The sequence below is a fragment of the Scylla paramamosain genome, chromosome 28, assembly GCF_035594125.1.
Source record: "Scylla paramamosain isolate STU-SP2022 chromosome 28, ASM3559412v1, whole genome shotgun sequence".
Taxonomy (NCBI): domain Eukaryota; kingdom Metazoa; phylum Arthropoda; class Malacostraca; order Decapoda; family Portunidae; genus Scylla; species Scylla paramamosain.
In genome coordinates, this window is record NC_087178.1 from 505,001 (window position 1) to 610,000 (window position 105,000).

General features: G+C 40.5%; 5 protein-coding genes across 12 annotated transcripts in view; 3 read left to right on the forward strand and 2 right to left on the reverse strand.

Annotated features, from left to right (window-relative positions):
- The first annotated feature begins 4,135 nt into the window (after positions 1-4,135).
- LOC135114645 (uncharacterized) lies at positions 4,136-4,996 on the forward strand. The gene has a single exon (XM_064030451.1). The coding sequence runs from the start codon at positions 4,280-4,282 to the stop codon at positions 4,994-4,996; it is 717 nt and encodes a 238-aa protein (XP_063886521.1). The 5' UTR covers positions 4,136-4,279.
- Positions 4,997-5,915: 919 nt separating this feature from the next.
- Positions 5,916-49,257, forward strand: LOC135114641 (patronin-like). Its single transcript, XM_064030440.1, is given in 29 exon segments — positions 5,916-6,275; positions 11,292-11,387; positions 11,757-11,792; positions 11,794-11,973; positions 12,463-12,672; positions 13,035-13,279; positions 13,599-13,729; positions 15,211-15,384; positions 16,470-16,601; positions 18,078-18,458; positions 20,390-20,543; positions 20,668-21,611; positions 21,724-21,896; positions 23,625-23,777; positions 25,481-25,605; positions 28,622-29,027; positions 29,164-29,270; positions 30,441-30,752; positions 33,792-34,042; positions 34,294-35,033; positions 35,311-35,625; positions 36,948-37,184; positions 38,092-38,305; positions 38,818-38,964; positions 39,918-40,025; positions 40,380-40,547; positions 43,409-43,639; positions 46,551-46,833; positions 46,946-49,257. Coding segments are annotated over 29 exon segments (7,020 nt in total). The 5' UTR covers positions 5,916-6,053; the 3' UTR covers positions 47,091-49,257.
- Positions 49,258-52,152: 2,895 nt separating this feature from the next.
- On the forward strand, positions 52,153-66,277 carry LOC135114648 (histone-lysine N-methyltransferase SMYD3-like). Of its 5 annotated transcripts, none has more exons than XM_064030457.1 (12): positions 52,153-52,293; positions 54,172-54,366; positions 56,119-56,231; positions 57,264-57,444; positions 60,396-60,465; positions 60,592-60,719; positions 61,084-61,260; positions 62,213-62,354; positions 62,514-62,888; positions 63,392-63,554; positions 63,741-64,002; positions 66,175-66,277. In XM_064030457.1, the coding sequence occupies exons 2-12, from the start codon at positions 54,325-54,327 to the stop codon at positions 66,196-66,198; spliced, it is 1,677 nt and encodes a 558-aa protein (XP_063886527.1). In that variant the 5' UTR covers positions 52,153-52,293; positions 54,172-54,324; the 3' UTR covers positions 66,199-66,277. The 5 variants fall into 5 exon arrangements, with proteins under 5 accessions (XP_063886527.1, XP_063886530.1, XP_063886529.1 ...); XM_064030459.1 differs by lacking the exon at positions 52,153-52,293 and adding an exon at positions 53,540-53,607 and having other exon boundaries at positions 63,398-63,554; XM_064030456.1 differs by lacking the exon at positions 52,153-52,293 and adding an exon at positions 53,541-53,607.
- A 1,095-nt stretch (positions 66,278-67,372) lies between these two features.
- LOC135114646 (VWFA and cache domain-containing protein 1-like) lies at positions 67,373-86,997 on the reverse strand. 4 transcript variants are annotated; one of them, XM_064030454.1, is made up of 23 exons: positions 86,740-86,997; positions 83,818-84,157; positions 83,516-83,654; positions 83,198-83,260; positions 82,811-82,968; positions 82,545-82,663; positions 82,059-82,154; positions 81,785-81,934; positions 81,501-81,671; positions 81,192-81,398; positions 80,691-80,930; positions 80,375-80,527; positions 79,859-80,037; positions 79,264-79,465; positions 78,857-79,100; positions 78,543-78,732; positions 77,579-77,708; positions 77,256-77,383; positions 76,455-76,607; positions 76,178-76,294; positions 75,457-76,033; positions 74,388-74,564; positions 67,373-74,254 (listed from the first exon to the last, which is right to left on the reverse strand). In XM_064030454.1, exons 2-23 carry the CDS (start codon positions 84,117-84,119, stop codon positions 73,893-73,895), a joined length of 4,257 nt encoding a protein of 1,418 aa, XP_063886524.1. In that variant the 5' UTR covers positions 84,120-84,157; positions 86,740-86,997; the 3' UTR covers positions 67,373-73,892. The 4 variants fall into 4 exon arrangements, with proteins under 4 accessions (XP_063886524.1, XP_063886522.1, XP_063886523.1 ...); XM_064030452.1 differs by having other exon boundaries at positions 83,818-84,186; XM_064030453.1 differs by lacking the exon at positions 86,740-86,997 and adding an exon at positions 85,004-85,050 and having other exon boundaries at positions 83,818-84,186.
- The window catches only part of LOC135114649 (probable glutamate receptor), a 21,881-nt gene continuing 2,025 nt past the window's right edge, over positions 85,145-105,000 (reverse strand). The window contains exons 3-12 of the mRNA XM_064030462.1: positions 100,089-100,205; positions 98,078-98,259; positions 94,173-94,435; positions 93,782-93,944; positions 93,254-93,374; positions 91,267-91,360; positions 90,669-90,804; positions 88,677-88,797; positions 88,081-88,198; positions 85,145-86,660 (exon numbers count right to left, since the gene is read on the reverse strand). Of these exons, the coding sequence (XP_063886532.1) occupies positions 86,571-86,660; positions 88,081-88,198; positions 88,677-88,797; positions 90,669-90,804; positions 91,267-91,360; positions 93,254-93,374; positions 93,782-93,944; positions 94,173-94,435; positions 98,078-98,259; positions 100,089-100,205 (1,405 nt within the window). The 3' untranslated portion in view covers positions 85,145-86,570. The remainder of the gene's footprint in view (positions 86,661-88,080; positions 88,199-88,676; positions 88,798-90,668; positions 90,805-91,266; positions 91,361-93,253; positions 93,375-93,781; positions 93,945-94,172; positions 94,436-98,077; positions 98,260-100,088; positions 100,206-105,000) is intronic.

Genomic DNA, 105,000 nt, shown 5'->3' on the forward strand with positions numbered 1-105,000 from the left:
TCCTTGAAACATTAAAAATAACGAAGTGATGCAAGAAAACACGAGACATTAACACGAAAAAAAAAAAGAAAAAAAACGCAGAATACGAGACTAAACGAGAGAATACGAGAAAAGACGAGACGAAGTGACAGATTACGAGACAATACGAGATAAGACGAGATTCCGACGAGACCAGACAAGGAAGTGCAAGAGAAAGGCTCGCTTGAATGAGAAGAGAAGTTATTGGGTGAGTCGCGAGAGGAGGAACGATGTAAGCGAGATGTGAAGATTGATGTTATTATTGTTATTATTATCTGTTATAGACTTACGAGCTGCCATCATAACCATTAAAGAGAGCAAGGGGGCGTGTAGGGGGTGAGGATGATGGGGAAGCTTCTACAAAACGTGGTAGAAGAGAAGGAAGAGATGTAGTACTAGTAGTAGTAGTAGTAGTAGTAGTAGTAGTAGTAGTAGAAGTAGTAGTAGCAAGCAGCAGCAGCAGTAGTAATAGTAGTAGTTAATCGTTGCTTTTAACTCCTCAAATGCGTATCTGCTTGTGTGTGTGTGTGTGTGTGTGTGTGTGATGAGAGAGAGAGAGAGAGAGAGAGAGAGAGAGAGAGAGAGAGAGAGAGAGAGAGAGAGAGAGAGAGAGAGAGAGAGAGAATTTTTAGCTAATGATCGTAGGAAAAATAATTATGAAACTAATAAAAAGAAGGAAGACCATAAGAGCCGATGAGTAATTGAATGAATGAATAAAGGAAGGAAGGAAGGAAGGAACCAGCAAATCATAGTAGCGCAAGGCAAGGGGGCAGATGTGAGCGTGGGAGGGATGGAGGAGTGAGAGCGAGAGAGGGAGGGAGGGAGAGAGGAAGGAAAGAGAGGGAATAAACAGTTTCTCCTCGAAGGTTTCCCGCGGGCCGAAGCATCTGGTGGTTTCTCCTTAAATACGTAGCTGGATTGCCTGGAGTGAGGGAGGGGGAGAGAGGAGAGTGTGGGAGAGGAGGGAGACCAGGCAGGGAGGGTCAGAGAGAGGAGTAAGTGAAGGAAGTAAAGTAGGATGGTGCAGGATTGAATGGTGAAGGTTCAAGGTGTGTGATGGATGGCAGGCAAGTGACACACAGGTGGGGTGGTGCAAGGCGTGGCTGCGGGAGGGCAGCGAGAAGGTGCCCGCTGGCTGTGTCACTGGGCAGCACGCAGCACGCAAGCACAGGCTTCTGCTCTCACCGCCGCCTGCACCCCTGCACCACATGGCATGATAGGGACGAGCGTCAGTCTGCCAAGAGGCGCGGCGCGGCGGTGGCGGACTGGCTGCGGACTGGCTGTTCAGTGTTCAGTGCTGGGGCGGCCACGGAAACGCTCAGCCGCATTCCTCGCTGCTCCGCCCGCCACTGTGTACATATTGCAGCGGGTGGAGCAGTGTGTACATACCTGTCGTGTGTGTGTGTGTGTGGATGTTGTGTGTGTGTGTGTGTACGTGTGCGTGGATCTGTGAGTGCATGGGACGAGTGACAGCAAGCAGTGTTGCGGTGCGAGTCCTGTACTGGTAACCCGTGAGTGTTGATGACTGCCGCGTGCCGAGGTTGTGTGTAGTCCTGAGAGGACATGCAGGAGCGACTGGTGCAGGGGGGCAGGACGGGGCAGCCCCTAGACGGGGTGGTCACGCCTCATGCCGCGGAGGCCAAGATGCGCCTCCTTGGCCGTGAGGTTGACGGCGGAGGGTCGCGCTCCCCTCAGAATGGCGCGCCCCCTATGGCCTCTTCTCCCGCTGCTGAGGGCAGCGAGCAGAGCGTCACGTCGCCTGAACAGCCTCTGTCTGGCAGTGACTCAGAGTGTGTGTACCAGTCCCAGCGGGGCGCTCACTCACCTGCCGCCGACCTTGTCTCGGACGCTGACCTCCTGGGACGACCTTGAGAAGAGTTTTGCCCGCGTGTACGAGCCCATCCCTGGCCGCTTGCTGCCCGGTGAGGGCCCCGGCAGCCCGCTGCGGTCCGAGTGCGGCGGCGGCAGCGGGCGGCCACGCCAGCAGCAGGTGGTGGCGCAGGTGCACTTTGCCGCCAGCGACACAGACAGTGACTTCGGGGAAACTGACTACGTGACGCGATCTGAGCTGTACCGCAACATCCAGAACCTGCAGGACACGCTGGCCCGCAGGGAGGAGGAGCGCAACGAGGACGCACAGTCGTGGCGGTCCCTGCCCAGTCAGCCCGACGACCCCGTGTACATCTCCCGCTCAGAGATCCTGTCCAGAGTGGATCCCACGTACGCCTCGCGGGCTGAGGTGGCGCGGGCCGGCAAGAAGGCATGCACCAGGGAGGCCACGTATGTGTCTCGCGCAGAGATCTTGGCGCGCCTCAAGGAGATGAGGGAAGGCGAGGACGAGCGCGGTCTTTCCCCTGCACACGTGGCGGACGCCAACTGGGATGTGTGTTCTTGTGTGTCTTGTGAGCACTGCGGCACCGAACACGCCTCTGCTTCTGAGGGCGAGTGTCCGTGCGGTGCCGGAGCTGCGAGCAAGAGGCATGAAGGGCTCGCCCAGCGCCCGATGTCCTCCTCACCCGCCGCCCGCTCGCTCCTCTCCCAAGACTCGTGGTCCAACGGAGAGTTTGAGAAAATTTACGAGCCGGTGCTCGGGCTGCGGCAGGAACACCTGGTGAATCGCACTCTGGAGGAGCAGGAGAAGCGCCTCAGGAAGCTGGTGCGTGCAGAGGAGAAGCGTGCGTCCCTCCACAGGCCCCAATACCTCCCAGTGGACGTGTGGAGCGTCAGCGAAAGCGAGGACGTGTACGAGTCGCTGGCCAGGGTGGCCCGCGCCTCGGTGCGTGCTGGCGGGCCCGGTGGAGGCAACCAGCGAGGCGGGGCGAGGCGGGACGCGGAGGTTGAGATGGAGCAGTACGTGAAGGAGCTGTTGTTGGGGCGTGATGGGGATGTGAACCACGTCCCCGAGGACCCCGTGGTGCAGGCCATCACGCGCCACATTTGGCACCATTTGCACACCAGGCAGTTCAAGGATGAGGAGGAGAGGAACCGTGAGATCAAGGAGCAGCTGAAAGAGGCGCTGTCGCAGGACTGGGAGACCGCTGAGCAACATCAACCTGGGCCACATCTACGTGCCCATGGAGGAGAGCACCAAGAGCAGCCCCAAGCTTCCCCCACGCGAGAACACAGACTACGACACCTTCGGCAGCATTGACTCCCTCATCTTTGAGCCCAAGGTGGTGGCGCCTGACATCGAGGGGGACGCCGACCCCCTCAACGTGGACAGCCTGCTGGACTTGGCCCTCGAGCAGCCTCTATGGCGATCCTGCCCTGGCCACGAAGACTCTGCTGGCGGCACAGGAGGCCCGGGGAAAGGCGAAAGACGACCATAACGAGAAAGAAAGGGAGAAGGAAGAGGAAGAGGAAGAGGAGGAAACTCCTGTACCAACACCAGTGTCATCCGCCACGCTGCCAGAAAGTGAACCAGATCATTTCCTTTATGACGCAGATGAGGAGGTGACGCAACAGGACAAGCAGGCTGATCAGTCTTCGAGGAGCAGGAAGAAAGGATCCTCCTTGGGCGGGGGCACACACCAAGCACCGCAGCCGTGGCCACAGGACGCGAGCCTGCAGGACCACAGGAGTCGTGGCGCCAAGCTGCCTCTCCGCCAGAAAATATACAACGGACTTGTTGGTTTGGGGTTTCTAAAATTTGGTGTAAAGGACGTCAAGAGCCCGGCCCCCGTGCTGCTGACCAGCGGCGGCGTGCTAGAGGATCCCCGCCACCCGGAGTCCGGGGAGGCCAAGCCTCTGAGGAAGGCGGAGCTGTCCCTCTCACAGAAGGATTTACAGAGGTACGAGTCCTTCAAGCTGGACTTTCAGCGGCTGTCGGGCGGGCTGCTGCGGCTGCCCAGCGAGGAGGATTCCACCTACGACTACCACCCCGACCACCGCTCACCCTTGGACCTGGGCGGTACCAGCACCACCACCAGCAGGGATACGGCGGACTCCGAGACGGACAGCGCAGCCAGCGTGGGGAGCGTCATCTATCGCGGAGCGATGGTGGAGCCCGAGCAGCGCCGCAAGAAGCTGCAGTCAGCTTTTCGACACAAGTTTGTGGTGAATCGCGGCAACGAGTCGGACACGAGCGACGTGCTGGAGAACAAGTCAGTGAGTCTTGGCACGCAGCCTTACTTAGACTCCGACACCTCGTGGGACTACATGGAGGCAGGCTACGCACTGGAAGACTCCAGCAGGTACAACCCCGCGCCCGTCACCGTGCCCGGGCCTCGCGTGGTGGCCAACCTGCGCCGTAAGTCCTCCAATGCCCCTGAAGACCTTGAGGCTCCGCACTCCCTGGAGACGCTCCTGGAAGACTCGGACCGGCCCCCCACCGCCCCCTCTTCCTCCGTGTCGCTTTCCCCCCGCCCTGCAGTCCGAACCCTCCACGGAGCTCGGTGAGGAGGACGGCCGCCGGTTATTTCGCGTCTACCAGCAGCGGCAGATGCGCGCATGCGAGGAGGCGCGGCCCGCCGGCAGCACCACCACCGGCACCTCGCACGACTACCAGGACGAGGACGTGTACGAGGTGTGTGGGCGAGCTCGCCAGCAGACTCCTCCAGTGGTGCTGTTGAAGCACCACGTGTACCAGAGCATCGAGTCCCTGGCCTCGCGCCTTTCCTCGGTGGCGTCTCTCAAGACTGCTGCCACGGACGCCACGCTGGAGGAGGGCGAGTTGCAGATGTACGGCTCGCGGCACGGCGAGCCCATCTACGGCGTGCGCAACTCACGCCTTTTCCACTCCATGAACGGTGCCTTCGTGAGTCGGGAGGGGGAGGACAGTGCCAAGACGCCCGTGGTGATCCGCAAGGGCCAGGCGGTGGAGCTGACGGAGGAGATGTTCAAGGGCGGCCCCGAGGACGGCATGGACCACCTGGCCAACATGACCTTCCACACCACGCTGTTACCCGCCGCCAGGGACAAAATGTTCTTCCACAATACCGTCTCTTCCACAGAGTCCCGCGAAGTGCATCTCCTATGAAAATGACAGTGAAATCTACGGCACGCGAGCAGAGGTGTGCGCAGAGATGATGCGGGCATCCGAGGACCGACTGGTGGGAGAGGGACAGAAGGAGAAGGAGCAGGGGGAGGAGAAGGAAGCTCAGGAAAGCCCTGCAGTAACACCAGCAGTGCCCTCAGCAAATGAGTCTGAAAATGTAAAGGAACAGGAATCCCGCGGCGAGGGTGAGGACCAGGGCGCCTCCACAGACAAGATAAGGCGCGTGCAGCGTCTGGGTGTGAGCATTACTGGCAACAACGACATGATGATCCGGGAGTTGAAACTTAAGCTGAGGAGCAAGTTCAGCGACAGCCAGGGAGAGGCGGAGGAGGAGCACGTAGGGGGAGGGTATCGTGAAAGGACCCTTGGCGGCCAGTCTGTCCTCAGACTCCGTGGCCCTGAGGAGGGAGCAGCTGGCGCCACACATGAGCAAGATTTTAGGCCACTTGCAGCAGCGCCACCTTAGTGAGAGTGTCGCAGCGAAGCAGGAGGCAGCAGCCCCGGGAACCTGTCCTGTCGTGGCCCCGCCAACCCCGCCGCTGCCCAGGCAGGGGGTGAAGGAAGAGAAGCAGCAGAAGAATGAGAGGGAGAAAGAGAGGGAAACTATTCGTGTGGAGAGAGAGGACGGGCTGGTGGATCAGGTGTATGTGCCCACCCCAGACTACACCCCCGCCTCCACCCTGCCCAGGGACAGACCCGTCACCCCCCGCCGCCCCTACCTCCCCTTCACAGCTTCCCCACGCACGACCTCAGCTTTGACTTGGCTGACCTGGCCAAGTTTGTCCACGAGCACTTCGCCCATAACAAAGACGTGTACCTGGACCAAGACCACCACTACCACCACCGCCGCCACCACTACCACTTCCACCAGCCCCAACACCAGGCCGCTCACAACCATCGCCTGCCTCACCACGCAGATGCCCCTTCTGGGCACGAGGACGTCCTTGACTTCGACGTGAGACGCAAACTGGCGGACCTGAACGCCACGTGGTCTGACCTGGAGAGCCTCATCTTTGCTGACGAAGTGAAGAGAAACGAGATGGAGGCAGCCACGGAGAGCGTGCTGCCCATGAGCCGTATGGAAGGCTACCGGGGCGGCGAGGACCTGCTGTGGGAGCAGCTGGCCAAGATGAGGCGCAGTACAGCCCCCGAGGACCAGGAGCGCTGGCAGCTGGAGAAGACCAAGAGGATGCTGTTGTGGATCCACCTGAGCGGCGACAACACCTACGCCAGGTGGTGCCACGGCAGCCGCTGGTGGAAGGTGAGGGAGTGCCGCCCTGCCGCTCACCATCATGGATGCCTCCTCATCTCTCTCTCTCTCTCTCTCTCTCTCTCTCTCTCTCTCTCTCTCTCTCTCTCTCTCTCTCTCTCTCTCTCAAGCTCATAATGTTCAGTTAGCCGCTAAAGCACCGGTAATGGGTCAGGCCGACACAGACAGACAGGTGTGGCGCCAGGTAACTCGGTGCTAACGGGCCACGGGCTGTCACTCCACCCACACCTGCCACGCCCACCCACACACGCAGCCGCCCGTGTTATTGCTGCCGATTCCCTCTCCCACGCCCTGCCTCTTTCCCTCCCTCCCCGGCCCTTCTTTCTCGCGTTACACTCTGTTTACTTAGTGTCTGGGTCGCTCATTCGCTGGCTGGTCAGTCTTGTAGCGTGACGTGATCGGGATTGTCCTCCTCCTCCTCCTCCTCCTCCTCCTCCTCCTCCTCCTCCTCCTCCTCCTCCTCGTCTATTTTTCTATCCTCTTCTAAATCCTTGTTCACTATCATTTGCTAAAGTGTCATCATCAAAGTCATCACTCTTTCCTCCTCCTCCTCCTCGTCCTCCTACTCCTCCTCCTCCTCCTCCTCCTCCTCCTCCTCCTCCTCCTCCTCCTCCTCCTCGCTTTTAGTATCAATGTCGTGCAATGACGAAGTGGAAGTACCTGCAGATAGAGCACGTAACGGTAATTCTCTCTCTCTCTCTCTCTCTCTCTCTCTCTCTCTCTCTCTCTCTCTCTCTCTCTCTCTCTCTCTCTCTCTCTCTCTCTCTCTCTCTCTCTCTCTCTCTCTCTCTCTCTCTCTCTCTCTCTCTCTCTCTCTCTCTCTCTCTCTCTGCTCTCACGTTTCCTGCAATCTCCGCCATTTTTCCTCCTCTGCCGTTCTCACCTTCCTTCCCTCTCCCTTTCTCTCCCGTTTTCTGTACTCTCCCTTATTTTCACGCTGACTCCCGCTTCTCGTCATCTCTCCCATCTCCCTCCTTCTCCCTAATTTGACCATGATAAGAGAGGGGAGGGGGAGACGGGGGGAGGGAGAGGGAAGAGATGGAAGGAGGGGAGGGGAGAAACTTGTGAATATCCTGTGTGTATGAGACAGAGAGAGAGAGAGAGAGAGAGAGAGAGAGAGAGAGAGAGAGAGAGAGAGAGAGAGAGAGAGAGAGAGAGAGAGGTGGTTGGGGAGGTGCATCCTATCTCAATGGGGAGGTGAATGTACGTAATTTCTTACAAATGGATCAACTTAACATGTTCGGACGCAGTTAAACTCTCTCTCTCTCTCTCTCTCTCTCTCTCTCTCTCTCTCTCTCTCTCTCTCTCTCTCTCTCTCTCTCTCTCTCTCTCTCTCTCTCTCCATTGTTCCACTTATTTCTTTGCTCGTTTCTTTTTAACCTTTCATTTGTTTTTACGTTCGTTATTTTCTTTCCCTCCCTTCCCTCCTTCTCTCCCTTTCTACCTCCCTCACTTTCTCCCTCCCTTCTTACCTTCCCTCCTTTCCTCCCCTCCCTCCCTCGCCTCATGTATCGTACCTCACTCGCTTCCTCATTCCTTCACCTCCATCTCTCTCTCTCTCTCTCCCTCTCCTCCCAGTTGCCTCTCCTCTCCCCTCCTTTTATTCACCTCTGGAGGAGAGAAAAGTGTTGACGGATTGGATATGAGTACGAAGACAGACAAACGGAACAGACAGACAGACAGACAGACAGACAGACAGACAGACAGGGAAACACATACAGTCTCCCATTACTAAAATACATAGATCGATGGATAGACAAACACGTAAATTAACAGAAAGACAGGAAATATAAGTAAATGGAAGGTATGAGTAAAAATTTGAAGTGGACAGGATGCCGAGAGATAGGAAATAAACATACGTAATGGAAGAACAGAGAAAATATGAAGGTGGAAGGAGTTGTGAAGGTAGAGAAGGAAGGTTAGGTAAGGAAATTTAGGCATGAATGGACTAGTAAATGAAAATAGACAAATACACTGGAAATATGATAAATAAGAGCAGAGAGGAAGAAAAGGGAAAAATAAAATCGGAGGAGGAAGGGAAACTGTGACGGAGGAAGAAGCAAGAGGAGAGAAGTGAGACCGAGAGACTGAGGCAGGGAAGGGGAAGGAAGGAGAACTCTGAACATATGAGGTGCAGCTGGTGGGGACTCAGGTGCCGCTAACCACCAGCTGCAGGGTGCCGTTGGGAGCTGCTGCTGGATCCCCCTGTCTCCCTGCCTCCTCCTCCTCCACTAAAGAAAGGAATAATACCAGAGACTTGCCCCCTACCCTCTCCCTTCTCGTCCACCCAAAGAAAGGAATAATACCAGATAAAAATGAAGCAAAGCGTGTAAGTGAGAAAAAAGAAAATGCCAATCGTGTTACTTCCTCCCTCCCAGCGTCATGATTTGAGGTTTTTATTGAGGTTAACTTCCAGGTTTCTCTTCCAGTATGCTGAGGCGATGACATAGAGTGCTGTAGAGTTGCTGTAGTGTGTTGTTATGTATGTAAACTACTATTGGGAATCTAACCTGGTATAAAAAAAAATGCAGGAAAAAGGAAAGAAAAAAACATGTCTGGTTAACTGTTTTGACAGCATAGAGAAGTGTTAATCCTCAGGTAAAGAATGAATTAATCAAAATGAAAAAAAATGACATGCTTTTGCGCTATCATCACTCAAACTTATACCAGATTAGTTTTCTCAATAGTACATAGGCTGAATATTGCATCCACAACGAGAGAGAGAGAGAGAGAGAGAGAGAGAGAGAGAGAGAGAGAGAGAGAGAGAGAGAGAGAGAGAGAGAGAGAGAGATTAAAGGTAAAAAAAAAAAAACGGGAAGAAACATGCAGAATAAACCAGAGAACAATGCAGAGAGAGAGAGAGAGAGAGAGAGAGAGAGAGAGAGAGAGAGAGAGAGAGAGAGAGAGAGAGAGAGAGAGAGAGAGAGAATACTAATCGTTTTCTATGACTTGGTAGTTTCATTGAAGTCGTGTTTACTCAAGATCTTTCTCAGTGGATAATGCAGAGTAACTTAATGGCTGCAGAGAGAGTCATGAATACACTTGCTTATTATTCTCTCACCTGACGGTCTACATATAACGTTTCTCTTATTTTCTCTTTGTTATCTCAAGGTGTTTTTGTGTATACAGTCTCGGGGTGGGGGAGGTGTAAAGTTTGCCAGTATCACAGTATGAGAAGCTAAATCTACACAGACATAAACCTTTTTTATTTCTTATATTAGTTATGTACACAATTTTCTTCATTCTCTTTGTATTTATTTTATGAGGTGTGTGTTTGTTTTGTATTGGTGGAAGGCGATGTGAAGATTCTGTGCAAAATTGATACATATTTAAATGGCCTTTACCCAATGCATTATGCTGTAATGTAGTATTCCTTTTTCATTTGCTACTTCTAAGTCCTTTTTTATGCATTGTGGAGGTCTCATCATGCAAAATTAATGCACATGCTGAACGCTTCTATTCATTGTTGTGTTGCAATGTCTTTCTTTAAACCTTCAATATTTGAGGTAGTGTTGCAATGTCTTTCTTTACATTTGCAATATCTGAGTCTCTCTCTCTCTCTCTCTCTCTCTCTCTCTCTCTCTCTCTCTCTCTCTCTCTCTCTCTCTCTCTCTCTCTCTCTCTCTCTCTCTCTCTCTCTCTCTCTCTCTCTCTCTCTCTCTCTCTCTCTCTCTCTCTCTCTCTCTCTCTCTCTCCCTCCCTCCCTCTTCTGCTGCGAGTTGTGTGGGCATAAAACAGGGTCATAGGAAGGTTAAGAATCTATGTATGTGTGTGGGTGTGTGTTCAGTGTTGCTTAGTCATTCAAGGGGGAAGTCATGCCCGCTTCACTTTCCTCATCTTGTTTGCTCTTTATCACGTGAATGCCTCTTTTACTCTTAAGTATATAGACTTATTGATTTACGTATATCTTTTCTTCCATCTCTGACTTGTTCCCTTCCATTTTTCATGTCCTTTCCTTTCCCATCTCTTTTCCTCTACTTCTCTAACCTCTTCTGAGCCCCCCTTTTTTTCACCTAATTTTCTGCACTTTCCTTCCCCATCCCTCTCTTTTTCCTCCATCTCTCCCTCCTTATCTTTATTTTCTTTCCCCTTCTTCCTCCCTTCACTTCTCTTCTCTTCTCTTCTCTTCTCTTCTCTTTTCTTCTCATCTCATCTCCCACATGTTTCTTGCTCCTCAGGCTACACACTGTGATTTTCTGTGATTTTCTTAATAGTGATTGATAGCATATGTCATATGGTAGTGGTCTCTAAACACTCCTTTCTCCCAGTCATGTCTGGCACACAAGAATTAGGTGTGTGTGTTGGAGTTTCTTTGCTGCATCATCCTGGGGCCTTCAATCTTCACCACAGTAATGACATGCATCTATTATTTATTTATCTCCACACCACATGACTCGTAAGTTACCGTTCTTACTGGATTTAGGAAAGCTCAACAAAATCTCTCACACATACTCATTTGGCTCTCCAAATACATACTATAGCCTTGACATTCCTCCCTTACATATTTTTAAATCACATGCACAGATACATTATCACTCCTGTTGAATTTGAGGAAGAGTAACAGGAAGTCAAACTTCCTGTTTGTACATGTACAGCATTAAGGAAGTCTCATATGCAGAGGCATGCAGTAAGAAAGGTAGATTGATTTGTATGATGGACAGTTGTGTTCGGTGTTTTTAGTTAACTATTACATATTCAATGTATCAGCCTCAGCCAAGGTGGGAACATCATGTGTAAGTGTCATGTATTCACTGGACTGTTTCAGTTGCCTTGCATGTCTATTAGAAGGAAAGTTTTCTGGTGCCATATGACTTGCTGCAGTGCCAAATTTTCTAACCAGTCTCTTGGTAATACTGAATTGTTGAAGTATTCAGTTCCATGGGAAGAACAAAACCCCATCCTGCATTTGACGCTTGTATGGCATTGACTTGCTGTATTGTCATTTACTTATTTTCTTTGATGTATTTCATATGTTACTTGAGATTTATTGTACTGTTTTGTTTGCAGGCCAAACAACGAGCCTCAGTGGCCTGGATTGTGCAGAAAGCCCACAAGAACAAGGTGCCGACAGACCTCCAGGACCCGTACTACCGCGACTATGAGGTGAGCACACAGGGTACTGACTGTGTTTGTGTCTGTGATGGCATATGTGTCTCCTAGTAAACAAGCAACACAGTATTCTAGAAGAGAAAGCAAATATTTCAGTAAGGCAAAATAGCTGAATATAAGGGTTTATATGAAATAAAAATAGTGAATTGAAATGGAGTTCATTAAAAGATACAGCTAGGGATATGAGAGGCTAAATGTTGGGAAAGGCAGCAGAAAAGAGCATAGGGAAGGATTAATAGGTAAGTACATGAAACAGTCTTAGTGTGGATTCAACCCTCAGCCCAGATGACTTGTGCCAGCCTGTTGGAAGCTTTTCAGAATAAAAGTCACAATAATGAATAAGTGAGCCTTGGGGCCTTGCAGGGAGTGGAGCACCTCAAGCCGGGCATTGTGCACACGGCTGGCCAATGCAGACCTGTACTGCTCAGCGCTGGCCAACATCTATGGTGACCCCAACTTCCACAACCTTAGCCACTGGAACATCATCCAGGCACTGGCCCGGAAAGGGGTGTACGTGGCGGAGCCCACCGACGTGGCGCTCACCGAGACCGTCCTCATTCAGGTCTCCCCCATCAAAATGGTGAGTGCTGTGGGGCAGAGCATCCATCCCTCTATTGTAGGCCTTCTGCAAGAGTTGTTTGGGGAACAGTCTTACTTAGATCAGTGTTCTTTTAGACTTATTTTGTTATGATGATTTTTTATAATGTACTGTCATCACAAGCCAATGGTAGTCTCTTCTTCAGTAGTGAATACTATACAGCATATAATTTTTTTAAAATTTGTGTGGAGATGTAGTGCTACGCTTGCTGTAGATACAAGAAGTGATATTACAAGAGATACAAATGGACCATGTCTAGTAGTGCTTTTTCACTATTGTCCTTTTACTTATATACCAGAAGTAGTAATCCAGTACATGGTCAGGACTATACTTTCAGGAACTGACTTGCATTACTACAAGTTACACTGTCACTGGATAGTAAAGTTCCTGGGTACTGTATAAGCCAGTGGAATGACTAAAACCATAACATCCATGATTCTGCCATGCTGATGCTTATCTTCCACCTTGCAGTCTGCTCATTTGGCTGTGATAGAGGCCATGATGGCACTGTACATCCGGGAGGTGGTGGTGGCAGAGCGGGTGGTGTCGGTGCTGCAGCGGGTGGGGGGTGGGGCAGTGCCGGAGCGGACGCCCCAGGATCAGGAGGAGGCGTTGGTGCTGTGGGTGAGCTGCATCACCCAGGCACTGCAGGACCGCATCCACCACCACGCACAAGCACAGGCAAGCATCTATCTCTATATAATTCTAATTAATTTTCTTTCCCATCTCCCTAATTTTAGAATTTCCTCTTGCCGTTGTATTTATGTATATTGCACTTCCTGCCCTATTTATCTATCCCTTTTTTCTGTCTATAGCTTCCCTTCTTTGAATCTCTGTCCACTTCAGTAGATCCCAATATTAAAGACTGACATCTTTATAGTATTAATAATTTTGAGTGTTCTGAAATTTGTAATGAGCTGAAATGTACACTTATTTCTTGTTTATGTGAATTAATGACACAACCAAGATTTGAATTGTGGTGGAACATACTGTACTTAAAGGAGAATATGTGTTAAGTGTGACATTTCCAATCTCTCCCACAGGAGCAGGAGTTGCCAGTGTTTCCTCGCATCCAGGACCTGAGTGATCTAAGTGACGGCATAGGCCTGGCAGCACTGGTGGCCTTCTACTGCCCTCAGGAGCTCTCATGGCAGGACATTGCCGTGGCCGATCCTCCCTCCATTGCTGACTCCCTCTATAATGTTGGCCTAGTGATCAGGTTCTGTCAAGAGAGTCTCCCCTACAACCCTTGTCTCCTAACCAAAGAAGATGTTGTATATATGCACAGGTGAGGCTGGACTGTCATTTTTGTACTCTGCGTGTATTTTATAAATCACTGTATGCGTTGTTTGCCAGAGTTGTGAAAGGTGGTTTTTGTGTTTAAGCTTTTATTGAGCAACTTTTTACCTTTCTTCCTGGATTAATGTCTCCTAATTTTCCTAAATCAGACGTACATTAATTTAACCTTATAAGATGATTTTGTGTGATGAAAATTTAGTTGAAACAGGTGAAGGGAATGTTTTTTTTACTTTTAATCCTCAGCATTTTGTTAGGCGGTTGTAATGGTGCACATCCACTGAAAACCTTTACTTTAATTTCTCATGCAGTTCAGTGAAACAGAATGTGTTGGCATTTGCTGCTGAGCTGTTTTTCCTTTTGGAGCTTGAGCCAGTGTCCTGTGTGTCTCTGCCTGGCAGCAGAAAGATGTCTGCCAAATATATCCAGCTGTCTTCACCAGGTTTGTGTTGTTGAGTTTCCTTAGCAGGTACAGTACAGATTATATAAGGTGAATGATGTCCTGAGACTTAAGCTAGTCTTGGCTCCCTTCACCACACCAGCCAAGGGATTGTGGTGACTGTACCATTTTTATTTCAAGGCAGTGGTGTGTTCTACTAATCTGTCCAACCATTTTGACACCCATTGGACTCCCATGGTAGAGCTAACACCTGTATTGGTATGATGTTTGAGATTCATCTTGAAATAAAAATGCATTTATTCCAAAGCAAGATATTGCAGAATCACTATATGTTTTCTTTGTGTTTTATTGTTACTTGAATGTAAACATGATTTTATTTATGTTGATTTGAGATGTCCTGGGTACTTCTTCGTTTCTCAGAGTCATTTAATCTTGGTGTGGTGTGGAGGTTTGGAGTTACGGTAAATGTCGTGGAGGTGTGTGATAGAAATAGTAGTTCCTAGTGTAAAGGCATTCAAAAGGTCTTCTTTAAATGTGATTTACCAGTTTTGACATAATGGCTGAATGTTGGCAAGAATTTTATGGTAGATTTTTTCCTTTCCTCCATAGTTGCTACAAGTGTCACTTGTTGGTATTGGTTGTTTCACAGGAACTGTATTTTTTGTGTTGATATTTTCAGCAGCTCATAACTACAGAGCGAATTGTTTGGGTTACTAAGAAAACGGATCTTTTGGATATGGTCTAACATAAGGAGTGAGTGTGTGTGTATGTGAGTTTAACCTAAAGAGTCAGTGTAACTATAATGTCCACAAGGAAGTATAACACAACAGTGGTCAGTCAGCCTGTGCTGGGATCCGACTAATGTGTACTTGGCATTGTTTACAAAAGTATTAGATGAGTAACACTGTACTTGCACAAAGCATATTCAAGGGATCTTTGATGGGAGTAAGATGTGTGTTTGCTTGCATATTTCTTACTGCTTGTTAATGATTCTTGCTTTTTTTTGGCCCTGACAGAAGGCTTCTATTGTGTATTTGTGGTGTGCCCAATGTATCTGACTAAATTTGGCCTACAGTCATCCAGTCATCACTACTCTCAAAAAAGCTAGGAATTAAGTAATATCTTAACCATATAACCAGATCTGTCAAGCTTTGAATGTTTGGAGTATTTTGTTGCACTTCATTTATGAATTTCTACAACTGGCTCCACTTGCCAGACATTGCCTGGCTTGCCAGTCTTTGGTGTTGGTCCCATCTGTGTGGCAGTATGTGGATTTACTAGGTACTGGCATCAGTGCACTTCAGATCTTTATGATTTGTTGTGCTCAGGATTCTCACCAGTGTACTGGCAACACTGAGTGGGCATGGTGGAAGTGAAGCTATTTGTGTGTATGTTGTGCAACAGTAGTCTTGACTAGCTAACTCACTAACAAGTGCTTGATGCACAAAGGACTTGTAACACTGGGTGCTTGCAGTTTTGCTAAGGATTTGGTACAGCTTGGCCCCCTGGTATACACTATACAGGTGGTGGTGGTGGGTGTAGCGGCTGGAGTGGGTACCACAGAAGCATGAAGGTTATTCCAGACCTCCGGGCGAGTCTCTCGCCTTCTTCTGCCCACTCCACTGCTTCCTCCTCCTACTCTTCTGCCCGGTCCTCTACCCACTCCCAGCAGAGGTCTCCCTATTCCACGCTGAGAGGTACACTGGGCCTGCTATTGAAGCCTTGCATGACCTCCACTCTCCCCCTCTCCCTGCTGGAATAGACTATTAGTTACTGCAGGATTGACTAATGGTCTCTTGTTGTCTCCTTGAAAATCTTTAATGAGACTCAGAGATAAAAATTCACAAATATTTGAATTAATATTTCAAAAGCCCTCGATAAATCCAGTTCTGAGAGAACCACATTATAATAATTAACATGACCACTGACTGGTTCAGTCCTGCAGTTGCTCTGCGTCCTAAATTGCCTGTAATTCAACATAAGTTAGTGATAGAAATACCTTCGTGTTGCCAAGTGTTGTAGCATCTTTGAGTCAAGTTTTCTTTCTTTCCTAACCCCATTTCTCATTCAGTTCACCCATGGAGAGATTACAGACTAATAGGAAATAAATTTTGATGATATATATTTAGCAGTGATCAGATAATTGTGAATAAGTTGTTTTTACAAATGAAAAATTGCCATGGTTCTCATGTGTCTGGTATCTTTAAATGGCAAGTATTAATGTAAATGCCTGCAGGTAATAACTGTCAGATAGTTAGTTCATGTCTCTTGGCTGTCTGCTTGTAGCTCTGTGTGAGTTTTCTTCAATATCTTGCTTTCTCAGAAGACAGAGTTAGGTCATTTGGTGTTTATCTCTTTTACTTATAGTAGTGTGTCACTTTCTAAGATGTCCCTTGTGTGTGTCTTTTACAGCTTTATGTTCATGTATCAGCAGTAAAAATCTTTCATGTAAAGCTTTGGGCTATTCAAGTATCTAATGATTTCAAGATTTCAATTTCTTTTATTCATGTTATATCTTATGTAATGCTTTTTGTATGCTTCTTCTTGGATCATTACTTCCTCTCCACAATATATATATATATATATATATATATATATATATATATATATATATATATATATATATATATATATATATATATATATATATATATATATATATATATATATATATATATATATATATATACATACACACACACACACCTAGCCTTCCTAGGAGGTGGGTGGAAGGTGTGTGAGTCAGTGCAGGAATGACCAGTGACTGTTACTGCCGCACTAGGTCGGGGTGGAGGCAAATCACCATCCTCGGGGGAAAGCGGATCAGGCTCAGGGACAGGGACAGGGTTAAGGCGGCAGCAGTCCCTGACGGAGCGGGAGCGGCCACGCAGGGACAGAGCCTCCGTTCATGAGGGTAAACTCTTGGGCTCAGTGGTGTGTTGTTTTCCTGGAGGATTAAACAAAGTTAACATCTCCAACACAGTACTGACAAAACTGAATAATATTAGGAAATTGGTTAATCTGGGAGTTGCATGAAGTGGAGTGAAGTTTTACACAAACTGATCATAATAATACAATATATCAATGTATCAATGTGTGGACATGAATACTGTCTCAGATATTGTTCAGAATCCAGTGTGTCACGTATACCCAAAGTAATCCCGCTTCATACCATTGCAATACAACAGACTGGGATGCAACTAGCACTTTAGATTCAACTGAGAGTCAACAGGAGGGTTTGTAACACTCACTGCAGCTCAACCCAGTCTTAGTCTTCCTTAGTCAAGCCTTTACTCAGTCTTTTATTTTAGTTATTGTAGTCTTGCATACTTTGTGCTTTTGATATTTTTTTCCTTTTTTGTGTATTATGTTTCAGAAAAATTTTTCCTAGTTTTTATCTTTCTAAGAATTATTGAGTGTGGAACAGATTGTCTTTTGGGTTCAGTACGCTCTGGTATGTAATCATGGTGTTCATAGTATTCACTGATGGAAACAAGATGAAATTAGAGGCTTTTCTTGCTCACTATATATGTAGTAGATATGTTACTCTTTTACACATATAAAAACTATTGGAAGTAAGTCTCTCTCTCTCTCTCTCTCTCTCTCTCTCTCTCTCTCTCTCTCTCTCTCTCTCTCTCTCTCTCTCTCTCTCTCTCTCTCTCTCTCTCTCTCTCTCTCTCTCTCTCGCTCTCTCTCTCTCTCTCTCTCTCTCTCTCTCTCTCTCTCTCTCTCTCTCTCTCTCTCTCTCTCTCTCTCTCTCTCTCTCTCTCTCTCTCTCTCAACCCTAATGGCTTCAAACACTTTGTGATAAAACTGATTCAGAGAACATTTCTGTCTTAGTGAAGAATGTAGAGTGTATGTGTGGTCATCATTGGTCAAAGTTTTCAGTGCATGTGATTATAAGTCAGCACCAGCATTGCATACCAATGGCCAAGACTAACTGAGAAATTTTTATCCAGTCCAATTTGTCTCCATGGAAATTTCTGCGAAAATGTCTTGAATGCATCCAGAGTGTACTGTACTATTGATTTGTGTTTAATTGTTAGTGTGCTTTCTTATTGATGGTGTGTTCAAGATGATGGTGGTGGAGGATGATAACTGATAATGAAGTATGTGTGATTGGTAACTTAAAAGAAAAATCTTAACTTTTTGTTAGATTTCAGGAATAGGTGAAACATTATTAATGTGTTGTTAAAAAAATATAAAAGAATGTTCTATGCATTATAGTAACATAAGGTTTTTTCCTGTAATTGCCTTATTAGAAAGCAAAGTAACTAACTTAACTGAATGGAAACACAGACTTTTTCACCTTTGAGATGGACCTTTAACTGTAGTAGTTGCCTTATTAACACAGTTTGACTAACACTTGCCTCTTGGGGGTATGGGACAGGTGACGAGGAGGGAGCATGTGGGGGTTTCAACTGGGTGTCTATATACCCACAATGGTGGTGGTCATGCAATCACAAAGTGACAGACCGAGAGTGTATTTACTGCTGGCGGCAGTACCAGTCGCAGCCATTTGGCGACCAGTACTCTTACTACCTGGCCTCGGCCCAAACCTGCCAGCCCTCAGGGCACATCCCGGCAGCAGGGGCCGGGTCGGGCCACGGCCAAGGGCACAGCTACGGCCCAGGCCTTCCTCAGGGCCTCAGCTACAACATTCCGGCTCGAGACGCTCCGGCTCACCATCACCACCACCCTTCTGGTCACGGCCTGTCACATGAGCGTGTTAGGGCACGGGCCAGCCACCCAATCCGCTTAGAGGCCTATGGTAAAGTTTTGACCTAGACGTGGCCCCTTTGTGGCACCTCATTCTGTTGTGCTTCTTGGGGCCGGTAGCACCACAAGTAATCAAATTGCATTTTGATTAGTGACTTGGTTCTCCCATAAATGGCTGCTGGTTGTGTTCACTACTTGTTTATCACACTGCCACAAGTGCATGTATCAGGCCTTGTGTAAACACTGGAAGGTGTATTGTGCACTCACATTAGTCACAACATCCTCAGTTCATACACTTCAGTTTTCTTGATTTGCCAAGTTTTCTTTTTGCCCTCATGTTTCCTGAGTTTGACCATGCTTTTTCACATGCCACTATTTTAGTAATGACTGTGTTTAGATTAAATTATACATACAAGTGTTATGATGATTGCAATAGCCTTAGTTTTTTTGTTACAGTATTATTTTTTAAGTTTAGTTTGGGAAACAGTTATTTTTTGCATGAAAGCTTATTTCATTGTCAATACTTGGTATTGCCAGCAGCCATTTATGAAGATTTGTAAAGTAATTGCAATCTGACAAGGAAGTGTTTATGAATATAATATCATGTGACAGGCCGAATGATTGGTCAACAGGGATGGCAAGCCATTGAGTGATTATGGCCACAATCACCAAGTATTGATCCAATGAAAGTGGTGGATGGACGGATGGACACACACACACACACACACACACACACACACACACACACACACACACACACACACACACACACACACACACACACACACACACACACACACACACACACACACACACACACACACACACACCATTCCATATGCAGACATGTGTAAAGAAGAGTTGATGAAGGGGTACAAGGTATGATCTGGGAAAAAATAAATGAATACAGAGAACATTATGAAACATGGACATGTGTATTATAGAAAAGATAGTACACTGACTTGCTTTTTTTTTTTTTTTTTTTTTTTTTTTTTTTTTTTTTTCTTTGGGTTGTTTTGTTGTTTTATGTTAATAGTTGATACATGAGTTGAGTTTTTGTGTTGATGTTAAGGTAAGGCATTTTGTAAATAACATTCCTGTGGAGCACTGTGTACATGACCAGTGCTCCTGCTGCTGCTTGGACTGCAGTCTCTAGCATTGAGAATAGATCTTCAAGTAGAGCCTAGCATCTCTAGTTGAACTGATTGTTAGTCAGACACAATTTATCACATATTAATAGTCTTGACTCTGATCTCAGATAACACCACCACTGTCACTCATTTATACATATTTTATCTAACCACACTGGAGATCACCACATGTCTGTAGCTTGAAAGGTTAATTTTTGTATTGCCTTATTCATAGCATATCATGCCATCTTTAATTTTGCCATGTATCTATAGTTATCTACATAGATACAACACCCATAGTCTTCCTGTCAAGGGCTCCTGTTGCCCCCTGTCCCTCCAACCCCCACCCCACCCCCCTCTTTTTTTATTGTTGCAGAGTGACGTGTCACCCCACCTGTTCAATATTCCTACTTGTAGATTTGCTTAGGGTTCTTGACATACAGAAATTTAGGAACAGACACTTTGAATTGAAAGGGTTTTCATAAATATATTATATTTGCTTTTGGTAATTTTATTGTATGTTTATACTTTCATGATGTGCCTGGAGTCTGTAGTTTGACTGATTCTTTCTAGGGAATTATTTGTTTACTAGAATTCTCTCTCTCTCTCTCTCTCTCTCTCTCTCTCTCTCTCTCTCTCTCTCTCTCTCTCTCTCTCTCTCTCTCTCTCTCTCTCTCTCTCTCTCTCTCTCTCTCTCTCTCTCTCTCTCTCTCTCTCTCTCTCCCAAAGAAAAAGTAAATAGACAGTTGTTAATTTGAAGTTGTCATGAACCATTGAACTACAGCCAGAAGGCATCAAGTGTATAATGTCTATATGTGTTTGTAACTGATAATTTATACCACCACCACCTCAGCCATGAAGCCAGCCGGAGCTCCAAGTGTCCGCCGCTCACAGTCCATGAACCTCAATGACATGACGGACCAGCGGGTGCGCCTTGACCACCGGCAGCCAGAGAGGTTCGAGAACACCCCTTCCTCCTACAATAGCGACTATGGTGGCCGAGACAGGTGAGTTACAACACTCATACCTCTATGTGGTACACGGTAAAGAATGTCCTTGCTAATTTATATGAGTCTTATGAAATGCATGATGATGCAAGTTTAAAGGTTACCATACTTTGTATTTTGGCAGTTCAATGAGTGACGGACAGGAAGGAGACTTTGTAGTGCAGCGGTCCAAGGGTCTGTCCACACTGAGTGACATGATGCGGACACAGTCTCCACGCCCCTCCCACGACTTCGACAACATCCCATACTCATCCAGATCTGCTGCAAAGGAGAAACTGAATATGGACAGCAAAGAGGAGGAGCTTGGAGAAAGAAGCAGAGGTCTGGGGCGACGGGGAAGCTTTAACAACTCCCACCCAGACCTCCCTGCTGCTGGCATGCCCTCCCGGTATGAGGAGCGGCCACATGGGCGCTCCAGGTCACGACGCAACTCCATCAGTGCTGAGGACTCCCAGCTGACCATAGAAAACTTTGGTGGGAGTCAAGATAATTTGAATTACATTTCTAGAAATCCTGATAAGGAGCAGTTTGTCCATTCTGGGAGAAGAGAGAGCTCAAATATGGAAGGTCCACTGTCCAGGGAGTCTAGGGAGGGAAGCATGAGGCCAGAGTCTCGAAGTAGTCGTGAGCGAAGTGTTGAGAGACGACTGGACTTGCACCGGGGAAGCACAGAGGAACTAGACAATCGTTACGTGGACAAATTAGAGAAAGAGGCTCTAGAGCGGGAGAAACGTGACTTGTCAATGTATGCCAGTAAAGAGAAACTGTTGGTGCAAGACCAAATGAAAAGTACCATAGAGGTTGCAGACTCGGGTAGTGAGAGTGATGTTTCCTTTGATAGAGATAAGCAGATGGTGAAGGCCACTAGTTTTGCAGAATTATCAAAGTTGAAAGAGCAACTACCAAGTGGTATCAATATCATATATATGCAGTCAGATAAAGATGATGGCTCCAAGAGAAGCAGCAAAGGCTCAGAGAAAAAGACCACTTTTGCTGCACTGCCTAACCAGACCACCTGGAAGCAGCAGACAGCACAGAGCCATTCTGATGACAACAAGTCAGCAAGTGGTGAGAACATCTTATGTTTTCTATCATATCTCTACTTCAAATTGTGCAGTTACTTTTGTGACAAGAAGGATTTTTAAGATGAAAAGGTTTTAATCAGTTTGTTATGCCCCAGCAGATGAAAACATGGAGCCTCAAGTGATGGCATCAGAGCTGCACAATGTAAGGCTGAAGTTGGAGGAGAAGAGGCGGAGGATAGAGAATGAGAAGAGGAAGATGGAGCAAGCAATGAACAACCAGCGACAGAAGCTTGGCAAGGAGGCATTCATGCAGGCTGTGGTGAAGGGGGTGAGTACCACTCAACTGGGAGGAACAGGCTTAGTACTGAAGGAATCTCAAGACTATTTATTACTACAGAATATCACATTCTTCCAAATCTTTTCATCTCAGGTCTTAACTCTTTAATGAAAAGAAATGTACACGTGCATAGAAAATAGAATGGAGATTCATGTACAATCTTAAAAAGAAATACCCATTTTTCATAGAATGTTTTAGTGTGTGTTTGTGTGTGTAAGAAGGTTGTGTCTGTAAGACTAGGTATGTACATTCCTCCTACTGTTTTTTTTATGGCAGTATCTCACATAAGAAGAGAATGACCCATGAAAAGTTGAATTACATTCCCAACACCCAGAAAATTATATCTGTCCACAGATCAATGTTACAAGTTGATATATCCAGTATTCATCATTACATTAGGAGCATGAAAATAATTTGGCTCTCTATGATAATATATTTTTTAGAAATATCACTTGAGCCACATCCTTAACCACCCTTCAGATATTAATGGTTAGAAGGTTAGCATCAGAGGGGTTTGTCACAGAGCACAGCAATAAAATCATCCTGTTCACCCTCAACTGCATCTTTTAGGAAAGCAAACTCTGTAAAAGGTGACAGTGTCTGCAGATGTGCAGAACACAAAGATGGTTACTTGCCTGTTGCTCACTATGTACCCTTCAGTCAAGTGGTGAGCCAGAACTATACAGAAGAAAAAAAAAATACTGCAGGATGTGCTGCTTTCAATGTTTTTTATTTATTTTTAATATGTTTTTATATTTTTTCCTTGCTTGTATGTTTTGTTGAGCAGGAAATTAAGGGATATCATAATTTTTGCTGCACATTTGGGCACATGCCCTCAGGAGTTTGCTTGCCTGTCATTGGGTATATTATTGATTTGAAGTTTTAGTTGATTTGGCATACTTCCTAATTAATGAAACTATTGCCACATACCCTGTTTCTTGGCATATAAAACACTGCCTAAAAAAAGTACAAAATTTTACCTTGCATAATGTGTGCCCATAAGGGATTATTTTTAAAAATACATATATTATATGCCAACAGATATGGTGAATGCATCAAAAGAATAGTTTCATATTTTAATAATTTACATGAAACACAATGGGAAAATTATTATTTGATAAAATTTACTACCACTTAATCTCTTAGTTGATCTGGGATAAGGAATTTAGAAAGTATCAAATAATTTCCTTTAGTTAGGCTTGTGAAGTGAGCCACACATCAAATCAGGATATTTTAGACAAACATTGTAAACCAAATGGTATGAAAACAAATTTCATTGCATGTGAATAGTCTAAAGAAAGACCCATTTCATTTAGTTAATGAGGATGCCTTCCTAGTGATATTTTTGTTTTACAAAAGACATTAATACACTTAGAGATAGTAATGTTTCTTAGCCACCTCCCCCTGGGGGATTACCTGCATGTCACAATGTAATAACAACTCCACTCAAACGATTACCATCACCGGCCCACACATTGATATTAATAAAACAAAAACTAAATTCCATTTAGAAAGTGCCCATTACTAGACAAATACAATCAGTGATGTTAGGATTATAAGACAAATGCTTTGAGGACAATGCAGTGTCAACTCAGTATGAAAAGCATTTTTCTTGGTTACATTCTAACACTACTGATTTGTTGGTGTGGCATTGGGCTTGGTGGTTAGGCGTCAGATTATTGGTGTTTCCCCAAGTGAGTGTAGCTCTCCTCAAACTAGGGCAAAGGGTCCTCCACTGGGTCCTCAACACCCACCACCTCAGACCCTGATGCTCAGGACACTATGGTGGACTCAGTGGAACAGTCCGTACCCAAACATCCTTCCTCTAACGTCATCACAGCCACTCAACTTAATCCAGACTTGTCACTAAAGGTAAAAGGTCAAAGTGTAGCTGCATGTTGGGGTGTGAGGAGCATGTGCGCATGTTTGGTTTGGTTTGTTTTGACTTGGTTTGACTTTATATATATATATATATATATATATATATATATATATATATATATATATATATATATATATATATATATATATATATATATATATATATATATATATATATATATATATATATATATCACAAGAAACATCATTTTTTATCCATATCTGCACAGCCTCTTTTTATGTGGCCAGACCTCCTTAGGATGCCCTCATCACTTATTCCCTTTGGCTTTCCTCTCTTGTCCAACTTGGTTTGCTTCAGATTCTATGCATTTTCTCTTCAGTAATAGCTCTTACTTTGAATTTTGTTATGCTTTAGGCTTCATGTGGAGAAATATACTAAAATATGGCACAACATATTTTTACTTAGATATTACTTTTATATAAAATGGGAAAGACCCAGTGTGATTTTTATGTTAAGATTAAATAGTGGTTTACAATTCCTACTAGCCTATAAATCGCATATTTGCCAAGCTGAGATTACACCACATAAATTAGGTTTGAATCCTAATTATTTTATTAACAAACTATCCTATGCTTATGTGAGGCTTGAATGCTATTACATGGGTGACCAGTGTTAAGCATTGCATATATAGCTGCTTCCCAGGCTACACACCATACACCATACATTGGGTACATACATGTTATAGGTGCTTCAAGGTAGTCACAGTCAGATGAACCATATGTTCAATTGTAAACTTATAAAAATTATACACGAGATAGAAAGAGTAGGAGGTAGAGTACAGGTGCTTTGGTGCATTTGTGAAGGTGATACACATAAGTTGTAAAGTATTGTATAGATATCATGGTATGTGTTCAGTATGTATCAGGTTCTTCAAGGACTATTTACAGTAACAAAATTATTGAATGACAGTAACTTGAATGTCTTGGCAAAATGCATAGGTTGATATGTGTTTTGATAAATAACACCAACCTTACCGTGACATTGTAAGGCTTTAATTAATTGTTGAGAATGATCTGAGAATTTTTTTATTTATTTATTTATTTATTTATTTATTTATTTATTTTATTTTATTTTATTTTATTTATATATTTTTTTTTACTGTACTTTACCACAGCAGGTTGTTTGTAACATCTTATTTACTTTGTAAGTATTTTCTTGTGTTATTAATTCATAGTTCACAAGTGCTGTTGTTAGTGAATAGTTAAATGTTTGTTTTATCAATTTGGTAAAGTTCTCTTAATGTTCGGATTTGTTTATTTATTCATGTACTTATTTGTTTGTGTATTCACTCACTCATATTTGGTTTTATTCATTATTTTTATTATTTATTTGTTTTTTATTTTATTTTATTTTATTTTTTGTTTATTTTTTTATTTATTTTATTTATTTATTTATTTTATTTATTTTTGAAAATTAATTATTTTTTATTATTATTATTTTATTTTATTTCATTTATTTATTTATTTATTTTTGTTTATTTTCATTCATTTACTTATTTATTTATTTATTTATTTATTTTATTTTATTTTATTTTATTTTATTTTATTTATTTATTTATTTTTTTTTTTGCATGACACTCAGACTTGTAGGTTTCCTGTGTATCTTTCAAGTTGATAGTGGTGTATGATAAGACAAGAAAAGCATTGTTTAGCTTTACTGTCTCCTCCTGCAGGACATAAGCTCTGAAGTGAACAATGTGTCGCGGCGGTGGCTGGAGGGGGAGGCCCAGAGTGAGGAGGTGCAGACTCCTGACTTGGACACGATGGACTATGACCAGTATCACCAGTCCCTAACTCAGTAGGTTCCAGAAGCTTTGCACAACAAACCAGTTGGGGGGAACTGTTATTTTCTAATCTTCATGCAAGTGTGTTTATGAGTAATAATGCCATAGTTGGTAGTAGATTACCTTTAAATATGGGGGGATGAAGTGTTAAGAAATATGGCTTCACTTTCCAAACTGCCTATCTTCCTGACATGTTGATTGAAGTCAGAAATTTGGGGAATGACACTTGTGTGGCGAGGCTTGGAGCATCATGGATTTGTTTTGATGTAGGGAATAGGTACAAGATTCCTATATTTTGGAATACCATTGGCATGAACACTATGTTATAGTTTTTCAAATCAGGTTGCATTGATTACAGGTGAAAGATCATGTTATTTAAGTCAAAATCCTGGCTTAAAAAGCCATGCTTATTACATAGAAGAGTTGAATTGCCATATCTTGCAGTGCTAAGATTCAGACATAATATGATGTTTTTCAGTTCATGAATAATACTTTTGGGTTTTGCTAACCACTATGGTATTGCTAATGAAGGATCATGCATGTTGAGGCAAACATTCATATTGCACACAGATGTTGAGCATTAATTTAGGCATGTAGCATATATTATTGTTTTATTTATTTATTTATTTTTATTCATTTATTTTTTATATATATATATATATATATTTTACTGACACTGAATACTATACTTTGGTAAAGGGTGGACATTTATATGATTTGCTAGTTCATGTGCAATTTTCAGATGCCTCTAGATTTTATTTGCTAGCTCTAGTCATCATATTTGCATTAGCATTGCTTATTTTTTGCCTGGCAATTACTAGCTAGCTTTGAGCTAGCTTTGACTTCTCAATAGGATGGATTCTTTATGTTATACAGCATCTTTCCAGTTAGTACATCAAGGTAATTTCTTTAGCCAATTGAAAAACAAATCCTGTTGAATGTCCACATTAAGTTTAAGAATGCATTAATTCAGACTCAAACATACAACCAGGGAGATCAATTAATTGTATGCTTTTTATCAAATGGCTAATATTTTACCAAGTAACAACAGGGGATGGTCCAATACTTCATGCCATAAAAAGAATAATCCAGTTGTAGGAATTAAGGTTTTCTTGTGATGAGAGCAGAACCTCAGATGTACATCAAGGTATTTTTATGTGAAAGAACTCAATCTCCAGTTCCCACCCTCAGAAGAGAATAAATGTGTGGTGAAACTTACAAAGATAGCATTTAAAGTATTTATAAATATTCTTGAGTATATTAACATGATAGAAGGTTGATATAACTGAGGTTCTGCTGGCACTATGAAACAAGGAACTCTGTCACAGCCTTACCAACACCTGCATCACTAAGGTGTGTGAAGCAACCTACATTGACCCTCAGGAGGAGTGTCAGGAACCTCCATAATATATTTATCCCAGGGAGATCTATTCTCTTCATGTATGTTTTTTATCATTTTCATCTTCAGTGTTTCATTTGATGCTTTCCCATTGGAAGAGAATAGAAGCCTTCCTTAGAGAAAAGAACATCCTGTAATCCAGCCCTGATTGGTAGTATCTAAGTTTGCCATGACCCAGCAGTAGCCAGGTCATGACACCGGTAACAAGGTCAGGTAGCCAGGCTCTAGAGGGGGCCATGAAACAGGTAATACCAGCAACGCTTGTAAAATTGTCTTGGTTGGTTGTCAACTAAACGTCACTTAACTGAACTCTCCTAACAACTTGGTTGCTTTATTTACCGGTAATGTTTACAGCATGGAGAGGAAACATTTGAATTTCCTTTTGGTGTTTTGGTGTAAAAAAATGGCTGTTCTTCTTGTGGCAATCTATTTCACTTAAATGTTATTCATGAAATCTAGTGCCTTTTAAGTTATTTGCTGAATATGACAGTCTGCCTACCTATGCTTCACCCTTCCACAAGAAGCCTTGTTCTGGAAAGGGTAAAAGTGCTTGCTGGTCAGATGAGTTGCTTCCAAGGTGGTGAGTGCACCTGACAGTTTTGTTGTGCCTGGGAAGTTGATAAAATATTCATTGAGACGTTGTACAAAAGTCCAGAGAGCAGACCACCACAAGCATGTCTCCTGTCATTAAGTTTCTATCAGTTTTTCCCTGCATGTAATGTTGGTTACATTTGGTTTATGAAGTTGTTCTTTCTTTAATGTGTAGATTTCTTTGTGTGTGTGTGTGTAGTGTGTGTGTGTGTGTGTGTGTGTGTGTGTGTGTGTGTGTGTGTGTGTGTGTGTGTGTGTGTGTGTGTGTGTGTGTGTGTGTGTGTGTGTCTGTGTCTGCCTGCATAGAGTATTATCTCCTTATTTGGGAATTTACTGCAAGTTGATATTTTGATTTGTGAAATTTGATTTGGGGGAATATATATATATATATATATATATATATATATATATATATATATATATATATATATATATATATATATATATATATATTTTTTTTTTTTTTTTTTTTTTTTTTTTTTTTTTTTCATTTATTTATTTATTTTATTTTTTATTCTAAATTATAATAATTTAATAATTTCATAAATATTAATGCACTAGCACAGATTCTTGTTACAACCTTGTAATTCAGTGTTAGGATTTTTCTGGTAGATATCAGAGGAAGTATTTTATTGCTTGTATGTATGTATGTATGTATGTATGTATGTGTTTTTGGTTGTTAATTCTTCAAAAACTATATTCCTAACTTTTGTATTGCTAATGCATGCTGCTTGCTTTTGCATGTTGGTGCTTTTTATTGATTTGGTTTTCTACACTACACTGTCTTATTGTTTATTGTATTTCAGTTTCTGAATACTTTTTGTTTTGCAAAGTATTTCATGCATGCAAAAAAAAGTGTTGCTAAATTTTGTATCTTGGAGAGTATAGTTAAAAAGATTTCGGATCTCTCTACGTAAAAGAAAAGAATGCAAAATTAAATTTTCGTATTCATCAGTGAGATTTCAGTCTTCAAAGATGTGTGCTGAGTCTGAGTGGCATGTTTGCTGTGGTGTGGTGCATGTGGTGGTGTGTTCTTGCAGTGGGGAGAGTGGTATGGAGGGTTCTCGACGCTCTTCCATGGACAACCCTTATGCAGCACAGTTGCGGCGAAAATCTTACGTAGGGCCAGATCCCCGAGAACGGACTCCCACACGCACCCCCAGACCGGATCTGCGTCGCATGAGCCTTTACCTCGAGCCTGGCACCTGGCGCGCCGGCCACGACCTGGGGCTGGTCCCATCAGCACCCTCGCGTCGCATCTCCATGGGCCCAGACTCTTTTACACCACCTTACAGGATGACAGATTCCCTCACGGAGATCCAGGGTGACATCCAGCGCCTCTCTCATCAGCAGCAGCAGATTCAGAGCCTCATGCACAACGGAATGAACTCACCAGCTGGCCAATCAATGCAGCAGCCACCAGGACAGTTTTACCTCCATGACCAGGTACGTTCACTTGTATATCCATCTTGAGAACAATTGTCATACTCTTGATTAATTAGTGGCCTGAAGTGTACTGAAGGAGGCAAAGCTGGAGTAGCTTCTTTTGAGACTTATACTAATTGTGTTCATGTGTATGCAGCAGCAGAGCAGTCCTGTGAGACGGCTATGGGGGCAGCAGCAGCCACCCGGTGACAGCTACGCCTCCATGTCTCCTGCATCCCGGCGAGCCCAGTGGGGCCCTGCCAGGTACTGTGTTGAGTGCTAGTCAATCATGCTTTCAGTCTGTTTGTCCATGTCTTTAACTGTGTGAGTAGAGTACAAGGAAATATCACTAGTCAGAGTAACATTGCTTACATTATGTTTTATTCTAGTTTGTAAGTGGATGACATCCTCACATTTGGTTGCATGTAGGATTGGTAATTTTTTTGCATGTCTTAAAAAAAATCAGAGGTGTGCTATCAATCTTTTTGGTATGTTTTGTAATTTGTTTTGCAAGTAATGGACTGAATTAGAAAAATTCTTTATCTTTATAAATGCACTTGTCTTTTTGCTTCTCGGTCACTTAATCAGTTGTTTTCACGATACTTTTGAGCAGCCAGTATCTTATCTAAACTGAATTTTTCTTCTTATGAACACCTCAATTTTAATTCCACAAGAGCAGCTTTTTCAACCACCTGTCAAACTCGATGCTATAGTGAGTGATGCACAAATGTTCCATCTTTTTGGTGATTTGTCTCATGTTGGTAGTACTTACCTCAGCTGTCATGTTTTAATATTAAATGCAGATTAGTAACTATATGCATGTGTCCAAGCATACATGCTGGTAAGTATTGGATGTTAAAGATGTATTTCTATCCCTCATAATTTACATCCTTTTGTTCCTGCTTTCTTTGTAAGTGTACTCCAGATTACCCCTCTCTCCCTGCATATATGGAAATGTTTTTAAGCCAGTATCATAAAATATGATGTCACATTGTCAGATAATTTTATTGTGGTCATAGTTTGAGGTTGAATTCTACTACAAACTTATCTCTCTCCCAATTAAGTAAGATTATTATGGAACTGAGGTCCATTTTCTAAGTTCTTATTATGAATTGCAGCATAACCAATAAAGAAAGCTGCTCTTAAGAAACACAAAACAAAATTTCATGGTGTACCCAGCTCCATAATCTGAAAACCTGTAATTATTTCAGTTTAGCTGAATAAAACAGCATGTCATAAATAGGTAATAATGGTTGTAGTGATAGTGGTGATGGTGTTAATTCTTTTTCCTCTTTAGACTGGAACTTTTTTTTTTTTTTCCTGTGACTCCTGGTTGAGATGCAGATAAGTCAAGGTGATGCACTTAACACAGCATGCCAGTCAAGCACAACTCTTTAAATGAGCTAATAATACATTCCCTTGGTACTCCACTAGACCAACTAAAAAGTCTCGGATGGACTCAGACCGGTGTAGCAGTTCATGTGAGGGCTGTGAGTGTGACTCCTCTTCCTGCTGTTGCTCCCCCAGCGAGGAACACCACAATGACAACTCTCTTTCCCTGTTTCCTGATGTGATTCAAGCCAAGCATGGCCAGGAGGATGCCCACCTCAAAGAAACTATGACCATAATAAAACATGACTTAGAAAAACACCCAGAGACCAAGACAGGTACCAGACCAGCCACCAGACATTCAGGACTTTTTCGTCAGCTGTCTGTGCTGATGAAAAATACCAAGAAAAAGCTAAAGTAACTTTTAATGATTTGTAAACTCTGTATAGTAGAAGTACTGACTTGCTGATGGACTGTGACATTGTAGTGACTGAATAAACAGACTGCATCTGCTAGTTGTTACAAATGCCACAAAATATCTCATTTTGCTACTGTGGCCTCCCTTTGCTATTAAACAGATTGACCCAGTGTGAATGGTTCTGATTAAGTGTTTGAGAAGGTATGACCAAAAGACAGGTAAATAATATGCATGCTTCCATTTGTGCATTCAAATGCTACTAATAATTTAAGTTATAATATTTACCTTCATTATATCGGTAGATTGACTATTTTAGATGGGAGTATATGCTTGACACAGTGTATGCCTCATTAATATTATCATATATTGAGGAGGGGCATCCAAACCAAGTGCATAGGCTCATCATAAAAAAACAAGTCATTTGTACTTGAGTCTATAAAATAAAGATTTCCTTGGGTCTTTGTTACCTGTTTGACTCCATTGTTCTGTTTAAAACAAATTGTGTATGTAATCACCCACCAAACTTGAAAATTGTATTAGACTGATGATGGTGCCTTGAAAGAGTCAAGGAGTAAAATCAGGAAAGTAGATGTAAATTAAAACTGTTAGATAATACTTCAGCCATAGCTGATGCAATATTCATAGATAGCTCCAAGAGAAGTTTCATGGGAGGAAAAATGGTTGTATTTCCTGCCTATTTACATGAAAATATATTATATCAGAGTACTTATATAAGAGTAACTACTTGTGAAATAGGCCTGCAGGCAGCTTGTCTAGGCTATCTGTATCTAGACAGGATATCAGCTTGGACTATCCTAGGAACTGATATTTGATGATATTACAGTCATGATTGCTGACAGTTTAGGAGGCAAGCATTATGAAAGGGAGGAATATGAAAGTGAAGCATCAGAGAGAGTTGAGGGGGTTTTAACAGGATTGAAAATCCAAAGGCTTAGGAATAAATATAAACAAAATGAAAGTGATGATAAGCAGTGAAGATAGAATAACAATGGCAAGGAGTGGTAACTGACGTTGGGCATTATGCATGTGGAGTGTGGGTGATAATTTCATTATATGCATTAGGTAGTGATTGGATTGACAGAAGGTGTAATGGTTGCTTAGCTGTGGAGTGGGATTCTGGAATTTGGTTCTCATAGTGTCTTCATAAATTCTGTGATCTGAAGCATTAATTATTGGAGGGTATAAAGCAGAAACTAGTTCTGTTGTACAAGACAGGAGTGAGTTAAAATTTAGGAATATATAGAGAGGGGATTTGAGTTGGCTTGAGGCTGAGGAAAGAGGTAAGTATACTTAATTTGTGACAATAGGAAGATTCATTGTTTTGACTGAATGAAAGATATAACCAAGAATGCCTAGTAATTGAGATGGAAGAGTAAGAGTAATGAAATTATAAGCTGGAAGAAGAGTAATGAAAGTATTCATGAAAGCTGTACCATTGAAACATGTGCCAATGGAATGAAGTATTGAATGGCCACCCTGAGAGAAATATGACCATAAGAAAAGTTTAGTTGGGAAAAATTCATGATCTTAGGAGAGGAAGGTCTCATAAGTATTGGGTGAAGCAGTAGACGTATGTGAAAGAGGTGGTGCTGGAATGGGAGGGCTTGAGCTAGGTAATATATGGCCATTCCCTTAGGGATGCTCCTGAGAGGAGGGAGTTGTCAGAGAGATAGATACACATGACTGTGGTGAGGGATTGGAAATAGATAAAGCATAATATGAAGACTCAAGTTATGATAAGAGTCAATGAGCATTTTGCCTGTCAGCATATCCATCATAGTCAGTGGTTACCTGTTTTTACATCTAGTTTTCAGGTTCCTTCTTTCATATTAACCATAGGTTATAGATTTGGTGAGGAGTGTTTGGCAACCAATGGACTACATATTGTCACAGAGATAATTTGGTCTTGACTTTATTCCTTCTGTATAGTGTGTTCACCTAGCAGAGAACAAGCACTGGACATAAGCTGCAAAGTTGTGATTCAGCCTGGTAACTCTGGAAAGCTGCCCAAAGCCAGCATGACGTGGCTTGACCACCAACCTGACCATGGGTGAAGGCCCATAATGGAATCCTTTAGGTTGATAATGATGATGAACATGAATATGTCTGTTTAATAATGATAAATTTTCAATCCTTCTGGAACATTTCTGGCAATAATAACAAGTTGTTTAAAGTCACAGTTACATCAGCCTTCACTGAACTTGAAACAGACCTGGTAAACAAGATCCAGCAGTTATGTCCTTACTTTTCATGACATTGATGAAATACTGCATTTATGTAGACTGGAAATGAAAAACAGATTTAAGAAGCATTGATGAAATACTGCATTTATTTAGAATGGAAATGAAAAACAGATTTAAGAAGCATGCGACTCCCAGAAAACACTCATGAGAGCTTCTCAAACTAAGACGGAAGGCATAGAAGTGAATAAATAGCCATTAAGACCTACTCCAGCAGTTTTTAATATTTACATCATAGCAATAAAGATCAACAATATGAGCACCACGCTTCCTGAATAGCACACAGGTGGTGGGGATACAAGCTGATGCCATGCTGGGCAGTTTGTACCTTTTTCATTGGAGAATCTAGTAGTGTTATGAAACACTTCTTTTTCCATCGAAGGTGAATTACATACCCCTAAAATTAGATAATTCAGTTAACTTTATTAGGAATATATTTGTATTGTGAGCTCAAGCGCATCTTCATATGCTTTTAGTAAACATTGCAAAAACATAATTTGAGCTTCATTGTATGTTGCGTCCTACTTGCATGAGGCTGAAAGGTTTTTGCATGGAGTAAAGGAGCTATTATGAGAGACAAGCAGATTGATTGACTGACTGACTGACTGTTTGATTGATTGACAGATAGAGGATATAAGTAGACAAATAGACAGGCAGGCAGGCAGGTGAGTAAACAGAAGGCATAGGAGAAGGGAGAGGAACCAGTGCTGGTAGTGTTTTATTTTCTCCTTAATCTTATCACATGTTTTATTTCATTATTGTTATTGACTTTTCTAGGCCGATGATGCCTCAAGGGGACTACATGATGGCACCACAGCACCCTGGCTACTACCCTGGCTACCAGATGAATCACATGGGCCAGATGCCGCCGCAGCCCCCCATGCCCTCAGGCGCTGGCCAGGGTTTCATGCTGCACGGTCAGCCTCAGTCCCTCCCCCACCACAACATGTACCAGAATGGACAAGGATACTACAGCCCAGAGCACCAGTATAGAGGTTATCCTTCCACTGCACAAAGCTATGGCTCCAGTAAGTTGACTGGTTTTTAAGGCAACCTCAGCTAAAGGATTTATTTTAACACTAAAATTAAAGGTACATGAGCTTTGTATATATTTTCTAATCACATCACCACTTTCTATCTAATTATATTTGCGAGATGTTTATTGTCCTCACTGTGGGCTAAATGCTTATATAACATGTGCATTTCTTTTAACTCCCAAACTTGATATGTGCTGCCATTATTATTTTGTGAATGTCTCCAGAACATGATTGCATTTCAGGTGACCAGCAGAGACAGATGGGGCAGACCCCTCCCTTCAGATTACACAGGGAAGGTGGGAGTAGTGGTGGTGGTGAGAGTTGGGGAGGAAGTGGGGGAGACAGTCGGGGTCCCAGCAGCCTTAGATCCAGTGCACAGTCATCTCCAAGCAGACAGCCTATGCAGCGACAGCAGAAGTCCCCCAGTCCCCCACGGCAGCCTCCTGTCTCCCACCACGCCCCTGTGGCCGCCCCTCCTCCAGATGACATGGAGCCACAGAGTGTCTCCTTCATTAACTCCACAGATGACCAGAACAGTGAAAATCAAAGAGATGATAGTGACATGAATGATAAATTTAAGAGATTATCCATCACCTCTGGCAGTAAAACTTACCGCATCTCTCATGAGCCAGGCTCACCAACCAGACCAAGCTTGGGGGTCAAAACATACAGGGTTCCCACTAAGAGAGGGACACCAGTCATTGACAATGTTGACCTCCCTCAGCCTGCTCCCCCACAAAGGTCACGGACTCCTCCCTACCACCAAGACAATGGCAATGAGGATGATGACGAATTGAATATAAAAGCTGAGCCTCTCCAAGAAGGTGTTAAAGGTGACAAAGGATTTTATATTTCTTTTGATAGTGACTCAGGGCCCCGGAAACCAAAACCACAATTGAGAAGCAAAAAAATGTCCCGGAAAAATTCCAGTCCTTCTACACCAGCAACAACACCAAGCAAAGAAGAACTTCCAGTTATACCTGTAAGTATTACTGCTTTGCACAGCTATACACATTTATTTAAAGCTAATATTTGTCACTGCTTCATGTAATTTTATTTATTTTTTATTTATTTATTTATTTATTTTTTATTTATTTTTTTTTCAATATTACAAGTAACTAACTAGGAATGTTTCTTAAAAGTCTAATGCCCTGTCTTGTTATATGCATCTTTTGTAGTGATTACTGTCATTGTACCCTTGCCTAACAAAACTTAGGCTATGCATTAATGCATGTGCGTGTGTGTGTGTGTTCACTCAGAACCGACCCAGTCGGACCTCCAATGACTCCTTAGACCACCACCATGGCAGCATGATCCCACATAGTACCCCCAGCATGGCCCAATGTACTTTTGCTCCCACTAGTCCAAAGTCAGACATGAAGGGTGGCTGGCCACCACCACAGGCCAATGGGTTGGTCCATAAACCTCCCTCTGAACCTGAGAGAGAGGAGGAGCATGAGCCTGCTTCCTCACAGCCAGAGGAGGTGACTACTTTGTCCAATAAGAGCAGAAGCAAAGAACCAAGTGCTGCTATGGCTTTAGTCATTGGAGAAGACATAGCTGACGCCGAGAATGTAAGTATCCCGTGTGGGAACAACTACCTTACTATCAGATTCAGGTAATATATAATTTTGATGGTTATTGTGCATTGTGAAAACTGCTTGGTTGTTAAGATTTGACCTCAATAATACATTTATTGTCTTTGTCTTATAAGTTCACATCAAATAGTAAAGATTGAGAAGGGTATCTGTGACTTAAATTCAAACTTACATAATAAGAATTGTCAGAATTTATTTAATTAGTTCTGAGTATTCCTGTAAGTATGATCACAGTCCATATTATAGTATTCAGTATTACTGACTGCAGCACATTCCACATTTTATCTGCATTAAGACTGTCTTACCCAAGGATCCATTACACATATCAAATAGTTTCTCTGAGACATTTGATGAAGTGGGGACCTCAGTTGTGTTGATGCTGCCAGGTCAGTGAAACAACCCTTCAATTTTAACAATGATTGTAGCATTCCTTTAATTTTTCAAACAGAATGAATGTTACTGTGTAAACATTGTCTAGGCACTTGCACTTTTAAGTAACTTGATTTCCTCAATCAAGCATGCTGCTGTACTGCAATGTTAGCTAATTAACTTGCTTGATATGTACCTAAGTATCTTACTAGGGATAAAAATTATTGTCCCTGAAATGTTGCATTGCCTAACTATGCTTTTTCTGTTTATAAGTGTAACTTTGTAATATGAAATTATGAAACAGTTGAAATACTGACAAAAAATGAATGAATAAAATAAAAAAATAAAATATAAGGCACCAAGGAGACCATTTACTAGTAACACAATGGAGGATCAGGTGCAGTGCATATCTTGAGCACTGCCACCAGTGTAAGTGTGACAGTAGCACACAGATAAGATCCCAGTGCACCTCAGAGACTTCTTCCTTATGAAAGAAATCTCTGTTCCTTGTGGAAAGATATAGGGGTTTTAATTTTGGGGGTTATCTTCCTTCATATTTCTCATAGGAGCACATAAAAATTTTCGCACAATGTAATAAGCAGATGTTAGGTTAGACAATGCATAGGATCTTTGAAAATAAATAGCAGATCACTAAAAGTCACAATTACTGTGTATGCATTCACTGTAGAATATTATTTATCATTATGATCTTTAAACTAGCTGATCCTCTGAATTAACCAGTCTGCCAAAGTAAAGTAATCAGTTTTATGTTCTTGTTTATGTTTATGCCCCTTTGTGAAAAATCATGGCTGTTTGCCTCTTACAATAAATCATTTTCCCTGTCTGTTAATCAAGTAAGAAATTAATACGTAGCTCAAGTTTGACAAAGAATTAATGGAGAGGTTACTGACCCTGGACTACCACCCTAGTCTAGTGCATCCGAGATGGAGAGGAAGAAGGAAAGGCTGATGATGCTGTCCATGAAGCGCAAACAGGAACAGGAGGAGGCCAGATTAAGGAAGGAGATGGAAGCTCAAGAGAAGAGAGAAGCAGAGAAATTAAAAGAGGAAGAGAAACTGCGGAAAAAGGAAGAAGAGAAAGCTCGGAGGCAAATGATTCTCGAGAGATATAAAATCAAGAAAGCCATGGAAGAGGCTGAGAAAGAGGTAGTACCATTATTCTATTTAGATTTGTAGAATATGTCATTTATTTACACATGGGAATGGAGCTTGCAACCTGTTACACACTGAGAGTTTGAGAGTTCATTGTTTGGAGCAGCAAGACAGACATGGAAGTTGTGATGGTGAAGTAGACCTCCTTGGACACAAAAGTATTAATGATAAAGGAAAAAGTTTTAGTGGTGGGTTAAAAAATAAATCATATCATAATGTGAAATATGCTTTAGATCTTTCTGAAACTTGTTAATATGAAATGCAGAAAAAGGTAAGAATGGAAAGCTCATGCTATGTTCATTAACACAAATTACATAAACCTCTTAGCTTAGATTATTTCTTAGCAAATTTCCCATTCTGCATGGCACTGCCTGAGACTTTGGCCTTAGCATGTAATGCATCAGTGTTTAAAATAGTACCTAGTTGCAGGTATGCATTCCTTTCCTGTTCATTGTTAAATACATTGTAATGAATTATAATTAAGCCTTGTGAGAGAAATTTAATTTGTATAAATATTAAGGTAAAAATCAATGTGTCATTACACAATGTAATGACCACAATGTTAGCAAGACTCCGTATGAACTATGTTTAGCATAGATTTTGTGCTTGTATTTTGATTTGGCTTCCTTGGCATATTAAATGCTAGTAGCATCTTATTTATTACTGCTATAGGTAAGTGGATGCTTCAGGTATTATGTACATACATGAAGGATAATGAGCTACATGTCCTCAGGCTTGATGTAGTGAGATGTTTACTTCAGGGAAAACTTTGAGAGGTAGTGACAGGTCTGGTGAGTATGAGGCAAAGGTCAGCCATCCTTTAATCACTTGATTAAGGAAAGATGGTAGGTATTGTTGTGGCTGTAGTGACTTGAAATTACAATTCAATCTTTATTTGTAGGGTCGCTACTATGAACCTCCCCCTGGCATGAGCCCAGACCCGCCAAGTTCCTCCCATGGTAAACCATCCGTGAGACTAAGAAACAAGCCACCAGGAGGAGGCGGAGGGCGGCCCCGGCCTAAAACCATGGCCGGCTCCTCTGTGCCAGATGTCACTGATGAAATGATGTATCCCAGCCATAGCAAGAAGGGCAGCACCCAGAATATAGCTGGGGGTAAGTTATTGTCAATTCACGATGCCTGTGATTGTGTGTGCGTGTGTGTGCGTGTATTTTTAACTCAGCAACATACTATTGGTCTGGCAGGGTAAGTGAGGAGTGCTACACCTAGTGACCCACTAGCATGCTTGCATGGCCCTATCAGATATATAACCATTGACCTATTCCATATTTGTATTGATGCAACTACCTGAAGCATTGTATGACAGCACAGTGAGACTTCTTGTTTCTTTAGTACAAACTATTTCTTTAAATGATAGACATTGAATAATATTGCATAGTTTGTGCTTGTTTGAATAGCAATGAATACGATGCTTCTGCAGCTCATTCAGACCACAATAGGAAACATGCACTTTACACCCTCTCTTAATGCCCTTACACATTTGTACTGTGAATGACTTCCAAAATCACCCAGTACTAAATGAGTGGATAAAACAGTTAGACCTTGGCATGGCTTGCCATGTGCACCTGCACCCTGCTCAAATGTGTGTTGTGTGTGCGTGTTGTAGAGGTTGGGAGGAGAGGCGATGGCGGTGGGCCCGGCAGTATGAGGAAGAGCAGTGGACGCTGGGGCTCCTCCCACTCCCTGTCCCGTGCATCCGGCTCTCGTGGGTCCAACTCCAGCCTCACCGGAGGTATCACCCACTCTCTTTCAAGTAACTGTAGCTCTAATTCTCTGCATTCTAAGTGACTTAAGTATTACTAGACCTTTACCTTGAATTTGGTAATGTTGGAAATTTCCTTCTTAGTTTTATAGTTCTACTTTGATTTCATTTACTGGAAGAAGAGTTTATTTTCTTTCATCCTAAAATTATAAAGATTTTGAAAATTTGAAATTAACTTCAGTTGTTCATAAGATTGTAATCTAACATTTTTATTGATTATTACATGAAACACCATGAAAAATTACTTGCACAACAAACCAAAACATAAGTTATGGGATGGAATTGCAATGAATTATTTTTTAGGACCGAACAGCCATGGGTACAGTTGTGTGGCAGATAGGCTGCTAAAGCAAAAGGCTGTCAGGTGGAAACAGTATTTGTGAAGTGTGAGTCAGTGCCATTAATTCAACTATTGATATAAGGATTATCCCATTTCACCTTAAATGAAGCCATATTTTGAAAATTAAAAAGAAATACAAGAATAAGAAAAACATATCAAGACCAGTGCTTGTTTATCGAAGTATTTTAGTTGCTGTAGCAAGATTGAACCCTCTAGTTTTCCTTTCCCTTTACTATGCCATGTGGCCCTTGCTGCAGCTTGTGCAGATTTTGTGGAGTTTAGTTTTTTTTTTGAGTGTTTAGAAGAATTAGGGAAATATGTGTCGTGCTTACAGAAATACAGATTTGTGGTTTGTTTTGGATATGTACAGAAGACCTTGCAGGTGTTTTGTCAAATGTCATTTGTTGCTTCAAAGGATGTAACATCTCAGTATTCTTATTTTTATTTTTGCATTATAACAAAGCAAAGATATTTAAATGATGATGATAACAATCAAACATAATTTGATAAAGCACCTTTGAACCCCTACTGTTTGGTACCTTTTTTTTTATCAGTTTTGAATTGCCTCATGGCATGTATATGCCTTTGTCCTCGCCCCTCATAGACTACCCCAGCACCTCGCGCACCCTGGACCGAGGTCATACTGGCAGGCGACCCACCTCAGTCATTGGGTATTCCTCCCTGGCACGTGGGGAGGACAGGAAGCCTTCACGTAGGTTACCTTTTATTGCTGTTTTTTTGTTGTTTTGGGTGTTTCCTGCATGGTTTATTTATATTGCAAGGTATCCTAGCACCATCAGACTGGAAGATGCAATACAAATTATTTCAGACATGTTCATCACACACCTTTACTTCAAACACTGCCTCCTCTAGTCATATACACCACTATGAATTTCAGATCATGGTAGATCTTGTCATATTGTAATATGGTGAGATATTAATACTTGGTATTTTATGTAGTAAACATTGAGGTGTGGTTAGTAGATGGTGTATCTTGATGTAAAGGTAGTATTTACAACAGTAATTAATATATCTTATGAAATGGGGATATCCTTGCACACCACAGTGTATAGGTCCCAAGGTGCGGGCCTCAATTATGGTGAGGATTACCGTGTGCACGAGGCCAGGAGACCCAGCCTGGCAGTAGAGGGTGGGGGCTCCAGGCTGAGGCGGGGATACAATGGGGGTCCCGCTGGAGGCTATCGAAAGTACCGGTCCACAGGCAACCTGAGTGGTAAGCCCCACCTCAAGGAGGCAAAGGTCCTTCCGTTATTTGGTGGTGGTGGCATTTGCTAACTGATTAACAACCTTAAGGAAGCTTGTCGTATGAGTGTATTTCCAGTGACACCTTAATTTCCAGTCGGCATGTTGACGAGAGACATTGTCATGGATAATTGTTTGATATTTCTCCTTATGATATGAGATACAGATTGTCCAGAAATGTCACTCTACTCAATGTTGATTGAAATTAATTGTGTTGCAGTTAATACAGTTATGTGATGGGACCTTTAGCTTAGATACTGTACTGTTGCTGAATAACTGTGGTGATGGGAGCAAGCATTGATTTGTGCTAGTCTGTAAGTAAGTTGGAGCACATGTGGGTAGTCTGTGTTGGGCAGATATATCATTGTAGAATCAACTAGTACATTTTAAAAAAGGAGTCTCAAGTCTCAAATATTTTCAATTTGTTTTCCTTGTGAATTGTCTGTGGATGAATACTTGTCTCTCAGGTCAGTTGAAATTATTTGCTAAGAAGTCCTTTTTAATTATGGAAGTGGTGTAACATGATCTTTATGTGAGTGCATAGGTAATTTTTTTGACTGTGTATTCACATGATTTTCACATTCCTATTATTTTTATTTACAAGACAAGAAAATGTTTGATGGAATAAAAATAACACTGAGATAACTGTTAGATTTGTTACCAAGCTCCAGAAATGGAAGATCACATTATTGTAAGAAAAAAAATATACCATATACAAAAGCTAACCTTTATAACATGATATACGCTAGTACACGTCATGAGCATGCCATAAGTGGACATGCATTAGTGTCAGTTGTCGCAGTCACCAGTTTATTTAATTCAAAGTTAAATTATTTATTCATCTATTTCTTGCTGACAGGACTCCGCCTAAGAAGTATGTTATGGTGTACATAAGGTTATAGTATATTGGTAGATTGTCATTTATCCACTGTACACTGTGTTACATCAAGTGATTCTCTTGTTTAAGTTAACAAAATTTTCATTACTCATTAAATGCATCAAGATTAGTTGCATTTTGTTTGAATATGGAAAAAAAACATGGAAATTGGTTGCAATAAGTGGCATTAATATTCTAAAGAGTATGAGCCATGTAATGTTTTAAGTGGTGATGGAGTCAACTATCTGCTGGGAAAGTAACAATGCAGGTAACCAAAGTTAAAGAAATGTTTTTTCTGTGAGGAAACAGTTTTTAATAACATTTATTGATCAACATCCATGCTTTGGTTTAAACCACTGATTTCAGTCACCACTTATCTATAATGTGGTCTCTTATTTAACTCATCTTCCTGAAAGATTCAGTTTTTAGAAATTCAATTTTGAAACCCACTAATATTTACTCTTTTTACATTGCCTCATATTTGAATATGATGATTAATAAAGTATGGATATGAAAAATATCATGTTCACACACTGAAATTCTTAATAATATTGCTAATGTGGACAAATTTGAGACAGGTGTTTATAATGAACATAGCAAGTTGAACAGTGGATAATTGATCTTGCACCTTTGGGCTTTGGATCATATAATTGATATTAGTGGCAAGATTTGAATAAGATCAAACCATTCATTGTTAATGTAATACAAACACAAATACCAGATGAAATTCTTGGTGTTAATTTTGTTTTTCCTTCATCTTCCCTTTAATATATATGCTTTTGTTCTGTCACCAATCAAAGTAACAAAGATTATAAACTTTAGCTTTCATGCAATAGATAATATTAACAATGAATGAGTTTAGGGGCAATATACAGTAATTTTTTTTACTTGCTCCACATAAAGGTCGTAGTTAAATGTTTTCTAGAGTAATAGTTACGTTATAGAAAATGTAGTGTATCATCTTGAAACTGAAAAAAAAATAAATAAATTTTGAGCCCATAAATAAAAAAGACTAAAGCAAAGGTGATGAACATTTCCACCTTAGTTACAGTAAAACTGTAAAGATGCAGCTAAAATGCCAAATTTAAAATATAATACCATTTGTTTTTCATTATGTTAAAATTTTTACTTTTTCCTGCCATTCTTGTCTAATATAAATCCAGCTGGAACTGCTGGAGCCAGGGCTCAGAATTGGCAGTAGTGGAGCATTGAGTCTCACCCAATATATATTTTGCTATTTCAGGTTTACTACTATTAATATTACTATGTATTGTTATATATATATATATATATATATATATATATATATATATATATATATATATATATATATATATATATATATATATATATATATATATATAGTTTTTTTATTTTTTTTATTTATTACTTTTTACCCTAGTAAGAATACTCTTTTTCAGCTAATGCAGTTTTCATGTTGAGAGGTATTTACATTACCACTGTAAATATGAATGTTTAGTGGCTTTGTAGAATGGAGGAAAGTCACCACAAATTGAAATACTTGTTTGCTTTTATCAGCACCTCCTGTATAGTGTATACTCTATGATGTCCTTTTACATTTTCAGTATAGGAATGAAATATGATTTTCCTTAGAATTTAATACAGGCATGGTAAGATCCTATCACACTTATAGCCATGCCTGCTGTGAGGGAGTAAAAGACACCACCAAGGAACTGACTGGTGTCTTGTAGTGTTCATCCTTTGTAAATTCTGTATGTGTGTATATATGTTGGTGTATTTGTTAAAGATTGGCATATTCATAGGTCATATTGTGCTTTTCTAATAATCAGTTCAAGACTCATGAATAGGGTGTTACTCCATAGTAATAAAAACATATTCACCTTAACTAAGATAAACAGTTGAGGAGGAAACATATTTTCATAGATTATCTGCCCACCTGTTGACATGCCCATTAATCCTTGTTATGGGTACAGGCCAGAGTGAGCATGACAGCTTGGTGTACCACATGAGTGAAGACAGTGGGCTGGGCCGTGCCACTCCTCCACGCCGTGCTCCCTCACCAGGCATGGCTAGACACCTTCCCTCTCCATCAGGCCCAGGGTCACTTCCTCCAGGGCTCTTCTCTAAGCGGAGACAGGGAGGCTTTGATGATGCTGCCAGTGACATTTCATCCACCACCAGCTCTACAATGGATTACCATGGAGGTGGGTTATTCTATCCTTTGACACTTATTACACAGTGAAACATAAGAACATAAGAACAAGAAATAAGGGAAGCTGCAAGAAGCAACCAGGCTTACACGTGGCAGTCCCTGTATGAAATATACCTACCTATTTCCATCTATTATCCCCATCCATAAACCTGTCTAATCTTCTCTTAAAGCTCTCTAATGTCCTAGCACTAAAAACATGATTACTGAGTCCATTCTCATGTACCACTATTTGAGAACCAATTTTTTCCTATCCTTCCTAAACCTAAATTTTTCAAGCTTGAACCCGTTATTTCTTGTTCTACCCTGGTTGCTGATCCTAAGAATTTTGCTTACATCCCCCTTGTTATAACCCTTATACCACTTAAAGACTTCTATCAGGTCCCCTCTTAACCTATATCTCTCTAAAGAATGTAAATTTAACAACTTCAATCTTGCCTCGTAAGGAATACTCCTCATCCCCTGTATCCTTTTAGTCATTCTCCTCTATACTGATTCTAATAGACCTATATCTTTACTGTAATGTGGGGACGAGAACTGCACAGCATAGTCTAGATGAGGTCTGACCAGCACCAAGCATAACTTTAATATTACTGCTGGCCTTCTACTTTTAACACTCCTAAAAATGAATCCTAGTACCCTATTTGCCCTGTTTCTGGCCTCTATGCATTGTTTTTCTAGACGGAGTTCAGAGCTAGCTATAACTCCTAAATCTTTCTTGTACCCTGCACCTACCAGAGTGGTTGTTTAATGTGTACCTACTGTGTGGGTTTCCTCTACCTACGCTAAGTACTTTGCATTTATTGATATTAAATTGCATTTGCCATCTGTCCGTCCATAATATATATATATATATATATATATATATATATATATATATATATATATATATATATATATATATATATATATATATATATATATATATATATATATATATATATATATATATATATATATATATATATATATATGCAGATAGCATAAAGTAGTCAGAGGGTGGAAGAGAGGGAGGAACAAGTCCTGAATCTTTCAAGGTTGAGTTTTTAGCAAAGGTTTGAGCGAAGAGTTCAGCTTTAGAGACAGATGTGTTAACAGTGGTGCCATCGGGTTGAAATAAAGCAGAGAAGAAGAAGCAAAGTTGTTGGTGTTTTTGGCTAGGTGCCAGAAGTCATGAGGGGAGTTAGATCTTGGAAGATTTTGACACTTTCCATTAATGAAGGAGTTTTTGGCTAATAGGAGAACAGACTTGGCATGGTTCTGGGCAGAAATATAAAGTGCATGAAATTTTGGTGATGGAACGCTCAAATACCTCTTGTGGGCCACCTCTATATCTTGTATAGCACGAGAACAGGCTGTGTTAAACCAAGGTTTGGAAGGTATAGGTCAAGAAAAGTGAGGAATGTATGCCTCTGTGCCAGACACTATCACATCTGTTATGCGCTCAGCACACAGATGGTACTCCGATACAGAAGCAGTAAGCATTCCAAGGAAAATCAGCAAAATACTTCCTCAGATCCCTCCCAACTAGGAGAGGCAAAACACCTGAGGCACCTCCACCTAGGGGATCCTGGGGTGGCATTGGAGTGATAGGACAATATACAGACATAAGATTGTGATTATAGGAGGCCAACAGAGAAGGTAGGGTAATAGCATGAGCAGAAGGCTTAGAGGTTAGGAAAAGGTCAAGAATGTTGAGCATATCTAAGACAGTCAGGAATATATATGAGTAGGGCGTTGCACCAATTGCTCTAGGTTGTGGAGGATAACAAATTTAAGGCTAGTTCACCAGGATGATCAGTGAAGGGAAAGGAAAGCCAAAGCTAGCGGTGAACATTGAAGTCTCCAAGAATGGAGATCTCTGCTAAAGGGAAGAGAGTCAGAATGTGCTCCACATCAGAAGTTAAGTAGTCAAAGGATTTCTTATAGTCAGAGGAGTTAGGTGAGAAGTATACAGCACAGATAAATCTAGTTTGAGAGTGACTGTAGTCTCAGCCAGATGGTGGAAAACTCAGAAGATGGTGAAGAAGCGCGGGCACGAGAGCAGGTTAAGTCATTGCGCACATAAACACAAAATCCAGCTTTGGATTGAAAATGAGGATAAAGTAGGAGGGAACAGAAAAGGGGCTACTGTCAGTTGTCTCAGATACCTGTTTCATTGAGGAAAAGAAAATGAGGTTTAGTACTGATTGAAAATTATATCGAAGACTGCAAATGTTGCAAAAGTAAATGAAGATAAGTTGATGGTGGGTGTCAAGACACTAAGTGTCGATACCAGAAGAGCAGTCCAACCTGAGAACATTTGTGGTCCCTTCCCTAGATGGGGACTCTGAGGCTGGTGTAGGAGTTGCCATGATAATTTTGAATTTTGATTACACAAAGAGAAACATTCAGTGAGGTCACAGGTGGGTTTAATGATAAGTTCACAGCACCCCCTGATCCAGTGCTTTAGACCTCACTAGGAATAATAATAATTTTTGCAGGTGCCTAGTGCCTAATACTTAGTTTATACTAGACTAACCTTAATTACTCTTTAATATAACTTTACAGTTTATATACAAATCACAACACAAACCATTAATGCATTGATATGCATGATACAAGTGGAAATTTCCACTGTACAATTGGCACAATGGAAATCTTTATACTAAGAGAAATAGGGTAATAAAACAGAAAAATGACATTTGCTAGGCTTTTAGTGGCTCACTGAGCCAAATCAGCACTTGGTGTAGGGAGGGATGCCAAGAGTTGTGACATCACCACAAGTCTTGCCCAGTATTTGTTGCAAGCAAAAACCTTACATGGATTTTTGTGTAAATATTTTCATTCCGGAAATTCTTTAAAGATTTTTCACTGCACCAACTGTAATACAGAAAATTAACATAAGCAAACATTTTCTGTTTCAGGCCCAAGATTATTCAAGCAGCCAACAGCTAAGTCGAACAGGACCATTATTCTTAATGCAGTTGAATATTGTGTCTTTCCTGGCATGGTGAACCAGACAGCCAAGCATCGTGTTTTAGAGGAGATAGCTCGATCAGAGTCCAAGCATTTCCTCATCCTGTTCAGAGATGCTGGATGCCAATTCCGAGCCATCTATTCCTTCAATCCCGAATCAGAAGAGGTTTACAAATTGTATGGAACAGGGCCAAAGCAGGTCAACGACAGAATGTTTGATAAATTCTTTAAGTAAGTAAAATTGAACTAATGTTTAATGAATTATCTTTCACACAAAAATTTATTGCACCTCTTCCTACATTCCTTACAATTACAGCTAATATTGTTATTATTCTCATTTCAGATACAACTCTGGTGGAAAATGTTTCTCCCAAATCCATACCAAACATCTTACTGTGACCATTGATGCCTTCACCATCCACAACTCCTTGTGGCAAGGCAAACGTGTCAATCTTCCACCCAAAAAGGATATGACTCTTGTTATTTAGGAAACTTGTTTGCAAGAGACCACAGAACCCACCCTCCATGTTTCCTGATATATGAATGTGCTTCAGGACAGTATTTTACCTTGTTACTCCAGTGCTCCATTCAAAAGTGTAAGAACAGGGAATGTTTTGTGTTACTTTTACCATGAGAAATGTTGCCATATGTCAACCTGGAATCGTACTGGGCATCTAAATTTTCAAGTACCATATTTTGTTTTGAAATAAGCAGCCTTTCAATAACTTTTGTTGTCTTATTATTGCTTGAAGCATTTAAAAATTAGGTTGTGGTAAAGTTGGTCAGTATAGACATTAGTCAGGTTGTTATGCTTTGTCTACAGCAGAACTTGGTGAACTAAACCAGATGTACCAAGAAGCTATTTTCATTCACTGGCAATGATTATGAAATGCTTTTGAGTGACAGTAATATATGCTAAAGATTTTTTTTTTTTTTTTTTTTTTAATTCTTTTTTTAAGCAATATGAACATCAGACGGACTTCTTTGTGTGGCATATAGTCACATGTTTCTGTGAGGAGCAGAATGTGTTAAGTGATATCCTGCCATTAGCAGCCTTTAATGCATGATGCTGTAATGATTAGTTTTGTAGAGTGCCCTGTTGAAGCCAAATATATCTAGACAAATTGCAGAGATTCTTCCAGTGAGGATAATTACTCTTTTGGGAAGTTTGGTTTTCCCACTCTGTATTCTCAGTTGCCTGTGAGGGTACTACAAGATCAAAGTTGGATTTTTTACTCTATTCCTTTTTATATGATGAGTTAGTATGGAGTTTGTATTGGAAACATGGGCTTACAGTAGTGGATAAAAAGCAGCAAGGCATATATTATATTTTGCAGTGTTAACTAATGCAATTCCATATAACATTCGCTTCTCGTACTAAATCTGTGATTCTTGTGATCGTTAGGTAAGACTTACAACACTTGTGTGTAAGTTGCATCTCATTGTATTTTAAGAAACTAGCTTACAAGGAATGAAAAAAGAAAACCTTGCTGGATCTGAAATCCTGGTGTGGATCCAGCTCTGTTTGTTTAGTCTCAAGGATGCAGATGATTCCAGCTCTTATCAATATTGTGTTTTGTCATGGATTTGTACATAAATGTGCAGAAGGGAAAATTGTAATGGACTGGAAACATTCCATTTTCCCAAATACTCAGAGATTGTATATCTGAACAAAGAATTTCCATTAGTATGAAGAATTTTCCATAGCTTTTCTATAAAGGATTGTTATTGTGTGTCACATGTCTTGCGATCCAAGAAGTTAATCATATTGTACTGCTTACATGACATCTTCAGATTTTCATTAATATCATCTCATGTTTGTTTATACATTGAGACATTGAATATTCATTTGAAAGTTCATCTCCAGAGGTGAAAAACAGTTTAGGAATAATATTCTGTAAAGCAACTAAGCTGATAGCTTACCTACTGGAGAGAAGGTGCTCATACATTCTCTTCTCAACCTTATTAACCAATGATGTACGTACATGGTGTGGAGATGAGCACTCAGAGAGTGTGACAGCAGCTTCAGGAGGTGAGCCGTGGTCCTCTCACCCTCGCCAAACACCTCATGGGAACAGGGGCTGAAACAAATAGTGAAGCATAGTACTGATATCACGCTATGTTTTGATTGTTTATTTTCTGCCTTTTTTTCAGGAGTATATAAAGGGAACTGATAAGTGTGTTGAGCTGACCTGTTGAGGTTGGGTTTTGTGTATGGCCTCTGCACTTAGCAAGCTCTCCTTCACTAAGGGAAACTCAGGTTGTCAAACAAATCAGCTAAATTAGATGGAAGGGCAAACTAACCAAAAGATTTATTTGATATTTTAATAGCCTAAGAATATTGTATCATGTAGAAATGACAATATATAGATGCGACAAGGTGCAACATCCTGCTTCCCATTTCCCATTGGAAGAGAAGTCTGCATGATCTACAGTGAACCAAGCCAGATAGATGGTGTGAGGCAAGGCAGCCAGTATTGGGTGTGGCTGAGAGGGTGAGGGACATTGAGTACTTGTATGGATTCCACTTCCTTTGGTTAAGTGTGAAGTGTACATATTGTTTTATATTTATTCCAACATTTCAAAATAGGGTGGGCTTATAGAAAACTCCCATGTCTGCTTGTTATTAATGATAACAATAAACTCAGATTTTTTCCTGCTGGTATTAGTGAACATGTCTATAATTTTGAAAGTGTTCTACTGATGATATTAATGTTATCCCTCTTGAAGGTAGACATCCAAGACAAGATACTCACAAGTGCAGTCTCTTTACAGTTACAAGTATTCACTAAAAATTAACTAGAACCACATTTTAGCCTCAAGGCTTTTAGGGATGAGGACCAATCTTCACTAATCACATAGCATGAAGGTACCCAAGTTTCTCTACACCAACACTCAGCACCACAACTGGCTTACATGTGCTGTATCATAATATCCATAACAGACACTAGACACACTTCTAATTAGATCAGTTGATCAGACACTTCCTCCTCCTCCTACTGCTGCTGCTACAACTACTACTACTACTACTACCTCTACTACTACTACTACTACTATGCTTACACCTTGGAAACACTGAAAATTAAGTTAAATATTGTCTTCTCAATACTGTTTTCTTGTTTTTCCTTCTCTTTCTCTTCCATTACTAATTTCTTCTTTCTCCTTCATTCCTCCTTTCTTCTTCCTACTCCTACTACATGTTATCTATACACACATGTTAGTCTAGAATTACCTGGGAACACTGAAAATTACATCAAATATTGACAAAGACTGAAAAGAATGAAGGAAAAGGTTTTGGTTTTGGTCTGGGTACAGCTGATTTTGGAGTGAGATTTAGTAGTGAGAAAGACAAGGTAATGATTGTGAATAGTCATAGAATGAAAGAAATGCAGTATGGAGGCACAAGAATACAAGTGTGGATGAGTCTGAATGGGTGTGAAAAGGCAAAGAATTAAATGATCAGAGTGGTGAACCAGGGGGTTATGTCGATTGGAAAGTGCAGCTAGAATGAGAGCAAGTAAGTATGATGTGCTGAGAGAAGTGTAGAAAAGTGTGGCTGTGCCAGTTACTATAATAGTATTGTATAAATGTGATCACATGGAATGAGTTAAATTAATAAGATAGAAGTAGGGCAGAATATAGCAGCAAGGATGGTGCTGAATGCACTTAAGTATAGAGCAGTATAACCTTTGATAGATGATATGGTATGGAGCACATTTAGGGAAATATTTACAAGTGACACTTAGATACAAGATTAGGTTTAAGAGAATGGATGATGCAAGAATAGCAAGAAAGGTGTATCTGTTGAATGAAAATGGAAGCAAAAAGGAGGAAGAGATGCATGAGAATGACAGACAGGAGTGCTTTTCAAGCTGTGTGGGGGATGAGAATGGCTGGAAGGAACCAAAATGAGCATGAATGGGTAGTAAGAAGAGGAGGCAGAGTGGGAACTGAATAGGATATGAGAAAATGGAAGAGATAAGCAGATAACTGAAAGTGTGTGGGACTGAATGAATGAAAGAATGAAATGGAAGAAAAGAGCGCTCTGGAATGGTACAAGGAGAAAGAGATCCGGATATATGAAAGGTAGTATGATGGAAGTCTGGGTGGTGATCTCTTCCGAGTTAGGGTACATTGTAAGGATGCGAATGGAAGGAATTACAGATGGTCTGGGTCCCGCAGCAAAGTGTGCCATGTGCGCGACAAGGAAGAGGATGAGACTGGAGCAAGTGATGCTAGAATGTGAGAGATATGAGAGAGACAGGAGAGAGATTATGAGATGATGGAAATGATGAAAGAATGGAGAAGACAGGAAGGCAATGGATGGTGGTGGTGCTGGGACGGTGTAAAGATGAATGAAGGGATGATTGAGGTTATGAAGTTATGAAGGCCTGGCTCAGGAGTGATTCTAAGCCACCTATAGCATCAAGATGCTGGGGCTCAAAAGCTTAGGATTTTATTGCCATCTAGAACGCGCTGGCTTTCCTACACGGCTGTTGTGAAAAGGATGCTTGAGCAGTGGGGCCCTCTTCAGATGTTCTTTACTGAATTAAATTTTCAACAGACGAAAACTTGTGGTAGCACAGTTAGAAGTGCTTATGAACAACTGCACAATCCATTTACCAGGCTTTAATACTGCTTCCTTTCTTCAGTATTACCAAAGTTTACTCAGCTGAACCTTTTATTTCAAAGTGAAAGAGTGGTCATAACTGAATTGCACAGGCAAGTTTGTAATTTATATAAAGAATTGCTACTGATGTACATGAACCATGAATACATTGTGAAAACCATGCTTTCAAAAGTTGATCCAAGATATCAACGTAAGTTCCTGATGCTAGAGCAGGTGTATTTGGGTGCATCTGTCTTAAAAACAACAACAGACAATCCAGAATTAAGCAAGTAAAAAAAAGAAATGTATGAGTTTCGCTTCCACTGCAGATTATTTTTTATAGTAGCAGCAGAACAGATCAGGAAGAGATTTAATTTCGGAGATGAAGTCCTTTCAAGAATGCATATGCTGGAGCCAGCCAGTATTCTAGGCATCCAGGCCAAAGTGCAAGAGCAAAGTTTGGTGCCCCTTATATATATATATATATATATATATATATATATATATATATATATATATATATATATATATATATATATATATATATATATATATATATATATATATATATATATATATATATATATATATATATATATATATAAACCCATATTCTGCTGTATTTGGAAAGTGGGAGTTTTGCATAATATTTAGAATAATTACATATGTACGAAAATTTTACCAGAAGTACAATAATTTCAACCTGTGTAGTAAATAACATGGCCAAAACAATCTGGCAACGCTAGGTCACTCACGGGCTAAGGAATAGTGCTGTGAGGGCAGGGGGCGTTTGTGGTGGTGGTGGTGACGCTGGGGAGGCAGGGATTGGTGCTACATTGCTTTGGTCGGCACTGGTCAGTCTTGCCACACACTCTCCTATTAGTGATCAGTGCATATTCCTGGCGGTGGTGGTGGTGTGATGACATTGTTTTGGCAGGGGCGCTGGGGAAGAAGGGATTGGTGTTATATTTTAGTCAGCACTGGCCAGTCTTGCCACACATTCTTCTAATAGCGATCAGTGTTTGCATATTCCCGGCAGCTTCTTCCTCCATCAAGCAGTACCAGAGAGACAGCTACTTAAGGTGAGTACAGTGTTGGCAGCCTCCTCCTGTCAGCCTTAACGCCCTCACCGTAACAGTAACACACTCCTCCCCCGGACTTCCTGTCAGTTTATTCGTTATTTGGGTTATTTTTGAGGTTATTTATTATTTATTTAGGGTTTCCTCGCATCTGAGTCTGAAAATTTAGCTAAATATTGAAGGGAGATCTATGTAAACAAACAGATAGAGGTAGGGCGTCCTTATTATGAGCTTTTATCTGCTTCATCTCTTATTTATTGTAAGCCTAACACGCCGCAAAGTGGAGCCACATGACTAGGCTTTCTTATCCGCTAGCTAGATATATCCGCCATTGCCTCATTTAGTTACGATGGAAGAATAACCGGCAAAATAGCGGCCGTTCTCTCCATTGCCAAGGGCCGCCATGATAGCTGGCTACCTGTTAAACCTATGCCAACCTGTTGGTTCCAGTATTTTTTTGGTAATTTTCTTAACTTTTTATTCTGCTCGTATAGCATGTTTTTATGGTTTATAAAAATATTTATTTGCTTTAGAAGTGTTTTCGTTGCTTGTGTTGAGTTGTGTTCAATTTTGTGTTGCTTTACGAAAATGTGGGGTGTTTTTTTGGCAGTATTTTGACAAACTTGTTTTTTTATTTCACGCTCTAATTACGTCTTTTGTGTTTCTAAAAATCGCTTATGATTTTTAAAGTGTTTTTTCGTTCCTGTTGAGAGAAATAAGTGGACTTCAAAAATGGTTTATGGTCCTGTTAAAAGTTGTGATCACAACACTTTTTGTGTTATTGTCTCTCAATTTCAGCTTGTAACTAACTTTTCATTGCTTGAAAAAATAGTTCGTATGTTTTAAAGTGTTTTATCTTGTTGTTGAGTCAAAATGGGTGGACTTTTCAGTGTTTTTTAATCGTGTTTAGGTTCCAACACTTGTTTTTTACACAATTTCGGTTTTATTTGTTTACTTCTTGTTCCAGGTAAGTTTTGATGGTGTAAGATGATAGTTCAGATTTTTTAAAAATTTTCACGTTCCTGAAAATTCAAATGTTGTGGACTTTTCAATGATTTAAATGGTGCCGAGTATTTCAACATTTTTTCCATAATTCATTTGGATATTTTTTAAATACTACTCAGGCTGGAGCTGTTATAATATTGTGAATATTAGTTAAAGTATTTGTCAAGTCAGAATATATAAGGCATTCGAGCCTAGCTCCATTTTTTCGAGGGGTCAATTTCAAAATGAAATCCGTTACGGTACGTAAAATAGCCGTGACGTCACTGCCGCCATCATGGACCCGGGACCTTGATCGGCTCTGCTGCCTCCTCGGTAATATTTATCGTACTTTGCAGTGTTTTCCTGGTGTTTCCACGTGTTTCTAAACTCAGACGTGTAGATAAGAGTAGAATGAGTAAGAAAATAACAGAAATAGAGGAGGAAGAGGAAGGGAGAAGGAATGGAGGATGTGATAAAACAGGAAAATGCTAAGAAAACAATATTTAGATTAATTTTTCCTGCTGCCCTGTCTATCTTTGTAGTATTTGTCTTCCCTGACAGTGCTTTCAGTGTATTTGGTGTGTTTAGGGGGTGTTGGAGTGTGTCTGGAGGTGTTTAGGGGGTGTGCGCGCTCTCTCTCTCTCTCTCTCTCTCTCTCTCTCTCTCTCTCTCTCTCTCTCTCTCTCTCTCTCTCTCTCTCTCTCTCTCTCTCTCTCTCTCTCTCTCTCTCTCTCTATATATATATATATATATATATATATATATATATATATATATATATATATATATATATAACCTAAATTCTGTATTTGGAAAGTGGCAGTTTTGCATAATATTTGGAATAATTACATATGTACGATAATTTTACCAGAAATACAATAATTTCAACCTGTGTAGTACGATAATATGGCCAAAACAATCTGGCAACGCTGCTGGAGACACCGGCAGTCTGGCACAGACGGCCAAGGAAGGAAGGGAAGTACGGCAGCCGAGCAAGTGAACTAGACCACAGTTTACCGAGCGAAGACGCGGAAAGTGTAAAGGGACAACATGAGAGAAGTGATCACTGGCAGACCCTTTGGCAAGACGAAGGTAATGGGTTTTGTGTTAGTTATTTTGTAATACTCGATGGGTTAGCATTATTAACCTGGCTTTTGTGTGGCGTATTTGTTGGTTTTGTCGAGGCTCTAGGATATGTGGAGTCATAAAGGAAATACTTAGCTTGTCAGAATCTTGTCATAGTGTTTCCATGTCTGTTATTGCCTTATTCGGTGGGTTAGCATTATTATCTTGCGTTTTGTGTGATTTGTTTGTTATTACTAAAACTTAAGGGTCATCTGGGATATGACAATGAGGCGTGTTACTTATATTAGGAAGGAAATGCGTAGTTGGTCTGATTCTTGGCGCCGGGCTCTCGCAGTTGTAGTTAAGGTAACGTTTTCACGCTCATTGTTGCATGATTCGGGCAGTTAACATTACTGTACAGCGTTTTATGTGATTCATTGAGGTCTGTTATGGTGTTTTACTTGTGTAGTTAGCCTGGCGGTTTCTTGGCACCTGACACCTGCAGATGACATGGTTAAATTCAGCATATGTTGACCTACCGCTGTTAGCTTTGGCACAGATTAACAGAACCGCGCAGTGGCAGTGCACTATTTTCAGCACACTGCAGGGTATTTCTGGCATTTGGGGAAAGGATGGTAGTCACTAACATCATTATTAATATTTCACTCATGCCTTTTGCTGTGTATGTTAAGGTACTCGTGCAGAAATTACGTTAGCTCTGTCTTGCTGATATTTTTTTTCTATATTTTTTTTTTAATGTCATGTTTACTTTTGTAATTTTCTGAACCACTGCAAGACATTTTTCTCCCAAGAAGGAGTTATTTATTTAGCCAGTTACAGCATGATAGGATGTGAGGCTACTCAGCTGTCGCTTGTGCTGACCAGGTGACTGCATATTCGTATGCCAGTCCATTCATCAATTCTGCCAACTATGAACTCAAATTAGCACAGAAAACAACAAGGGAATTTGCTCATGTGGTTCCTTACCTGGTGAGGTTCCCAACCCCTAACCCAGAGAATGAGAAGGATTGTACAGAAGTCTAGATTAGGTTAGATTAGTTCAGAAGCCAATGGGATGAGCCTTCCATTAGGTTAGTGTGTTCGGCTAATAATCCCATCATTGAGTGGAAAGCAGGAAGTATGTTTATTTGATAAAAAAATTTGTACAAGTGGTCATATTTGGTGTGATGTAAGAAGATAATCATATCCCAAGTGGTGTAGGTAGACCTTTACATGCATATGTGTAGTTGATGCATGATGTTTTCATGATGAACCAATGAGTGTGAGTTGTCAGCTCATAGTTGTAGAACCTATTTTCTTGTGATTAGCTATATATTCACTGCCTTACCATCAGTGACATTTCCATCATAATTATATGCACCATTTCCAAGCTTTTCCTTATAGGTTTTGGGGACCTGATAGGAAATAAGGTTTATGGAAAGGTGAAGCCCCAAGGAGGATAAAGGTAAATCTCCAAAACAGCTTGTGGGTTTGTGTATGAAGACAGTTTCTTCCGTCACTCGGTCAGTGCAGTTGGTCTGTGCAGCTTCTGACTTCTCTTATGATGCCACTGCTCTAACTAAGCAATCATAAATTACCTTTTTAGGTTTACCCATTATTTTTCAGAGTGAAAGTTTTGTTTATCACTCCATCTTGTAAATTCCCATCAGCTGCCATTGACCCATGTCTTTGCCCCTCCTAGCTCTAATTAGAAGATATGTATAAGAGTTGAGATGGCAAAGCTTATCTAACCTGCTTTGCCCCTGCCTTCCCACTCAGGCCGAGACTCTAAAACCAGTGAAACGTGGGGATGTGCTGCTCACATCACAGCCTTTCGTGTATTTGGTCAGCGGCTCCCTCAAGTCTCTCTACTGTGACTTCTGTATGGCCAAGTGTGTAGTAGAAGTAACAGCAGTACAGGAGTATGGTAGTACTTTTTATGCAACTAGACTGTACTTATACTACGATAACAGCTGAAGGAAAAATCTGTATGAGGTGTCTAGATTCATACTGTACCAAGCAGCATTTTTTATAAAATGAGAAAATTGCCTCCAAAGTTTGGCAACATTTAAACACACATATTGCAAGAACTAAAAGAGATACTCCCTTGCATTTTCTTTTTAAATTTTGTGTAATGTTTGCTATTACATTCTGTCATGCTCATTACATAAATGATGACAGTAATAATATAATGATGATTAATTTGACTACAGTGATAATGAGAATGTTAATATTGAAAATAAAAACACTAATAAAGTTTATTAAAGTTGAAGAAAAAAATAAAATAGTTTTACTGCATTATTATTCATCATAGTTTGTTGGTAAAATAGCACAAATGACAAAGCTTGCATCTCCTCTCAAGTGTAAGCAGTGTCTGTCACCACCGATGGAATCATGGAAGCTGATTGGTCAGGAGGGCATGTCTCTCACACTCCAGTTGGCCTAGAAATGCTCAACGGCACTATGTGCCTTGCATGGCTAGCTCTCATTGGTTGAGAGTTCTCTGTACCATGTGGTTCCTTTAAAGAGATGCTTGGTATTTTATACTTCCAAGCTCTGGGTTTAGCTTGAGGCTGTGCAATGAAGGGATTAAAGTTATGTTTCATAATGGGAATTTTGACGTTATTGCAGCATGCATTCTGTACCTCTTACTCAAGTGCCAGCTAGAGGGATGTTTGGGGAACACAGTACTATACTTAATTCAGTTTTGGGTGCTATGGCACTTGTTACAGTGTGATTCTGATTGCCTCATTTACTGTAATAATGATGATAGTGGTGCTGTGTGAAGGGTAGATATTTCTGAATATGTTTGAGAACAACAGCATATGTATTTGATTTGAATATTGTCTCCATGTAGTTTTATCTTATCTGTATTTGATGGATTTACCTGTCTTCATCCTCTTACCACATATCTACCTCTGCAGGAAGAGTGGCAAAGGCCTGCAGCGGTGCTCAGGATGTCGTCAGGAGCATTACTGCGGGAGGGAGTGTCAGGCAGCAGCATGGAAGATGCATCGCTTGGAATGCCTGCGCCTCAAGAGAGTGTCACCCAAAGTGGTTCCTGACACAGCACGCCTCATGGCTAAGATTATCTTAAAACTGCAGGTATTATCATTCTTCTTGTAGCCCATTATGTGTGTAAATTATGTACATTGATTTCTTCAACAGGACTTGATTTTTTTATTTTATTATTATTATTATTTTTTTTTTATAGCTAAAAGTGTTAGACATTATTAGTTTTGAATATTCCTGCCATTCACAAAGTCTTTCACTAATAGACATTCTACACACCTATAAGAACATAAGAAAAATAAGGAAGCTGCAAGAAGCCATCAGTCCTACACATGGCAGTCCCTGTATGAAACATGCCTACCTATTTCTACATATGGTGACCAGTTACAGATACTGCATTGCTGCACTTTTCATGAATTTTCTATTATTCTTTAGTAAAAAGAAAAGTTGTTAGGGCATCTCGATGGTTGATCTGGTGTCATTGGACTCGGTGGATCAGCCATCATTGTCTCGTTACCCAGCACTGCAAATGTCTGACAAACATTGGAAAATTGATAATAATAATAAGAAAAAAAGAACAGTGAAATATTTACTGTTTTGTGTGGGCTGAGATCCCATGTATCATGCATCTTCTTCCCATTATATATCATCTGATATTTTGCTATATAATTTTAACAGCACAGCTCCATTGCTCCCCTGGAAAAATTAAGATAATAATTTATTGATCGTATTTATACTTAAATGAACACACACATACACACACATTTTCATGTTAGTTAGGCCTCACTGCTAGTAATGTGTTAGATGACAGCTTTGTGTAAATTATGCATCATTACTTGTGACATGTTCAACAGCATGACCTTGACTCAGCTGCGTGGCTGGCAGCTGCAAGTGATGCCTCTTTGGTGACGGCAGCATAAGGAGGTAGATTCCAGGTGGACCTACACGGAGTTCACCCTTTAGATTAATGTGCCATTAATATATTGTATATACTAATGACTAATGAAATGAGTTGGTTGAGAAATTTGTGTGGTGTTGTAAGAATGGATGGTGAAAGTAGTGAAGGTGTGCATTACAGCTCTTAATTTATGCTAAGCACAGCACCCTGGGGTGTTTTGGCCACATGGAAATAATGGCAAGTGGAATGACTTAAGAGGGTATATGTATACAGTAATTATGAGTATTGTTGATGGATGTGAGAGGAAAATTCTTGTGAAATAAGATGATAGAATGCAGGAATATAGTATTGGGAGTATTATAGCATGTAAGGAGGGAATCAAAGGACAAAAATAAATAGAAACTCTTCTCTTGTAACCTTCCCCTTGGAGGACTCTTAACAGAGTTCAGATAAAGATTGATAATAGTCCTTAAATAGCAAGGAGGAAATATCTTAGCCCAAAAATTGACTAGGTACTCATTGCATTAAAAAAAAATAAAAAGTTAGAAAGGTTTTCAGTTTTTAATGTTTCTGATCTGAAAGCAGAAATTAGTGTACTTTAGAACAGGTAAACTATGGTAATTCTTTGCCAGCATGTGGTAAGCGGATGGAACCAAGGCAAGGTCATAGAATTGGATAAAAGTTGGAATTTGGTACTTGCTCATTTCAGTGTTCATTATGGCAGTGTTCAAGCTTCTGCAGAAAGTTTTTTTTTTGCTTTTTTTAATAAGATAATAATGCCATTAATCATCATAATCATATTAATTTGTTTTATCCATTTTTTGTGATTATTTATTTATTTTTTTTCAGGATTTATTGTCATTGTGTGTATAATTTATGTATGAAGTCCTGTTGTAAAGGTTTAAATAAGCAGTCATATAGGGTTCAGAATCAGACAAATCAATTTCACTTGAATTTCTGTGGAAAAAAATAAAGTTTATGAATAAGCTTTTAGGAATGAATCAATTTAGTTTAGTAATTTAACTTTACTTGATTGATTAAGTACAGGCTGATAGACATTTGTGTAGTGTTGGTAGCACACAGCATGGTGTGTGTGTTGAGTAAAGCTGTTGGACCAAGGCTGTGTGGAGGCTGGTGGTTAGGCAAATTGTGTGTGTGTGTGTGTGTGTGTGTGTGTGTGTGTGTGTGTGTGTGTGTGTGTGTGTGTGTGTGTGTGTGTGTGTGTGTGTGTGTGTGTGTGTGTTTTCAATTGAGGTGCAGACTTTTCGCCAGTCACTGGTACTCATTGGTGACTTTGATGACCAGCTATATACAAGCATATATATGGTTCATGTGCCGCCCTCTCCAGGAGTATTTAGTCTAGGAATTTTTAATATTTTAACTATTGGTTCTATATACCAAGTATTGATCCATTTGAAATTATGTGTGTGGAGCAAAAGTAAGTGAAGTGACAGTTGTCATCTGTAGTGGCTAACTTTGAGGTTTCAATCTCGCTCTTTCATGTGGTAGTTCATTTCCCTCTCTCACAACCTGTTTGTTACACTCATTTCTTGACCATTTCATTTGGCATTATAATGCTATTAAAGTGGGTATAATTTTTTAACATGTCTCCTTAAATGCATTCATATCTTAATTCTGTCATATGATTCTATACATGTCTATTTTTTAATTAATTTCTTCATAGCTATATGTATTTGCATAGAAGTGCATATAACTACTCAGTTTTTTAACTTTTACATAGCATATTTCTCTATGTATCCTTTATTTTTTTTCCTACATTAATTTAGTCATGGTTTGCTTGTAATTGTTATATTTGTGAAAGAATGGCCTTAAGGCTTTAAAGGAAATGGTTTTGTTCATACACTACTTACATTGCTATTGATGCATATAACTAAATTCTACTAAAATCTGTGTTGTTTTTTGTTTCTGTGATTTTCCCCCGTAGAGTGTCCTGCTCCATCATGTTTCAGTTTGTTAAGCAGCTGAAAACGTGCTGCAAGATAGTTTAGAAAAATCATTTTAATGTAGTTTTATTATTAGCTAAACATCTTGACATTTGATTCTAACCACTCTGAACCTCCCCTTAGCAGTAGTGTAACTAGTTTCATCAGTTGCAATATGACATAATTATCTGTTCCTTTTCCAGAATGCAGGAGACAATATGGCAGAGGAAATATCCCCCAACTATTCTCGTAAATTCAAGGACTTAATGAACCGTGAGTGATGATTCATAATTTTGTTTTTCATAAGTTTGTCCAACTAGTTAAACAGAACATAGATTTTGCTACTCTGCATTATTGCAATGAAGATTATAAAAGTTGAATGTTGACTTTCTTCCACAGATTACTCTGACATTAAGAAGGACAGCAAGAGACATGAACATTTTGAGTCTCTGGTGCAAGTGTTGCAGTCCTATTTGGTTGGAGTGGCCTTGCCGAATGAGGCAGAGCTACAAGGAATATTTGGCAGGGTGGGTCAGAAAGTGATGCAGTTGGCAAGACAGACAAGGAGTGGAAATGAAAGGCAGTTTAGAAATCTAATATTTGTAATAAAAATAGTTGAAATGTACCTTGAGGTGATTGTAGGAGTTTCATTTTATGATGTGTTTCTCAGGAATTAAAAGGTTAAAGCTTGGAAGTCATTAGTAAAAGACCAATATTATTAATTAATTTACATGTTGATATTTCTGACAGAGACACTCATCCAGTCCAATTATATAATTGATTTTTTATCAAGTTAAGCATTCAGGTTTTCTGTTTTATTGAATATAATTTTTCAAATATTCAGTTTTGTATTGCTCAGTTATAATTATTTGTTTTTTTCTCATTCTGCAGATTTGTGTGAACAGCTTCAGCATCACTGACCTAGACCAAAATTCTGTTGGTACAGGGGTGTACCTGGCAGCCTCCATATTTGACCATTCATGTGAACCCAATGCATACGTGACATTTGATGGCAAAAAATTGATCTGCCGTGCTCTAGTGGATTTCCCAACCCTTGACTGGACCAAGGTGTGTGTGTGTGTGTGTGTGTGAGTTTACCTAATTGTTATTTACAGGGCCTGAGCTACTCTCGGCTGATCCTGTTTCCATATCTACACGTCCAGATTTTCCTTGAAGTTGTGCACACTCATTACTAATACTACATTTAGTTTGTTCCAAACTTCTATATTTCTCTGTGGGAAACTATATTTCTTTGTTACTCAAGCATCTTCCTTTTCTTAGTTTTTTGCTGTGGCCTCATGTGTACCTGGTATTTCCTACTTCTCTTAGCAGCAGTTTCTCATTATCTATTTCTTCCACTATTCCACAATTTATAAATTAGTATTAAGTCTCCCTTTTTCTTCTTTGTTCCAGTGTTGGCAGATTCATTTCCTTTAACCTGTCTTCATATGTTAATTCTTCCATCATCATATTCCACTTCCTGATATCCTCTTATCAGTAACACCACTCCTTCTCCCTTCCCTTTTCTGTCTCCTTCATGTGCTGTATCCTTCCTTTGCAAATTTCAACTTTATTTCCTCTTTTAGTTTGGTTTCCATTAAACATACCATATGTTTTATTGTTCTTTAGGTAATCTTTAAGTTCCAATAAGCTTGTCACCAAACCATCTATATTTGTATACATAATTTTTAAGCTCCTGCTTGGTGATCTTCCATGGCATCTTTGTGCCACCATTTCCTCTCTTATGTCCACAACTTCCAAATGAATCTCCTTGCTTGTTCCTGTGTTCTCTCCTAATTTTTTTGACTGTGCCTCTACTGTCAACTCTGTTTACTTCTCTCTTCTTCGTTCAGGTCTCTTTTATCCATATTCCTGTTCTTTGTAAGATGTGTTCCACTATTGTTTGTGATATGAATCTTATTTGTGTGCATTTTATTTTTCTGAATTATGCAAAACAAGGTTATCTGTATGGACAAATAGCTCCACCTTTTCTTGTTGGGTGTGTTTTTGTTCTGCTCAGCTTCGCATCAGCTATATAGACATCCTGAACTCAAGAGAGGAGCGTCGAGCTGACCTGCTCCACCGCTACTACTTCCTGTGTGACTGTGTAAGATGCAGCCGCCCAGAGTGGCCAGAAGAACAAGTGGGACCTGTGCAATGCAGTAAGTACTTCACTTTTCTTCTATTGTTTTCTAGCTCCCTTAAAATTTTGTCAGTAATGTCATTGTAGGAAAAAGATAATGCTTATGTGCCAGTGCATCTCTAGATATTGAAAGAAAATGCGGATGTTTAAGAATTTGTAAATATTTTTGTCACAACAGGTAACCCAAACTGCTCAGAAACCATTTTCATCTCTCCTGAGGCTTTAGAACACCAGGAGTTTGAAGAGGATTCTAATAGTAAGAACATTATTGTCAAAGATGACATCAAAGGAGAAATGGAAAACACCTTGCAGACTGCCAATTTAGATAGTACTGGGAAAATGCTTCCCTTTGCTGAAGACTGCTGCAGGAATATTTATGAAGAAAGAAAATTTAACACAAACCACAAGGATTTACAAGAGGAAGGAAAGAGCATGGCAATTACATGTCCCAAGTGTGGAGCATCAAACCCAATGACACCTGAGCGAATCTCTATGTACCACAGTGTTGCCAGTTTCTGTAAAGAGCAATTGGAACTCTGCAAAGATCACTACTGTATCCTTTAGTAGCTTACAGGCACCAGCTTAGCTTTCATCCATTACTCTCTCTCTCGTCAGGCAGTCAAATCAAATGTAGGAAAGGCATGGGGTTACAGAGATCAACTGATTATATTGTTTGCGATGTAGAGAGGCTCAGGTATATCTTTCCACAACTGTAAAGACGTGGTCACCCCCTCAGCCTTACACACCTTTCAGATCTGATCCAGTGATCATGTTCAGAAGTTCACTTTTATCTGCTCATATCATCATCATACCAATACCTGGTCTGCTTCATTAGCCAACAACTTTTTTTCTGCACTTCCTCATTTTATTACATATTATTCCACTTATTCTCAGACACTTCATAATTCTTTTCCATCTTTTCTTCTGCTCCTATGTTTCCTGTTTCAGCTCAATACAGTGCAGTTGGCAATGGGCTTGCACATATAAAAGACAAAATATGTTGATCTCAACTTTTCAGCATTGTAGTTCTGCAGGATCCTTAACTTAGCCTTGAAGACCTAGATCTGTGTGAGAAAGGGCTGGAAAGGGCAACAGGTGTGTTGCATGACTTGAACCTCCTCCTGGTGAAGCTCCAAGATGCTGCATTTGAAGCCTCCATCTCTCTTGGGCATTGGGAAAAGGCTTCATGTTATGGAATATCCAATATTGAAGGTCTGAGGTGAGTTACTGTCAGTCATTTAGTCAGCCGTTTCCCCTTAAAAGAAGACAGGTACTGTTATTATTTATACTTGTTCTCCCTTTGGTTCCAAAACTTGCCACAGAAACGCTAATGTCTTGTCAGTCCATTAGCAGGAATAGTGTTCCTACATGTCTGCTAACTGGTAATAATTCCTTCTGGTTGCAGACATTATTATGGGAAAAACCATCCCAGCCTCGGCATGGTTCTCCTCAAGTTAGGCAAAATCCTTGTGTATATTCATCGTTGCTCTGAGGCAGTTGGTTACCTTTCTGAAGCAGAGAAGATTCTGAGGGCAAGCCATGGCACATCACATCCCCTCTACACACAGCAGTTGTTGCCACTTTGTGCCCAAGCAAGAGAAGAAATGCAAGAAGAGGTAATGAGGTTGGCTGGAGGAAGGAAGATGAAAAGTATCTCTGGTGGCCCGGTAAGGTGATAGTTAATTTGCTATTACCTGTTGTGTTATTAATCTTTTATTATTTTCTAATTTATATTAATATGGAGCAACAAATCAGTAATTCTAAAACATTGGATATGGTTTGAATTGACTCTTACTGGTTCTTAAATCACTGAATATACGTAGTTTGAATTTACTTGTGTAACCATCAGTAATGATAGCTCAATTATGATATGTAGCAGAAGAGATGGAAAATAGGAAACCAATTCAAAACAGGATTTAATCAGGAAGATATGGGCAGGGAAGGGCAGTAAAATGTCAGTGAATTATTTGCCTCCACTGTTGGGAAGCAAAATACAGATTTTTCTGAAATGAAAGGTAAATTAATTAGTCAAGCCCAAATTTGATAGCAAAGGCATTAGAGGAAGGAGGCATGGGGAGAGTGAGAACACCTCAGTTAGCCTGAAAGTTTAAAAGGAAACAAGCTGTGTCCCTCCCCTTGGTTGGGGTGGGGGGGGGAGAAGGAAACCTCAGCCAAGTCTGCAGGCCTGTGATTTTATTTATTCTAGCTTGTATTTGTTGAGAGTGTGGGTGGAAGCAGTTATAGGTAAAAGAGTGGGTGCAAGCCCTCCCTGAAACTGGAGCTGATAATGATTGCAATTTTCACATTTATCATTGTTGACATTGCATACTTTATGTTCACTTGTCTGCCAGTTTGATATCTCACTTTTAGGAATGTGTGGTATTATCAGCTACAGTCTCAGGCTGTGTGTGGTAGAGCTTGGCCTCGTGACAGCCTCAGCCTCTGTATTTTTTATTTATTTTTCCTTAATAGTTCACACACACTTTATTACAACATATTAACATATTGTAAATAATAACTTTTAAATATTTTTTGTATTTGCATTTAAAATGATAATGCATAAAGGGTGCCCCATGAGTTTAGGTATATTAATTTTGTATAAAAAAAATACTTTTAAGTTAAATGTGTGGCCAGTTGTATTACAGGGACTGCCTTGACCAGGTGCAAAGTGGTAGTGGGGCCTGGATGTTGTTAGTTTGCCTCGTTGTGAACATTCATTTATACAATCAAAGCACTGATACCTCTATAGGAAACATATATTAAACAGCAGATTAAATTTTCATGCTTGTTAAATGAAGAAAGCCACATGTAACACAGTATACTGTAGCAGATGTGTGTTACACTTAAACTGAGCTCATGATCTTGGAGCAGCAGCAGCAGTAGGTGGTGTCACTCATTCTAATGATAAACAATGTTCCCTCAAATCCGTATAGAAAACTTATTAAATATGATAATTAATATTTTATGCTTGCTAAATTAAATAAGTAAAACAAAAACAGTTAAAGTATTACATTATTAATATACATAGCGGCTCATACTTAGTTCATCGCCGCCAGCTGACTGCATTGCCTGTAATAATCCCTTTGTGAAATCCCAACATCAAAGCTTTCCTCACCCATTTTTGTCATTTAACAAGAACAAATAATTTTGGTAGTTTCTCTGTACAGATTTCAGTGTCTAAATTGTACAAATGAATAATTGTAGTATGGACTGGCACTCACTGCCTTGCTGCTTCTGTTGCTGATTTAAGTGCCTGCATAGTGGAACTACCACAACAGGCTAATTAAGAACTCCCCCCCCCTCTCTCTCTCTCTCTCTCTCTCTCTCAAGGTTTGATCCCTTGGCCCAGGTAAAAGCCTCTCTTGGCAAAAGAGTATCTTGTTTTCAGATAAATTTTTCAGTTTCTGAAATACCGTTGTGACAGCAGTAAGTAAATATATAAACTCAGAGGGACAACACCTTTGACACTGAAATAGTAACGTGTTAAAACCTCTACCTAATAACATTCATTCATTTATAACTGTGGAAAGAGACCCACTCATTTGTAAATGTGGAAAGAGACCCACTCCTGTTAATCAGGACAGCATGCTTGAGGGGAGGGAGACTGGAGTAGTGTTACTATTCAGTTATTACTGATGAATGGCATCAATGCATTTTTTCTCTACACGATATTCAGTTCATTAATTAATTGCTAGATTTTGTAAAATCTTGAATAGTTAAATACTTTAAATGTAAATGGTTTGAATTCTGGAGAGACTATTTTTATAATACAGTATTATATAGTTATTAGAAAGTTGGTAACTCTGAAAAGCACCATGAGTAGTAACCCTTTACAATAGTTGTTTAGGACAATGTGCGGATGACTGCAACCATCAACTCCGTCATTGCTTCACCGTGTCTGCATCTGCAACAGCCATAAATAAATACATATTACATGATAAATGGTTTCACTATTCCAAGGTATCACTACTAGTGCTGTCCAAACCTTGATCATCTATTTGTCCTTCCTTCTAACTGGTCCAATGATATCAAACTTTTAGTAACCTCTTATTTCTCCATCCACTTTATTAGGTTTACATAACACTCCCTAAATATTTGAAATATTATTTCTACAATATCTCCTATAAATACCCTGCACCTTCTGGCATATCACCGTCCAGACGCGTCCAGACAATCAAGTTGTACCCGTAAGCAAGAGCAGGCAGTTTGCCCGTTGATTGGCGCCCTGCTTGTGCCCACTAAAATACCGGCAAAGTGCCTGTGTTGTTGTGTGACTTCATCAGATACTGCCTGTGTCCTAACGACCACTTGCTCTGACTGTTGTCCAGGTATGACTAGGCCAGATTGACACCACAACACTACAGTTGTGCCTGAGGACTTAGCCTGGTTGCGGGCAGTACCCATTAAGCTGTGCTTGATTGTGTGTACAGGCCTTAAGAATGCAAGTTCTTATAGTAAAGCCAGCATGTCTTTGTGGCACTGTTGGTTCTAGTTCCATCATTGATTCTAAGTTTAAGCAAGATCATCTAAGAGAGATGAAAGCTTAGTGCTGATATTGCCACAAGAGATGACACAGTAGTTGCCATTACTATAGAGGCTTGGGACTTACTCTTCTACAGTCTTATTTGGGTCTATAACTTTCAAATGTATCTAACTGCATCTAAGTCATTCAGATGAAATCAATGTGCAGATCACCTGATACTGTTCTGTTTACAAATTGCATCAATATACAAATGTTTTTCCACAAGAAGGCATCTACTGTATCTGTATGACATTTTTGTAGAAAACATTTTTCACAAAAATATAATTTAAAATATTTTTAAGTTCTTTTACATATTTAATATTAACAAATAGAGTACTTAGAGAATAAAAACTGCATTTTCTTAGAAAAAATAAAATAAAAACCTGAAAAGTGAGAAGCAATGGTTGGTAAAAGAGATAGGCAGAACAGGCTAGGGAGGTAGAGGATGCCAAACTCCTCACTCTGAAAGGACCAGCCCTCACCACGTGATATGAGGGAAAATGACAGGATCTGTGTACATATAACTGTGTTTACTAGCAAATAGTATAAACACCATACACTGTCTCAAGGCTGCTGACAACATGCTCCCAGTCAGCTCAGTTACACCACAGACTTCATGTGTCTTCATAATGAACATTTCTGCATAAGAAAATGTGAGAAATATTACTTACGAAAAGGTACATCTTAAATGCAATAATCAAAACTTATATTTGCAATGCTACTATGTAACATTTTTATTATCACATAGCTTCTTATCATCAAAACCTATGGAAGCCTTTTAATCTTTTACTATTAGAAATTCACTGCCACTGGAAAGATTGTGGCATTTGCTAGACTGATTAAAATAAGGAATGTTCTTTGTGCTCTGGGACACATGCTTGTCACTACACATGATAAAGATAATTACCAAATTACTGGAGTCACCCACTAACCAGAGGCAGTCAAGTACCAGAGGTGCCTCAGCAACCTTCAACCTTACACCTCACGTCTGTAGTAGGTCCAGACATTTGTCTTCAGAAAGAAACTGGTACAGCTAATACAACATTTAGTGTAAAAATTTTCCTTCAATATAACCATCTTCATCTCTAGGTGTTCTATGAGTTAAGAAGTATAGTGAGATGTGGAAATTACAAATTTACTAGAGTATTTTCCCATCTGATAAACCTTTGCATGTTTTGTAATCTATTAGCAATAACTGTTGCTTGCAATATAAAACTGCCACAAAAGTACCATAACCAGTCATATAAATACACCTACTACAGCAGGGTTATTCCTTGAACTCTTGCATATAAACTGACATCAGTTATTCAAAAAAAAACTTTGATTTTGCTGCAGATAATTTTTCACATTCTTATACCAATGCATAAAAAAATAGCACCTGCCAAAGCATTACTGGATGCTCTTCATTTAAAAGTAAAAATGAATTGATTAAAATAAATATTCTGTTCAGTAGGTGTCTCAAATAATTTGCTGCACCTGCTGTCTCTATATTTCTGGCCACTATGGCAGATGGTCATCAGTCCTGATATTCTTCAGTACACACAATGCTTAAGATTAATATACAGCATGGGACACTAACCTCCCATGGCCAAGAAAAAGTACATCTGCACTGTATGAGCATAATGGTACAAGCTTAAGTGGTCTTATAAAGAAAAACTTGTACAATGTGACCCTTAAACATACTATTGTTATTGTGAGCTTATTCAATGTTAGTTTGTGATTGAAAGTTGGTGACAAAATGCAAATCACTGATCAACTGAATATCAACAAAAACTGGAGGAAAAATACAAAGAATAAAAAAATCTATCTACATCATATTATCCAAACTATGCAAAATCTATTTTTAAAACTACCATTGTTAATATATGAAAAATACTACACACTAAACACAAAAATACTTAATACTAAAAACAAAATATAAACAAAACAAAAACAATACTGTTTGTGACAATCATACTCAAAGTTAAGGGAACAAGTACACATATATTGGCATCTGATGCTGATATATCTAGGGAAAAAAAACTGCCTCTTACATCACTGGCTCTTATAAGTACTGGTTTGTGACTCAATATATGGTCACATGGCTGTGTGCAAGAAAACACTGATCAAAGTAAAAAAGAAAAAAAAATATATAGGAATGGTAATGGCAAAGCAGTTGGCAAACATTAAAAAGGAATGCAAAATATGATGATCTATAATGAAAACAGGATGAACTTCTATCTCTGGAAGACTTGAAGAGTTCACCTAAAAACTAAAGACAAAGAGGACAACATGGCTAAATATCAACAGTTTCATCTAGAAGAGAAGTATGATAATTATAGGTAATTTTTTAGTAGCTTCATTTAATCTGGAAAGTTAGAAATCAGTATGTAGTGAGTAAAAAAGTAAATAGCTGATATTGGTAATGCTTCAAAATGTTGTTAGCTGTTATATAAATGAATGGTAATTGGTGCTATGTGATCACCAAGATGGTGATCAGATATGTTCAGTTATACCTACTTTGCCAAAGCTGTATACATACAGATCTCTCTCTCTCTCTCTTCCCCCACAATTCAAATCCCACCATTACTACTATTAGAGCTGAGTGATTCACCCAGAGCTACACAACCCATACATTAATTCTGAATCAGTTCGGAGGAAATTAGCATGCATACAGCAATAGAACTTTGAAACACTGCTACTCACCTCTTTTCTTTCCATCACAGCATAAACTAATCTAGGACTTGGAACAACAGCAACTAAGACTACTGATGTTATCTCTACATAAGGAGACACTGAATAAATAGCATATCTAATTTTCAATAAATATCAGGGTTATTTCTTCTTGGGGAAAAAAAAAAAAAAAAACTGTGCCAAAGGCTCACAGGAGCTCTGAATTCTCTTCAGAGCAGGACTACATAGCCCCAATGGCCAATGTCTGTGACCTATCTCAGCTGCCTTAGTTCACAAATATTTCAACAAAAAATCATATAAAATTTCAACATCTTTAGTGTTAATATCAATAATTCATGACTGTGCAATTCTAAGACTCACAAAAAATATCTTAACATTACAAAATTAACATTTGAGGGATAATATATTTCAGAACTTATTTGCAAAATAAAAATGGCCAATATTCCTTGAAAAAATAAGACAATTCTGTGCCACAGTAAATGAATCCAAACTTTTTTCCATAACATGGTTTGTAGTTCTACAATTAACACGAGGATCTTACCTCCAGTAACAAAATAAACATCCTTTACCTTAAGTATGTATGTTAAACACAAATTTTTAAAGAAAGAAGTTAGAAAGTAATGTAAAGGTTGCAAGAAGCTGTGGATGGAGACCTTTTTGCTGCTGCTACCTGATGGCTATCAGGGGTAGGCACACACACACACACACATACACACACACACACACATTTGATACTTTTCTAACCAACACGCTAAAAGCACAATCAGAGCTGACACTCTCGACACCACGTGATCAAGATATTATCTCATGAATTCCTCAAGCATCAATACTGCATGTCTCTGGAAAACTGAAAATTTGTTCCAAGCTCAAACTGCCTTATAAATTTCACACCAATTGAGAACAAATATAGTATAACTAAAATAACAGTTTTAAGTATAATAAAATCAGCATTTAAGCAAACACTTGTAAAAGTCAGGAAAACATTTGGTAAATTATGTAATCTATAGATGTACAAAACGACCCACATTAAGGCTTCCACTTTCCAAAGGTGAATTTTTTAATTATTCTTGTATATGTGATGAATTACTCCCTATACAATGATACCTGGAGGGTATATTGTTTAGTATTCACATTTTTCTCATATACACACCACTCTGAATCCCCATGAACACAGTATTTTTATATATTACTATGTAGTGCACATTTCAGTGAATCCACACCAGCTGCCAAGAACACAGTCTCCACAATACAAGAACTCTTGAGAACTTAATTCTAGTGATGCATGAACACCACATCATTACATCCCAACAATACAAATAATATATTTCTTCATAAAAGAACATCTCATCAATGCTCAATTCATATTTATATGGTAATTTCTTTTAAATTTTAATTTAAAGACTAGAATTATAGTCATGCCAGCCTCCACTCAATACTACACAACTTTCCAGTGCCAACCAACACTAACTTTGATACTTAGCTCTGTATTATAAACGAATACATACTACACCAAATTTCAATGTATTGTTTTACGCACATCTTCAAGATAAAATTGTTCATCAGTATAAAAAGCAATGAGATCTGGTTATGCAAACATATGTAATTAGAATACAGCATCATCTCAATAATTGGTAACACTGGGTTCTCAAGACCTTGCAAATTAACAAATACAGGTCACCCATCACCAATCCAACATCATTGGGACCTGTAAGGTGCTGGATTAGTGATTTTGCCTGATTACACAGAGGTTAGTTTAGAAAACACTTAACCCAACAGTTAACCACCTCACCATACCTTTAAAATACCCCGTAAATCAGTACAAGTTGATTAAGAAGTGGAGCTGTACCACTACCATTTTTTCTGCCAATACCATTACTGACAGTATTGGTACAGCCAATACTGTTAGCAAAGAAACTGAGCAATTTTTTGTTTCTTTATGCCATAAACTGTTGAAGAGCTAGTGTTGTAAAATTCACACAAGCTTCAAACAGACACACTGCTGTCAAGTTTTTCCTTAGTTTAACCTTATTTTTTGTTTATAATGTAAAGTGTTTGTGCTTTACAAAACAAGATGCATTTCCTTTATTCACTGGAGACATGGCTGAAGCTAAAACTGACCTGAAGGAAAACATTGGAATGGGTTCCCTACGTTTGGAAGTGATGCCAGCCGTTTTTGCAGTAAGTAGTGAGAACAAACAATAGTGGCGGCAGATTGGTGCAGCGATCTGGGAAATTTGAGATTATGCTTGCTGAAATTAGTGCTGGATTAGTGATGAAACCACATTAGTGATTGCTGTACCAATTTCAACCAAAACTGCCACTTGTCAAATGTGTAGTTGCAGGAATGAGTAAAATTTCTAAAGTTTCCTAACACAACAAGAATGGGCAATTCCAGCATTTGTTTCTGCCATATCCCAACTTTGTTTCATAATTTATTATTGTAATTACCAATTACCATTTTTTATTTATTTCCACTTACCTATTTATTTTCTTTATTTGTGGTAGGTTTTGGTTTATTATATCAGATTTAACAGGGCAAATCAGGTGTACTGGGATAAATTTGGTTTATCACTCACTATCCAAGTACAATTTATCTAAATATAAATTGGTGTCTTTCCTGGACACACAAGTCACAATGCATGATTGGTTCTGGAACCACAACTCATAACTATGGTGACCTCAGTACTATCTGAACACTATATAGTTATGGATTTAAATATTATGTTTACTGTTCCTTTAAGATAATTTCATCAGAAACATAATCAATTAAAAAATAGATTACCATATAACAAACTTTTGAGACACTACTGTACACATTTGCAGCATCACTTTTCTGTACTATGACAGACATTGAAACACAATGATGTCCATACAAGCTATGGCTGTTGCCACTCCACTCATTTACTCACTAGAGGCAGTGTTAGTCTTGAGAGCATCATTACCAACAAGGAAAGTACTGTATTGGTCACCATCAGCCTGAGGATTAGTAACTACTTCTGTGATAAGACTTTTTGATTTCACCTTTACACTCAACAATATTGGAAAAATAAATAAATAAAATAAAAAAAATAAATAAATAAAAAAAATAAATAAAAGTAAAATATTCATAAAATTTTCCATCATTAATAATATTTAAGAAAATGTATATATTCAATAATATTCACAAGAACAATTTCATGTAAAAATGATATCCTGATAATACTGCAATTACTAGTTACTTCATTTACAAATTGCATAGGTAAGTACTCTATCTTAGCTAAGGCCTCACATACACACTTGCTGCTTGGGACTTGCATGACTTCTTACCACACAACATTAACTTATGAGAGAAGAATAACTCGCATTCTTCCAACCTGAAATATTTATTGAGCACTTTCACATATCAGCATATGAAATCTACTGGAAGGACAGTTTAAAAAAAAGAGATTATTGTCCTATGGCTCTTGCATTCATAAAATTCCCTTACCACTTGCAGTACTACTTTCAGAGCACAACTCCACTGTGTAATTCTCTTTCATGTGCTTTCTCACTGGCACTATATCCTTCAAGTAATATACTCACTTGTCATTAAATAAATATACTTAAATTTTCCCCCAAAACTATGTAAGCAAACAAGCATATACAAACACAGACATGTACAAACATACATACACTAAAACATGCATGCAGGCACACACATGCACACTTGCACACAAACACAGACACACAAAACCTTTTATATTCTGTCCCCACTTTTTTTTATTTACAACAACTGAATCTGCAGTACTTGTTGCTGTTGCTCTAAAAACTAACTTAGGAACATAAGTTTGTGTTTGATGTACTAGTTCCCTCCCCTTCTGGGATTCCTGAGTTGTGCTGCCCAGTGTACGTGAAACTTTATCTTTGGTGCTCTTCCATGCTTCACCCAAAACACCTCAATGCTCAGCTGTTCATTAGCCGTATTCAGACTAGACTACTTGAACCTACCACAATGGAACTATAATCACAATTAAAAATATTGCATATAAATTACAACTACTGTACTCATGCCTTAACAATAGAATTACATCATTAACCTTTTCCATATATCTAGAATGTTGGAGAACTTTATACACACTCACTTTTTAAATGCTAGAAGGAATATGCTGGCCTGGCAGCAGTAGTCATGCATGTCCTAATCTACTGGCTATCAACCAGTTATGTCAAGTAGACATGGTTAACAAATCTTTCTGTAATACTGTTATTCCTGAAGGCAAGCTGAGAAAATCCTCAGCTACCTGAAGGAGTGTTACTAACTGCAAGACTATTTGCAAATAATAAAGTAACTGAATTTGTCACAAGTCTCATCCACTTAAAACATAAGTCTTGCTTGAAGTGGCAGACTCATACACTATCAACCATGTGCACAGTGACAGGTACCTGGATAATATTGGGGCCATTTCGTTTGGCTGGTGGCAGCAATGTGTGGGAAGGCTCCAGGAGGCTGCCTCTCCTCTCCTGGCGTCCTGGGGAAGGAGGGGGTGACCAGCCAGAGGAGGAGGGGGCATCATCAACAGTGTGACTTGCAGGCAGACCCACCAAGCCCCCAAGGTCAGTGTAGTTAAGGTTTTCTGAATCATCATGAGGGGTCATAGTGGAATACCCCTGGTCGCTGGAGTCGGCCACACCTGGAGGCCTCCGGTAGCCAGGATTCATTCGGTAGGGACTGACAGCTGCAGCAGCTCCCACACCCACCCCACACACGTCTGAAAGCACCAATGTTCAATCTATTGGGAGAAAATACAGGAGAGGAAGCTCAAAACAACCTAATTCAAATTATAGGTTTAAACTTTCATGAAATAAGTTATATGTTATAAAGACAGTAAGGTAATTCCTTACCCAACAAATCATCATCTCCTGCATCAATGTCATGCGCAGGCTGAGACTGATAAATGCTGGGCCGTGGCTGAAGGCTGGCTGGAGTATAGAGGGAGTTACTGCTGCTGCCAACATGTTGTCGGTAACAGTACACAGCCACTGCTATTACCAGGAACACTGCCATCACTCCACCAGCAACTTGGGTAAGAAATAATAAAATATTTTTCAGCATAAAATGCACTAGAGTAATTTCTGCTAAGTATTAAACTACACATTTTACTGTGAACTGAATCACACACCATTCAAGGTACCTTATATAGGGTGTAACACAAGTTTCTACATATACTGCTAGAAGCAAAAGCAAAGGTTATTCTAAGCGGAAAATGTTCTCTACACATATGCATTTTGAGGCGTTGTTTAACCATGGGATGAAATTTGAGTGTAGCTGGGTGACAGATACAACGACCAGGCCAGGCAGGTGTTTAGGTTGTAGAAACACCAAGTCCACATACTCCATCTTACTGTAAGAGTGTGGCATTTTCAATTTTTTTTTTTTTTTTTTTCAGTCAAAATCATGCAGTACAATTTAAATGTATTCACTGTCATTGTCTTGGCATGAAATTGCAAATGACTGGCTAGCAATCAGCTGATTTGCTGCTAGCCTTGCTCCTTCCCCTTCCCTACCCAGGCAGGCAAGGTGTCACGTAGCCTATTATTTTATTTGTCGTTAATTGCAGCTATGCTATCATTGTGTGACGTTTATTGGCAAATCACCTGTCCATCAATACTACTTGTCTTATTACAGGATACTGTAATACCCCAAAACTTGTAGAAATGATGACTGAATAACTCACAATTATGCCATTGGATATCTCACACCAAGATACCAGGCTGGCCATTGTTGCCTGGCCACATTCAAATTTCATCCCATGGCTAAACAAGGCCTCAAAATGCATTATGTGTATAGAACATTTTCTACTTAGAATAACCTGTACTTTCACCTCTGGCACTATCCAAAGAAATCCTGTATACATCCTCTATACTTAATATCTTGGCTAATAACTAATAACAAACAAGGAATAGATCTTACCAGGTCCAATAGGGTTGCCAGAGTCCCCATGGGTATTGTCTGAGTGAGGGAGGGTTGCCAGACCATGAGGATATGGTGAAGGCCCTCCAATAATGCCCCCATAGCAGTGATGGGCCTCTGTGCAGTGTGGGTGGCTGAGGAGAGATGACCCATCTCCATTCAGGTAACACCACACACAGCCAATCACACCCAGACATGCAGTTGGTGTGGCATGGAGGGAACAGGACACAGCAACACAGGAGTCCAAGTGAGCCAGCAAGCCTATGGAGTACTGGAGGGAGACAGGGGGCTCAGGGACCCGGTGGCAGGTAGGAGCCAGGTCTGGGGGCTGTGTGGTCAGCTCTAGCACCTGAGGCACAGGCTGGCCATTACCAAAGCTCTTGTCGAAATAGGTTTGCCAAATGCGGTTGGCTGAATCTTTTGTGTCATTGGTGGGTGATGAGGATTCTGTGGACCATGGGTAACTCTTGTCCTCTTCAAATGAGTCCCCACAAGGGTGAGAGGAAAGTGGACACTCACAGGGACACTCACATGCACCAGCCTCCACCAACTGACAGTTAAGACACAGCCGATCATCCTGAAATGAGATGCACAGATTTAGTTTTTTCACGTAAATTTGCTAAATAGCAAACAATCTGGACTTGCCACCCTTCACATTGTAGCCCCTATTCACCTTATGAAGAACTGGTACAGGCTGAGCTCATGTCATGTCATTACTTACCATGCTGCATGGACAGAAAGCAACAGAGGGGCTGCATGTCTGGTTGATTATAGCGAGGATAAGGTTGGTGGATGGCACAGATACCAAAGCATACTGCAGGCATGGACTGTTGTCTCCCTGTGGGTAAGAATGTCTACATCAATCATCAATTAAAGCTGCCAAATAACTTCAAGTTTAAGCTTCTTTATTCTATTGAGTCCTCATGGTAAGCTGAACTGTGATGAGCATTGGTAATAACAATGAGCAGATTTAAATTTATTTCTGACCAGGACAGTACCTGGTTGCTGGTGGCAGGTAAGGTTACCACCTGGTTGGCAGGGACCTGAAGGGAGTAGTGCCGTTCACTGGCACCATGCCACCACCGGCCACACGAGGCCTTGGTCAGCCAGCCCTCCACCCTCCCCAGCAGCTCCATGGACAATACTGGCTCCTGTTACACAAAATGTTGTCAGAATCCCTTCATTTTGGAAACCAAAACACTTGATAAGTGACAACTTGAGTATTCAATCTCATCTAATCTGATGGTCATGCCTTACAATGTCGTCAAAAGGTGCCCATGACAAATTCCCATTTGCTCCTCTCCATACACTCCACTTGAGCACTCCATCTCCCTCCCTTAGGTATTTCAACACCTAGAATTAAACCCCCAAATTAAAATGCAGGTATTCATTCAATAAACATCCCATGCTATTTGGACACAACATTTAGTTATTAGCTACTCTAGTCTATAATATCATAACAATGAGCTTGAATACTAGATGGATAAAATGTAATCAAATATAGTACTCAAGTCAATGTAAGTGTTCACCTCTTAAGTACTACAGGGCTAGCACCTGTCTTGGAGATATAGGAATACAGTGATATCAGTGTGTGAGGGCAGAATATTGTGTTATCAGCTAAACAGTTACCATCTACAATGATCACAGCATATTTATAGACTACAATGCAGTGAATAGTGAGACTTTTAAAATATTCTTCCATTTCAGCACTATACAATAGATTCATAATAAAACTGTACCACTATCATCCTGTGCTGCTCACAAGGGTTTTTCCTCTCTCCCTGGGACCACCAACTCACCTGGTGTGTGATGTGAGGGGGAATGTTGACTGATGGGCCTGAGGAGCGAGTTGGGTCTAGTAGAGATGGATGTGCCACCAGGTAACCTTCACTGTTCACCAGGAAACACCGAACCTTCCTCTCTTGGTCTGGACATGTAAAAAGGTTTATCTAACTGATCAAACTACAATGACTCGTACTTCAAAGGAATACAATCATGTTGGTTATTGAACATTTTGTATTTTCTCATCTCTTTCAAGCATTTTTATTTTTCAAGAGGCAAAATAATTTCAGAATTCACTTTTAGTCCCATGAACTCATTGTTAGCATTCTCCAAGACTCACCAAAAATATCATCACCACCACATGCAGGCTCCAAGTCCAGCAAAATTTTGTAGAAATATCCCACAGTGAAATCTGCAGCAAGGACTGCAGCCACAGGGTCAGCAGGGGAGTGCATGGCAGCTGACTCACCCTGAAATAAAAATAAACATACAGTAGGGTACGTGACAACACAGTCATTATAACATACAACTGCAATAATGCCCTGAAATTTCAATAAATATTTAGTTGGAATAACAAACCAAAACTGGCATAATGAACTCGCCACTCGTGCGAGCACTGGAATTTTAATAAATATTTAATCAGAAAAATGAACCAAAACTGGTAAGATGAATTTGCCATTTGTGCAAGCATTGAAATTTTGATAAAAATTTAACTGGAATAACAAACTAAAACTCGTAAGACTAACTCACCTGCTGTGTGAGCCACTGCTCACCTATCTGCTGCCTGTCCCTTCCTCCCTTTTTTCCCTTTCCTCTCCCTTTTTGTCTTGTCTCAAACCTCTCTCCCTGTCACCTCCCCTCCCTTTTATTTGTCAGAGATAAGGATCTAGGCAGTGATACCTCTCTCTCTCTCTCTCTCTCTCTCTCTCTCTCTCTCTCTCTCTCTCTCTCTCTTCATGTGTGTGTGTGTGTGTGTGTGTGTGTGTGTGTGTGTGTGTGTGTGTGTGTGTGTGTGTGTGTGTGTGTGTGTGTGTGTGTGTGTGTGTGTGTGATTCACCTACGGTCATCTGCTGGTCACCCAGCCAGCCGTTACTCTACAGAAAGAGCTCAGAGCTCATAGTGACCAATCTTTGGGTAGGACCAAGACCACTGACACACCACACACCAGGACAGCGAGGTGACAACCCCTTGGGTTACATCCTGTACCTACTTGCTGCTACACATTAAGAGGCTCGTCCATATGACTTGCCGCGCCTGGGATTCGAAGTGTGTGTGTGTGTGTGTGTGTGTGTGTGTATACCAACCTGATACACAGTGTGGGAAGCAGTGATGATGTAGCCAGCACCACCAGGGTCTAGGTAAGGTGGAGACACCACCACCCTCCCTGGATTGGACAAGGCACTCAGGTACCACGACTGGGAACGAGGGTCAAAGCTGCGATCCAGTAAGGTTCCAGGATACATGATGGCTACACCAGATGAAGCTGCAGCATATCTGAAATGCATTAAGTGTAATTTTAGCACATCTACCGTGATTTCCAGTTTTTACATGTCAATCAAGTGGTTTTCTTGTAGTACAAGGGAACCACAAGGACCCATAATGTATAAGATGCACATACCTTCTAACAATATATTTACTGAGGTCACTGTCTTCATGTTGCTTTTTCCAGAAGTCTGAGATCTGATAGAGTGCCGTGGCATCAGTGCGCACGCCCAGCCTAAGGCCCGGGTTGGCTATGAGCTGTGTGTTGTCACTGAGGTAGGCAGTGATGCTCTGAACAGCACCCAGACTCTCAACACCACTGGCAAGCTGACTCAGTGGTGATACATAGGAACCTACTGAGAGGAACAAGGTGCTGCCATCTGTGAAAAATAAATAATATTAATTATGCAATGAATCCTAATCTCAGCCTCTCCTTTCCTAAAGAATTTAAAGAATCAAATACTCACTAATGGATTCAGCAAAATCTCCTATTCTCAAATCAATACAAAACATTTTGGTGGTTTAGACAATTTAATTTCTTACCCAGAGTTGCCATTTGGTTAAAGTGGCGACACACCCGAGCTTCACTGGGAGAGAGGAGGTCAAGACGGTGGAAGAGTGCAGTGGGGGGCAACGGCCGCACACTGCGACTCAACCGCCGCCGTGGCAGACCTGAGTCATGCCAGGCCACCACCATCACCCACCCATTGCTCTCTGACTGGTGCCACCAGTAGTGCAGCTTGTCCTGACAAAAATATATGAAATTTACATCACGAAAATGTCATCCTCTAAATAATGAATGAATATAAATAGAATTACTAAATGCAAATCAAATTTCAATCTTGGTAATTCTCCTTAACTTTCAAGTATTTTTGGCTGAAGAAATGTTCTTACTGTTCTGGTGATTATTTACATAATGCAGTTCACTTAATTTTAAAAAATCTCCAAGATGTCAACATTTCTCATACACATTTGCGGGTTCAACATTCCCAGATCTGATAATTCAAGAACTGGCACCCAAAAGAAAATGCACTTACATTAAATTTTTTATAAGTTGCCACCAATTCAAATCTTGTGTGCAGTGCACCTCACCAAGCCACACACACACACACACACACACACAGTAGTTGCTACTCACCAACTGGTCCCCATTGTGTGCTCTGCCATGGAGAAATGTGTGTCCTGAGTGTGTGCTGAAGAACTCTCCTCTAATGCTGCTGAGGCCTGGGGTTTGCTCCAGCAGCATCACATCCGTAGGTACAAGGGGAAGTGTCCAGCTCTCTGGACGCCCAAGCTTTGGGTGGCCCAGGACATTACCTATCCACCAAAATCACACACATCATACTCAAGCATGCTACTTCATCTGAAGCTTCCTCATTAAAAAATTAAGCAATCATTCTGTATTGACTGATCATAAAATACCAAGTATTTAACTATATCAAACAGATTTATTTTCATTAGTCTTATGTAGGGAAACAAAGATCTTTTAGTAAACAGTCAAAAAAGAGTGCAAAAAAATACATTAAACTATATGGGTGTTACAGTAATACAATGAACAAAACCAAGACAGTAAAGCAAAGTCCACCCCAGTTAGTAGGTAGGTATATTCCTGAGGAAGTCTACAAGACATGAGATACAATGAACGAACACCCACCCTGTGCATCCATGACAAAGGCATAAGAGTGAGCTGGAGAGGTGAAGTGGGTCACATCTTCTAGAAGGTTAGCCAGAGGAAGATCAATGCCAATCATCCCAAGGAGTCTTCCTTCTTCAGTGCGGACAATCTTTGACATCGAAACGACAGTCTCTGTTCAGGTGTGGAAAAATACAGTCTGAGATTCCTACTTAAAAAGGGACAGTTTTTATGACCATCTGATGAAATAGAAGATATGTAAATCTCACCACTTTCAAAATATAATTGTACAGTATGGCAATGATATGAAACATGAATAATATAGTCTAATACTAACCACTGCTGTCATCATCCCAGTAAGGATCAGATATCACAAGGTCACGCAGGGCTCCTTCCTTAGGCAAAGGAGGTTCCTCCACCACATCATACATATTATGAATGAATGGGGACACATTCAGTGTTGAGTCCAGCCCCACAAATTTCCCAGTTTCAGGAGTTTTACTATATTCTATGTCAAACATCTTGAAGTCTTGTTTAGTAAGTGCTGCTAAAAATTGCTCTTCTAAAGAAAATTCATCTGAAAATCAACATTTGATAAGTTTTACACAAAATAAAATGAAACTATATTTGCACCATTCTTACTAAGATGAAATGTTATGATACTCGTAAATGGAATAAAATAGGATAAGAGTATTGTGAAATGTGGCAAACATGCTGCCAGTATAAAAAAGATTAATTCCAACCTAGATGATATAAAGGATCATTCAATACACAAAGAATATCCTAAATGTTGCTGTTCTGTTTACATATATGCACGAGAAGAATGTTTCACACTCACGTTTAAGGAGACCCAAACCAAATGTGCTGATGATAACTCTGGTCTTAATGGTATCAAGCTTGGAGGCTAGTGAGGTCATGATTGTGTGGACCTGGTGCTGTGATGACACTACACCACGACTCACATAAACCAACAGTGCTGAGCTGTTCGCAGACTGACTGATGATATTGAGGGCCGTCATCAAGCCCAAGGTGTGATTGGTGGGCTCTGCAAGAAAGATTACTATTAATATCATTAGAGTACCTCATACACAGCAGGATGAAGAAAAGAAGAGTGTTTTTCAAGGTAAATACAAAGGCTTTCATGTACCATTCTGTATCTCTAGGAAGTCCATGAAGTGCCTGGCAGTCTGCTTGACATCATGAGTGGCTGGCGTCATGGCAGATCTCATACATGCAGCTGCTGGACGCGCCACATTGCCTGCCACACCCACCACAGCTATGTTGTCTTGCAGTGTCAGTGTTGAGACAACCTGATGCCCTGCACACCAAACACAGTGGTAAGCCACAGTAATAAAAGCAGTTTTCTATGCATCTGGGTCAATTCAAATGGCATATCATATAACATACCACATGAATACTACTACAACCCACCTATAGCTTTAGCTGTAAGGAGGAGTCTTGGAGTTAGGGCTTCTCCAAGATCATACAGCAATACTATGTTCCTGCCTCTAGGTCGCAATGTTCCTTCATACACATGGCGATGCCGAGAAGACTGTCCACAGTCTGATCCAAGACTTGTACCTGTTGAAGGTAAACTAACCATTGGTAACTAACTCAGACCAAATTCTCCAGATCAAAACCTACTGGATCTGAGTCTGGAAGGTGTTACTGGTGTGCACACACACACACACACACACACACACACCTGGTCTGTGGGCAGGATACTCTGTGTGGAGGCCATTTGTTGACATGAAGTACTGCCATTTAATTGTTGGATATCTTCTCAGATTTAATGCAAACACTGCAAAAAGAAAAAAAAAAAAGCTTTATAAGACAAAAACTAATAATTTCAGTATTACCAACACAAACTTTGAAGCATCATAAAATGCAGTTTTTGTTGCTAAAATATATATATATATATATATATATATATATATATATATATATATATATATATATATATATATATATATATATATATATATATATATATATATATATATATATATATATATATATATATATATAATATATATATGCTAGATATATTCATAGTTGAATTCATATTCAACATAATGTTGCATTGGAGAATATATTTTACAAAATTTACGTAAATTCAAGGTAATTCAGTGCTTGTCAAAAACATGACTTTAGTGTCACACAATGCAGTGACACCCATCCAGCGACTTACTCTCTGTCAGGTTGTATGGTGCAACAAAGAAGTCATCAGGTAGAAGATGATCACCTGAGCCAAACCCGGTGTCACACCACAGCTCCTCATTCACTCGTGTTCCAAAGTGACTTTTGTACCTGAAGAAACAAACCCATGCTGATACATATCTCTAACATACAGCTTGAGATTATTAAGGATATTAATTCATTCCCTGATTATTGAAATTCATAGTTGATATGCATATATTCTTAAAAAATAGGCATGGGCTGCTGGGATTAATTTACTCAAGGTAGTTGTCAGGGATGAGGCAACAAGGACGGTATTCCTGTGCTTCTCTTCCCAGTCTTGGCTCATCAAGTGTAAACTGTTCTTCCAGCGTCTCACACATTTCAGTTAGTAGTCTTGAGTACAATGAAAACTTCCTCTCTAATGACTGTACCATCTGAAAGATTACAAGTTAATGAATAATACTCCAAATGAGCATTAGTACTAGTTGGTTCATCTAAATCTCTTATCTAAGTTTGTTGTGGTCAAAATTACCCCACTAAATTTCCCAGCTGTCTAATTTTGAGACAGTTGGCTGCTACTCTGTACGACTCAATCCTCTTGTTATGGAACAATCATTATTAATATTACATTACATCCCTTAACCGAAACAGCTCAGACCTCACCTCTTTTACCGTCTCCTCTTCTTTCCGCTCAAGATTAGAATATGGCAGCTCATCAAAGGTTGCCTGTTGTGAAGTAAGAAAAACTTACATTAACACTAACAAATAACTGTGCATCACTGAATTAAAAATACACAGAATACATTGCACAGCAGTATAACACATCATTAGAATACAAAGTTGTGAACAGAACAGCAACATGTCACAGATAACACTAAATTATAATACTGGTGGCTTTAAAGAATGCATCATTTTGAGCAGAGGAAATAAATTTTTCCTGCAGTCTTTTACTGCAAAGAAGCCAAAGCAGTGTTGTTGTACCTGCATGTGTGTGACCCCCAGCTCATTGTTGGCCAGGTGCCTCAGCTGTGAGCCCAGGGTAGCTGAGCGCTCCAGGAGAGGTATCCCTCCCTCCAGGATCCCATCCTCCTCCTTACTTGGTACTCCCCCAGCTGATAATCTGAAACACAATGTCTCCTCAGCAATTCAGTGAAAGATTTCACACAATTTCAAGCACATATTTCATTATACTGATTCCCTAACAATAATTCTTCTAAAACTACTGGAGGCTGAAAAGGCTTATATGAAAAAAATTTCAGTGAAATATAGGAGGGTTTACTTACCTAAAAGTGTGATGAAGCAAACTCTGCTCCTGCATCTCCCTTAGTAGCTGTGGATTATTTACATAAATAACAGGTTTACTGCCAGGCTGGGTGGCATCAATGCCATCACTGGCATTCTGCAGAACACTCATAGCTCTACTGGCACTACTGCTGCTGGTATTTGTGGCTACATCTGCTCTGCTTTCCTGTGCCTGGGACTGTGAGGCCCAAACCAGCAAGGAGACAGTGAGGGGAAGGAGTGTGGTGAGCAGGGCAGCAGTGGAGCGACCGCTGCAGACAGTGGGAGGAGCTGAAGTCCTCATGGTAACTCACGTCAGGTCATCACATACGAGGTGAACCACTGTTCACGGCAAAAAAAATATGCATATGCTGAAAATTAAAATATTTGTATAAATGAAGTAAAATGTTACTTTGCTAAGTATTTTCTATATACCTATATCTTTACTTAACCAAGATGATTGACCATCAAAAATAAAATACTGATATACACTTCAAAAATAGTTTTTGACAAAAATAATCAAAACTTGCTCACAGACTAGGTTTCCCACCAGTCCCAAAGCCTGTTGTGCACTAGGAAATAAATTAAGAAAATGGAAGTATTGTATAAAACTAGAGACTTGCTCGTTTGTTTGGTTCTGCAACCTTTTCATATTAATGAACTACAATAAGGCTGAGAAAAAGTACCTCAGATATTCACCAGACATTAATCGCCAAAATGTATGCAGCCACTACATGCAAGTGCCTTATCTTATATCATTTACCAGTCCCCTGCTCACTTCAGAATGTCAACCTGTGAGACATCAAGGTTTCGGGAACTCCACCCTAAGTCAATACCACCGAGATGCTTTGTGCAAAGCTTAGAGATCAATCACTCTCGACTTAACACAAGTGCAGCTCCAATTTTCACCATGAGGCTCAAGGAATGGTCAGTGCACAGGCCTGGCTATTACTAGACCTAAGTAACACACCAAATTCCCTCTGAATTTTTTTCTGTTCAGCAGGTCTTTGATGAACAATGTGCTGTGAAGTCATAAATATCTACCATACTCCCTATATCTGAATGAAAACCTAGCTATATACTACACAAGCTGTACTCCTATTCTCTCCTGGCCACATTCCCGCTCACTACACCCTAGGCTGCTCCTCACACCCCAGCAGTACAGCCAAACCTGTCAGGCACACTCACGAAGACGCTACTTTGTTTACATCCGTGGCGGCACATCAAAGGGGCGGGAAGAGGAGTCAAGTGCAGATTTACACTACCTCCAAACAAATATTACAACCCCTTAAAATGATCTGCATGTACAAATGAAAGCAAAGACACGAGTACTCTCTAGTTTTATTGTAATTCAACGCCTTACACTGTGCGGATTCATGGTATAGCTACTCGCCTGACTCCTTCAGCTCTGCCACTCTACAGGGTACACTTCGGCAAAATAGGTCAAACATTGATCTGTAATTCCTTCTCCTTCCTTTCAAACATATGTAATTCCTTCTTCTTCAAACACTGATCTGCAATTCTTCCTTCTTCCTTTCAAACATAATATGCAATTCCTTCTTCCTTTCAGACACTAATATGTAATTCTTTCTTCCTACTTTCTTCCTACTTCCTACTTCCTACTTTCTTCCTACTCAAGACATGCGAAACACATTTGCTCTCAATTATTTCAAGTATTAAGGTTCGGTAAAGAATATACAACACCACTGGCTATTGTAACTACCTCCTCTCTTCCACTGTTCCCTCGTTAACAACTAGGTAACAAGGTTAATAAGATCATACATGTATCATTCGATTTATTATGCTCAGTTGGTTTTTCCTTCGGTTTTCTTTCCGAGTTATTTAAGAATGAATAAGGGAGAGAGCGGAACGTGGGGGAGGAAAGTTATCTTGCCTTTGAGATTCTTGAGATCTTATTCCCAATTTAATTCTATATTTTTACAAGAAAGATAATGTTTTGTATATATTTACTGTTATACACAAGGGGTAGGGATGTAACGTGAGGGATATTAAAAGAAGAGCTTAGTGTCTATCAATTAGTACGTACATACATCTACAGTAAAACGGTGTGTGTGACTGTTAACAAAGGTTGTGAGTCACTGAATTAGAACTACAACCCCATCACTGAGGCAGACGAAGCTATAACACAAGAAAATATGAAAAGCTGCAAGAAGCGGCTATTGCACGTGGCAGTCTTTGTACGAAACATACTTTCATATTTCCATCTCTCACCCTTCATCTTATAATTTTATAGTAAGTAATAATGTATACTTAACTGCTATATACATCATTACCGTCCCTTGTTACCTTTAGACTCTGGTAAGAGGTTGCACGTGGCAGACTACCAGTTGTGTTAGGTTGGATACACAATGTAACAGTAACGACGTACATAACAATGGAATGTAATGTTGAACTGACAGGAAAAAAATAATAATAATAATAATCTCGTCCGGCAAAGTGAGGCAGACGTGACTGTACGTAAATGTACTGGTTGTGACAGTGGTACCTACTTCCATTATAACTTTACATGCGGTGGGTGGTTATTGATTTATAATGGTACATGTATTGACGCACCGGGAGAGGCACTGAAGGCTAGATAAACTTGGGAAATAAAAATATCGTCAGCGCTATTCACACGCAGAAATAAAAAAAAAAAAATAAAAAAGAACCTAGTCGATGATGATGTAATTGACGGCTAGCCAATAGCCATGGCGAGAGTAGTGGTGGTAGTGGTGAAGGGTGGCAAGAAACGTAATCACGGGTGTGGTGGACGTGCACACTCGAGGCAGCACACCATGAGAGCCACAATCAGCCCCGCGCCCATCACCACGAGGGCGGAGAACACCTGAGGAGGGATGACCAACCAGCCCCATCACGGCCAATCCAAGCGGAAAGGAAAGAACGTCATTAGTGATAAAACTTACCTTCTTTTACTATCTGTCTCCTTCATTACTCTGCTTCTTGTATAACTTTTTCTGGGACGAATATCCTTAGCACACACATATAAATACTTGTAAATATAAAACTGTTTCCGCCACCATCACCTTCCCGCCCCAGACCTCTCCCATAACTGGCTAAATTTGACGCCTTCAGCTAGATAGCTAATGTCTCGAAGCAGCAAAAATAATTTCGAACTAATACAGGTTATACCCCGTGAGACAAAAGATCAGAAATATGATGTGTTGTACAATACTAAAATATTCAGTTACGCCATTATCTTTTCGAATTGTTTATTTCTTGTATATATATATATATATATATATATATATATATATATATATATATATATATATATATATATATATATATATATATATATATATATATATATATATATATATATATATATATTGCTTTTGCGTCTTAAAAAGAGCCATATAGCTCTGCATATATGACCTCAAAAACTACTTAATGAGCCGACTTGAGAATCCGTAGCCCGGCTTCCAATATTACTTGTACAAACTTCCTTCAGGAACAAGGGAAGTTCTACATATAACTGAATTCCTGTGCGGTGTGCATTTGCAATATCAGTGCAGGATGTTAGCAAGTTGAAAAAAAAAAATTCTCGTATGATGTTCTGTTTCTTAAATTGTGAAGATATTTAACTACCATTTGGCTTCGAGCACAGCGCAATTGTTATATTAGTTTCAGTATTTGTTAATAAAGGACAATATTGCTCAATGGAACTGTTTTCTAAGTGTGCTGGGAGAGCGAGGAATATGTCAATTTTTAAATTCATCAGGCAGACCCCCAACACACAGACAAAACATGGTAACACGTCACTGGCCACGCGAGGGAACTATTGAAGTTATACCATTACCCAACTACATCTTCTACACACACCTATACAATGCATGATGATTTCTTGACTGATTACTGATTCAGACATGGTACTACCCCCACCACCACCACGATTACTACTACTACTACTACTACTACTACTACTACTACTACTACTACTACTACTACTACAACTACTACCACTGTTACTACTATAAAATAGGAATGACGATAAAAAATATTATTATTATTATTATTATTATTATTATTATTATTATTAGTAGTAGTAGTAGTAGTAGCAGTAGTAGTAGTAGTAGCAGCAGCAGCAGCAACAGCAGTAGTAGTAGTAGTAGTAGTAGTAGTAGTAGTAGGAGGAGGAGGAGAGGGAAGAGGAGGACGAGGAGGAGGAACAGAGAGAGAGAGAGAGAGAGAGAGAGAGAGAGAGAGAGAGAGAGAGAGAGAGAGAGAGAGTCCCGCGGCAGTACCTCCATCATGCTAATGCTGTGGTAGGCGGTGAGGGTGGCGGAGGAGGGGCACGGCTGGGCACTCCACCACTTCTGCCGCAGCTTCTCCAGTATACCACTCTCGCTCATCAGGGACAAGCTGAATGAACACACACACACACACACACACACACACACACACACAAGGAAGAAAGGAATATTAATGTTATGAAGGCAATAATGTAATCGTAGTTTTTATGTAATAGGGGTAGCCAAGGGCTACAAAAAAATATATGAAAAATGCCAACTGAGATGTCAGTCCCTAAAGGAAAAGTGCCAAAAGTAGTAGTAGTAGTAGTAGTATTATGTACCAGTAGTTGTTGTAGCAGTAGTAATGTCGTGTCAGCATCCATTAACCTTACAACTGACTTATAACTTATCCAGAAACAAGAAAACAAAATGACAATTACGTACGTCAAATTAATCACAGAATAGATCAATCAAAACATTTTAATATACTAACCTAATTCCCTCCCTCCCTCCCTCCCCCACCCCCTGTCTCTCTCTCTCTCTCTCTCTCTCTCTCTCTCTCTCTCTCTCTCTCTCTCTCTCTCTCTCTCTCTCTCTTTGTTACTTACTAGTAGTTGAAGGCGGGGAGGAGCGGGGAGCCGTGAGGCAAGGCGATGGAGCTCATGGTTGGGAAGAGTCTCTGTTTGAGCAGCACCAGATCACAGTCCTTCCGCTGATAATAGTCCAGTACTGAGAGAGAGAGAGAGAGAGAGAGAGAGAGAGAGAGAGAGAGAGAGAGAGAGAGAGAGAGAGAGAGAGAGAGAGAGAGAGAGAGAGAGAGAGAATAATGAAAGCGTAGTACATACCACCTCTCTCCCTCTCTCTCTCTCTCTCTCTCTCTCTCTCTCTCAAGTAAACGTAAACGACAGTCACCTTTTTTCAGCCAGTCTTGTAACACCACCATGCGTTGCCTGCCTTTTCAATCCTTCCTTCATCCTACCACCAAACTCCCATTTTCTCAGTCCGCTATGTAAATAGCACCATAAATCTCCGAGCAACGGCCATCAGACAGGCGAGTCATGAAATCAATGTCTTTTTGTGAGGCGGGAAGGCGATCATACTTGCCTTGGGAAAATAAACTGGCTGGACATCACGCTCTCATGACCCGCATCAGTCACGGAAGAAGTCTGCTTTTTCAACGGTGTGACGAAATTAGAGGTAATACAATTATTTTTAAAGAAATTGCTAAACAGCATAGGTGGGCGTTATCCCGATAAATTATCATGATTACGATATAGGGTTATCAGTTATCCGATAATTATTTTTCCCGCGTTATCGATTCATTGGTATCGCCGATACTTGACTCCAAACTAGCGATAATCGATAATTTTAGTTTTTGGAACATGAGCATGTTGAAGTTTTAAACTTCCAAAATCAAATGTAGTTATTTGACTTAAAACAGTACTCTTCATTAGTGTAGAAACATGGTAAACATTGAATTTCAACTTTTTTTCTAAGATTTTCTAAGTTTTCTAAGATAAAGATAAAAATAAATATTTGGATTTATCGACTTTTTATTTAAAATATCAATATCGCTAGTAACAGAATTTTGGATTTATCGATTTATTGGTTATCGGTTATTGGGAGATTAATTTATTGAAAGTTATTGATTATTGATTATCGCCGATAAGGTTATCGTTATCAATTTATCGGTGATCGTGATATTTTTTTTTTCGTAATCGCGCCCAGCTGTGCTAAAAGATATACAGGGTGTCCCAAAATTTTTGAAATCATTCCATCACCTAATATCGTGAATAATTTTTGTCCAAATTGCCTCAAATTTTAGCAGTATGTCTAGAATTCAATACATTTTTAAAGTCTAATCTTTCGTATGTTTCTCTTTCCAGGATTAGACATGCCGTTTACTGCAAGAGAACTTTCGCAAAACAGATTCGTTCTCGCGTGTCAGACAGCTACAAAATGCCACTTCATCACACACACACTCACACACACACACACACACACACACACACACACACACACAAAAAAAAAAAAAAAAAAAAAAAAAAAAAAAAAAACACTCCCTTCTATCTTTGCCACTGAAATGTAACTTACACCTAAACACGCCCCTGCATTCATGACACACCATCTTATAATAAACTTACGTGCACTGCTAATCACTCAAAGGAAAAAAAATACAGTAAAAAAAAGAAAACACTTCCCCAATAGTTGCGTGTGCTTAACTGGTATGCAAGTGAGTTTTAAGTGTCTTATGGAGGGGGAAGGAGACAATGAACCGGGCTTTTTCTTTTCCTGAATTTGCCTTTGCCTTTGAGTCTTCCTTCTTTGTGCATAATAAACAACAACAGACAAACAAAATCACAAGGAGCATATTCTGAAACACTTTTGCGCCACACCTCTAGCACATTCATAAAGCTCTAGTAGTTGAAGTTGCTCGAGTTTTTAAGGATGTTCTTATGGTTCTAGTGACAGATTAATAAGAATTCTACATTATTAACAGTTGAAATAATCTTGAGAACCCAGCTAATCATCTCCGTGGCCTTTGAAAATAGCCATAGTGAGAGAGCAAAAGTGTTTCAGAATACGGGCCAAAGTCTTACCAACGGAGTCCCCGATGAAGGCGTAAGATCCCTGAAGCGTCCTTCGTATGGCATCCTCGTACGTAGGCATGAGAACGGAGGTGCCAAAGGACTGTAGCTTGTGGGAGGCTGCCTGGTATACGCCGGAGTCTGAAGCCTAGGCCAGCAGGGGACAACCAAGGTATTATAGTATTCTCAAGCCTTTAATTGCTCACTTCGTCTAATCTAGCAAGCTTTAGGTGTTTGTTGGCGGTCTCAAAAGTGTTTTCATGATTTTATTGATAAGTTTTACAACCTGGGCCAGCAAGGGATAACCAACGCATAGTAACAACGTATTATCAAGACTTCCATCGCATACTTCGTTTAATCTAACTAGTGTCATTATGACTCTATTGATAGTTTAACAAGGATTCTGCATAAGTGAAATAAAAAAAAAAACTTTGGAGAACTGAACTAATAACCTGTCTATTTTTTTTAGCAACATGTCTTTGAACAAACTGACGTGTTCGGCGAATGACAGACGTGATAAGGCCCTTTAATCGCATACTTATATATACACGCATACACACTGTCCTCACTGCCCTTGTCACTGAAAAGTAAGACCGTGGCGTGTCCTGACCTTGAAGTTATCGATGTACACTGAGCCCGGCCTGGTGCCAAACTTGTAGTCACTGTTCACCAGCTCCTCCAGATTGTTGACAGGGAGGGACAATCTGTGGGAGCAGTTATAGGACACCATCAGCCGTCACAGAGCTACATATCATCCGTCACTATCATTATCATCACTCACCCGTCTTCAGTCACTCTTTATCCGTTACTTACCTTCTGTGGAGGCCAGTATCACCTGTCATTATCCCGCTACCAGTACCGTCACTATCAAAATAATTTCGTCTTATCAACTCCTTTCCTCTAACTGACCGGTTTTAGCCTCTCATCGCCGAAATGTTGTATCCCTTGCTATCTTCTGTTCATCTGATCTTGCTAACTGCATGTCTCCCCTCCTTCCGCGGCCTCGCTGCACTCGAGTTTCTGCTATCTCTCACCCCTATTCTGTCCACCTCTCTAATGCAAGAGTTAACCAGTATTCTCAATCATTCATCCTTTTCTCTGGTAAACTTTGGAATTCCCTGCCTGTTTCCGTATTTCTACCTTCCTATAACTTTAACTCTTTCAAGAGAGAGAGAGAGAGAGAGAGGTTTGAAGACACTTATCCTCTAATGCTTAATTATTCTATTTAACTTTTCTTTAGAAACTGATACTCAAGTGACCCCCCGCAATTTTTTTTTTTTTTTCATTGCCGATGGCCAGTGGCCTTTTAACATAGAAAAAAAAAAAACTTCACTATCATCATCATCCGTTTCATATTATTCTTCATTCGTCACTAACGTACCTTCAACGTCGCTACCACGTCATTCGTCAGTCGTCACTAGCATACTCGTATGTCACCATCACCACCAATGTTCACCATCATCAGGCATCCTGCACTAACAAACGTCACTACCACGTCACAATCATCACCATCATCACCACTCCTCGTCATTCGTTACGTGATACACACCAATTCGTCACATCACCATCACTACCATCACCACAACAAGCTCTGTCCTCCAATAAACACACACGCAGATCCTCTCTGTAGTTTTTGTGTTATCATACTCTTGCAACCCTTTATCAAGGTACTGGGGTCTCCCTATCCCCACTGTCCTTACCGTCACCTGTCATACCTATTCCCCATTCATCACTGTTCCTCCCTTCATCAATAATTATTCCCAGTCATTTCGTGCTGCTATGGGGAAAGACTAGGCTCTGATTTTTTGGGGACCGTGTAGTGGTAAAGGCAGGATTAAACTGGATTTTGTTATTCCAGTAATGTGTGTGTGTGTGTGTGTGTGTGTGTGTGTGTGTATAAACGGGTGCTACATGGCTTCACTCGCCTCCACTGTGCAATCATAAATTACTCAAGACAATACAAGGTATCATCGCGAGCCTCGTAAACAAGCATCCCCGCCCCGTGACTTCAGCGTACTGTTCCCTCATGCACCGTTACTACCGCGTGCCGTGCTAAAGCTCGGAGGGGTTGCATTGCCACGCCACGTTTAGCAAACATGCATAATCCACTTCATGGAATTCCTCCACATTTTAAACTCAGGTTTGATGTAAGATTACAAGAAACTGGCACTCCGTTGGCATATTATTTTTAGGTTTCTGGTAAATACTATATCCTGTTTCATTTTTTTTTTTCTCTCTCTCTCTCTTTACTTCTCCAATATTTTTCAGTGCCTTACTAAATCTCAGTATAAATGTCTCGTAAACATATCAAGTGACTGTATCTTTATGGAAACAAATGTTGGTGAAATGAGATTTACATTCACGGTGTCATTCTTGGTGGGAAACACACACACACACACACATTGAAACCATTTTAGTGCCCAGGTCTATCTTTTTTTTATTGATCATCGGATAATTTCAACTGAGCGTAATATGGAGCAAGATAGTAGCAGTAGTAGTAATAGTAGTAGTAATAACAATTTCACTATCCTGTGTATCTTGACACCTTTTACCCAATCGAGGCTTCCCTGAGTGCAGTGAGTCATGGGTTCCCTTACCTGGTGACGGTGAAGTGGGAGACAAGGTTGGAGGTATAGGCGGCGTACAGGATGACAGACGACACCCACACCACCCCGAACACCGCCCTGGCCACGCCACTGCTGGGCATCACCTCCTGTCCTGCCAACATCGGCACCACCAATATCACCGGTAATATATATACTTTTTTGTTTCACTCACGTATTGTCACACGTTCACCAAGCTTTTCATAGTTAGCAAAGACGACTGATTTTTCTAATACACACACACACACACACACACACACACACACACACACTCTCTCTCTCTCTCTCTCTCTCTCTCTCTCTCTCTCTCTCTCTCTCTCTGGGCCTTTTTTTTTTCTCTCTCTCCCTCTCCCTCTCTGTTGTCCTATGCCAGTGCTCCTCTTACATAAAAAAAAAAATAAAATACAAATACATACAAACAGACACAGACAGAAATACACACACACACACACACACACACACACACACACACACACACACACACACACACACACACACACACGCACACACACACACACACACCTTGCTGCATGAGGACAGTGAATGCAAACCAGAGACCGTCTAGGAAGGAGCGAGGCTCATCTTCCTCTTCTTCTTTTGCTTCACTTTTCTCTCCTCCCTTCCCTCTCAACATAAGTGCGGACCAGCTCGCGCCCACGTCCCACAGGCGGGTGCGGTTTGCATTCTGGTGCAAAGAAAAGGCAAGATCTACGGCACAGAAACTTCTTGTTAGGCCAGTATTCAGAAACACTTTGCTCTTTCACCACGATTATTTTCAAAGGCCACAGAGATGATTAGCCGGGTTCTCACGAGTGTGTCTCCTCTTAATAATGTAGAAATACCGTTAATCTGTCACTGGAACCGTAATAGCACCCTTAAAAACCCGCATAACTTTACATCCCCCTTCGCTCACCTCACTCGCACTGGTGACGAAGATCTTGACGGGGGAGGATGGCACCAGTGAAGGCTTCCTCACACCATCAGGTCCTCTCCAGGCCGACAGCAGACTGAGGAGATTGCGGTGGAGGCGGCGGCGGGGAATTGTGGCGAGGTACATTGTGAGGGAGGCAATAGGGATGGACACGAGAAGGAAAGCCCAAACCCCGGGGGAGAAAGGGAGCATGTATACCGTCAGTCTGTCCTTGGCGGTACTTTCGGGACGCCGCACAATGATACCTGGCGATGGAAAGGAAGGAAGGGAAAATGTAGGCTTGATCGACAATACGGTACAGCTTCCTGTGTTAAGGTGTTTGAACTTTCACTGCTATGATCTTCCTGTTAACAATGAAGTCACTTTAAGAAAATGTTTGCATGGATACACGGAACAAGAACAGATAATAGTCGGTTAATTTTGCGTTTTTCAGCCTATGTAATGATTTAAGAGACTGTAGAGGAGAAAACAATGTCTCTGCAAAGATGATGTAAGTGTGACAGTGAAAGGGTTAATAGAATGATGAAATAAATGTGCATGTTAACTTGAAATATAACGAAATATCTCTAAAATCACACCTATCCATGGAAAGGAACGAAGGGAAGGTTAGATTAAGAAGATATAATGAATTCAACGCCCAATGAAGGGTTGGAATTCCGTGAGGCTTCGTGTTTCATGCCATTAGGTTCGGGCGACAAATGCCTCCTTAAAATATCATCAGTGCAGCTCTTACCTTAGCCAGCCTTGCCTCACAGGTGGACAATAATAGCTACACATTTGTTCCTAAATAGCATCATTAGGGATCCATGGTGTGTGTTTTATGTGTGGGAGGGGTTACGTAAGACGGGCTCTGGCCAAGGGGAACAAAAACGAAGAAAATAAAACTAAAAAAGGAAAGAGCCAAGAGAATTATCCAGAGTCGGAGAAGTATCTTGAAATCTCCCTCCTAAAAGAGTTCAAGTCAAAGGTAGGGGGAATACGAAAACAGATAAGGAGTTCTAAATTTATCTGTGCTGTATACCTCTCATGTGACTCCTCTGACTATAAGAAATTCTTTGACTACTTAATTTCCAAAGTGGAGCACATTCTGACTCTTTTCCCTTTTGCAGAGATCTCCATTCTAGGAGACTTCAATGTTCACCACCAGCTTTGGCTTTCCTCTTCTTTCACTGACCATCCTGGTGAACTAGCCTTTAACTTTGCTATCCTCCATGACCTAGAGCAACACCCTACTCGTATTCCTGACCGTCTTGGAGATACGCCCAACATTCTTTATCTTTTCCTAACCTATAATCCTACTGGTTATGCTGTCACCCTCTCTTCTCCGTTGGGCTCCTCCGATCACAGTCTCATATCTGCATCTTGTCCTATCCCTCCAATCCTTCCTCAGGAACCCCCTAAGCGGAGATCCCTCTGGCGTTTTGTCTCTGCTAGTTAGGGGGACCTGAGGAGATATTTTGCTGATTTTCCTTGGAATGACTACTGCTTCCGTGTCAGAGACCCGTCTCTATGTGCCGAGCGCATAACAGAGGTGATAGTGTCTGGCATGGAGGCGTACATTCCTCACTTTTTTCTAGACCTAAACCTTCCAAACCTTAGTTTAACACAGCCTGTTCTCGTGTTATACATGATAGGGAGGTGGCCCACAAAAGATACTTGAGCCTTCCATCACCAGAATCTCATGCACTTTACATTTCTCCCAGGAACCATGCTAAGTCTGTTCTCCAACTAGCCAAAAACTCCTTCATTAATAGAAAGTGTCAAAATCTTTCAAGATCTAACTCCCCTTGTGACTTCTGGCATCCAGCCAAAAACATCTCCAATAACTTTGCTTCTTCTTCTTTCCCTCCTTTATTTCAACCAGATGGCACAACTGCTATCACATGTATCTCTAAAGCTGAACTCTTCGCTCAAACCTTTGCTAAAAACTCTATATACCTTGGACGATTCAGGGCTTGTTCCTCCCTCTCCTCCACCCTCTGACTACTTCATGCTACCTTTTAAAATTCTTTGCAATGATGTTTTCCATGCTCTCACTGGCCTAATCCCTCGGAAGGCTTATGGACCTGATGGGATCCCTCCTATTGTTCTCCGAAACTGTGCCTTTGTACTTGCACCTTGCCTAGTCAAACTCTTTCAACTCTGTCTGTCAACATCTACCTTTCCTTCTTGCTGGAAGTTTCCCTGCATTCAGCCTGTTCCTAAAAAGGGTGACCATTCTAATCCCTCAAACTACCGTCCTGTTGTATTGATTTCCTGCCTCTCTAAAGTTTTTGAATCTATCCTCAACAGGAAGATTCTTAAATATCTATCACTTCACAACTTTCTATCTGATCGCCGATTTGGTGGTGATCTGGCTCTCCTTACTGAGTCTTGGTCATCTTCTTAGAGATTTTGGTGAAACTTTTGCTGTTACCTTGGACATATCAAAAGCTTTTGATAGAGTGGTACAAAGCTTTGATTTCCAAACTACCCTCCAACGGCTTCTATCCTTCTTTCTGTAACTTCATCTCAAGTTTCCTTTCTGACCGTTCTATTGATGCTGTGGGAGACGGTCACTGTTCTTATTCTAAATCTATTAACAGTGGTGTTCCTCAGGGTTCTGTCCTGTCACCCACTCTCTTATTATTCATCCATGACATTCTAAACCAAACTTCTTGTCTTATCCACTCCTTCGCTGATGATACCACCCTGCATTTTTCCACGTCTTTTCATTGACGTCCAATCCTTCAGGAAGTAAACAGGTCATGCATGGAAGCCACAGACCGCCTGACTTCTGATCTCTCTAAAATTTCTGATTGGGGGAGAGCAAACTTAGTATTGTTCAATGCCTCAAAAACTTAATTCCTCCATCTATCAAATCGACACAACCTTCCAGACAACTATCCCCTCTTCTTTAATGACACTCAACTGTCCCCCTCTTCTACACTGAGCATCCTCGGTTTGTCCTTTACTTATAATCTGAATTGGAAACTTCACATCTTATCTCTAGCTAAAACAGCTTCTATGAAGTTAGGTGTTCTGAGACGTCTCCGCCAGTTTTTTTCACCCCACCTCCCCAGCTGCTAACTCTCTACAAGGGCCTTATCCGTCCATGTATGGAGTATGTTTCACATGTCAGGAGGATTCCACTCATACCACTCTTTTAGACAGGGTGGAATCAAAAGCTTTTCGCCTTATCAACTCCTCTCCTCTAACTGACTGTCTTCAGCCTCTCTCTCATCGCCGCAATGTTGCATCTCTTGGTATTTTCTACCGCTATTTTCATGCTAACTGCTCTTCTGATCTTGCTAACTGCATGCCTCCCCTCATCCCGCGACCTCGCTGCACAAGACTTTCTTCTTTTTCTCACCCCTATTCTGTCCACCTCTCTAATGCAAAAGTTAACCAGTATTCTCAATCATTCGTCCTTTTCTCTGGTAAACTCTGGAATTCCCTGGCTGCTTCTGTATTTCCACCTTCCTATGACTTAAATTCCTTCAAGAGGGAGGTTTCAAGACACCTGTCCTTCAATTTTTTACTACCGCTTTGGACCCTTTTATGGGACTGGTATCTCTGTTTTTTTTTTTTTTTTAATTGGATTTCTGTTACCCTTGGTCAGTGTCCCTCCAACATAAAAAAAAAAAGTGTGTGTGTGTGTGTGTGTGTGTGTGTGTGTGTGTGTGTGTGTGTGTGTGTGTGTGTGTGTGTGTGTGTGTGTGTGTGTGTGTGTGTGTGTGTGTGTGTGTGTGTGTATGAACCGCTGACACACGAAGAATTACATCAAGGAAGAACAAACAAGAGCAAACCAATAGACTAATCATAAGTAACACACATAGGATAGCAAAGGCGAAGACACTGAACTAACAGACCCACACTCATCACCACCACCACAACCAGTCACTCACCCGCGCCGCCGTAGCTGGTGGAGATCCTGGGGAAGGCGATGGCGTGGCTGCGTCCGTAGTTGGCGCCGAGGTTGGCCAGTCCTAGATGCGCGTGTCCCCTCACCACCTCACCGACTACGCCCGTCCACCGCCCGTCTTCCACCCTGCCGTACGCCTTGTCGCACACTTCATACAACTCAAAACTACAAGTCGGAAAAATACCGGGAGAATAAAAAATGGCAGGATTATCGAACACTCCATACAGCTCAAAACTACGCGAGAAAAGTACAGGAGTAAGAGATAAAAAAAAGTAGGTGAAATGCATATATTGTACATTTCGTAAAGCTTAAAACTACGTGGGAGAGAGATACAGGAGTGAAAAAAAAAATAAATAAATATAATAAAAAGGAGATATACTGCATTCTTCATAAACCTTAAAAGTACGTGAAAGAAAAGTGCAAAAGTAATAAATAAATAAATATATAAAATAAAAGGAAAATATATTGTATACTTCATACACCTCAAAACTACGTGAGAGAAAATTAAAGAACAAAAATACTTCATACAACCTAACTACACAAAACAAATAAAAGAAATGACATGGAAGGCAAAATTAGGAGTTTTAAACAGACTTGAGAGAGAGAGAGAGAGAGAGAGAGAGAGAGAGAGAGAGAGAGAGAGAGAGAGAGAGAGAGAGAGAGAGAGAGAGAGGCGGGGGGGAGACAGGTGGCATTAACGAGACAAGAACCTTAATAATGGATGATCGAGGTGGTGGCTATGAGAGAGAGAGAGAGAGAGAGAGAGAGAGAGAGAGAGAGAGAGAGAGAGAGAGAGAGAGAGAGAGAGAGAGAGAGAGAGAGAGGCGGGGGGAGGGAGGAGGGAGGCGGGTTGTGATAATGATGACATACCGTTTGTTACGCCTTTTACTGAACGAAATTACACAATATTTTCGCCGTTGTCCAAGAATAAGTAATAGTAGTAGTAGTTGTAGTAGTAGCAATAGTAGTAATAGTAGCAGTAGTAGTAGTAGTAGTAGTAGTAGTAGTAGTAGAAGTAGTAGTAGTAGTAGTAGTAATAGTAGCAGTCTTTGTTGTAGTAGTGTGATATTGCCTTTACTAAATGTATTTTCTATTTTAAGTCAAGGAAAACAAACCTCAGTATATTTAAAAAGAAGGATAAAATAAATTTCACTATTTTCAAAGACAAGAAAACCACCACATATTTTCTATTCTATAAAAAGGGGGGAAAAAAAATATAGTGTATTCACAGTGAAGAAAAACAAACTTCACAGTATTTCCAAATCCACCCCACCACCACCACCACCACCACCACCATCGTAACTATCGTACCCTCAGTAATAATTGTCGAACCCTGTGATGCATTCCTACCACCGTCCCCCCAAGCCGTGAGTTAAGGGTCGCTGTCGCTTTCTTCTCATCGGCGACACACGAAGCTAATAGAGAGTTACTGTACACTAAAGAAAGACATGCGTACGCAGACAGGCACGCAGACACGATTCCTTCCTTCCTTTAGTCCATTCACTACCTTGATGCAAACAGTAAATTCAACGTCACGTTATAAATTTCGTAGACTCTCTCTCTCTCTCTCTCTCTCTCTCTCTCTCTCTACGTTATCGATGTTATAAGATGAGCGTGACGTTATCAGTTAAGAGGATGAATGGGGAAGTTAATTATACGAGAGAGAGAGAGAGAGAGAGAGAGAGAGAGAGAGAGAGAGAGAGAGAGAGAGAGAGAGAGAGAGAAACGTATTCTGAAACGCTTTGCTCTCTCACCACGAGATGATTCTCTACTCAAGACTGTTTCTCCTCTAAATAATGTAGAAATCTTGTTGATTTACCACTAGAACCATAAAAAAAACCCTTAAAAACCCGTATAACTTTAACTAGAAGCTTTTGAATGTAGTAAGGGGAGCAGCGCAGAAATGTTTCAGATGGTCCAGAGAGAGAGAGAGAGAGAGAGAGAGAGAGAGAGAGAGAGAGAGAGAGAGAGAGAGAGAAGTATGAGAAACTCACGTGAAATTCATCTGTTTGCTGATGACCTTGAGCATGTCCACGAGGAACCCGGAGAAGGCTTGAGGTTGGCTGCAGTTAATGTGGGGCGGCAGATAGTCCGGTCTTTCCTCTTGTCCGCTGTCACCGCCGTGGAAGAGAACAAGGAATCATGAGGGATTTTTTTTTTTTGTTTTCATCACAGCACTTTACTACTCATCCTAAGCTAGTAAACTTATTGTATAGGCCCTTAATTTAACCGCCAGACGCCTGTGAAGAAAAAAAAAAAATAGATCAGGCAAAGAATGATTTTTTTTTTGTCTTTGCATCACAGCACTTCACTCCTCATCCTAAGCTAGTAAAGTTAGGCAAAAGGCTCTTAATTTAATAGCCACGCGACTACAAATAACAACAATTAGGAAATATAAAGTAAGTTGATGTTTTCCATAACATCACTTAAGTCTTTTTCTCCCAAAGCTACGTAGTTAAAGTGCTGATAAAAAATCTCTCTCTCTCTCTCTCTCTCTCTCTCTCTCTGTCTCTCTCTCTCTCTCTCTCTCTCTCTCTCCGAAAGACTGTTATACATACATTCTTAACCTTCAGTAGAGGTGACCGAGTGACTGCCTGACTGACTCCAAGGACGCCGCCGGTATAAAGAGGGACGAACACTTAAGGAAAATTAAAGTCATAAAGGGTCATACGCTGTTCACCTTGTTCTTTACCACGGCTCTCGGCTTTGCCTTTGTATTAACCTGTGGGGAACAATACAAAAGGTCCCTCCTATACAACAGGATGTAGAGGAGGAAAAGGAAGGAAGCGTAACCTTTACAGACAAGTGCTTCAGTTAATTTTGCTTTTTTTTTCCCCTTCATTAAGCAGCTCACTTACTGGTATATTTGCCTTTGTTCTGTCTAGTAGTCTAAAATGCGTCTTAATGTTATGCTTTTAATATGAAAGTTCAGTTTTCATATCGACTATCCTAAAATTATAAGAAATGACAGCGTTTGTTCTAGTAGTCTAAAGTCCCTCGGATTTTCTGTTTTTAATATGAAAGTTAAGAAAGTGGTACAGTTTTCATATATACCCGGAAGTATAGTATATACCAAATACCCGGAAGTATAAGAAATGACATGCAGTTCGTTTATGAAGACGCTAAACTATTCTCATTGTTTTTTATCACATCTCTCGTCTCCCACTGACAAGTTATATGGCTTTGCCATGTTCAAAAGTAGTCTAAAATTCGTCTCATATTTTTTGCTTTTGATATTATGACCCGAAAAGTGTAAGAAAGGATAAGCAATTTGTTTAGGAATGTTATAAGAAACTATTCTTACTGTTGCATTTTGCCTTATTTGGAAGCCTAAATTAACTTTTTTTTTTTATAAAAATAATACAGTTTTCATATTGATAATCTGTAAAGTATAAGAAAGGGCAGATATAAGAAAGGGGACAGTCACAGCCTGCCCTCTAAAAACAACTCTCTTCCTTCACACAAAACTACACACTAAAAATTAAAAATCATGGCGACTCCAACACCAGCCTCTGAGTCCTCATCTGGGGAGGGAACCACAAATGTCCCCAGGTTTGACTGCTCTTCTGGTGTAGACCCTATGTGTCTTGACACCCCCCCCCTCAACTTTTTCTTCATTAATTTCTGCAACATTCGCAGTCTTAGATCTAATTTTCAATCTGTAGAACATCAACTCTCCTCTAATAAACCTCATCTTCTTTTCCTCACTGAAACACAAGTGTCTGAGGCAACTGACAGTAGCCCCTTATCTGTTCCCTCCTACTTTCTCTATCCTCATTTTCAATCAAAGCTGGGTGTTGCGTTTATGTGCGCAATGACTTAACCTGCTCTCGTACCCACGCTCTTGAATCTTCCGAGTTTTCCACCATCTGGCTGCGACTACAGAGTCACTCTCAAACTAAATTTATATGTGCTGTATACCTCTCACCTAACTCCTCTGACTATAAGAAATCCTTTGATTACTTAACTTCCAAAGTGGAGCTCATTCTGACTCTCTTCCCTTTTGCAGAGATCTCCATTCTTGGAGACTCCAATGTTCACCACTAGCTACAGCTTTCCTTTCCCTTCACTGACCATCCTAGTGAACTTTGTTATCCTCCACAACCTAGAGCAATTGGTGCAGCACCCTACTCATATCCCTGACTGTCTTAGAGATATGCTCAACATTCTTGACCTTTTCCTAATCTCTAATCCTCCTTACGCTGTTACACTCTCTTCTCTGTTGGGTTCCTCCGCTCACAATCTCATATCTGTATCTTCTCCTATCGTTCCAATCCCTCCCCAGGATCCCCCTACGCGGAGGTGCCTCTGGGGTTTTGCCTCTGCTAGTAGGGGGACCTGAGAAGGTATTTTGCTGATTTTCCTTGGAATGACTACTGCTTCCGTGTCAGAGACCCGTCTCTGTGTGCCGAGCGCATAACAGAGGTGATAGTGTCTGGCATGGAGGCGTACATTCCTCACTTTTTTTCTCGACTTAAACCTTCCAAACCTTAGTTTAACACAGCCTGTTCTCGTGCTATACATGATAGAGAGGTGGGCCACAAAAGGTATTTAAGCCTTCTATCACCAGAATCTCGTGCACTTTATATTTCTGTTCTCCAACTAGCCAAAAACTCCTTCATTAATGGAAAGTGTCAAAATCTTTCAAGATCTGACTCCCCTCGTGACTTCTGGCATCTAGCCATAAACATCAACAACTTTGCTTCTTCTTCTTTCCCTCCTTTATTTCAACCACATGGCACCACTGCTATCCCATCTATCTCTAAAGCTGAACTCTTCGCTCAGATCTTTTCTAAAGACTCTACCTTGGACGATTCAGGAGTTGTTCCTCCCTCTCCTCCACCCTCTGACTACTTCACGCTACCTATTAAAATTCTTCGCATTGATGTTTTCCATGCCCTCGCTACCCTAAACCCTCGGAAGGCTTATGGACCTGATGGGATCCCTCCTATTATTCTCCGAAACTGCGCCTCCGTGTTTGCACCTTGCCTAGTCAAACTCTTTCAACTTTGTCTGTCAACATATACCTTTCCTTCTTGCTAGAAGTTTGCCTACATTCAGCCTGTTACTAAAAAGGGTGACCGTTCTAATCCCTCAAGCTACCGTCCTATTGCTTTAATTTCCTGCATACCTAAAGTTTTTTTTAATCTATCCTCAACAGGAAGATTCTTAAACATCTACCATTTCATAACATTCTATCTGATCGCCAGTATGGGCTCCGTCAAGGGCGCTCTACTGGTGATCTGGCTTTCGTTACTGAGTCTTGGTCATCCTCTTCTAGAGAAGAGATTTTGGTAAAACTTTTGCTGTTGCCTTGGACATATCAAAATCTTTTGATAGTCTGACACAAAGCTTTGATTTCCAAACTATCCTCCTACGGCTTCTATCCTTCTTTCTGTAACTTCATCTCAAGTTTCCTTTCTGACCGTTCTTTTGATGCTATGGTAGACGGTCACTGTTCTTCTCTTAAATATATTAACAGTGGTGTTCCTCAGGGTTCTGTCCTGTCACCCACTCTCTTCCTATTATTCATCAATGATCTTTTAAAGCAAACTTCTTGCCCTATCCACTCCTACGCTCTTGATACCATCCTGCACTTTTCCACGTCTTTTCACAGACATCCAACCCTTCAAAAAATAAACAGTTCACGCAGGGAAGCCACAGAACGCCTGACTTCTGATCTCTCTAAAATTTCTAATTGGGGCAGAACAAACTTAGTATTGTTCAGTGCCTCAAAAACTCAATTCCTCCATCTATCAACTCGACACAACCTTCCAGACAACTATCCCCTCTTCTTCATTGACACTCAACTGCCCCCCTCTTCTACACTGAATATCCTCGGTCTGTCCTTTTCTTATAATCTAAACTGGAAATTTCACATCTCATCTCTAGCTAAAACAGCTTCTATGAAGTTAGGTGTTCTGAGACGTCTCCGCCAGTTTTTCCTCATCCCCCCCCCTCCCAGCTGCTAACTCTGTATAAGGGCCTTATCCGTCCATGTATGGAGTATACTTCACATGTCTAGGGAGGCTCCACTCATACCGCTGTTTTAGACAGGGTGGAATCAAAAGCTTTTCGTCTCATCAACTCCTCTCCTCTAACTGACTGTCTTCAGCCTCTTTCTCATCGCTCAGTGTTGCATCTCTTAGTGTCTTCTACCGCTATTTTCATGCTGCTTTTCTGATCTTGCTAACGGCATGCCTCCCCTCCTCCCGCGGCCTCGCTGCACAGGACTTTCTTCTTTCTCTCACCCCTATTTTGTCCACCTCTCTAATGCAAGAGTTAACCAATATTCCCAATCATTCATCCCTTTCTCTGATAAACTCTGGAACTCCCTTCCTGCTTCTGGATTTACACCTTCCTATGACTTGGACTCCTTCAAGAGGGAGGTTTCAAGACACTTATTCTTCAGTTTTTGACCTATTCGGGACCAGCATCTCAGTGGGCTTTTTTTTTTTTTTCATTAGATTTTTGCTACCCTTGGCCGGTGTCCCTCCTACATAAAAAAAAAAAAACCTTGTTTATGAAGGTGACGATAAACTATTCAGTGTTCTTTACCACACCTGTTGTCTTCATATGTCACGGGAGCCTGCGGTGGACAATACACAAGGCCACAGCTACACATGTCACCAGTCTGCCTGCCCGGAGTCACCAGGTAGGCATGTGGCAACTATTAATCGACCAACTCCTGACTGAGGGGGAGGAGGAGCAGCTAGGAAGAAAAGTGCTGTACGTACATAATGAGGGAAGTCCCACACTATCCATCACTTCAAAGTCACTGCGGCACAATAGGTGTCAGCGGTGTTAGTGGCGAGGCAGTCGCGCACTTTGTCACGTCTTCCTAAGTATCATCCCGACTCAGCGAAATTACACGCCCGGAGGATCCCCACCAGTATTTAATGGTGA

Coding starts and splice junctions, on each gene's coding strand:
- LOC135114648 (XM_064030457.1), top strand. CDS start 54,325: ATGAGAGAAGTGATCACTGGCAGACCCTTTGGCAAGACGAAG. Junction 60,466..60,591: donor ATTCAAGGACTTAATGAACC/GTGAGTGATGAT, acceptor TTTCTTCCACAG/ATTACTCTGACATTAAGAAG. Junction 60,720..61,083: donor TACAAGGAATATTTGGCAGG/GTGGGTCAGAAA, acceptor CTCATTCTGCAG/ATTTGTGTGAACAGCTTCAG.
- LOC135114645 (XM_064030451.1), top strand. CDS start 4,280: ATGCCCCTGAAGACCTTGAGGCTCCGCACTCCCTGGAGACGCTCCTGG.
- LOC135114646 (XM_064030454.1), bottom strand. CDS start 84,119: ATGAGGACTTCAGCTCCTCCCACTGTCTGCAGCGGTCGCTCCACTGCT. Junction 82,155..82,544: donor ACCATACAACCTGACAGAGA/GTAAGTCGCTGG, acceptor TTCTTTTTGCAG/TGTTTGCATTAAATCTGAGA. Junction 76,608..77,255: donor CCCCTCACATCACACACCAG/GTGAGTTGGTGG, acceptor TTTGTGTAACAG/GAGCCAGTATTGTCCATGGA.